The sequence below is a fragment of the Talpa europaea genome (genome assembly GCF_964194135.1).
Source record: "Talpa europaea genome assembly, chromosome: 10".
Taxonomy (NCBI): Eukaryota; Metazoa; Chordata; class Mammalia; order Eulipotyphla; family Talpidae; genus Talpa; species Talpa europaea.
In genome coordinates this window covers 7,089,642-7,233,820 of record NC_140077.1, presented here as the reverse complement: position 1 = coordinate 7,233,820, position 144,179 = coordinate 7,089,642, and the positions used below count along the sequence as shown (strand labels likewise).

Genomic DNA, 144,179 nt, shown 5'->3' with positions numbered 1-144,179 from the left:
AGCTGGAAACCCACCAGCACCCTAGTCTCGCCGCGTTCGGCTCCGACCTAGAGACTGGGAACTGACTGTGTGCTGTAGGGAATTTTAAGTTGCATGCATTTCAGAGACTTTAAATCAGTTGGTTTTTACTATTCATAGCTGCTTGATCCGTAGTAACCTGGGTGGAGGTAAAACACACTAATAAAAGGGCTAAGAGGAAAATGACGCTTTTCTTCTGTATTCTTACCCTGTACCATAAAGAAGTTGCTTGTTTCAAAAGTTTAACCCCATTGCTATTGTTTGGGGGCCCTCTCTGTGCCGGGCTACCACGTATAGGCCATGGTTGTGAGCTCTGGACTGAAGGAGTTTGGGGGGACAGATGGGGAGTCTTATTTCCCATCACAAAAGTAAAAAACCCGTTTTACAGAAATGTTGCCATTTAAATGGGATGATTTTCTTCATCTCATAGCTGAAATACCTGATTGTAGCTAGGATAAAATGTGCAAGGAGCATAGGGATATCTGTATGTGGAGTGACTTTAACTGCTACATTTTAAAAAAAGAAAATAAAATAATGTAATGCCAAATGTTGTGGTTTCTAAAACTTTGAAAAGAACAATAGCACCTAGCGTGTCTCTTCCTGGCTCAGGTGAATGGAATGGCAGGGGTGTTTACAAGCCTGGCCTGGACTTGGTAACCTTTCTCCCTGCCCAGCTCCTGAGAGACCAACTCACGGTCACTTGCCAGTCTCAGATTGCAACTAGAACCCAGGGGGTCTTTGCTGTGGACCCAGAGATGAGTGCGCACCTCTTCAGACAGGCCCAGCCCCGGGCCCTTGGACAGCTGCTCTGCCCACCTGGCCTCAGTTGCCTGCCGGCCTCACCTCCCCCCGGGCTGAGCTGCTTCAGGCCAGCACAGGGAAGCCCGCTGCTAGTATTGCCCAGGCTGGGGCCCAGGTCCCCAGAGAAGGGGAATGTGCCTGTGAGTCTTGGGGTCCTCTCTCTGACACTTCTGAGAGCCCCCACACCGGTCCAGGACTGGGTGTCTCCCCAGGTTGGATTCCTAGAAGCCTCGGGTGAGGGATCAGATGCGCCCAGAAGCCACCAGGTGGAAGGATCCTTCCTTCTGCGTCAATGTTTTTTTAAAAGCTTGGGAAGGACCACAGCTCCCTAATGGGCTGGATTTTGTTTTTCTAACTGCTCACCCAGTGAACCTGAAAATAAAAAGGAAGAGAAAGATAGGCCTGACACCGTGGAACTCCCAGGGAGCCTGCTGACTTCAGAGCCCCCAGGCTGAATTCCCCATAACTGTATCGAGTTTAATATTGGTGCCTGACGAGGCTACACAAAAATACACACTGGTGTGCTTGCTGAGGAAGCTTGAAGTCATTCCCATGGGAAGCCGCCAGCATCATTCCTGGGTGAACTCATTTGGGGAGTACGAGCCGACGGCCAAAGACACCAGTGATCCTACAAACTCAGAGGTGTACAGGGGGAAAAGCCTATTTTTTTTGTAAAGGAACAAAGAGGAAGCACGTGATCATTTCTTTCTGTGACTCGGGTGTCTCTTTCCAATTGATCTCAACACGAGGCCTCCTTGGGTTGTTATGGAATTAGACTAATATTACTTTTAATGCTTATCGCCATCATCAACTACCTTTAACGTAGTTAGCGTATTTTTAATCCTCCAAACTAGGTGGTGCCTGGATATCAGGGTGGGAGCTGTCAGACCCGTGTGGGTGGTCCCTGGGCTTCACAGGGGGTGCTGGCTGGGTCTAGAACTGCCACGGCTCTTCCTAACCAAAGTGACAAGGCCCATGAGGGATTCGGGAGTCATATCCACTGAGCATCTGCCAAGAGTTGGCTTCTTTAATCATCCCCACGCCCTAATTCAAGAGAACATCGTTGTCCAGAACACAGGCTTCAGTCAGAACTGGATTCAAACCACAGCTTCACGTATCAGCTTAGAGACAAGCAAATCACCTCGCTTGTCCTCTCCTGGTTTCCTCAGCTGTAAAATGGAGCAGGGGAGGTGGAGTTCAGACTCGAGGGGCGCACCTGGCCCATGGTCAGCACTAGCTGCTGTTGACGTCCTCACAGGGTGAGTGAGGAAACACGAGTGACACACCCAGAGTCGCAAGCAGGGGCGGGAATTGAATCCAAGGCCCAGGACCCCCAAGGCCATGTTAGGCCCACCACCGTGGCAAGTGGGGTGGCCATGAAGGAAGGATGATATACCCCAGAAATATGAGAGTAACCTATGCCTCTTCCTCAGCACATTTTTAAAAATGTGTCAAAATGCTAGGGGATTGGCCTCCCCGGTGGCGCAGCGGTTGAGCGCTGGGTCGCGAAGCTGCCTGCAGCCTCTGCATCACCTGTTCGGTCCCCGGCTGCTCCCCGGACACTGGAGGAGGGTCCCACATGGCGCGCAGACCTCTCCTGCCGCCCGCTGCTCCCCTCAGCAGTGTACTTCGGTCCTTCTGCCTGCTCTGCTCCCCGCTCTGGCTCTGGTGAATTCTCTCACCCTCCCGCGCTTCTGACTGTACCCAGTGCTTGTACAAATAAATAAAAATAAAAAAAATAAATCTTTAAAAAAAAATGCTAGGGGATTATCCCTCTTTCCCAGGTGAAGCAGGTGACTTGGAACTAGCAAATCATGGCGTCCATACTGGGAGCCATTTGCAACCTGAAGGCTGGTGCCCAGATGCCTGGGTTTGCGTTCCACAGCCTTCCACAGCACCCCTGCGTTCCCCTCTCAGCTCAGCGCCCCCTCCATTTGATGTCAGCTCTTGCCTCTCCGCTCTCTTTCCCAGATTTTGCCCACCTGAGCCCACCTTCTCGTGACTCTTCCCCTGTGGACAGGCCGGCCCTCCTCAAACTTTCCTGGGCCTTTGGTGTGTTGTGTTCTAGCTGTTTTAACATCATTTCTAAAGCAGAACCATAGATCCCTGAAGGGCAGGTCCATTCTGACACCCCTTAATTCTGTATGTGTCCACACTGTGGCACGTAGGCACCCAGGAGAACCATAAAGCCCAAACTCCAAGCCCATAAATAACAGAGTTGATGGGAGCTTAGGGCTGGCTCTGCCACCGGCCTCTTCTCATCCCCAGCGGTGTGAATGTGGACAAACTGTTTGCTCTCCCGAATTTTTTCTCCCTGTCTATGAGAGGTGACCAGGGACTGGGCCTCTGGTGTCGGCGAGCCCATGCCTCCCATGGCTGTTTCTCCCCGTGATGGCTGCAGCTCCCTTGTGAGCGTGGCTGGTGTGCCCGCTGTTCTGTAACATTATACAGATGCGGTCACATGCCAGGGGACCGGATCCAGGCTTGCAGTTATTTTGGGCCGTGCAGGAGCCTGTGGGAAAATGCTGGAACATGTCTGAGTCACTCAGGCAAATACCTTTCTTTCCATGTTCCAGCGTGCTTTGAACTTTCAGGCTGCACACACACACACACACACAACTCGAGCCGGCGCACACTCCTCTGCATTTCCGCTGCCCTGCCCGAGCAGCCCTCCCTGTTTGTCAGCTGTGCCAGTACTCCCTCGCAGCTCTGCGAAGTTTGATTGCAGAGGGGTGAGGAACAAGGCAGGGTTGAGTCCTTGGAGGCACTAAGCCTGGATACAGTTACGGTGCCCTCCATGGTGGTGCTTACAATAGCAAGCTCCCAAAACGTGGAAAGGTGATCGGAATTTCCCATGCTTTATCTGTCATTTTAATGTTTACATTTTTGCATGGCAATTGGGTCTTATTAGAGTGTGACTAAAGAGGGGCAGCTCTGAGGCTCTTGTGAGTTCAGGGCCCACCATTTGTCAAGGGTCCATGGGGTGTATTTGACCCCATGGCCATCTGGGACAAGCAGTTTTTCAGCCACCACATCTTCAAATTCATTGTATTAAATTTGGTAAAGACCCCTCCTTGGAAATAATGGATTTTCTGGCAGCCTGAGAACTAGAGCTCTTAAGGCCCCATGGTCCACCTCCACCACCTGCTCCTTGTTCTGCAGCTCGGTGCAGAGGGACAGGACCACGTGGCCAATGTGGCCCTGGCCACTGTGCGTGTGCTGGTGTGTGTCGCTGCTTCCCAGGCACTCAAACTGCCTCTGGTCCAGCACCGCCCATGAGAAGCCAGTACAGGCCAAGGAGTTCTGCTTCAGCCCCGTGGGGACATGCTGTGCAGGGCAAGGAGGGTCCAGGAGGCCAGGAGAGAGCCGGAGGGCCAGCAATGCTGCCATCTGCTTTCAGGGGGGTGGATATAGCCCCAGGTCACCAGGATGGGCCCTTCCGAGGCTGAAGAGCCTACAGCACGGGAACCTTGGCAAAGGTACAAGTGGGAGGAAGCCTGGAAGTGGGGAGGGGGGCTGGAAAGAGTCCTCCAGGGAGGGGCCTTTCTCTAGAACATTCCCTTTTCTGTCCTTGTTTGCTCCATCCAGAGCTTTGCCCTGTTGTCCAGGGACCACATGGAGACTGATTTCTCCACAGCCCTGTCGCTGAGGAGGAAAGCCTCGCTTGTCCAATGAGAAATCCCACCACTTGCCTCACTCCCTTCTGCTTTATTTCTCTCCCGCCCGCCAAGGCTCCCTCCTTCTAGGTTGCAAAAAAAAAAAAAAAAAAATACAAAAACCCCAAAATGAAGTCTTTTCTTCTCAGCCCTCAGTTTACCCCCTTTATTATCAGATATCCTGAAAGAGCCAGCAGGAGTCACCCCTGGGCTCCCATGAACTGCTCTTCCCCTTGGGGTCCCCTGAGCCTGCTCTGCTCAGTGGGCCAGCGCTGTGGACACCCCACGAGTTCTTCTTTGGGTGTGCATCCCCTGTCACAACGCCCAGAACCCCTGCCTGTGCTCAGACAGCCAGCCAGGCTGCCCACTCCCTTCCTCAGCCCGCTGTTCTTGCATGGTTGGGGTGTGTGTGTATATATATATATAATTTCTTTATATTTTACATCATTGTTCATTTTTTTTAATAGAGGCATGTTTTATTTATTTGTTTGTTTGTTTGTTTGTTTTGTTTTTATACATGCACTGGGTACAGTCAGAAGCGCGGGAGGGTGAGAGAATTCACCAGAGCCAGAGCGGGGAGCAGAGCAGGCAGAAGGACCGAAGTACACTGCTGAGGGGAGCAGCGGGCGGCAGGAGAGGTCTGCGCGCCATGTGGGACCCTCCTCCGGTGGCCGGGGAGCAGCCGGGGATCGAACCAGCACCGCAGAGGCCGCGGGCAGCTTCGAAACCCAGCGCTCAACCGCTGCGCCACCGGGGAGGCCCCATCATTGTTCATTTTTGTACAATGTTTGCTTTCTCCTCTCAGGCGTAGGCCCCGGAGAATCCCGCCACCAATTCACCCGTCACGTCACCGTAGTCCCTGTGCTCTTTCCTGCCCATTTTGATCCCTCTCCTTCCTCCTCCCCTGCAGAATGTCTCTGATCTGTAGTTCCCTGTTAATTTTGTTTTGATTTATTGTTATTATTTTTCCCATGATCCCTTATTTGGTTCCCCTATATTCCTCCTATACGAAACTATGGGTTGGTTTTCTGCATCAGCCTGACTAGGTGATCGCACCTGCTATGTGACCGAACACCGGGAATGGCCATGCTGGCATGTTGTAGACATGGTTAACACCCACAACCTGTGGACTTTGCCAAAGGGGAGCACCCTCCGTCATGTGGGCCTCATCCAGTCAGCTGAAGGCCTAAGAGCAAAAGTAGGTTTCCTGAGAAAGTAGTGTCTGTCTCAAGACTGAAGTATCTGCTTCTGCCTGAGTTTCCAGCCTGCTGATCTGACCTGTGGATTTCAAATTCGCCTGTCCCCACAGACACTCACTGGGCCACTGACTTTTACTCCCCGACCCAGCCACACCCCCTGCTGTGGTCCTAGTACCCTCGTTCTCCCGAACACAGGAAACTAGAATCCCAGTTCCCGAGGTTTCCCAGGCCCCCTTAGCCAAGTCAGCTCTGTCACAGCCCAGGTCTTCCCCGGTCCCGTGGCTGGTGCTCACAGAGGCTGCAGGAAAGGAGAGAGGGGCAGCTGCCACTGTGTGGGCCGGGCAGGGGCAGGGAACAGGGGTGGACAGCAGTCCCCACCCATGTTTACTCCCGTCCAGTGCCATAAGGCCTTTCCAGTTTTCAGAAAGGGCAAAAATCTGTATACGTGAAACCTCTCCATTTTAAAAATATTTTTAAATGTTTTTAAAAACCCAGGCCCAACCAAAGCCATCTGCAGGCCAGATCTGGCCGTGGGGCTGCCAACGAGCAAGTTCCAAGTTGTGCTGTGCTGTAAATGCTTACCTCTGTCTCCAGGCCCTTCTGTCCTGCCCCCACCCCAGTGAGTTGAGAGGATGAGACTGCAGCCCAGGCTTCTTCAACTCCACTGCACCCACTGGGGTGGAGTAAATGGACAGGAGAAGTGGCAACAGAGAAAAGGGGTTACAGGTGGGGTCAGAGAAAGAACAGAATGTCTGATGTGTTCACTAGCCAGTGCTGGGTGGCGCCCTCTGTGTTGCTATTGAAAACTGCCTTTCATGATGGATGGACACGAGCTCCTTTTGTAGAGACCTGCCCTAGATCCCAAAGGCCGCACCACCCGGTACCATATTCCAATCTCTGGGTTCAAAAGTCTCTTGGGTCACACTGATACACCCAACCTTTGGATCCAGAGCTTCTTCCTCAGCCGTACCCCATGTAATGACCAGAATGTGAGCCCCATGAGGACCCAGCCCAGCCTGAGGCCCACCAGTAGTGGACATGGAGCTTCCCAGCTCATTGGGTTGTAAAGACTTACACATCTGTTCATACAAGTGGGTAAGCAGTTTACTTAGCATAAACAGTGTGGCTGCTGAGTGGGGCAGTAGAGAATGTGCAAAATACACCCTGTTAACAGGGGTCAGCAAATCCACAGCACTTGTCAAGTGACAGAACCAGAGGGGCCGGGAGAGGGCCCCACTGATCATACACTGATGTTCACATTCCTTCCCAGGTTGGTGCCAGGTGTTCATCTCTTTGACAAGATTCTTGGGAACACCTTCACCTGAGCAAGAGTCTTGGCCCACTGGAGTCCAGCACAACCAAACAGTCAGCTACATTCACCTGTGGACATCAGCCCTTGCTTGTCCTGTGCACCTCACTAGGCTCCCCACACCTCCCTCATTTCAACCGTTACCCCCACACCTTTGGCTCCAGTTCAGATTTCTCTCACAGAGTATCCTCCAGGGCCTTTGAGATCTGCCAAAGAGCCTTCATCCATTCCAACAGGCGTTCCTGCCTTTGAATCTCAGAGAGGAAGGGCTGAGAGCTGGAGATTTTGCCCCCGGGAGGCTCCTTGACTTCAGACAAGTTTATAGTTTTTCTCCCTGGCAGCCAGATGTGTTCATCAAGAGGAGCTAAGGGAGGGGCAGTTTCATCAGCCTTAACCAACGCTTCCCAACCAGGGCAACGAGTACCTGCTCGCCCTACATTTTTGTGACTAAAAGAATCCACACAAAGACTCTTGCTTGAATCATGAACATTCTGAGATGATTCTGGTCCACACTTTGACATAGAAGCAGCTGGCATAATTGAGAAATTTCTCCCAATAGGTGCTCAAAATTGTTTCAAGATAATTTTCACAAATTATTGGGTCACAAGGATCTTTCAGACAAAAAAGGCAGAGATCACTACCCCAAATACATTGTTAAGCCCTCGGGGTTTAAGGATACTAAAAATATGGTAATTCCATTTTGTTCATTTATATTCTACTCTAACCATCAAGATATCAGAAAATATATAGTTTAAAAATAAAATTATATAATCACGTCATGATTCTGTTTTTAAGGGTAAAGTTACTTAGAGTGACGAGAAAGACAGAAAAAAGGAGGCGAAGGGAGGAAGACAGGAAAGAGGGAGAGAAGGAAATTAGAAAAAGCAAGGGAGGAGGGAACTGGGGGGCAGCAATGAAGAGGAGGCGCCCCCAAGAGTAAGTTATTCTTTATTAGTACAATATATATGCTGAAATGGGTGATTTGAGATAAATGTGATTTTTGGGGTTTTGCTGATCCATTGGAATATAAAACTCAAAAATCTTCGGCGCCAAGGCTTTACCAAAGCCATTTGAGGGTCTGCAATTAATCCCCGGACTGCTCTGAGTGCTGCTGAGGCTGGCAGCCTCTGACCTCGGTGCACTGTGGCTGTTAGACTTGGAGTCCTGGAGCCCGGATCTCCAGCCCAGCATCCCAATAAGCTACTGAGTGTTGCAGCTACTACCTGTGGGCGTGCAAAATTCTGTGTCAGATTTACAATCCTTAGGGAGGAGCTCACCCCCACAAGGGATTACAACCGGAGATGAGGCACTTCACCCCTCTGGCCAGCAGGGGGCGACTGGTCCCTGGACCTTCCACTGTGACCCCAGCCATAGCAGATCCTGTTCTCAGGGGAAGCCAGGCCTGTGCCTGTGGGCTCCGCTTGGGAATGAATAGCTTCTCTTGCTGCTTTCTGTTTCTTGTAATACCGGTGATACCCTAACAAACACTAATTTGAAAACCTAGTCAAGGAAATGGTGCTGGTCCAAGAAGAGAGTTCAGCAGCCATCCTCTCGCTCTCACCCCATGCATAACCAGACACCTCTGTTTTCTGAAACTGGGGAGATTTGTGAACCAGAAATCATCTAATTCTCAACCTGATTAGAATTGCACTTCCATAGTGACCGCAGCCATGGCGGACAGGGCCCAGTCATTTCTTGGCTGGTTTTGTAGCAATATATGCCAGACTTTGGGGAACAAAGCAAATGTTCTCGGCATGTTAAAGGCCAGGCTTATTCTTTCAGAAGAGGCAGGGTTAAAATTATGTCGACAGGAAAAACAGAATTTCTTTGCAGGAGACTGGACTGTTACGTCCTTGTATGAGAATGAAAACATTTACAGTGAGACATATTTGTTTCTTAGATAACTAGTAAGAAGCCCAGTTCTCATCACTGCCACACCCCCCCCCCCAATAGCTCTTGCTGGTGACAGTAATTATAAGAAATTAGAGCACCTCTCTGGGGATTGGAGCTGCCTCTCTCCAAGCAGAACAGGCAAAGTATGGGCAGAGAAGAGACTCCTTTAACGTACAATAAAGCCTAAAACCTGCATTTGGAAGACTCAAGAAAGAGCAGACTCAAGCAAAGAGAGAGTCAAGTAAAGGCAGACAATCGACCCTCCTATCAAGAGCAGCTGGACAAGCTAAACCAGCATCTAAGGTGTGTTTGGAAGTGACCTACCAGGTGCTGAGGGCTTGAGAGGTACCATGCTGGAGATATGGATGAGCAGAGAGGTTCGCTTTGAGACATTTGACCAGAGGAAGAGAACTTTCCAGCAGTCTTATGCTAAGGGGACAAAAATTAGAGTTCAGGCCACCAAGGAGAAGGAGCCCAGGTGACTGTCAAGGGCGCCACCAAAAGGGTAGGGGTGAAGATAGAGAAACCTTCACAAAGATGGAAGCCTGGCTTCCGACCACCTTAAATTCTTGTTGGATTAAGACAAATTTCCTCAATCTCATTGCAACCAGCATTTTGGGCCAGCTAATCCTCTGCCGTGGGGTTGTCCTTGCGTTGTAGGATGTGCAGCAGCAGCCTTGGACTCTATCCAGCAGAGGCCAGCAGCACCTCCCTCTCCCAAGTTCTGACAACCAAAACAGTCTCCGGATACTGCCAAATATCCCCTGGTGGGCAGAGTCAGTCCAAGAGCCTGTTCTACCTCAGGTACCATGCCAGGAGGAGATAGTCATCAGCGAACAAGACTTAGCCCTTCCCTACAAGTTGCTTTAGGGTCAATCTGGCAGGGTAGATCACAAAGGAAACAGGTAATTTTAGGGCCTTGATGGGGAGAAGCCCTATAGTAAGGAGCTAGGGTAGTGGAGCATAGAGCAGAAGCAAAGAAGTAGTGGGAAATATGTCTGTTGGGTAAAGTATGGGTTCTATTATGTCTTAGAACTCAAGCCTAGGCCCTTTGCCAAATGTGATGGGTGATGGAGAATAGTGAGTTCTATTCATCAGGGAAGTGTCATGTTATACATACAGACACATTAGGCAAGATCCAGCCTTGTCCTTGATTCCTGTCTTCACCAGGGTCAAATCAAAGGTCACCAAGACAGCTGAATGGACAGCAACACACATGTGGGGGATGGCATGGACCTTGAGATCTGAGTTCAAGCTGGTGAGACATGGAGGTCCCCTGCTAGCATCTGTCCTTATTTTATCCCCACTGCCTGCCTGACAGATGGCCGGGGCTCAGCAGCTGACACCCTGCAGGGCTGGGCACTTTCTTAGCTGTGATGTTTTAGACTATTTTCCTTTGATGCCTAGGGCTTTCTTTTCAGTCTTTAAAACCATTTTTTAAAAGCATGATCACTATAGAGACATGACTTTTGGTGGTGGGGAGACACTGACTCCTTAGAGCTGGACATTAGGGATAAGTCCAGCCCTCTCATTTTCAGATGTGGGTGTCAATAGAGAGGTTCAGTGACTTCCCCGGGGGGGATGGTAGACCAGCACTATGGCATCCCATGTTCTTACTCACCATCTCTCCTGCATGAACTAACAGAATCTCAGTTTTTGCTTTGGGAAAACCCTAACCTCTACTCTCAGCCCACGGGGCACAGAGGGGTTGAACTCGCCTCCTCCATACTATTTCTCAGACTTTGCTAACCAGAGCCCCAGCATTTGTTCTGTGGCCTTTGCTAATGCTGCTAGAATCTGTCTTTTTCTGGAAAAACTGTAGTTTCCAGAGAGAACTATAGTTTCCAGAGATCAGTTTGCAGAGAGAACCTACCCCCAAAACTAAGGTAACCAGGGGGAAACAAAGTTCTAAGGTGGAGAGAGGGAAGCCAAGTTCTGATCACATGTCTTGAAGCCCTGGATCTAACTATACCTGATGGCCATATACTGCTGGACTTCTCAGTCCATGAACCAGTATGGTTCCTTATTTGTGTCCATTGCATTTTGCTTGTGACTGCATCTCAACTAACATGTTCCTGACTTGCTTTCCTTTCTCTAGTTGCTCCACAAATGTTAATCGTTGGGCTTGTCCAGCAAGGTCACCTGGGTCTGTAACAATCTTCTCCCCAATCTATTGTTGCCTTCTGCTGTGGACAGTGATGATGGTCAGCTGTGAGGGAGGCAGTGAGCCTTCATTCAGCAGCTAAGCAAGGAGGCGAAGTCTCTAAAGACTCAGGCCTGTATTTCATACTCCACCACAAATCTCAAGGGATTGCTGTGGTGACAGCAATGTTAGCAGAAATACAAACAACACATTCTAATGAGAACTAACCAGGATATACAAAATTCATCATTTTGCCTCTCGTTTTCAAATACATGTGTGTGTGTGCAGGTATATATATCATAAATATTAATATATGTGTTCGTTCTTTGTTTAATATATATGCAATAAACAAGATATTTCCCCCAACTCATCTGGTAAAATCAGTGTTTATAATGTTTACGTGAGCACAGATATTAAATGATAAAACCAGAAACAAACCCGACTATAACCAACTCCATCTTTGAAGCTCCATCTCGGAGCAAGGTGCTGCTGAAGGGCAGTGCAAGCAAACCTATAGTGCAAGCAAACCTATATAGTGCAAGCAAACCTATAGAGCAATCCAGGGAAGGACTTAGCAAGTCTGTGAAGCATTCAAACCCAACCTGCTAAAGGCCTAATAGAATTGCATGGAAGCTTAAGATAGAGCAGAGTCACCAGCTCTGCTGTCTTCCAGAAAGCGTGACCAGAAGGGGCAGCTGAGAGGGGACCCACTCTATCCTGGGGAGCAGAGTCTGAGGCACTGCTGCCAATGGCACTGAGCTCAGGGGCTCGGGGATGGACTCACCATCCATCCACCTCTTCTGAGACTTCACTTTATCTGTTATCCTAGTTCTCTGTTTCTGCGATCAGCTCAGCTCGCGCTCTTTCTTCCTATCAGCATTAAGACAGCTCATTGTGCTTGAATGTAGAGAAAAGGTACTTAAGCACAGCTGGATTCACAGAAGCTTGGAACTGCAAATCCATGGGGAAGAGGGGCTGCTCTCTCCTCTCCTCCCCCTTCCCCCTGCCCCTCCCCTCTGTTTCTCCGATGATCTCCTGTGTTCTTCCCTCTCTCTACTTCTCATCGAGCGCCATCCCATAGTGACCACTCCGACTCCAGTCGCCTTCAGGAGTTCTAGCCCAAGCCCCACTCTCAACAGCCAGATGCCCAAGAGCAACGGAACCCTATCAGCCTGGTACTTTCTTCGGTTGATGAGTTAAGTCTTTGTGATATGAGGTCACTGACCTCCTATTACAGGATATGGCTATTTAGGGCCACAAGATCATAGACCGGGCAGTCTCCCTTAGTAGGGGCGGTGGGGGGAGAAAGCAGGCCATGAGAACTATCTTTGTTTTCCTCCCATTCATTCTTCAGCCCAAGGCAATTGGCTTATGTGCCCAGCAGCCGGAAGCCGCTCTCACTTGAGGTCAGGAGCAACGACTTTGTTGTTGAATCCATGGGCTGGATTCATTTCTTTCTGTCTATGACTCTTCAGTGACTTTTGAAACTGTTGACCCTTTTCCTGCTCATTTCCCTATAACTTCCATGAAGTTTCCTCCTGGTTTTCTGGCTGCTCCTTCCAGCCTGTCTCGTGGGCTCTCCTTTCTTTTCTTTTTTTTTTTTTTGTGGGACCCTCGCTGGCAGCCAGGGAACGAACCGGCGCTGCAGAGGCTGCGGGCAGCCCCGCATCCCAGCGCTCAACCACTGCGCCACCAGGGGAGGCCCGGCTCTCCTTTCAAACTTGGGCTTCCTCACGGCCCGGATTTTCCTTCCTTCTATTCCTTTCTCATGCTTCTCTAGGCAACCTCATTCTCGCACATGGCCACAGTCACCTGCCCAACACTTATAGGCTCCAACTTTATATATTTGCCTGGTCTCCTCCCAGAGAGCCTAACCAACTGACTCTAAGTGTGTGCATTTGAACTCACTACCTTCTCCTGAAATTTGCTCCTCCCCTGATGTTTTCATTTCAGCAAACGGCGCCACCGACTTGCCCAGGTCAAATCTCGGCATCATACTTCTCAATGCCTGGCTCCCTGACACTCGCCACGCCCAACCAAATATCAAACATAAAAGAATGAATTAAGTATCTCCTTAATATATCAAATGCTCAGTGATCCATTTTCTGAATATCCTCCATCTTTTCTTTTCCCTCCTGCCAATACCATCATTCCCAGAGCCTCCTACCTGGACACTCCACCTTTGAGGTTCCAACCTGCCTCCCACCATCCAGTCATCTCTTTATGGATAGAGTGTTCTTTTCCTTTCTTCTTTTTATTTTATTTTTATTTAAATCTTTTAATGTTTTTCACCTTTCTCCTTTTTAAAAGAAATGTAGTTTTATATGCACACAGAGACTCAAAACCATTATTAAAAATGGAGACAGGACTGCTGTTAGTGCATGAATAAGGGGTACCCAGGGACCCCAAACAAATGATTTGCATGTTGTAAATTGGGGTCCAGATGTCCACTGCATAAAGAAAGCAGACTCTTAGTGTGACGGATCTTTAATAGAATAAATTAATGTGCATAGAGAGAAAGAAGAGAAAAAAGGATGTTCCTAATAAAAGTTTCTCAATAAAACACCCCAAATTACCCATCTCCTCTTGGGCCAACCTAACAACCATCATCTAGCCAAACAGGGTAAGCCTGAAGAGGGGCATGTTCAACCCCAAAAGTTTGCTGTAAGCCTAAGAAATCTTCTAGTGGGGAAAAACAAGAAGGGGGCAAAAGGGCTGGGCAAGTGTGGGACAGATGGAGAGATTCAAAAGTATAAATCAAGAAAACAGCTGCCATTGACAGCCTCCCCACATGTCTCTCACCCGCTAATCTTTGTCCTCCATGTCTCTCCTTCTGAGTCCTCCCAAGGCCCTGGGTGCAAGTTAAAGCCTGAACAGTAAAAGTCACAGCTGAACTGCCTTTTGTATTACATGGCTTCACCTGGCTGCTCAGCTCCACCCCTGTCTGCCAGTATTTCTCCCACTCAGGAAGTCTGACTCAAGGCACACTGGGACCTGTAATCCAAAGCTACTGCATGTCTATAGCACTTTTATATAAATATATGCTTGCATTACTTTTATACTTTTTATGATGCATTTTTAACATAATTTCAATTAAAGAAGACAGAATATTATAATGTTCTTTTGTTCCCATCCTACCAACCCAACAGCCCTCAACCCAAGCCAGGCCAGCCCCATCCCTCTCCCAATTCATTCCTTCTTCACATTGATTTTGAAGCAAACCTCATTTATTCTAACATTTCATTCATAAATATTTCAGTATGGATAGCTAAAATATAAAGTGTTTAAAAAATACTATTACTACATCAAAGAGAATTAAAAGTAATTCTTTAATACCATAAAATATCTAATATTCAGATTTCTAACTATCTCATAAATATCTTGTTTTTTAAAAAATTAGGCTTCAAATATGGTCTATACTCTGTGATGGATTGCTGTGTCTTTAAATGTCTTTGAAACCATTGGTTCTCCTTCTATCTCCTTGATCTCTTTCATTTCCTGGCACTTTATATTTACTGAAAGAAAAAAAAAGCAGCATGCTGTCTCTCCCGGAGAGTTCTTCACAGTCTGGGTTTTGTTGATTGCGTCCTGTGGTGTCATTTAACAAAATCTCAGTCTTCTGTATTTCCTATATGCTGGTAATTGGACTGAGAGAGTATTTTAGTCAAGTCAACATACCATGGGGCCAGATGACTTAAAAAACAGAACTTCTATTGATCACAGTTCTGGGGCTGAGAAGTCCAAAGTCACTGCCGCCTTCTGATGAGGGCCTTGCTCCTGGCCTGCAGATGACCCCTTCTTACATTGTCCTCCCAGGATGGGGACAGGGGTGTGCTGGTCTCTTCCTCTTCTTGTAAAGATCCATCATGGGGCCCCATCCTAATGACCTCAACTAAACCTAATTAGCTCCCAAAGGCCCCATTTGCAAATGCCACCACACTGGGGAATTACTGCTTCAGCATATGAATGGGGGGGTGGGGGGGTGGGGCACAAATATTCAACCCATAACATAGAATATCTTTTTCTTTTGTAGTCATGTAGTTGCACCAGACCCTTAATATGCTGGGTCTCAAGGCTAACTGGTTCCCTTGGCCATTTAAACTTTCTAGACAAGTAAATGTTTCTAAATCTGATTTTATTCTCTATTCAATATCCTTCAGCAATTTGCTCATTTTTCTTAGTTGAAAGTTTAAAGGAGTTATCATGTAATTACTACCTGGCCACTGTGATTGGCCAAAGGGTGAACATGTGTCCCAAGCTGGGCCAGTCAGCTTTCCCTGGCAGAGCTGCGGAAAATCTCCTTGGCTCTGGACTGACCTTGGATGAGGCTCAGAGAAATTTCTCTGAAGGTCTCCTTTCCATGAAGAGCCTTTGCTAGCACAGTGGCTCTTAACTCTGGCTGCATAGCCAGAGAGAATTTAAAAAATACCCAAGCCCATGAAAGAATGAATGCCAGACACAGAAGACCACATAGTACATGTTTCCTTTTGGGGTGATGAAAATGTTTGGGAATTATATAGTGAGGATAGCACAACTCTGTGAATATACTAAAAATGACCAAGCTGTATACTTTAAAAAAGTGGATTTTTAAGGTACCTGAAGTATATCTGGATTAAAAAAACAGGCCAGATTCCCCCAGACCAGTAACTGAAAAATTCTGTGGGAGGGGCCCAGGAATTGACAGTTTTGTAAAGTTCTCCAGGTTCTTTTAATTCTGATGAGCAGCCAGATGTGAGCCCATGCTACAAACATGCCTGTTTCTTCTCAACTCCACTTACTCCTCGGGGTGCAGAGGTAGAGACACTGGGAGAGAGCTGTGAGCGAGGGCGCTTGCCTGACTCATCTCTGTCTCTCTTCCTCTCTCAGATGAGCTCATCAGGGGAAATGTCAAGAAGCTCAATGAGGCCATAGGTCTCAGTCTCTGGTAAGGGTGGAACTGCATCTCTTCAAAGCTTCTCTGTGAAGTCCTAATTCCCGTTGTGACTATATTTGGGCACAGGACCTTCAAAGAGGAAAGGTTAAGTGGGGTCTTGAGGGTGGGCTTTGTCCTCGTAAGAAGAGGGAGAGACCCAGGGATGAACTCACACAGAGAAAAGCCAAGTGAGGACACAGAAGACAGCCATCTGCACGGCCCAAGAGAGAGGCCTCGGAAAACCCGAATCCACCGACACCTTTATCTTGGACTTCCAGCCCCCAAAACCATGAGTGGTTGAATTCCTAGAATTTAGGCCACTTTGTCTATAGGACTTTGTCGTTGCAGCCCTAGCAGAACAATAGGGTCTCCCTTCCCGCTGTTTCTGTAACAGAGCCAGAGGTAGGTAATCATAGCATCTGTAAATAATGACAATTTGGTCTTGTCTTTTCTAGTTGTTATGCCTCCTGATCTTTTCTGACTGTGTGATTGCATTGCCTCAAGCCTCCAGAAAGTGCCTAATCATATCAGGGATAACAGACTTGCTTGTCCCGTTTCTTGACTTAATGAGAAGCCTCTCGTGTTTCAGGGATAGCGATGCTGTTTGCTTCTCATTTCTGATTCCTGTCTCAGTCTGTTCAGGCTGCCATAACAAAATACCACAGACTGGGTAGCTGTCAACAACAGAAATTTATTTCTCTCAATTCTAGAGGCTGAAAGTCCAAGGTCAGGGTGACAGCATGGTTGGATGAGGGCTCACTTCTGGGTCAAGAGCTTCTTGCTGGGCCTCCCCAGTAGCACAGCGGTTGAGCGCTGGGTTGCGGGGCTGCCCGCAGCCTCTGCAGCGCCGGTTCCATCCCTGGCCACTGGGCGAGGGTCCCACAGGGCGCGCAGACCTCTCCTGCTGCCCGCTGCTCCCCTCAGCAGTGTATTTCGTTAGTCTGCCTTTTCTGTTCCCCACTCTGGCTCTGGTGAATTCTCTCACCCTCCCGAGCTTCTGACTGTACCCAGTGCTTGTATAAATAAATAAATAAATAAAATCTTAAAAAAAAAAAAAAAAAAAGAGCTTCTTGCTGTGTCGTCACAAGGCAGAAGGGGTGAGGTTGCTCCCTGGAGGCTCTTTTATAAAATGACACAATCCCATTTTTGAAGACTATCCTCTTGTGACTTAAGCACCTCCCACAGGCCCTACCTAACCTACTCATGCCATCGCTTCTGGGGGTTAGGATGTCAACATACAAAGTTTGGGACAGGGACAGAAAACTTGGCTCCATAGCAGACGCTTCAGATTAATCAGTCTTGACGAACCATCTTGCTCCTGTCAGGGCCTCTCCTGTGGTTTCCTCCTCACGCTCACTGTGTGACAAACCTAACAAACTACAGACTCTTTTCTGGACTTGCCACACCCCTTTGTGGGTTCATGCCTTCGTACATCCTCTTCTTCATCCCAGGAACACCCTCCCCAGCCTTCAAATGCCTGGAAGCTTAAAGAGAACCAGAGGAACCATTTTAGTTTCTCTGTAGAACCAGGGACCCTCTTTAGACTTAAGGAAGAAGATTCCTGCTTCTCTCCCCATTTGGGAGAACCGTGGAGGAAACATTCCCATGATCCTCTGTCCTTTAATTTTTTTAGGTTTTTTTGCATAAAATTGAGTGTAGGCCAGAGGTGGGGTGGGGGTGGGGTGAGAGGATTCACCAGAGACAGAGTGGGGAGCAGAGCAGGCGGATCCACTGAAATGCACTGCTGAGGGGAGCAGTGGGCGTGACAGGAGAGGTCTGCTGCCCCCATCCTCTGTCCTTCAATTGCTCTCTCTCAGGGAAGAAGCAGAAGGTCTGAGGGCCCCTCTCTCATCAGAGGGTGGGCTAACTGGCCTCAAAGGTAGAGCCTAGGCTCCACCCTTCTTTCACTTGTGTTGTGGTTAGCACCCTGGCGAGGGGAGGGGTGGGGGGGGCACTCCCTTACCCCCAGGGAGGGGCAAGCAGGGTCTGTCACTTTTTCTTCTCTAACCCTCCACTGTGACTGCACAGGTAGGTCGAGTGGGCCTGTGCATCCCGCCCCATTCTGTGCAGTGGAGAGAGCAGAGAGCTATGTCTCCCTTAGGCCTAGGGATCAGCCTCAGCCTCTTCAAATCCTGCTTGTATCGCCTGGAGCTTCACATGGGGGCTGGTTTTCGGTTTCCCAGTGGACACTGTTGTGCGTGATTTTAAATGCCCGTACAAAGAGGGTCAAGAGGGAGAAAGGCTGTTCTCTCTTGCTTATGTCATTATTTTGAGTCTCTGAACCCCACGCTCACCAGTAATCATTCTGCAGGGCGTGCCTTGCTGAATCTGCAGGGGACTGCCTCTGGGGTTCTCCTTGCCCCAATCAAGGCAGGGGCTGGAGGTGGCAGGCACCTCCCGCAGTCACCATCTTACAGACCCCAAATGGCCACTTGACCCAAGCTGAGCCGATACCATTCTCTCTTTGAGGGATTTAGAATTGGACTGAGAGGTAGATAATGTCTGAATTTGTCTCCTGAATGGAGGGAAAATAAATGTATGGGTTGGGGGGTAATTAGTAATTGTGTGTATATGACATGGGGGGAGAAACAGAGAACACTGGCCTCTACCAAGGGAAGAGTGAAACAGACTTTCAAAGAGAAGGAGATGTGAGTCTGACAGGGCATCTGGAGGGGTCTCCTTTTAGAGTCCAGGGCTGCTGGGAAGCTTGCTTGCATGGGTGCCCTCAGGCTAAAGAAAATTCTAGCAGCCTACTGAGTGATCAGACTGGGCCAAATCTTCCCCCTGACATCTGGGATGTGGGTCAAGGTACTCCACTCTAGTTTCTGCAGTGTTTCAGTGACTTAAACTGCACATTTGTTTCTTGCTTTGCATGATGTCTGGTTTGTTTGTTTCATAATTAATTAATTAATGTGGGAAATAGCTACAGAGTTTCAAAATCCAGTTTACAAAGCAAGGTACATTCAAATAAATTCAATGAATAGTGTAGAGTGTCCTTTCTACCTTATTCCCTCCTTTCTATTAAACAATGATAAAGTGTTATTTATTTTTCTTTTTAAAGTACAAACAATTGTGTGCATCAATTCCTCTTTCTCCTTGTTTAAGACCATACAAATTTTCTCTACTTTTCTTTTAAATTTTTGTGTTTTTTTTTCTTGTAGTAAAACATACATAACAAAATGTACCATCTAACCATTTCTAAGTGTGCAGGTCCTTGGTATTAAGGAGATTGATATTGTTCTGTAACCATTACCTCCTGTATCCCCAGAACTTTTTTCATCTTCCCAAGGTGAAACTCTAATAAACCATAACTCCCCACTCTCCCTTCCCCTACCTTTGCCAGTCACCACACTGCTTTCTCTCTCTCTGAATTTGACTACTGTGTGTACTCCAAATAAGTGGTATCAGATAATATCTGCAGCTGGCTTATTTCACTTAACATAATGTTTTCTGGGAAGTGTCATCACTCACACTTGCCTCAGCCCAGAAGGGACACCTGTCACACAGTCCACTGGCTCCCCCCACCCCTGTGTCACAGGACCCCATGCAAACTGCAAGGCAGGCTGGGAAATGTAGAGGAGCACATGGCATATGTGGTGAGCCCTGGGCTCCACAGGACACACTCATGTCACATGACAGAAGCTCTTTTGTGCTTAAGCTAATTTGAGTTGGCTGCTGTCATTTGCAAGGAAGGAATTAAATCAGGTCCATTCTATACATGTGTCTCAACAGCTGGTAAATGGAGGAAGCTCAAAACTGGGAGTTCTTTAGTGTTAGCAACTGGTCACATTTTTGTGCTGCTTTGCAGAATTAGAATTCTAGGAAGGTGGTGTTAAAAGAATCTGGATCCAGAGTGGAGGCAATTGCCTCATATAACTTCCCGCAGACCCCACATCTCTTTCAATTTATAGACCATGTGCAGTGAGCCCTGAGGAAGGATCGAAAACTGTGAACGCGGTGGGCTCCCATCCATGAATGAAATCTGATCTGCTTCCAGTTGGTGGAGCACATTGTCTTACCCCTGTTGATTGTAATTACTCATTTGACCTTTGGCCTAAATGTTTTATTATTAGGTTGTGTCATGAGGGAAAACTCTGAGTTCACCATGAGTATATTTTTGAGTTATATAATTTCACTTCCTTTATCTTTCTCAACACTTTTACCCGTTGATTGTAGTTACTCATTTGACCTTTGGCCTAAATGTTTTATTATTAGGTTGTGTCATGAGGGAAAACTCAGTCCACCATGAGTATATTTTTGCACACAACACTAATGATAAAGGGCTGATCACAAAAATCTACAAAGAGCTGATGAGACTCAACAAAAGCAAAGTAAATAATCCAGTCAAAAAAAGGGCAGAAGAGCTAAAAAGAAACTTCTCCAAAGAGGAAATGCAAATGGCCAACAGGCATATGAAAAAATGTTCAACATCACTTGTCATCAGGGGAATGCAAATCAAAACTACCATGAGATACCATCTCACACCAGTGAGAATGGCACATATTAAAAAAAAACTAGCAACAACAAATGTTGGAGAGGATGTGGAGAAAAAGGAACTCTCCTGCACTGTTGGTGGGAGTGCAAACTGGTCCAACAACAGTGGAAAGCTGTGTGAAGATTCCTCAATCTGCTAAAGATGGAGCTTCCATATGATCCAGTAATTCCACTCCTAGGTATTTACCCAAAGGACACAGAAACATTAATTCAAAAAGGCACCTGAACCCCTATGTTTGTAGCTAAGCTATTTACAATAGCCAAGCTTTGGAAACAATCCAAATGCCCAAAAATAGATGACTGGATCAAGAAGATGTGGTACATATACACCATGGAATATTATTCAGCAATCAAAAAAGATAAATTCATGCCATTTGCAGCAACATGGATGGAGCTGGAAGGGATCATGCTCAGAGAAATAAGCCAGAAAGAAAAAGAGAAATACCGGATGGTCTCACTCATAGCAGGAATTTAGAAAACCTAAATAAGGGACCAGGAAAAAGACTAATTATAATAAAGTAAAAATCAAAATCAACAAGCAACTATAAACCAGAGACACACTACAGGGGGTGGGGTAGAAGGGAGTAGGATCAAAACAAGGGGGATGGGAATTGTATGGGGACTATAACCAAGATGAAAATGCATACATGGTGCAAAAATGAAAAATGATATAAAAAATGTATTTAAAAATGTTGGGAGAGAGTGGGGCCTCCCCGGTGGTGCAGCGGTTGAGCGCTGGGTTGTGAAGCTGCCCGCGGCCTCTGCAGCGCCGGTTCGATCCCCGGCTGCTCCCCCGCCACCGGAGGAGGGTCCCACATGGCGCGCAGACCTCTCCTGCCGCCCGCTGCTCCCCTCAGCAGTGTGCTTCGGTCCTTCTGCCTGCTCTGCTCCCCGCTCTGGCTCTGGTGAATTCTCTCACCCTCCCGCGCTTCTGACTGTACCCAGTGCTTGTATAAATAAAAATAAATAAATCTTAAAAAAAAAAATGTTGGGAGAAAGCAGATAAAGGGGTGTGTGTAAAATGACATCCTGTGGGGTCACTCAGGATGAGTCACTCATTTTGCTGGTGCTCCTCCAGATGAGAAAGAATGACTATATATCATGATCCCCTGCAGCCTTGAATAAAGCACATTCCAGCTGCAGAGAAGAATGCTTAGCTCAGAGCCACCTGACCCACAGGACAATGGGTCCCTGTTGTAGGGTGCTGTATGAGTGACTTATTCTGATTCTGTTGTTCAGTTGGAGGCTACACTGCACAAGCAGAAACAGCAGCTATGGACCCTTCTCTGCTCCCGAGGGAGAAGGAAGCTTCTATGGGGTCTCCCTCCACAACGGTCTCCCCTCCTCTCTCCAGCTGCAGTCCCCCTGCTTTTTAGTTCTCCTACAGACAGTAGGACTCGTCTGTCTGTAGCTTATCCTCGGGCCCCTCAGATCTGGGCAAGTTCCTGCTGTGCTCTGCCTCCCATATTCCACCCACTTAAACAGGGTGATGGTGACATCTTAGCTGTGGGCTGATGGCTGCTGAGACTCACATAGGATGGAGGCTTAAAAAGTTTACTAATTTTATATGTTTTCCCTCCATGGACATTCTTTTCCTTTCCATCTAAATAATAGATCGATCATTTCAAACAAATTTCCTCTCAAATACTGCTACCTGTTTTAGGGTTAGGAAAGTGAAAATTTTATAATGGAAAAATTACATAAGTCATGGATAGATTCATGGAACAGTAAGTTTCAAGTCGTAGAACCAGAGCTCCTCCCTGGTGGTGCTCCACCCTGGGCTGGAGGTCCTGTTGGAAGAACCCAGGCATCACCAGAACCACCTGTGAATGCTGCTGATATTTACTTGCGCTATCTCAGAATAAAAATACAGCTTTTAGGTGTTTTGAGCTGTATGGAGGCTACTGTGGAAAATCGGAGGTAACATTTTTATCTTCTTTCACCTCATGTTTTATTTTTTGTTTGTTTTATATATTTTTTAAAGATTTATTTATTTATATATACAAGAACTGGGGTACAGGCCAGAGTTTTGGGGCGTGAGAGGATTCACCAGAGACAGAGTGGGAAACAGAACAAGCAGATCAACTGAAACACACTGCTGAGGGGAGCAGCGGGTGAGTCAGGAGAGGTCTGCTGCGCCATGTGGGTCACCTCCCTGGCCGGGGATCCAACTTGTGCTGTAATGGCTGTGGTGAGCTTCATAGGTTGTGTCTTAACCCCTGGCACCACCAGGGAGGCCCCTGGCTGTTGTTTTAACTGGCTTTCTCCTCTGGTCTTGCTATTTGTATCTTTTCCCTCAAGACTCTTGGTCGCTGACAGTCATTCTTGTTCTGATGTCATCGGTGACTCCACACCTAAGCTTAGGTGCTGTTTTTCTGTCAGGAACTCAGCTATTTATTTCAATCCATTCAGAGACTTGTAGCAGAGGCAGTTATTTTTGGTTGACAATCTTTCCTTACTTGTTAGATTGTAAAGGTAAGTGTAAATGGAATGCCTCCCTAGCACTGTGGACTTTTTGTTAAATGTGTGAAATTGATATAAACCCTATTGACCTCATGTGCTTTTTATATCTCTCACTCCTGCAGTGAGTCACCTGGAGCCTGGATCTGACGCCCAGCCGATGACCTGAGAAGGAATCATGGCTTAATTACATCATCATCAGCGATAAGCTCTCTGCACTCAGACTAATTCCAAAACAGGTTTTGTTTAGCCACTTGAAAGAAGAATCCTCTGTCCTGGTGCTAGGAAAATTTTCATGTACCTCATTTTGGGCTTCAGTGTTCACCCTTCTCTAGCGTATTATCAATGATCCTTTTCCTCACGACCTAAGGAAACATGAGTCACTATTTGGTTTTGTTTTTTTCTATGCACACAACCCTTTGGCTCTCATTGGTCTAAAATGCAGACTTTGTTGTTGCCTGTTAAGATCTTCAAGGAGAAGACTCTTTCTCACCTTATGTGTTGGTTATGACTGTGGCTTTCATATTTTTTTTTAAAACCCTTGGTTATTCTCAGTCATGTTACTCAGATCTTGGGTGCTATTTTTAGCAGACAGTAGCCTGTTGTTTTAGATTAGATTAATAAGGGAGCTAAATTTCTCAGTTCTGGTTTTTTTCCATTTTTTTTCAGTAAATAAAATATTAGCAGTATGTCTCTGAAGTGATCGTTTTTAATCCATCTTCTCATTTAGCCTAGAACTTCACAGAGAATGTCAATCACGGGTAAAATTGTGCATGTGTCTATATTATTTCATGTTCTTTACAGTGTGCTTAGAGAAAGGAGCCACAGATTCTTTCAGGGTGATGGGTGGACCTTAAGAATGGATGAGGGGTGATGGCAAGAAGAGAGAAGAGCAGGCAAACTGACCATAAGATCTTTGGCTGGTGTTTTGGGGTGAATTGTGTCCCTTTCCCTCCCAATTCTTAAGTTAACATGTCAACCCCCAGAACATTAAACTATGATTATACGTGGAGGCAGGGTCTGTACAGAGGTAATTCAGGTAAACTGAGGTCATATGGGTGAACCTTAATCCCATAGGACTGGTGTCCTTATAAGGAAAGGAGTGAGGATGCCTATGACACATTGATTGGGACGGCCATGTGAGGGCACAGCAGGAAGGCAGTCAATTGCAGGTCAAGAGTAAGACCTCAGAAGAAATGAATGCTGACCACACCTTCTCAGCACTTCGAGTCTCTAGAACTGTGAAATAATCTCTGTGGCTTGAGCCATCCGGTCCGTGGCACTTTGCTAGGGCAGCCCAAGCTGCTAATATGGTGGGTGCCCGCTTCCCTACTGTGGAGCTCAGCTTGGAGGGCAGAGGAGGAGTAGGGAAATGCCAGATGGTGTAATCATTGATTTGGAGATCTGCTTGGCGTGACTTTGAAAGCTCTGCTATGTCATCACGTAGGCTGATTGGCAGAGACAGAGTGCTTCTTGAGGGTAGGAAAGGAAGCAGAACTGGCAACATCACACCCCCAAAGACGGAGGCTGTGAATACTCAACCTTACTAATTCGGTTGCTGTCATACCAGATCCCCTGATGGCTGATTTTTTTTTTCTCACCTTTCGTCAAGAGGAAAAAAAATCTATACTCTCTAGAAATAGAAAAAACAATACAATTTCAATAGACTTTTGTTACTCTGGTTTGCCCTTTTCTTCCTCAGTGACATGAGGAATTGATGCAGTAAGGTAAAATCAAGCCACCTAAAGAGACTCAGAAATCTCCTTTGAGTACATGTTCTTGGTTGGATGATGTCTTCCCCTACCCTCTACCCAATTCCTGTCCATAAGAAATCTGTGAACGTGCCCTTATTTGGAAAAAGGGCTTTTGGGGGCAGATGTAATTTGTTAAGATGAAGCAGTGGACTAGGATAGAATCTAATCCAACAGGACCAGAGTCTGTTATAAAGGAGAGAGCTGATGGAGACACAGACACACGAGGCAGAGAGGCCAAGGGATGGAAGCAGATTGGGGCCATGCAACTGCAAACCAACATTCAGGATGGCGGAGGTCAGCAGAAGCTAAGAAATGGCAAAGACACATCTTCTCCCACAGCCCAGCTGACACCTGGACTTCAGACTTTTAGCCTCCAGGACTGTGAGAGAGTAGATCCCTGTGGTTTCAAGCTACCTCGTTTGTGGGAGGTGGTACCAGGAAACTGACACAGGAAGTGAGCAGGGCAGGGACAAACAGCTTGGCTGGTACTGGGTGGCTTGTAAGAGTCGTTCAGAAGTTCCAGGTCCAGACCAGATTTCAAACAGCTGGTGAATGTCCTGTAAGTGATGAAGCATCTGGCACAGAGCCTCAGAAACAGCTCCCTCTTCTTATCAGATGCGCCACATGGTGGATGGAGTGAAGTCCTGTGAGGACATGCAGAGCCACTGTCCCCAGGAAGATACCACATAGAAAGTGCTTACGCCTGGAGGCTGCCTCAGATACCAAAGGTGATTATTGTCCCGTCCATATTCTGAATCATCCCAGTAGGTGCTTTGGGTATAAAATCAACTAATTTTTGAGAAATCTTTTCCTTTATAGAAAGGATTATCAGTTAGCCACTGGTCCAGGAGTTAAGTAGGAACTGCAAGGTTTTCTTAAATCTTTCAGATATAAATTTGAAACAAGAAGTCCTGGTTTTAATGTTTAATGTGGGGTATGCTGTTTGTTTGTTTGTTTTTTCTACCAAAAGGATTGGTGTGAAGATTAGTGAAATGTCTGTTGGGAGTAACTGTAAATAAAATATTATCATTCTTATGTAGGGAATTACCAGAGAGGTTAGGTTATATGGTAAGAACCATGTGGGATTAGAAATTCCAACATTGGAGTCTGTGAGAACTGATGTCAGAAATTTGTGACCTGATCCTAAGCAAACTGCTGCAATTTGCTGAGTCTTTGATAGACTAGATGATAGCTAGAGTTCTCCATCATTCCCGCACTGAGTGGGAATGTTTAGTTAACATTCACCACCACACACACTTACAATGTTTTTTCTTGTCATGAGAAATGTTAAGATGTACCTGAGCCTCCTCATAAGGACACATATGATTGCATTCAGGGCAAGCCTGGGTAATCCAGGCTGTGCTTCTTAACTGCATCTCCAGATCCTTAATCACATTTGCAAAGCCACTTTTCCACTATAAAGTAACACTTACAGGTTTGAGGGATTAGGAGTTGATATTTTTGAGGGTTGTTATTCAGTTGGCTCCTGGGCTTAGATTATGCTTCTATTGTATTGTCAGACAAGCAACCCAAAGCAGCCCAGGAAAAGGCCTGGAAGCTTTGCCTTCATCTAAAGTGTTCTTTTCTCCATGCCACTCAGGATGGGGGTGAGGTGGGGCAAGGCCTTAGTGTAGGCTTCAGAGAATATCCTGAGTGGATTCTACATGTTTCATTAATTCTTTTTTTCTTTAAGAATTATTTATTTATTTATTTTTAAAGATTTATTTATTTATACATATAAGAGCTGGGGTACAGGCCAGAGGTGCAGGGGGTGATGGTGAGAGGATTCACCAGAGACAGAGTGGGGAGCAGAACAGGCAGATCTACAGAAATCCACTGCTGAGGGGAGCAGCGGGCGAGACAGGAGAGGTCTGCTGTGCCATGTGGGTTAGCGGCCAGGACTGAATTCATGCTGCAGTGGCTGACAATAGCTTGATATCGCTGTGTCTTTAATCCCTGTGCCACCGGGGAGGTCCTGTTTCATTAATTCTATCTCTCCAGTTCTTGAGTGTCTGTCTCCTGCCTTCTTTAATCCCCTCACAGTCTGATGTCCCCCCCACCCCTATCTTGAAAATGCCAAAGCTTTCCACACACTGGGACTTACCACTTCTCTAAATATTTACCATTTAAGGGCCTCCCTCATGGTGCAAGAGGTTAAGTACAGCACTGTGAAGCTATCTGCAGCCACTGTAGCATGAGTTCGATACCTGCCTGCCAGGGAGCAACTCACATGGTGCAGCAGACCTCTCCTGTCTCCCTGCTGCTCTCCTCAGCAGTGTGTTTCAGTTAGTCTGCCTGTTCTGTTCCCCACTCTATCTCTCGTGAATCCTCTCACCTCCCCGACCCTGCACTCTGTGCCTAAGCTCTTGTATGCATAAATAAATATAGCTTAAAAAATTATTTACCACTTTAGGCTTCAGCCTGGTGTTGCTGAGGATGTTCCTCTGTTGGCTCTGGAGTGGGGGATGAGGGGGGCAGGGCAGTGAGCTGGGGCCCCTGAAGATTCATAATGATGGTGGCCCTTTGCTTGCTTCCAGGGAGTTCTTGCCCGGGAATGGTATGGCAGGTTCCTTCTAAATCACCCAAGGCCAAGCACATCTTGCCATAGTATTAGATTTCTCCCTAAGACAATCTCATCTAACATCAAATGATGAAAATACTTCCCTCCTACTCATTGTACTTTTAAATCTACTCCTGGAAAAAATCTATAACCCTAGCATTATTGAATCAAAGAACTCTTCCTAGGTCTATTTTCACTATCAGTGTTCCCCAGTTGCTGGGAATAGCTCTGGCTGAGTCATTTGGGATGAACGGTGCTATCCTTAAACATGCGACTTCCGGTCTCTAAATTTATCTCCATAGAAGTATGTGTGTGTGTGTGTGTGTGTGTGTGTGTGTGTGTGTGTGTGTGTGTGTTCATTCAGCTACAGAACTGCTAGTGGGTTGGAGAATCGGAGGGACTCACACTTGGCACACACTCCTGTTTACCAGGGCTGGGACCGTGGGCAGGGGAGAAAAGCAGGCAACAACAGAGTTTATCTAAACTCCCTGTCTCTCCACACTGATCCTTCTTCCTTGTCTCTCTCCATCCCCCTTGGATTTCTCAGCTGGAGCTTGAGAAGTTGAATGCAAATACTTTGCTCCAGCTAGGCTGGGTCAGCAGAAAACAAGGATGGACAATGCTTTGGGGAGGACCTTCAGATTCAGAACTTGTGATGCAACCTGCCCCAGCCCTCACAGTCCTCTGAGCCCAGCACTGGAGTTCCAATCACAAACTCACCAGGGAAGAAGAGTCCAGATAGTCTGTGGGATTTCACTGTCAGGATCCCAAATAAAGATTTTTACGGGCTACATTTTTTTCCCATTCAAAATGAAATTAGTTTTTCTAAATCCCAGGGAGGAAATAGTTCCTGCTGAAGTGACGGATAGACTTATTCATGTCTGAGTGTACACAGCATGTCCTCTTTTCCCCACAGCTGAGCTACATGCTTAGTACCTGCTCATTCCAGCTAAGCCTCCTGCTAATCCCTACCCTCAGCCACCACCCAAGAGGACCAGGTTATACCCAGGGATAGAACCCTAAGTGGTTTGGTCAGATTTCATAGCAAAGAGCTGAGCAAAACCAAGCTTCTGAGCAAAAGCCTGATGGAGTTTTTAGAGAAAGATGGGAATAGCTGTGCTGTACATTATGAGGGGAAGAAAAAAAACAAGATAAAAAGAAAAACCATGGGCCTCCCTGGTGGCGCAGCGGTTGAGCACTGGGTTGCGAAGCTGCCCGCAGCCTCTTCATCACCGGTTCGCTCCCTGGCCGCTGGGCGAGGGTCCCACATGGCGCGCAGACCTCTCCTGCCGCCTGCTGCTCCCCTCAGCAGTGTACTTCGTTCCTTCTGCCTGTTCTGTTCCCCGCTCTGGTTCTGGTGAATTCTCTAACCCTCCCGCGCTTCTGACTGTACCCAGTGCTTGTATAAATAAATAAATAAATCTTAAAAAAAAAAAAAAAAAACCTGCAGAGGGCTTTAGAGTATTTGCAAAACACTCACATAAGACTGTAATCATTTTTCATTGTACATAATTGTATGGAATGGATTTTTTTTTTTTTTTTTACTTCAATGCTGTCCAGGACCGCCCAGCCCTTGGGTTACAAGCATCTCCCTATAACCTAGTATCCTCTACTTGATTGAAGTGAAGAACAGCAATGAGAAACAATGCACAGGTAGTGGGCAACTTACATGTTAGCATCGATATTTGAGAACTAGCACCAGTGTTCTCTAATCCTGAAATCAGACGGAGGACTAAACTTTGTTAACAGATACTGGCCACCTTTGCAGCCATCTCTGGTTTCCCCATCTGAGGGGCCTGGTTGGAAACATCATCTTGGAGACTTTGCAAATCACATTTTGCTCCTTGCTCGCCTCACCTAGGTGGCCCCTTTTGCTCATCCAGGCACCAGCAAACACCACTCCCTGACACTCCCCCAGCTTTGGGGTGGGAAGGAGTATGGAGCAAAAAGGATGGAGCAGTTTTGGGGAACTCGGTTTTAGGAAAACCAAATCTCTTTATTTCACAGTCTCTTAGTACTACTGTTAGGAAATGGTGAGGCACGGTGAGGTGTTATTGTTTTTCATTAACCAGAAAAAGAAACGAGGGGTTCAAAACCCACCAGGGAGCTTTTCCAAGTTTCAAAGTGTATAACCCCCACCTCCTCCAGCCCATCCCTGTTGTTTTCTGGTGCAATAAAAAGCCTCCTTCAAGAAACTTCTCCCTTAATTATCTAACAGAAAGCATTTTTGACAATTGTTATTGATTTAGCATGGTATAGGACCTGACAGGCCACCAGCCTGAGAATTGCAATCGACAGACAGAAAGAACAAATCACAGCTATTGTCATAGTTTAGCAAAGGCGATAAAGAAAAAAACGATGTTCTTTATCCTCCATTTAAAGAGTACAGGGTGCAGAAAAGTGGCTTCTATACTTAAATCTACCTTACTTTGGTGACATTTAAGGTGCTAGAAAATTTCAAAAGTATGAAGCAACATGTGAAGAATGAATAGCAAACTCTGCCTTGGACTCTTGCTTGTCAAGGCAGAAGTTTCTAGTTCCTTAGTTAATAAATTAACCAAAAATATCTAGGCGATTTATTACCTAAAATACCCAAAAATATTGTGTGTGGTGGGGGAATGAGTTTTATATGTACACATACATATCTAACTAGATTTCAAAAAAATCTTCAAACATGAAATGCACATGGTTAAGAAAATCAAAGCAGTATACATAATATAAAAGTGAAAAGCCCTCCCCCCCTTCCCCTCCCCTCCCCGTGGCACCGTAGGTTGAGCGCTGCACTGTGAAGCTGTCCGCAGCCTCTGCAGTGCGGGTTCAATTCCTGGCCGGCCAGGGAGTAACCCGCATGGCGCAGCAGACCTCTCCTGCCTTGCCTGCTGCTCCCCTCAGCAGTGTATTTCGTCAGTCTGCCTGTTCTGTGCCCCACTCTGTCTCTGGTGAATTCTCTCACCCTCCCACGCCTCTGACTGTACCCCAGTTCTTGAGTAAATAAATAAATCTTTAAAAAAAAAGTGAAAAGTTCCTACCCTTCTTCTTGCAGTCCTGACTCCCTCTCACCAGACCCCTCCATTTCCATTCCTCAGAGGTAACCTTTCTCCCTGTTAAAAAGCCCAAATGGGAGACTCAAAAATACCATTCAATCACTTTCACTTTTTCTGTTAACAGCACACCCTGGAAATTTTTTTTTTCCAAATTAATTTATTTGGAAATACCTAATTTTTTAAACTATCTCCTTTTCTTAAATTGAAAATAACTGCATAATAGAAAGGAAGTGAGAGACAGCTGGGTTTAGATAAATAGGAAATTATCACTATAAAAGTCTAATCATCTTCTCCCTGGAAGGAGAAAGATTAGAAGCAGAATACATTTTATTCTCTCACACACTCGTGGAAGAATTATTATAGCAGGTTTAAACAATAACATGGTTCCTTTGTCATTTTATCTGACCAATTAAAAAGCCAGCATTTATTAAACCCCATAGTATAGAAATGAAGGAGCAACTGTCTTCTCCATTAAGCAAAGCGATCTCTCTGTTTTACACCAAAGTGATGTTCTCATAAAGAACTGTTCCCTATTGTATGTCTTCTGAAATGAACAATTTTATATGTGTCCAAGCACTCCAGTGGCCCTTGGTGAAGTTAGGTCAGGAAGTAACACAAGTTGAGTGGCAGAGAAATCCATGCGCATCTGGCTAATGATTAATGAAAGATAAAAATTTGGCTTGTGAGTATCTTGGACCTTTACCCCTGAACTTAGCCTCCTGACTGCTGACTGGAGAAACTAGCGGCCTCATGGTAGGTAGAATAAGTATATATTTTTAAAATATTTCCTTTGGGAGAATTTTCATATGCAAGCAAAAATGAAGAAAGTTCTCATAGACAGGGCCTTCCTGATGGCTCAAGGGGTTAAGCGTCAGCACTATGAAGCAATCAGCAGCATGAGGTAGATCCCCTGCTGGCCAGGGAGCTGACCCACGTGGCGCAGCAGACCTCTCCTGTGTATCCCGAATGCTCTTCTCAGCAGCGTATTTCAATCAATCTGCCTGTTCTGGTCCCTACTCTGTCTCTGGTGAATCCTCTCACCCCCCTCCTCACCCCCACACCTCTGACCTGCACCCCAGCTCTTGTATGCATAAATAAATAAATCTTTAAAAAATAAAAAAGAAAGTTCTCATAGACAAACAGCATACAAGACTGTGAACAAATAGGAAATGATATTAAAAGTCAAATTTCACCAGCAAACACTAGAGTCTAATCAGAACCCAAAAATCTCACAGACAAATAATAAACCTGACATTGAAGGCCTCACTGATCATCAGAGCTGAGTCATTTACATCATTGTGTAAGTTTATCCACATGGTCGCAGTTCCTCACATTCACTGATTTCAGGAAACTTCAGTGGTCTTCTCTTTAATAAATAAGGAAACTTGGACTAAAAGAAATGAAGTGAGCTCATTTCTTGTGACCTGAGCTCATTTCTTGTGACCAGAACTGACTAGCTCCCAAGTGTGTCCAGGGAGCACTCCGAAATTATGATCACTGCTAACCGTTATGTGTAAAAGAGGATGGATAGTCCCCACGATGGCCGTTCATGTTTAGAAAACAACTGTTCTACTCCAGCTTTCCACTGTAACCTGGCGACATCACTCAAGGGCAGGAGGACCTTGGATTAGGAAGCTGGCAGAGAGTGATGAAGACAGGCCAAGGAGAGGGAGGCCAGCCAGGGAGAGGAAAAGCTGCAGGCAGTCAGGCAGGCAAGCAGGGCCAGAGGGTTAGAAACTCCGCAACAGCAGCAAAGCAAGGCAGCTGTGGCAGGAGGCTGGGAACGTGAAGCAGAGTATTTCACTTTTTCATTCACTTGGCTTAGCTAGGCCAGGGCGCTACCTACCCCAAAGCTAATCATGTGATGAGAGAGAGAGAGAGAGAGAGAGAGAGAGAGAGAGAGAGAGAGAGAGAGAGAGAGAGAGCGCGAGCGCAGAGTACATTTGGGTCACATCAATGCTGGAAGCATTTCCTTCAGGTTTTCTCTCCAAAAGAGTCTGCCTGTAAACTCTTGATTTACAAGTAACCACTCCCATACCATAGTATTAGCTAATGATGGACTTCTGTTTTCTGCCAAGCTGTTCTCAGGCAGATTTTTCTAATTAATTTTGCTTAAAATAGTGGTGCTCAGAAAACAGATGAATTACATAAAACAAATATTTTGGGGGCCATAGACCAATTTCAAAAGGGAAATAGGGAAGGAGCAGGGGATAGGTAGATAGGGAAAAACAGGACAGTGATTTAGTGAAGGAGAAAATTGGACTTTTAGTGGCGAACTTAATGTTGATTCTCAACAATACACACCAGAGACATACATTATAATGCAATGTTACTTCCATTAAAATTTTAAAAAATAATTTCAAAAATAAAAATAAAACAGGTGTGCTCAACCCTGGCTGCACATTAAAATCCTCTGGGGCAGCTTAGACAAAACAATCACCCTGTTTCCTCCTCCAGTGCCGACAGTCAGAGGCTCAGTGACTGCTGTCTCAGCCAAGAGGTGACTCTTTGCATTCAAGATGACCAAGGACGAACCTCTTCCCCGAAAGATTCGACTGACTGAAACAGACTTCAAACTCATGGCACGAGATGAGTTCATTCTAAGATGGAAACAAATTCTAAGATGGAAGCAAACGTGCAAGCTTTGGGAGGCAAGTTCGTAGATCTTTAATGATCAGCTGGTTTAAGGAAGTCTGAAGAAAAACTAAAGCAGCAATAGAAAGACTCTGCATGCAGGGAATATGTTCTTGTTATTGACTAGCAAGCCAGGAGCATAAAATGAAAGTGTGTCCTACTCAAGTCCAGCACCTCCAGCAAGTTCATAGCCCACAGTGGCCAATTGTGATTCACAATGTAGACCTGGGGACGGACGTGCTTTTCCTAAAAATGAAAGAAGAGCTGGAACAGACTAACAACAAACTGGAACTAGTCCCAGATGTTCTGAGTGCTTGGAAGTTTACGCCGGATAGGTAAATAAATCACACTCCCCAGTCAAGACACACCTGACAGCCCCACTAAGGGCAAACTGGGCTGTGATGGCCAAGTATTCATTTCCACATCAAGACTCAGACTTCTGCAGCCAAAAAAGTCCCATTCTTATATTGTCCACGTGTAATGGTTAATGTAAAACTCACCAGAGAACCTTGTGTTTCAGCTTTTTTCTTTCCCCCTTCCCTTGCTTCAGATACCTGATGGTGTCAGATTATTCCAAGTAAGTGGCCACCTCTGAAAAATCCCCTCTAGAGCATGGAGACATTTGAGAAATGCTATGTCTGCAGAGATTTTGGAGTAATGAAAATCTAGAGATTTAAACTCGTGAATTGAACATATAAAATCCCAGAAAAATGTAAAAGTGGAATATTGCTTTTAACCTTGAGACTCGTGAGTTAGAGACACTAAATCAGTTTTGCCAATAAGATTGAGACTTCTTGATTGTTGTTGCACTTCTGGGTCAAAAGTCAAATGTGGCGAATTTTGCCTTTAAAGGTTTATTGTTAAGAACCAACTTAATCGTCATGAGAGAATCAAATAATAAATATCAGTACACATAGTTCAGATATTTAACCATTCAGTTCAAGGCTCTGTATTACTTGACTGAGATTTAAATCAACGTGGATTTAATCAGTGGTTCTTTGAATGGTTATTAATACTCTGTATAACCTTACTGAGGACTGTATGAACATAAAGCGAGGTATCAAGCTTGAGGTCTAAATTTGTGTGAAATGGGCCTCCCTGGTGGTGCAAGAGGTTGAGATGCAACCTATGAAGCTATCAGCAGCCACTGCAGCACGAGTTCAAGCCCTGGTGAGGGAGCAACCCACATGGCACAGCAGACCTCTCTTGACTCACCTGCTGCTCCCCTCAGCAGTGTATTTCAGTCAATTTGCCTGTTCTGTTCCCCACTCTGTCTCTGGTGAATCCTCTCACCCCCCTCCCCTGCTGTCCCACAGTTCTTGTATGCAAAAATAAATAAATCTTTAAAATAAATAAATCTTTAAAATAAATAAATCTTTAAAATAAACAAACAAACATAAATAAATAAATTTGTGCAAAGTCTTACAAACATTTGTTTCACAACCAGGGTGTATAAGGACATTGGCTGTGGTAGAAATCACCACCTTCTTTTTTCCAGTAGTGAAACTTACTAAATCCCCATTGCATTCAACAGACATACGTTGGGGAAATATGGTCCTTTGTTGTGCTTGGCCTTTTGTATTACACTCTTGATATTAAAGGTGCCTTAACATAAAAAGAAAAAAAAAATACTGATGTCAAAGTCTACCCCAAGTAAATTCTGGTTTAACTGGTCTGAGATCCAAGCACTGGTATGGTTGAAAAACTCCCCAGGCGGTTCTGAGAAGTAGGCAGGGTTGGGACCCTGATTTAAAACCTCAGGGCAAGTTTCCACCAACTAATCAATTGTTTTAAAAATTATAATAGCATTGTTTCCTTCACATCTGGCACTGTTATTCCTCCAAAAATAATGAAATAATTTGCAGAACATACTGTCTTTGTAAGACTTTTTTGTTACTCATTTTTGCTAAGGAAAGTCAACACAGGGCTGAATTCAACAAAAAATCTGAAACTGACTCCATGGAATCCTATCACTTCATCTCCATTATTTTTTTAGTGCAACGACATCGCACACATTTATACAGTCATTGTTTTTCTTGATCTTTATGTCCAGATGTCTGGGCAGTCCAAAAAGCGTGGTACTTGCCAGATATTCCAGTACACTTTGTCATCTTTGGACTTTCTGTGCTATGGAAATTCAAAAGAGAAATCAGTGTGGGCTGGAATAATTAGGAATGCGGGTCTCCTTCCTTGTTTGGGGCCTTCTTGCCTTTATCTACATAGAAGGTGAAAGTGTTACTTTGCTTCTCCTGCCTACCTCTTGTCTCTAAGGCATTAGAGAAGATAGGAAATAGAAGTAGAAAATCTGATTTATGAAACTGGAAGTGTAATTTAATGGTCATTTAGTTCAGCTACTCTGAGATCAAGAGCACAGCTGGATCACATCTGGGGCTGGGGGGCTGCTCTCAAATTCTATTCTGCTCTAGACACCACCTGGTCTTTCAAGTGAGACCGTTCAAAGCTACTCCAAGTTCTCCAGTCGTCTTATTCTTGCCAAACTGGAGCCTTTCTACCGCGCTGGCTTCTTTCCCCCGGTCTTCGGGGACCACTTCTGCCTAACGGGGGCACAGAGCTCTGCCCTTCTCCTCCCTGCTGTTGGGGTCCTGTGTGGCTAATACTTCTGTGTCTTCCATTGTTACACGATCCTCGTTGATGCGCATTTATTAAACACTTGCTGCCGTCAAACACCCCATTTCCTCAGAGGAAATGCCCAAAGGGGAAGCCGGGACGGGGCAGCCCGCCCTCCCCCACCGCACCCCCATCTCTCGCCTCCAGCTCTTGGGGCTGCATTTCCGGCTCGTCCGGTCTCGGGCCCCGGGGACAGCTCGACTCTGAGGCCCGAGAGGGTTTCGGGCTGGATTTGGGGTGGTGCCCCCCGGGGCTGGTGCGTGACCGGGGAGCGCGCGCGCGAGGGCGGCCGAGCCCCCGCCGCTCTGCAGGGGCCGCACGGCAGGCGGCGGGGGGTGGCCTGACCCCCAGAGCCCGGCTTCTGCCCGCGGCCCCCCCGCGTGGGAGGGTGGGCCCGGCCGGGGGGGGCGCCGGCGAGGCCGGTGCAGGAGGCGGAACCCGGCGGGAGGAGAGCGGGAAGGCGCGGGGCGGCGGGCGGGGCTGGAGGAGAGGCGGCGGGCAGCGGCAGGACGGCGGGGCGGGGCCATCTCGGGGGCGGGGCCATCTCGGGGCGGGGCGGGGACAGACGGGGAGGGGCGGGGCCAGCTCGGAGGCGGGGCGGGGCGGGGCCCGCTCGGGGGCCGGGCGGGGCGGGGCGGGGCCCGCTCGGGGGCGGGGCGGGCGGGCGGGCCGGGGCGGGGCGGGGCCAGCTCGGGGGCCGGGCTGGGCGGGGCCAGCTCGGGGGCGGGGCGGGGCGGGCCGGCCGGCCGGGGCGGGGCGGGGCCTGCTCGGGGGCCGGGCGGGGCGGGGCGGGGCGGGGCCCGATCGGGGGCGGGGCGGGCGGGCCGGCCGGGGCGGGGCGGGGCCTGCTCGGGGGCCGGGCGGGGCGGGGCGGGGCGGGGCCCGCTCGGGGGCGGGGCGGGCGGGCCGGCCGGGGCGGGGCGGGGCCAGCTCGGGGGCGGGGCGGGCGGGCCGGCCGGGGGCGGGGCCTGGCCGGGGAGCGGCGTCCGAGGCCGCCGCCACCGCCGCGGCGCGTTCCCCTCCGGGCCGGGCCGCCCGGGCGCTCCCTCAGCCGCCGCGCCCCGCCGGCCGCTCCGGGCGCGGGCTCCGGCGTCCCCGGCCGCCGAGGACGCCCCGCGCGCCCCCCGGCGGGCGCCGCCGGGCCAGGGCGCGGAGCCGCGGGCGCGGGCCCGGCATGGAGCTGTTCCAAGCCAAGGACCACTACATCCTGCAGCGCGGCGAGCGCGCGCTCTGGTGCAGCCGGCGCGACGGCGGCCTCCAGCTCCGGCCCGGTGAGGCGCGGGGCGCGGGCGGGGCGGGGGGCGCGGGGGGCGCGGGGGGCGCGGGGGGCGCGGCGGCGCGGGGGGCCCGGCGGGGGGCGCCGCTGTGGCGTCCGGGCGCGCTCGGGGGACCCGCGCCGAACCCGTCCCCCCGCGGCGGCCCCGGGAACGCGGGGCGGCCCCACCGAGCGCCGCGGTCGGGGTCGGCCGCCCCGCCAGAAAGTTGGAGCCGGTCTCGGGGCGCGGCCGCGTCTCCGTTGCCCGCCGCGGCCTGACGGCGCCCTCGCCGCCGCCCGGGTTCGAACCCCGGGCCCGGGCCCGACGCGAGCGCCCCGGAGCGGAGCGTCCCCCGAGCCGCACCCCCGGCGGCCGCGGGGCCCGTCTGGCCCGAGCTGTGGAGGCGTGACTCCAGCCCGTCCCCGGCGGCACCCGAGGCGCGGCGCCGCTCTTGAGGCAGTTAACCCGTGGCGCTCGGCGCTTCGCATTTTGTGTGACTCGATATCGTGCGATGCAAAACGGATCGTTGCCCTGTGTTTGGGTGTCGTGTAAGCCCCGAGATGCCCGCGTCTACACCCGCTGGATCGCCTGGGGAAGACGAGTTTGTGGTGGAGTCCAGCAGAGCAGCTCCTGCCCTCAGCAGGCTGACAGTCCAGGGGGGCGCTTCCTGCCGAGGGGGCCCATAGCACCTCCAAATTTGAGGTCGCCAGGCCCTTCCCGCAATCACCCCCCAGATCTTTCACTTCAGAGGTGAGAGTATTTTAAAGGACCAGCCTGTACCTTTCAAATTTACTTTGAATTCTTGTACCTGGTGCAGGTAAACATTACACGGAGTGAATTGAAAAGTATAAAAGGTCTCAAGGAGCTTTTCCCATCACAGCAATTACCATCTGTAGGATGGTTTCCAAGGACCGGCCCCTAAATCTGTTATCCCAACCCCACAACTACTTTGCAAAGCAGGTGGTGGGATCCTTTTTTCACGTGGGGGGACATATGGGAAAGGTTGAGTAACGTGCCCAAGGTCACAGAGAGAAGAATGGGCCCCCAAAACACTTTCTGGCAGAAGGTTATGAGAAGCAGTCATGAAGGCCTGCTAGCTGACTTGCTGGAGAAGTGAAGATAATACTTTACCCTAAGCGCTGGGTGTATTTTCTTATGGATATCATTTATTTCCTCCTCAGAATGGAAGAGACACTCTTGCACACAGATGAGCTTCTTGATGTTGAGACAGTTGTTGTAGAAAGGCAAGTTTAGGCCAGTCCCCGGTCTTTTTATTTTTTCCTCTGTTTTTCCTGATTTGATTGTTTACTTGGCTCTTTTCCCAATACTTCACCCCCACCCCAAGTTAGGGCAAGGCTTTAACTTGAAGAATGGTAGACTGCAAAATTCCCTAGCTGTCATGGAGTCCACCCTTTTGATGATAAGATTAGTTATTAAAGGGGCCTCTCTGGTGGCTCAAGGGGTAAGATGCAGCCTGTGAAGCTGTCAGCCTCTGCAGCAGGAGTTCCATCCCCCAGCCGGCCAGGGAGCAACACACATGGTGCGGCAGACCTCTCCTGTCTCGCCCGCTGCTCCCCTCAGCAGTGTATTTCAGTCAGTCTGCCTGTTCTGCTCCCCACTCTGTCTCTGGTGATGCCTTTCACCCCCTCACACCTCTGGCCTGTACCCCAGCTGTTGTTTGCATAATAAATCTTAAAAAAAAAAAAAGAAACTATACTATAAAAAAAAAGAACGGGCCTCCCCTGGTGGCACAGCGGTTGAGCACTGGGCTGCGAAGCTGCCTGCAGCCTCTGCAGCGCTGGTTCGATCCCTGGCCGCTGGCGAGGGTCCCACATGGCACGCAGACCCTTCCTGCCGCGCCCGCTGCTCCCCTCAGCAGTGTACTTCGTCAGTCTGCCTGCTCTGTTCCCCGCTCTGGCTCTGGTGGGTTCTCTCACCCTCCCGCACTTCTGACTGTGCCTAGTGCTTGTATAGATAGATGAATAGATCTTTAAAAAAAAAAAAAGAAAAAGAAAAAAAAAGATTACTTATTAGATCTGGATGCTGCACTTAGTCATTTTCACCTTATGGAACAATCCACTTCTGTGCCTCATTTCCTCAACTATAAAATGAGAGCTGTCCTTTATAATCCTTCTCCACTATGAAAATGTTCTTAAAATGAGACCAATTTGTTTAGCGTTCTGTGTTTGTCTTGGAGGACAAGAATTGACATGTTTCATGAAGAACTCTCAGGGACTCCTTGGGTAGAGAGTGACTTGAGCCATATATAAATAGGGTGGATTTGGTTGTTTGCATTTCTAGGCTGGCTCTCTCCTTTCACCCCTAAGATTGACAGAGATGAACCAAGCTGGTGGAATTACTTGGAAAGAGGTTAGGTCAGAATCCTCTGAAAAGGAGGGGTTTTAAGTAAATTATTTGTCACTCTGGTTTGTATTTTTTTCTTGCACCCAGGAAGTTCTCCAATCGGAATGGCTGATTGGAGATAAATTACTCTCCTTAAGTAAAGTCAGTCCACTCTTCTAGAATGTTGGCTAATGACTTACCTTTCAGTGGAAGGAAACTTAAACCCATACTTCTGAGCTAAAGCAGCTCAGATGAGCTACAGGCTTGTGTTTTTAAGGACTCTTCACAGGGTAACCTGGGCCTAGATTTTGAAGGTAGCCATGTGGTTTGAATTTCTGTTTATATATCCAAAGTCCATATCAGAAGGCAAATTAAAAACTTTTTTTTTACAATTAAGTTTATCTCACTTAAGATATAGAAGGCCCCAGGCTGAAGTGGATCCAGAGCCTAGAGGAAGGAAGGGGCCGTTATGTTTCAGAAGTAATAACCTGTTTTGATCTTCAGATATTCGAGATAGGTAGTGAATAAAAGACTCCCATGCACTTGACTTTACCACATAGTCTCATCTCTCCAGACTGCAGATCCTTTTAAAGAATGGCTATTTAATAATGGTATTTTAATTGAATAAGTGTTTTTCAGATCTTTTTCTATATAAGGAATCATTTGAAATTCTTTTCATTTTATTGGACCTTTTCCCTCTGCCCTTATGGCCGGTTTTGCTGTTATTTGTAATGACAGCAGTTAAAAATCTCTGCTTGTTCTTTATGGTTAGTCATCTGAATAGATTACTGACCAAATCCTTTTCTTTTCCAAAGGGCAGTACTGTAAGACCAGAAAAGCCTGCAGACATTGTGGCTCTACTGTTTGTGGCTATTGACATCAGAAGAATCAATTAGTATTGACAGTCAAGGTTAAAATGACTCTTTCATTAGCGTGGATTGTTTGTTAGCCTCTTGTCCTGTGTCATTTATTCTGTAAAGATCCAGCTCAAATGCTATCCCCACGAGGACTCCCCTACCCCCTGGGGCAGAATTGTTGGTCACCTCGATTGTGTTTCCAGGTGCTTTATACACTTAGTACACTCTTTGATTATAACCCTTACTGCACCATATAATAATTTGCTTTCTCCTTCTCCAGTGCATTCCCTGAGGCAACAACCATATTTCACTCTTTACGAAGGCATTTTTGGTTGAATTGAACTGAATCAAATTGAAGTCCAAGTTTTCTCTCAGTAATATCATTGCCATAGAAATGGGATCTTATGTTTGTTACTCATTTTAGGCCTTGTTTTGAATATCTTCTAATTGGGGTGGAAAATTTCTGTCCAGCTGGGTGAGGAAATCTGAGGAAAAGTGCACTTCCACTTGTGTTATATTTTTCTGTCTGATTTAGCATCACACTTGCCCTCACCCCAATCTTCATGGTAATTTTCCTTATTTTCTTTAGCCTTTAAATTTTTTCAGAATTTATTTCTAGCTAAGCAGTACTGTTATTTTTTCTTTTGTTTCCTTTTTTTTTTTTTTTTTTTTTTTAAGGATAGTGAGTACATAGCACTGCTTTTTGGAGAAGGCTTGTGTCTACTGCAAGGTAATGACCACCAGAGAAAAATGTTTAGGTAATTCCATTTTATTGTCTACCAGGGAAAGGGATAAAAGTCAGTGTCATCGTTCAGTAATCTTTCCTGAGAATAGAGTTTTGCCGTCTTAGAATAAGAATGGTAATTTAAAGCCCTAACAAGGAATATAATACAGTTCACTGTTGGGAAAGGGTGATGTGATCTTATCTCTTTAGTCTTAAAATTACCCCATGAGGCTTTGTGCCTTCGTCTGCTGTAATGGTGTTATATAATTTTGCGGGTGGTGCACTTCATTCTGTTCTGACACTCAGTGACCGTGAAAAGAGGGCGAAGCATCTGTCATACACGTGACATTCATTAGCAAGTAAACTGTGCATATAGAGACGGCCCTCTGATTGGTGAACACCAGGAAAGGTGTGTTTTGGACGGGAGACTAGCTCTCAGACGCACAGAGGCATAAAGTGCCCCTGTTCTTAGTTATGTTTTGATAATAAAATTATTTTTAATATGTCGTATAAAGTTAACTTTTTGAGTGTGAAATTACAGTAATGGAGTTGAAATCCACACAGAACTTTTATCTCTTCTAAAGAATCATCGTATAAAACTAAATTTAGCATAGAGTTTTCTGTCATTTAGTATTTATTTTGAAATGAGATTTTGAATTTTACCTTTTAAAATGTCATGTTCCTCACCTCAGGGAAGGAATCATATTGTCCAAAAATTAATGATATAAGAAAAAATAGTACATTTAAAAATTTTTAAATAAACATCGAGAAATAGTAAAAAGAAAAAAATCATGTCTGCTAAAAAATTCATAAATTCCCTTGATAAATAAATAATAAGACATTTTAATTAAAATTGTTAATTATATTATTAAAAAATCTAATCATTTTTGGTTTTGAGTTTGTTTTTTTGGGTAGTATATTTCATCTTTACTTTCTTTAAAATAAATGGCTTCCTGCAAGGGTTTAAGTCTCAGCACTATCAAGCTATCACCAGCCACTGCAGCATGAGTTCAATTTCTGGCCAGGGAGCTACCCCCATGGCACAGCAGACCTCTCCCGTCTTGCTCGTTGCTCCCCCAGGGGGAGTCAGGAGAAGTCTGCTGCGCCATGTGGGTAGCTCCCTGGCTGGCCAGGAATGGAACTTGTGCTGCAGTGGCTGCGGTTAGCTTCATAGGTTGCATCTTAACCCTTGCGCCATCAGGGAGGCCCACCCAAACTACTTGTTATGCCATATTTTATATTTCTAACAGACTATCAGTTGGATTGAACAGGGCAATACTTTTATTTTATGCAAGGTAGAAAAATTCATCATTGCAAAGTTCCCCCCCCCTTCTTTGCCTTTAAAAATAAGCAAAACCTTTCAAGAGGGACTAATAACAATTCTTAGAAATATTTTATAGGTTGAGGGGCATTTTTGTCCATATTTTGTTGTCTGTATCATCAACTCAGATAGTAGCTAGTAATAATAGCTTTTATTTGAGCATTTTTCTGAACCAGACAGTCCTCTGAGCCCTGTGTTTATACTGTTTCATCTCCCTGCCCCTCACCATAGGCCTCAGGAGGAGAGTTTTACTATTATCCTCATTTAACAGGTGAGGAAACTGAGGCACAATTAAGTAATTTGTTCAAGTTCACAGAGTAAGAGGGAGAGCCAGACCTCTAACCCATTGTATGACTCCAAAGCCAAAGTTTTCATAATATTGACAAAAAATGGTTTCTAAACTTTTTTACCTCTTGTATACATAGTTGTAGGGTTTATATTTTTATGGGTAATATTTGAAATGTATCTTTAGCTGTCATATTCATTATAGGGTAGCCTATGTACAGAATAAAATTACCTGTCAATTGTCAAAGCACACACACTGAGGAAAGATCTGGACAGAATGAAAATGCTGATAACAGGATTACTGGTTTGTTCTTTGACCCCATACCTGCCCTGATTCCTATCTTGCAAAATTACTTTATATAGTTACAGGGAATGTTGTTATATGATAGATCAACTAATCAATTTTCCAGTTACGGACAATTTATCAAGTTTCTCTTCAGTATTTAGAACACCTGTAGTTTGGGAAGGAATAGTAGATATAGGGTATCTCTCTGAGCGGGAACCTTGATGCATTGATATGTACTGCATGGGACTATTTCAGCCACTGATGAGCAACCTGAAGCCTTTCCTAGTCTAGTTTTGCAGGAGTCCTAGATCCAGTTTCACAGGTACCCTTTCACAGTACATAAAGCAGAGAGGGAATGGAGGAGAAAAAGTATTTAGGTCAACTGTCTTCAAAGAGGGAGGCAACCTTTGCAGAAACACAGGTTCCTAGATACTTGTGTTCTGAGTGGGCCTGGCCAGCAGAGCCCAGGACTGGCTAAAAGTTAGCGCTAAAGGGGAAGCATTCTCAAAGGCCTTTCAGGGTAGAGCATGCAAGCGTCGGAAATCAGGGTACCCTGACAGCCTGGTCTTTTACCAGCCTGGCTGCATTGGTGCTGATGCAGGCTGCAAGACTCCCGTGCCCTACTTGCCCGGTTTATCTCAGCCAGAACGAGAGGAGATGGAGAGTCATTGCTGTATCCCAGCACCTTGCCTGCAGCAGTTCTTCTGTAAAAAATTATATTGAATGAATTGAAGTAACTCTAATCCCTGGTCGCCCCTGTGTACCTTCAACAGCAGAGAGGTTATTGGGAGGATTAAGTGGAGACTATGAGATCAGAACACATAAAAGAAGTCGTGCTCATTTCTCAGTGCAATTTTATTCAGTAAAGAGCAGAATCTAGCTTTCAAGTCTGTGGAATTCAATAAATCTGTTCACTTTTTGAGTGAAAACAAGTGGGACCCATAAGCATTTTAATTTTTTCAAACTGGCTCTTATGCAAAAAACTGTTGCTTGTTGCTGGTTTTGGTCTTTCTGATTTATAACAAAATTAGTTGCTGTATTTGCAGATAGATACTTGACTATCTGGAAATCAAACTAGTTTGCCCATGCTGTTGATTCAGTGCGTTCTCAGAGCCATAGTCTAACCTTGTCTTTTTTTTTTTTTTTTTTTTGGTGTTGGGGGGGTATCCACAAACTGTATTACTCTCTCTCTTTTTGTAAGTTGTTCTGTTCCTTCAAATGTTTTAAAATACTGCCTTTTAAAATCTTGCCCCAGAAGCTTGAGTCTGAGGAGTAAGAGCAGTGTCACAGGACCGTTAACAAATAATCACTCGTTGCTGGGTCTAAGTCATAATCGTCGTGTCAACTCACCATGATTGAGCTGAGAACATTTGAATCAGTATGTTTGACAAATAGGGATATAATATTTATTTTCATTATCAGTAGCTGTTACTAGTATATTGCATGATCATGTATAAATAATATTTTAGAAGTGAGGATAATACTGAACATGGAGGTATTACAGTTCTATCACAACACATACGGGTAGTACCTAAATTAAATCCCATGCACTGTTAGAATGACTCATTTTTCAGTTGCTGTGAGACCCTTAAGGGAGCTGCTCTCATGCACAAAACAGCATCCACTCATGCTTGCTTTGGTTGATACGAGGTCAGTGTTCCCTGGTATTTTTTAAGCGTTCCTTCATTTTAATTTCCGTTTCTTTCAAGTTTAACCTTGTATTTAAAAAAAAATTGTTAGTAGAATATTAAGAAGTGCTTCATTTTCTTTATTAATCTTACTCTTTGAAACAGCTTTTCACTTACACTGAACTTGAAATTCCACAATCTCTGCAATGGTCAATATAAACGATTTGAAACAGTCATAGCTTCTAAATGAGATGTTAGGTAAGTTTAAATATGCCACAGTGCTATTAATTTTAGTAGTTTGCATGTACAATGATGATTTTTCACAGTATCTTTATACTTTTCTTTTACCCCAGATAAAAACATTCTCCCTATTTCCAGAATAATATACCTCGCCCCTCCCCAGGCACAGCCAGCTGTGTGGACAGACCAAAGAGTTTAGTACAGTAGTTATAGTTTGCTAGTCTCCCTTCCGGGTGGCTGTGCTTCTTGAGTTCAGAATTCATCTCTAGTACTATTTCATCTGTCTCCTTTTGCACCTTTCAAAAAGCATTTGCACCTTTCTCAAAAAAGCAATTCTACTTCCCTCATCTAACTAACATATTTCTTTCTCCTTCCAAATTATATTAATTTTTAAGATTCCGTGAAGTCATTTTGTTCTTTCAGCAAACATTTTTTAAAGAGCTATCTCTAGCATTTGTGCCAAAGTAAAAAGCCAGATGAAACACTGTCTCTGCTCTAGGCCAGTGTGTGTGCTCCAGGGGGGCATAGACACACACAGGTTCTAGAGTGACAGACCCCGTGAGAGAGCTGTAAGACGGGTCTGTGGGAGATTGGAGCTGAGCCTTGAAGTTTGAGGTCTCACTGTTTTTTTCACCAAGTTAGTGAGAAGTGAAAATGTTTTTCTTCCCCGTAAAGAACATGGCAAGAGAGGTGCTCCTTTCCTTAGTTCTGTGCAGTTTCTTTCCATTGTACATTTTCTGTGATTGTTTCTCTCTAAGCATAGAAACTGGTTGTATGCACTAGTGAACCTTATGCCCTTTTTTTGTTTTGTTCTGAACCAGAAATAACTCTGTCCCACCCTTTTTTGTTCTAATTGGGTGCTTAAAAAAAATTCATGAGAATGAATAGTGCCTAACTGGCCAGACTGAAATAGTACAAGTTCTCCCCATTGCTCAACCCACAGGACCCTGCTGTGGTCTTGTTTGATCTGGAAGCAGGTCGTCATTTAAGGACAATTAAAGTGGCAGATCCTAGACCTGATGGTGGGTTTGAAGGCAAAACTTTTTGTTGGTGAGGACCAGCGGCAGCAGAATGGCTACACAAACAATTCTAGATGGGAGAGATTTAGTTAGTTTTCAACGAAGTTTTCAGGAAAAATAGGAAATTATTTAAACACCAGCTGGGAGAAAGGTTGCATTTTTTTAATTAATAAAGTGCTAATTGTATGCATCTTGGTTAAGAGCTCTAAAATGAGAGAAGGAAAACAATTGTTAATTCATTTATGCTCTCATTTAGCTCTCAGAATCCTATTTCTGAAACTTATATCAAAGGGCAGTTTGGGGAAGAACAGGTAGGGTTATTTCCTAACATTGCTATGTTTCTTAAGTGATGAATTATGGATTTGTTAACTAAGGATTTATCTAATCTTTGTTTGAACTGGTTATATTTTTAGTTTCTTTAGGTTACTGAGTTTGGAAAGTTAGAATTTAAGCTGAACTTTCCTTCTTTTATCCCCAACCACATCATTTAAATGTCTTTCCTATACTGTTTTTCTGAATTTACCATAACATCCACACCTCTGATAACTTTATACATTTCCATCAGGTGCTCCCAGAACCTAGTTACATTCTCTGACCTTTCGCCAAAGTCTTTTTCTTCAGTTGTCCTCTTCTTTTTTGAGTTGTATCATGGCTTTCTTAAAATGTGACAATCAGGACTTTATATTTCAGATAGAAAATCCTAACAATTTTAGTTTGGATATTGTAGTTTCAAAACAATTTCTGATATCCTTCATGATCATGATCAAAACTTTGTCACCCTCTTGTTGCAGTAGAATTAGATCCATGTTGATAGAAATGGAATTAGATCCATGTTAATAGAAAAGTCTAAATATCCTTCAGATTCCTTTCTATGGTGGTATCTCTCATCTTTTAAGTATTCTTAGCTTTTATGCCAATCCACTGTAAGATATTTATGCAGTTTATGGTGTTTTATTGCTTGAAAGAGTTCAAAGTTGTACATGGCACAGATATCATCTTTGATCAGACTGATGGATAAAACTCAGTTACTAACCACCCAGTCACCTACAGTCACTTGGACCCGTAATTCTCAACCTGGCTGTATACTGTAGTCACCTGGGGGAGATTTACAAGATATCTGTGTCAGGAACCCACCCTAACCAATTGAATCAGACTTTCACAGGTGAAGCCCTCCCTGTATCAGTATTTTCTAAAGGTCCCAGATGATGATAATGACAACCACTGAGTTGGAGTTCACACTGGGAAATCAGCAGCTGCGGTGACCTCTGCATTGGATTCACTGGCTGAATACTGTAAAATAATTACCTTTAGAGAGTTCAAAGAAACATGTAAAATTCTGCATTTCTGAGATGGTACCTGAAAAAAATTATTATTTAGCTTGTTCTCCTGGCCTAAATAAATTCTGAAAATCAAAGCATGAATGAGCTAACAATTGGAATGTTCAACTTCTCATTTTAGAACCCTTTCCTCTTCTGTTTGACTTGGTGTTGATCTTTTCAGAGCAATAATATCCTTTGTTGTTGGAAGGAAATGAAACTTGGTTCTGATTACTTATGCATACCCTGTTTTTTGTTGTTGTGTTTTTTTAAGACTAGTGAAACTGCCATTAATTTTCAGTAGCTGTGCAAAACCCAGGCTCGTTCTTAGGCTGAGGGAGTGCCATCACTCTGGGCTCTTGGAATGAATGACTCATGCTCCCTGTAGACACATAGTACTTAATCATTTGTTTTCTATGTATCAGGAAGGGAGGCATATGAAAATATAAGCCCTGTACTGCCAAATGGATCTGAAATAAGACTGGATGTTGACCTGATGGGCCAAACAATTGAACTTTGACCAAATACATATGTCTTTGGGTGTATGTTATTTTAATGATATCACTAATTAAAATTTTGCCTTAGGGCCTCCCCGGTGGCGCAGCGGTTGGGCGCTGGGTTGCGAAGCTGCCCGTGGCCTCTGCAGCGCCGGTTCGATCCCCGGCTGCTCCCTGGCCACCGGAGGAGGGTCCCACATGGCGCGCAGACCTCTCCTGCCGCCCGCTGCTCCCCTCAGCAGTGTACTTCGGTCCTTCTGCCTGTTCTGCTCCCTGCTCTGGCTCTGGTGAATCCTCTCACCCTCCCGCGCTTCTGACTGTACCCAGTGCTTGTATAAACAAAACAAACAAATAAATAAATAAAACATGCCTCTATAAAAAAAAAAAAAAAGACTTTAAAAAAAAAAAAATTTTGCCTTATTTCTAAAATGCCACTTTTGTAATTTGTAAGCAACTCTACTTTTTACTAGATAACTTTGATAATCCTAAATTTTAAAATCTGTTTACAAATTTCAAATGTTTTCCTTTGGAATTTGTATGCCACATAGAATTTACCTTTTGAAGGAAGAATTAGGAAGCTATATCCATATGATCCAGCAATTCCACTCCTAGGTATTTACCCAAAGGACACAGAAACATCCATTCCAAAGAACACCTGCACCCCTATGTTTATCGCAGCACTGTTTACAATAGCTAAGCTTTGGAAACAACCCAAATGCCCAAAAATAGATGACTGGATCAAGAAGATGTGGTCCATATACACCATGGAATATTACTCAGCATTCAAAAAAGATAAACACATGCAATTTGCAGCAACATGGATGGCGCTGGAAGGGATCATGCTCAGCGAAATAAGCCAGAAAGAAAAAGAAAAATACCGGATGGTCTCACTCATAGCAGGAATCTAGAAAACTTAAATAAGGGACCAGGAAAATGAATAACTATAAGAAGGTGAAAATCAAAATCAACAAAAAACTATGAACCAGAGACACTTTTTGGGGGGTGGGGGGGCGGGAGGGGAGGGATTGGGGTCAGAATGGGGGGGTTGCAATTGTATGGGGAATATAAAAATAAAATTTATTATCAAAAAAAAAATAAAACTGCATTTAGAGGCAAAAAAAAAAAAAGAAAGAACATAATGCAACTGTTAAAATACTAAAAAAAAAAAAAAAGTCAACCTTGAGTTGATCTGGTATTTATTATTGTAACAAATAGAAAGTAATTTAAGGTAACCGCTATAAATAGTTGAAAAACTTCGGGGGAAATGTTAATAATAAATTAATACAATGGAAGAATCAGGTAAAAAAAAAAAAAGAATTAGGAAGCTATATATTTGTTAGAGCAGATCAACTATGTACCTGCTTTTCTGGAAGGATTATATAAGTCTAGTGGCCATTTTCTCTACCATTCCAAGGCCTGTTATGTCAAACATTCTGCTAGGCCAAAGGTGGTGAACAAAACAGGGATAGAATTAAATAAACTGACAGATTGAGACTTAAGTCTATTAATTGATTAATTGGAACTTTGCATTTGTTGTAATTACTAATACATTAGGAGTCATTTCTACCTTTTAATCATGTTTTCTACTTATTGTACTTTTTTTCCTACTGCTTTTTCCTGTCTTTCATTGGCTATATTGGTATTTTGTGTGGTGTCTTTTTATTGCTGATTAAGTTATGCATTTTGTTTGTATTCTCTTTTGGCATCTCAAAACTTAAGATATAGTACTTACTCTCATGTACATAATTAAAATCTACTAATATCCATGTCTTTTTTCATAAGCATATTTTTTACTCCCTTTAGACTGCCTCTTCTAGATTCTTCTATAAAGCAGGAGGGCAATTAGGGTGGGGAGGAAGCCAACATTCACACCTGATTTGCCTTTTGGACCTGAATTCAGTTGTTGGGACTGAGTTTGGGCCATGTTTTTGAGCCTTGGTTTGTTTTTTTAAAAGAACACAGTGTGCATCACATACTGAGGAAACCAGAATTCTGGGGATGCAGATAAGCACTGAGATATCTTCATGAGACATTCCTTACTCTGAAAAGTCTTTCAGGAATTATGACCTCACAATAAGATTTAATAAGTAAATAAAGAATTGAAGTTGCGCTTTTTTATCCTTTCCTTTAAAAACAAGATCTATCTAGATCCATAAAATAAAAATCGAAGGAGTGATTTATTCAACAGTAGAAACCTGGAGTTTTGATGGTTTTATCTATATTTCCCAACTTGAGCTAAAAGTTATTGAACATTTATTGTGCTGTGCACTTTCACATTATTCTGTTATAATCCTAACAAAATCCTGATAATTTTTAATTAATTAATTAATTTGTTTGTTTATACATGTACTGGGTACAGTCAGAAGCACGGGAGGGTGAGAGAATTCACCAGAGCCAGAGCGGGGAGCAGAGCAGGCAGAAGGACCGAAGGACACTGCTGAGGGGAGCAGCGGGCGGCAGGAGAGGTCTGTGCACCATGTGGGACTCTCCTTTGGTGGCCGGGGAGCAGTCGGGGATCGAACCGGCGCCGCAGAGGCTGCGGGCAGCTTCGCAACCCAGCACTCAACCACTGCGCCACCGGGGAGGCCCAAATCCTGATAATTTAAGTGGAATAGCTATTTTTAACAGAACAAGCCAAAGCTGAGAGGGGTTCAAAGCTGGGTCTGTTCACCTGGAACATCAGGTGCAGGCTGTGTCACATGATACCTGCATCTCTAGACTCTGTCCAGCCTTCCAGTTCCAGAGTCAGCCCAAACTACCCTTGTGACTGTTGTCACTTGGATCTGTGGCTTGTCCTCTCCTCCATTCTCTACTGTGAACCCTGTTGTTCAATCTCAGAGGTATATCTGCCCTGCCTGGAGGAAATGGCTCCTGGCTACTGTCTGTTGTCATCCAGCCTCATCCTTACAGTTCCCTTGGGCCCTGCAGCACCAAATGGTCTAGAGACCTCATTGCATTTGATAAATATTTGAGTGCCTGTTATGTGTTAAGCAGCTTGCTGGATGCATGGTCAACAGAGCTTTTTAAATGAGTCAGATTGGGAAGGTCTTGGCCCCACGCAAGGATAGCGGCAGTGGGAAAGGGAGAAGTGAAACATTCATCGCATATCGAGGAAATAGAATCAATAGTCTCGGTGAAGAAGAAAAGCATTTTGAATGTCTCCCAGGTTCTGGCTTATATGATTGGAATGGTGCTGATGAGTTAGTTGAAAGTGATATACAAATATGAAACAAATATTCACTTTACTTCTGCCAGTCCTGATACCTTTATCTGAAACAGACCAGATGACTTCAGCTTTGTGACTTAAATAGTGAGCTCTTCTAATGTGATTACAAGAAATTATCTGACTTTCGCTTGCCTCTCCGTTTTGTGTGATAGGTTCATTGGTCCATTTAGCATTTTGGAGCCTGCTTGTATATCACGCATTGAGGATATAAAACTAAATGAGACTAGGACTCAGTGAGCTTCCTGTTCAGTCAAAGAGTCAGGCAATCAATAATTAATTAGGTGCATTAAACCAAAATAAGGTGTCATGAAAGAATATGAACAGGATTTAGGGAGAGACTGGGCAATTCTCCTGGGAGGGCGGAGTGGGGAATGTGTCAGGGAATACCAGTAGCCCTTGTTCAGAGTCTGGAATGAAAAGCTGGCAGAAGTGGGTGGGGAGCAGCATTCCAGGCCCAGCTGCACACACTTCTGGAAGATTAGAGAAGACCAGGATGCAGGGGGGTGGGGAGAGACAGGAGGAGGGTGAAGAGGACTAGCCTTAGAGAGCCTTACAAACCTCTCTAAGGAATTTGGACTTTATTCCCAGGACTGGGGAGTAGGAGAAATAAGTGGATTAGCCATGTTTGTATTTATCCCCTTTTAATGTCTAATATATTTCTTTCACAATATTAATGTGCCACACAGCCTAGACAGCCTAGACTTTAGGACAAAGAACATGGTTTGAAATATAGTTATTATATCCTGATAAACAGAGCAGTTCACCAGGACGGGATATAATAATCCTCAATTGTAGATGCCTGACAAATAGTCTCAAAAAATACAAAGCAAAAGTTAAGGGGGAAAAATGGGGAAAAATACACAAACTGAGATTTTTAAGTAAGGCCTTTCTCAAAAACTTTTGGGTTAGGCTGTTAAAACATGAGCACAGAGGAATTGAACAAAATAATTAACAAAGTTTATCTAATGAGCCCTCATCCCAGAGTTAAGTAGTGTGTTCAAATGTTTCATGTCAGTAGTAAGAAATACTTGGAAAATCATGAAACACACACACACACACACCAGAAACAAAAATTTCACAAAATAATTCCCCATACCTACTGCAATTTTTCTCTTTTCTGTTCTATTCTGTTTTGCTGCTGTCAGCGCTAATCTCATGATACAAAATTGATTTTATAACCCACTAATGAATTAACATCCTCTTTCTTGAAAACACTGGGCTAAAAAAAAAACACACCTGCTTTTCAAGTCGATTTACAAACTGTCTCTGACTCCCTTCACCGTGCCCAGCCCTGCTGCTTTTGTGTCCCCCTCTGTTCCCCTTGTGAAGCAAAGATGACTTTGACTCCTGTTTTCACTTAGCCAAGGCCACCTGACACAGTCTCCACTCTATATTTAGCTTTCATCTTTTCTTACAAAGCAAGAAGTATCCTTCCTTTCCAAGGTTAACTTTTAAGTCTGTACTTTTGAGCTCATCATCTGTTTTAATATCTCCTCTGGTTCTTATATCTAGACATTTCTCCTTGCTCATCCCATCATGAACTCAGTTTCGGTGGGTTTAAGTGGTTCTCTCTATGGACCTCAGATTATCAGTGACTCTTATTTTTAGTCACTAGATTACCAAGCTAGGTTGTTTTTATAGGTTTTTTTTTTTTTTAAGTTAAAAATTTTGTTCTTTTGAATGGGTGATGTGTTCCTATGGTTCATATGCTAGAGATGCAAAAGAGAATTGTTAGGAAGTTCTTACCCACCTTTTCTCCAGCTGCTGTTACACCCTGTCCTTTCTGCCTTGCTCCCCCTTATTCGTCTTGTCCATGTCCTCAGCTTCTCCCCCTCAGGAGAGAATAGATGTTTCATTGCCATCCTTGAGTCACTCACTTTCTTCCCTTCCTTCATGTAGCTTCCTTTGAGGTGTTTTATGTTAACCTTTGAGGTGTTTTATGTTAATCACCTCCTGTGCATCTTCCCCTCTGGCCAGCCCCACACCCCAAACTAGCTCCATGCCATTCAAGCCAAGACTTTGGCAGTAGCCTTCTAGTTCCTTTCCCTGTTCCCAATCTCTGCCTCCTTTCAATGCTGTCAGCTAATCCCTGGCCGCAATCTTGTTTTACTTATGTCATTATCGGCCTGCCATGGTCTCCAGGAAGCACAGGCTCATTAGTCTTTTATTCAAGTCTCTCCACCATTGGCATCGGTTTACTTTTTCCACTCTTATCAATTCAAATCTTTCCTATACCCATTGGTCTTCTGTTTTAGACTTTTTGTTCCTTTGTTTTTATATCTTCTTAGCCCAATACAGTGCCTGGTTCCTGGCAGGTACCTGATAAGTGTTTCTCCAATGACAGAACAAATTCCAAAACATACCTTGCACTTTCTTCACTCTGCATTATTTTTCTTGCTGCTTTTTGTATTCTTGAAGTTCTACTTATGTGCAATGATCCCTAACTGCTTTAACTCTAGCTCTTTCTTTCTCCTCTTTATTCCTAGAGCTCATCTGTACAAAGGAAGGGTGGAATGGGTAGAATCTGTGTGTGATCTGTTCATCTGAGTGTGATCTGTTCATCTGAGATGGGGGGGTGAGGTGGGGTGGGGAGAGCTTCATTGCGGCTCTTAGCAGGGGCATCCATTTTGGCAGATATTGAGACTTGGCCTGCCTGAGACAGGGACCCTGGCTCACTATCTGTAAAGAAATCAAGGTGTTTTTAGTCTGCATACCAACATAAATACCAGTGGAGTTACATTTTTTTTAAATTAACAAGAGATAAGTACTTAACTGATAATGGGTAAGGAACAGTTATTTATTTTTTTTAAAGATTTAGTTTTTTATTTATTTATCCAAGCACTGGGTACAATAGAAGCGTGGGAGGGTGAGAGAATTCACCAGAGCCAGAGCCGGGAGCAGAGCAGGCAGAAGGACCGAAGTACACTGCTGAGGGGAGCAGCGGGCGGCAGGAGAGGTCTGGTCGCCATGCGGGACCCTCCTCCGGTGGGCGGGGAGCAGTGGGGGATCGAACCGGCGCTGCAGAGGCCGCGGGCAGCTTCGCAACCCAGCGCTCAACCGCTGAGCCACCAGGGAGGCCCGGGAACAGTTATTGTTTAAGCATAAAAATGATGAAAAAATTATTTGTATAAAAATTTGTATTAAAAAAACAGAAAATATTTGCAAATGTCAATGAATTAATGTCCTTAATATAAAAAGAACTTGCATATCAATAAGAAATATAAAAAATGAATAGAAGATATGAATATGAAATCACAGAAGAAGAAATATAAGTAGCCTATTTTGTAATTGCTTAATCTTACCAACAATAAAAAGAACCCTCATGTTAGCAATAAATATCATCAAATTAGCAAAATTTAAAAAAATTCTAAATACTGACAGCAGTTCTTTAAAACAGCTGTTTTCACATACTTCTGGCAGAAATCTGCCTTGGTATATAACCTTTGTAAAGCAGTTTGCTAACATTGGAAAGCTACTTTTTTTATCTTTTCACCTACTAATTTCATTCCTAGGAATTGATCCTAAAGCTATTAATAAGGGACAAATGAGATATTCACATAGTGGTCATCATTTTATCACAGTAATTTTTTAAAAAGATTTATTTATGCATACAAGATCTGGGGTGTAGGCTAGAGATGCAGGAGATTGGTGAGAGGATTCACCAGAGACAGAGTGGGGAGCAGAACAGGCGGATCCACTGAAATACACTGCTGAGGGGAGCAGCGGGCTAGACAGGAGAGGTCTGCTGCGCCATGTGGGTAGCTCCCTGGCCGGGGATCAAACTCATGCTGCAGTGGCTGCGGATAGCTTCATAGTGCTGAGACATAACCCCTTGCACCACCAGGGAGGCCCCTATCCCAGTATTTTTTTGTAAAGATTTATTTATTTATGTATACAAGAACTGGGATACAGGCTGGAGATGTGGGGGGTGGTGGTGAGAGGATTCACCAGAGACAGAGTAGTGAACAGTGAACAGAGCAGGCAGTTTGACTGAAATACACTGCTGACGGGAGCAGCAGGCGAGACAGGAGAGGTCTGCTGCACCCTGTGGGTTGCTTCATGGCCGGGGATCGAACTCATGCTGCAATGGCTGCAGACAGCTTCATAGGTTGCGTCGTAACCCCTTGCGCCACCAGGGAGGCCCCTATCACAGTATTTTTTATGATAGGAATTAAACTGGAAATCAATGCCCAAGAGTGAAGAAGTGCTTCCCTAGGTGGACAGTTATGCAGCTGTGAAATTATGATTTTGTAGGATATTTTAAAGACATGAAGTATTAAAAGAAAAAAGTTAGCATATATTGCTATATTCACAGTGTTGTGATTTGGTATGCACACAAAAATAAGAATTGAAATGTGGCAAAGTAAGTTATCTCTGAGAAGTTAAGATGGGAGTGATGAAGTTTTTCCAATTTTATACAGTATTACTTTTAAGGTAAGAATACATGTTACTTAGCATGTAAATCTTGTCTTATCGATTAGAGTCTCAGGGAGGCCCTTGGCAGATTTTCAGAACACAGGCGTCAGTCATGCAGGCCTTGGCTTACCGCTCTCTCCTGGATTCATTGTCTGATGGCACACTCAGGTTACTTTTCTAAGGCTCTGTTTTCTCATCTGTGGAATGGGACGCCTAATACCCTTTAAAATAAATTCCCTCTTTTACCTTAAATCGGTCTCTTTTTTTTTTGTCTCCCATTGAATGTTGTTAACAATAAAGACATTCAAGATATAATAGTCAAAACTCAAATGAATTCAGATACCAAACTATTGTCTGTAATTACTCTGAGTTGCAGGTTGATCATAAATTTCACTAATACAAAATTTAAATGGCAACAATTAAAATGTAATTTAAATTTTCTGCCAAGTGAAATATTGTTTTCATTCTTGCCAATCTTTTCCAGCTATTAAATTATCGCTAATGATGCTCTTATCTCCATGATAACAGCTCTTTGCAACCCAGGTTTCAAGAGAAAATTAAGCCCTAATGTCCTCAGGCATCCATGCATCTCTCCTATGTGTCTAGAATGGTACCAGTTATGTGCCATTCTAGGGAGAATTGAGAATATAGTCCCCCAAATCACTGTTCGAGGTTCAGATGAGGATCCCTGACTGGGGATGCCAGGCACATAGTAGGCACTGAGTAAATGGTAGCCACTTCTATTGTTTTTGTAGTAGATGTTACATAAAAGAACAGAGGAATTCTGGATTTCTTTACTTGGCGTAAGCTTCTTCAGGAAAGGCTATTTTCCAGAGCGTGAGCCAGTAAGTGGCCATCTCTGGCAGTGTCTCAGGCTTTGTCTTTGGATCTTGCCCTGACGGTAGGACTGCTGGCAGCTCCTCCTTTGCCCTCTTGTAGTGCACCAGCCTGTTTTGCCCACTACAGGGCGCCAGAGTGCTGCCTCCCGGCTGAGGAGCGTTTCAGAGTGTCACTTCTTGCTCCCTAATATCCTTAAACCAAAAGACTTATGCAGGCCTCAGATTTCATGCTTTTTCACTAATTGCTTTTTACTAATATATTCAGTTCTGGGTGTTTATAACTTCTCTTTGGGGATAAAGGACATTTTAAAAATAAATTTTAAAGATGATTTAATATGTTTTCTATTAATATTTTCTCATGATTGCCCTTTTTTTTTTTTAGCTACTGATCTACTTCTTGCCTGGAATCCCATTTGTTTGGGGTTGGTGGAAGGTGTTATTGGGAAAATTCAGCTTCACTCAGGTATGTTTCTATAAACTTAAACTGGTCAAACTATTGCCAGTTGATCTTTTTCCATTCTATTGCCTTTTTCCATTCTATTGCCATTCTGTCATCTTTTTTTTTTTTTTAAATAACATTGTATTGTGACATAAATTTCAGGTGTGTTATCTTTGGAAATCAATATATATAGTACATTAAATTTACCATATGACATTTTCCTTTGGGGATATAGATTCTGTTAAGACTTTGATTCCTTTGCCTTAATTTTGAGTCTACCCCTAAATAGGTATATTTCTCTTTAAGATTTATGAAGTAAAACTAAAGCTTTAGAAAAAGAGGTAGCATAATATTATAGTCCTAGCTTCCTCTTCAAAAAAAAAAAACAAAACACCATTTGACTGACTACGTGTGTCGAGAATTGCACTAGTTGACAGAACACAGCAGTGAGCATAAACCCATTTCTACCCTCATGGAGCTTACAGTTTTGGAGGGAAGACAGACACCAGTGAGTAATCACGAAAATAAACATATAATTTTTTAAAAATTGTTCTAGGTGTTCTGATGGAAAGATACACCACCTGACCAATTTCCAGGGAGAGAATAGTAGGAATAAGTAGAGAGGTGGGCAGGTGGCGGACCCTGGCTGGTCGGCTCCTTGTCAGCTCTCTGTTCCTGACACAGTCAGCCCTGGACAGGGGAGAGTAGAGATGTGCAGTGTGTCCTTTCTGGGAGCCCAATCCAGGGAAGATAAAAATATGGAATGTCTAGATCATTTGCCAGACCCTTGCTTGGAAGGACAGGCACCTATGTTCTGGTTTAGAGGAAATTTTGTTGGTGAGAAAATAGATGTTATACAGACAGGTTCCAGAAAGTCCTGAAAAGGACTAAATGAAGTATTTTAAATGTCTATTTTTCCTTTGGTATCAATTTTACTGAGTTATGAACTACAGGAGACTTTACTGTTATTGCTATGTATAATCACCTCTGTTGTGTACCCTTTTTTATTCTTTCAAAATGCAATTAGATCGAGTTCTGTGTATTATAAAGCACATATTCCTGGAGAAAAATCTAATTTTTCTTTGCTAGATTTTTTTGGTTCTTAAAATTTTGTTTTTTTCATGAAATATTTTTCAGGCATAAAAACCTGTTTTTCACAGATATGTGGCATAGTTTGTTATAAGACAAGCACCTATCTCTCCAACCCAGATTAAAGAAGGAAACATGACCAGTGGCTTTGGTGCCTCACTGCACATTTCTCCAAGTGTATCTTCTTCCTTTCCTTCAAGAGAACCTGCTGTTTTGAATTTCATACTTAATTATTCTCTTGATTTTCATATTGCTTTCATATATATCCCTAAACAGTTACCACTAAGGTTTTGTATTTTGTTCTTTTCCCCCATTCAACTTTATAATTTGAAGTCTTATCCATGTTGTCATATGAAGCTTTAGTTTCTTATTGTCAAAATTATATGAATATATCGTAATTTGCCCTTTTTCCTGTCAGTGGGCAATTATTTAGCTTTTTTTTTTTTTCTATTAGAAATAATGCGCTATGAGCATTGTTGTATGTTCTGTCTTTGGTAGTTTTTTAGACTTTTAATACAAAGGAGAAAGCGTTTAGACATTGTGTAACTATGTTAAGTATTAGGTTAATATTCTCCTACCTGTCTACATTTACATACATATATTTGTAATTCATTTATATGCTGACAGGATAATTTCACTGCTGAGTGTTCTGAGCTGAAATTCATTTTCTGTTATTTAAATGAAGCATGTGAAACTTTTGAGTTGTTTTTTTTCAATTTTGGTCACATCATGGAGCAATGAATATTTCACGGCAATTAGTCAAGAGACCTGGGATTTATTTGTTAGCTTTGAGATACAGGGGAAGTTACTTAACTTGCTTTATTTATCTCTTGCTGTATAACAAGCTCCACCAAAGTTCACTCTTAAAACACCAACACTGTATAACATCTACTGAGTATACACTGACCAAGCCGTTCTGCTCTGCTCTGCTGCTAGCAGGGTCATTTGTGTGCAGTGTTCAGCTGGGGGTTTGCCTGACTCTTTTCCTTCATGTGGCCTCTCTCTCCACACAAGACCTCTCGTGGGGCCTCTTTCTCTCTTGGATTCCTAGACATCCTCTTAGGTGGCGCCTTGGGGCCAAAAGACAAGTCCCAATGTGCAAGGGCTTATCATATCTCTGCTTACATCACTGAGCTTGTTTATATCCCGTTGGCCAAAGAAAGCCGCATAACAAACCCAGAGTACATGTGAGTGGGGGATTCACGAGTGTGTGCACCCCATGAGGCTGGTTGAATGGGGGCCACAACACCCCTAGGCCTCTACTTTGTCAACTGTAAGACAAGAGTAAAGGCAACTCCCCAAGGAGTGTTTTATGAGTCTCGAATGAGATAATTTACCAGAAGTTGCTTAGTAAATTATAAGACACTATTTAATCAAGATTCTTTTGTTTGCAAATACAAACTTATCGGCTTGTGCAAAAAACCACAAAATTTTATCAGAAATCCAAGTTACCACTGTAAATAAGTAGATGTCATACAGGCTCCAAGATTACTCTTTTGGGGGCAGGTGGTATCTGACTACCTGTCCCTCTACATCTCTTTCAGTCTTCTCTCATCTCGGCTTTCTCTGTTTTGTGCTTGTAGGACAAAATTTCTGCCCGTAAATGGCACTTTACTCTCAAGCCAGCCAACATCTGATGCTTCCTACAGCCACTAGAGACTGACCAACCATCAAGAATTGAGAAAAACCATGTTAAATGACAAAAATTACATAACACTTAATAAGCAATGTAATCCTAATTTCCTAAAAAAAATGTGCATAGAATAAGAATTCTTCTTTGCTTGTATAGGAAGATAAAAATCATGTAATTTCATATGATTTTCCAGCTCTCACTGGAATTAGATATCTAGCTGGCACGTTGCTGATCTGTTGGTAATTTTACATTCTAGAAGTCAGGTTTCACGATAAGACTTCAGAAGGCAGATCAACTTTGATGTTTTCAAGATGGTGGCCTTAACAACTTTTGAAAGTTGGACAAATAAATTGCCAGATAATCTGAAGAATTTTTCTTAAATTATGAAAGGTCCCTGCACACAAGATGCTCAGTTACCTGCAGATTTTCTGTGAGATGTTTTGTTCTAGAGCAGTCAGGAGAAAGGACAGCAATTGTATCGTGGACTGTGGAAGGTAGAGTTGAATTCAGAAGTCGGGAGAGCTAACCTTGACTTTTATTAGCCTTGATGCAATATGTAATTTGATAATGCTAACATATGTGCTCTCCCAGGTTTCATTTCTTCTTCTCTAAGTGAAGTACTGGGAAGCACATTAAACACAAAGCTCCTTTTGAGATTTTAATGTGTTCAGTTTACCAATTATGCATACAAGAACTGTGGTGGGGGGGTGAGGGGGTGAGAGATGAGGGGGTGAGAGAACTCACCAGAGACAAGAGTGGGGAGCAGAACAGGCAGATCTACTGAGATACACTGCTGAGGGGAGCAGCGGGCAAGACAGGAAAGGTCTGCTGTGCCATGTGGGTTAGCTCCCTAGCCGGGGATCAAACTCTTGCTGCAGTGGCAGGCGATAGCTTGATAGTGCTGAGACTTAACCCCTGTGCCACCAGGGAGACCCAGGTTACCAGTTAATTGAATAGTAGTAGTGAGTCTAGGTAAGACTCCTATGATAGACTCTTCATGGCCGTTGTGGACCAAGAACCTGTCCTGGTCAGGAAGCTCAGACGTGCTTGCGAGGTCTGTTCTTCAGGCTGGGGAGCAAGGGGGGTGGGGAAACATTCGGAGCAGGAGGGTTAGACTTGGCAGATAACCCACAAGCTACTACTGTGAGCAGTGCACAAACAGAATTACTGGTTGAGTTGAGCCTGCACTGAAAGCCTGGTCATTAGGAGGTGGTGAAGGCGTGGTGGTCTCCTGTGGTCAGCCCAATTTCCTCCTTGTGCGGCATGGGCATGCCTTTCTTTGGATCACAAACAATTGGTTGGTAGGCAGTGGAGGAACCTGTGTATACGATATTTGGAAGAGGGAAAGACAGAGTAATTTTTCCCCAGTAATATTATTTTCTGAAATAATGTCCAGTCGACTAGAGAAAGAAAATATGAAAAAGGAAAGAAAGGCAGGGAAAGTGCTCCATTTTTCTCTCTTCTAATCTCTGTACCTTTTTATTTTTCTTGTCACATCACTTCTGAGGTGTGGCTCTTTAGAAAGGGAGCAGGGAGGAAGGGAAGGAAAATCTTTTCTGGGCCCCCTGCTGCTGCTCTTCCCTCCCTCTGCATGTCCCTTGCCCTCCTTGAGCATCTAGCTTAACTCCTCTCTTCCTTTTCTTCATCCTAGTCCCAGGGAGCCTCATTCCTTGCCCTCCCTGTGCCCATTAAAGCTTTGCCCTGGACACTGCCAGCTGGCCGATGAGGTGTCTCCTGGTGTGTATTAGAACTTGTTATTTGGGGTGCATTTTCCCATGGGGGCATCTTACCTTTCTCGTTCCTGTTTCCCTCCTACTTACTCTCTACATATTAATGCATGATTTTTGTTCTTGCCTGATGAGATGGGAACATAAATTTATTTGAATAGATGTCATTGACAGTCTGAAAAATGGCGTGGGTGAGTCGTGCCACTGTTCCTGACTGGCATTTCACTCTGAGCTCTTTGGCATATAAGCTGTCGTGACTTAGTTTGCTAGGGCTGCCACTGCAGAGACTTGACAACAGAAACAGTGGGAAGGTGTTTTATCATAATTCTAAAGGCTGTGTCTGCAGGGCTAGTTTCTTCTGAGGTCTTTGGAACTTTCTGAGGTTTGGAACTTGGCTGTCTTCACATCCTCTTCAGATCGGTGTGACTCCATATCCAAATCTCCTTTTATAAGGCCACACATCATAATGGATTAGGGCCCATCCTAATGACCTCACTTTAATTTTAATTACCTCTTTAAAATAGGGTTACATTATGAGGTACTGGGGTTGGGGCTCCAATATATGGTTTTAGGAGACATAGTATGGCCCATCCAGGAATCTAATGTCCACTGGAATGCTTATTACAAAAGCATGTCACAGAGAATTCCTGCCATTGCTTCTTACCCTTTATTTCATAGTGAGGTGGGCTATCCCCCGACTTCATTGACTAGGCAGCTGCTCCAGAGGCAGATGAATCCCGGGAGCACACACTTGGCAAATCTCAGATTACTTCATAAGGCCTCAGGACAAAGAAGATAACACTGCCTTAATATAGTTATTGTGAGATTTAATGAAACTGACATAAAGTGCTTGTCTGGTGAGAATAGTAAACAAGGTGCTGACTCTTATTTTTTCCCCTTAGTTTTAATGGTAACTTAAAGGTTTCAGATATTCCACTAGAGAACCATTTAAGTTCTAACTCTACAATTTTTGAACAAATTTTAAACTTGAACTGTTTTTTCCCCAATTTTATTGTTTGCTGAAACGCAGTAATTTTAGCATGTCACTGAAAGACTGTGGGGAAATACATAGTGGAAATCTAGAGGATATAGTGTTTTTAATAATAAAATATTAGCATTACTGAAGGTTATATGACATAATCCACATGTCCCTTTTTTAAAATGTGTGGTGGAAGAATTTTAAAGTATTGCTTAGTTGTGGTATTCTTTGTTGATAATTGCCCTTTGTTTTAGTAAGCTCTGCAAAAAAAATTGTCCTATTACCGTGGAACCTAGAAAATACTTATTTAGAATTGTTAGCCTTTCTTTAGTTTGATCCTTTGGGATTTATTAATATGAGGAACAGAATGTGGAAGGGATATATAATATGTTAAATAGGCTAGAAAAAGTAAAGCTATGAAAAATCGACAAATTTCTTACCTGTTGTAGTGTCCTTAAGGAAGTAAGAATGACAGTCAATTTCTTATCCAATTGTAATTACACATTAATTATCTCATGTATCTAGCTCCCCTCTGGAGGGAGAATAAGCTCTAAGAAGCCGGGGACTGTGTACAGTTTGCTCACTGCTGTGTCTGTTGTCTGCTGGCAACTCACATTAAAAACATGTAAGGATTGTGATGATGGTTGTATAGCTCTGAAAATTCAGGGTTGGATATTTACAGTGGGTGAATTTTATAGTATATGTTATATCTCCATAAAGCCACTAAGACATTTAAATCAGAAGATAGCATTTGCTGTAGTCTGTTGTCATTACTTCTGATTTTATCTTAATTAAAAAATCAAGTACATCTACTTTTTGTTAACTTTTTAAACTTTGGTAACTTTTTAAACTTCTTAAACATTTTTCATGTACTCAACTTGTTTGGAGGGAAATATTCTAAAGAAACAGTATTTATGACCTAACATTTCTACCAAAGTTGCAGTGATTTAAAGTGTAATTCAAACATAATCATTTTATTTTCATTTTATCATTCATAAGGATCTCAGAATTCATCATTCATATGGATCTCGGAATTATTTTAGAGATAAGACTTTCATTGGTGACTTGGACCTTTTAATTGTAATTTATCTAACTTATTAATAACTTGGCAGCTTGGAGGCAGGCAGCTAAGTGGTGTAAGAGATTTCCTTTGGCATCTTCTCATGCTCTTTTTGGCTTCCCTCCTCATTCTTTTAATCTCTCCCCAGGGACCTAGGTATTGCGTGACCCTTCTTCCTCTGGTCCCTTCAGCCTGTTTCTCCATTTCATGCTTTAGAATTTTCCACCACCCCCTAATCCTTAATCTGAGCTCCAGGTTCTGGTGCAGATGGTTCCACCTCCCCACAAAGAACAGAGCTTGTGCTGGCCACATGAATGTGAACCCAGGGCTCTGAACTCTCCCAGACGGTCATCAGACAGGTGGGCTGCTTATTTGTGAGCACGTCTCTAACTGGCAGACTTTCATATTTTCAAGTAGGGAGATTCTTTAGAGGCAGCGTAAGTTACCTTTTATGCTATCCCATGGTTATTCCAGTTTAAGGTTATCAACTCATTTGTTCTCAAACTCCAGTTGTTTTCCTCAGTGATTTCTATGGCAGTGATATTAATTTTTTAGCCTCTGAAAGAGAAGAGGATTGGTAAAGTAAGAGTGACTGTATACTTGAGTCATCTGTAAAGGTGTTTCAATAACTAAGGTCCTCACCCAATGTGATCAATAGGTTCTTAAAAATGATCACTTTAAGTAAAGCAACATATATATCCAAACCAATGTACCACAGACTAGTTAATATGAATAAGAGTTAAGTTCCTACACGTTATTTCTTGTCACAAACCATTCACCAAATTTCTAAATAAAGATCCAAAAACCAGTTTGTATTCATTCACTCACTCATTTTCCAACCTGCTTATTCCAGTTCAGGGTCTTGAGTGACCAGGGCCTCTCCCAGAAGCTCAGTGCATCAGGCAGGACGTTCTTATATCACCTCTCAAAGTAGTAATTTATCTTCATGTTTATAAACCTGCATCATAAATAAAAATACCAATTATTTTCTAGTATTCTGAGTTTTAACAGATAGGAAAGTATGTAATAGTATTTTCAGTGAACATACAGGAATCAACTTAGCATTTTAGGATAAGCTATAGTTATCTGGAAAATGTATTTTTTTTTTTTTTAATTTTCTAGAGGCATGTCTTATTTATTTATTTGTTTGTTTGTTTGTTTGTTTGGTTTATACATGCACTGGGTACAGTCAGAAGCGCGGGAGGGTGAGAGAACTCACCAGAGCCAGAGCGGGGAACAGAGCAGGCAGAAGGACCGAAGTACACTGCTGAGGGGAGCAGCGGGCGGCAGGAGAGGTCTGCGCGCCATGTGGGACCCTCCTCCGGTGGCCGGGGAGCAGCCGGGGATCGAACCGGCTGCAGAGGCTGCAGGCAGCTTCGCAACCCAGCGCTCAACCGCTGCGCCACCGGGGAGGCCCCTGGAAAATGTATTTTTATATAGTAATTTATTTTGCCCAATGATGATTTATAAGTTAGACTTTTCTAATCTGAGACTATTAAAATATAAAAGACTGCATGTTTTTATGGAATATCAGATTATTTCATTTTATGGCAGGTCATTACTTGGGATTTAAATGCTAAGTTTCATAGGCGAAGCTGATTATGCCTCTAATTGCATTTGGTGCTTTTGAAATGGAGCCTATTAAAAGTGCCTTGTGTCCTAGATGCTCTCCTTATGAGTCATTGTCATTTTTCTATAAGCCCAGACTTAGGAAAATTTAGTAGGCAACAGAGCAACCAGTCAAGAAACACTGAGTAGTTACTATATTTGGAAGATGAGCAAATTAATAACTGGCTCTTTACTCACTGAGCACATTGAAGCCAGCATCATGTTCTCTTCGCGACCAGGTAGCTGACGCTAGGACTGTGTTGGGGCAGTGGTAGTGGTGCTTGTAATTCTGCTTACTTGATGTACAGTGCCCTCTGAAATATATTCAGGAATGTATTGTGCTCATTTCCATTAGAGGAAAAAAGGAATTTCTTTTAATATAATTTTAAAAAGCAGAAATGGCTTTAAATATAAAACAAAAATTATATTAACCATACCACAAATTTAAATGTTTGGTAGCAATTTAAATGCATGTGTGTGTGCATAAAACCTACTTTATAGACTCATGCTCATATTCATTAAAAACTACTAAATGGAGTCTCCCTGGTGGCCTAGGGGTAAGTCTTGGTGCTATCATCACCACAGCCTGAGTTCTGTCCCCTGCCAGGGAGTTAAACCATATATGGTGCAGCAGACCTCTCCTGTCTCACCTGCTGCTCCCCTCAGCAGTGTATTTCAGTAAATCTGCCTATTCCACTCTCCACTCTGTCTCTGGTGAATCCTCTCACCCCCCACACCTACCTGCACCCCAGTTCTTTTATGCAAAAATAAAAAAAATGAAAGTATTAAATGGCCAATTAATAGCTTATACAGTGTGTATCGATAAAGTAGGTTTTATGCACCAATTTGACTGAGTTTATTTCCTATCAAGATTTGTAAAAAAAAAAAAATTTAAAACACAAGATCCTTCAAATTGGAACATAATTTACCTTGAGATAAGTCACTCTTATCTGTCACTCTTATCCCCTCTGTGAATCATGACTTGATAGGTGTAGAAATATAAAAGGCCCCTGGAACTATAAAACAAATAGATTATAAAAGTAAAAAAATTGAAGTCATTTCTAAGTTTTCAAGTAAGCACCTGTACCCCAGCTCTTGTATGCATAAATAAATAAATCTTTAAAAAAAAAAAAGTAGAAAGGATTGCTGGACACTCATTGTTAGATCAAATACTTATATTTTTGTATGTCAATAAGATGGATAGCCATGTTGGGACTGTTATAGCTGCAACACAAGTGAGGTCAGGAGTAGGGGAAAACATACTGTTCTGACTGAATGAAAATCTTTATCCACATTGCTTATCCCCTTTAAAGTAAGTCAACAATTGAATAGCACGAGAGATTGACTCTTTTCCAGGACTATTGTTTTAGTTTGCCCTACTGGTCAGCTTCTCAAGATAATCACTTCCTTATCTGAGTTCTTATCTTGTTGGGAAGTCAGATTTCCTGTCTCTTTCTGAAGGAGCCAGTTTTACAAAATGTGTTCTTTTTTTATTGTAATATGTTCTAAAAATTGGAAAAATATCATTATGCCAAAGGGCCGGGCTAAACTGAGTTACTGACCATTGACTCTTGGTTAAGTTTAATGTAATGGATCTTCATATCCAGATCTTACTGTGGCAGCTTTAACTGGGCAAAATTTCTTTTCATGTTGGGTGGTATAAATTAATACAATATCCTGCACTGGTGCTTTTAAAATTTTTATCACCAAATTATGCCTGGGAGATACTGGGATCGCTAAACAATAGTGACACTGATACTTTTACATTTCTCTTAAAGTTCAAACTATAAAATACATATTTGAGTCATTTAATCCTGTAACTACAATTTGCTCATTCTTGCCACACTTTCCAGCTTTCCATCTTTGGTCGTTTTGTTTTGTTTCACCTAAACAAAATAATTACAGGAACAGAGGTTTCTCTTGTTTCTTTGAGGCTTTTTATTTGTTTTGTTATGTTTTCAAAACACTGGAAATATCTCAGTGTTCAACTCAAAATTTTCATTTTCTTTCCATTGTGATAATTTTTAACTATTCTTTGAACATTACTCCAAATAGCTACATTTTTTTCAATATGTTATGTTTCAAGAAATAATAGAGGATCCTACTTTAATCTCTCTTTTTTGTCGAAAATGCATGTTTTAGATTTCTAATGAGCTCTTTAGTTCTGTAGGAGCTTTTTTTTTTTTTTTTTTTTTTTTTAATTGAGACAGGGCCTCCCCTGGTAGTGCAGTGGTTGAGCGCTGGGCTGCAAAGCTGCCTGCAGCCTATGCAGCACCGGTTTAATCCTCGGCTGCTGGCGAGGGTCCCACATGGTGCACAGACCTCTCCTGCCACCCACTGCTCCCCTCAGCAGTGTACTTCGTCACTCTGCCTGTTCTGTTCCCCACTCTGGCTCTGGTGAATTCTCTCATCCTCCTGTGCTTCTGACTGTACCTAGTGCGTCTATAAATAAATAAATCTTTAAAAAATAAAAAAATAAAATAATTGAGACATAATTGACATAAAATTTACCCTCTTAAGACTTACATACAGTTCAGTGATTTTTAGTATATTCAGAGGGTTGTACAAACCATCAGCACACGCTAATTGTAGAACATTTTCATCATACCAGCTTCATTAGATTATAACAGGTAGCTATTTCCTTATGAATTTGGTCTAAGTGTTTGTTTTTTTTTTTTTTTTAAATCAATGTGTGAAAGTGAAAATAGTAAGATAGGAAACTTGCTTAAAACACTTGAGATGTATTAACCTAATACAATTTGTAGAGCTGATTGGAAAGTCAACGATAAAAATATCTTTATCCATCATCCTCACACTCCCAGTTGCTAAATTATTTGAATGCAAATTTCAGAAAGCATATTTATCCGAAAATTCTTTAGTATATATTTCAACACTATTTCCTGGCACGCCATCCTTTCCCTCTCTCATTTAGTAGATGCCCGTGTTTACATGAGTCTGTGTGGGTCTTCTTTGTTCTATTCTGGTATTCATTTCTCCCATTCCTAATTTCCCTGGCTTTATAGTTTGTTTTGCTATCTGGTAAACATTAGTTCTTAGTAATAATAACATGAATTGTGAAAATTTTTATCTAATCTTCATAGCTACTCTAAAGTAGGCAGTTTAACCCCATTCTACAGATGAGAAAACCAATAATTATGGCAGTTTTTATTGTGTTGCAAAGCTCTCAGCAAGGATGTAACAGACCTAGAATTTGAGTTTGGGTTCCGTCCTGAAAGTCCTGAGAAGGGAGGATTACTGCTTACGAAATTCTTTCTCTGTTGTCTGAGATCACTTCCGATATATTTAATTACAGATTTAATCTTCATTAGAACTCCATAAGTATATTGAACTTTTCAGTGTGCAGTTTGCTTTTAAAGAAGCACCTCAAATTTTTACTTTTTATTGTAGGAGTAACTGAACTAAAAATAGACATGTTTTATTTTAAAATGTATATACATATATAAGTTGAACTTCGCTATTGGTACTGTCAGTGTTATTGCGGGGGAAAAAATGATGCATTTTTGTTTCCCAAGTGAGTTTCTATATGCAATAGAGCCTCTGTGTTTGAAAGTTAAAATTTTTATGTTTCAGTACTGCACTGTTAAATTGTTTATTTGAAAGACACTTACTATATTTGATTAGGCACAGTGTCGTCACTGTAATTTATTAAAATCACAAGTCACGTTATTAATATGAAATGAACCCAAAGAAAATAGAAGGCATTTTCTTCTTATTTAAGCAACAAGAAGACCTAAATTTGGAAGAGCCCTTCCTAATATTAGCATACCTTCTCTCTGCAAACACACTGAATTGTTCTGTGTAAAAGAGGAATTATTCCTGTGAGGTGAAGACACCTGTGTAAATATTTCTTTTCATTCAACAAAATGTGTTCCATTCTAGCGGTTTATTCTGTATTATGTGCATTATACTTATTATGTGTTGGGTGCTGACATACTTCTCAGCACAGGGTTGGTTAATGTGTAATGATAATAAATAATGAAATAGCCTGTAAAAGCCTTGAAACTTTGGAGTAAATTCTACCTTACTTTATAAAGAATTATGAAACACGTACTAACTTCTGCATTTATGAAATACTTAAGGCGTATTTCCCAAGGGCTATCCCTAAAATGAGAGTTGATTAACACCTGGGGAGAAATGAAAGAAATCAAAATACTATATAACTCTAAAAAATATTTTTTCATGTAGGAAATATATAGCCATCATGTTATTTTTCAATAATAAGAAATTCCTGGTAACATACATGTCAAGAGGAGTGAACCCATATTCCTAAATCATGTTGTAAACCGGCATTACCTCAATAAAAAAATAATACCAATATTTAAAAATTCCTGATAATTTGTTTTTTTATTTTTTTGGGGGTTTTTTTGGCTCTAGTCAAGTAGTGTTTTCTTAAATGGTATAACCCCATAAGTGAAAAATTTGCTTTTGTATGCTCTCTTTCATAGACTGTTCCTTATTTAATTAAAAATCTTTTGTGTGTAGAAATTTGGATGGGAAAGATAAATATTGGAGCTCTGGGTGTTTCTTTGCCATCTTTCTTATATTTGCTAAAGATTCTTTGATGTGTTTGACCACCCCACCTCCCCAGTTCACCTCAGTATATCTGCTTATTTGCTCAAGTCATGGTGTACTTATAAAGTAGTTTTGGAATTGCTAACCCATACTCTATGAAAAACAAATTCACTAACCAGAGTATTGTTTGTAGTTCTTTTTGTCTTTATCTACAAAATACTGTATTTCAAAGTTATCCAGGTTAAAATTTTCTTACCTGTCTCCTGCATTGTGATTACACTTTCCATTTGTAACAGACTTGGGTTACTGTTTGTGTTTCTTTTTGGTTATCCAGCACGTTCTGGTTGACTTGAACTATTTATTTTTGATATGTGAGAGATTACCATGGTTCTCACAGTCAGGACCATTCAGAAGGATATATTCAGAGAATGGGTATGCTCTTCACCCCTTCATCTCGTTACTCCCCGCCTTTTCATCCCGTTTACACCCACCTATTCCTGTAGGTGACCAATCTCATTAATTTTTAATTTATCTCTTTCTTTTGTACAAATGAAATGTACAGTATACAATCATGTGGCACTTAACAACGTTTGTATCGATATCAGACTACATACGTAATGGTGGTTCCAACACACTATACCACGCCTGGGTGTGTAGTACATCATCTTGGTTTTATGTAATTACACTCTGACACTCACACAATAACAAAATTGCCTAATGCCACATGACTCCCGTCATTACGTGACACATGACTATATGCGTATTTCTCATACCTTCTTTAAGGTAGCACACTCTAGATACTCTAGTGATTTGAGTTAATAGTGTATCTTACTAGATCACAATATTGTATCTTTAGTATATATATTAACAATATATCCAGTTTATCCCCTCAGTATATTCAGGAACCATTCCTTATCAGTTTATAGAAACCCTCTGACTCCTTTTTACAGTAGCATAATACTCCATTGTGTGGATGTGTCATACTTTATTCAAGCAATTTTCTTATGTCTGACAATGTAAAGTTTCCAGTATTTTGTAGTTGAAAACTGCTACAATGAATAGAGTTGAGTATATAGTCTTTTGTGTTGTTAAACACAAAAGGTGTTGTTAAACATCTTCAGAGTAAATTCAGAAGAGTGGCATTGCTAAGTTAAAAGGTAAGTACATATATATACATGTTAGATGTCACTAAACATCTCTCTTCAGAACAGCTGTATCTGTTTGTGTTCACAGCAGCTGTTTCCCCATAGTCTGGTCAGTGAATATCTGTTCATAACATTATTCTCCCCAATCTGATGGGTGAGAATGGCACCACAACATTTTAATTTATATTGTTCTAATTATGAATGAGACTGAACATCCTGTTGTGTGCATAAAGACCATTTTACATCTTTGTTGTATGCTTTAAATGGGTTATATTGAATGTACATTTCGTTGTTACATTATTTACTTTCAGTTTGCCAAGGTAACTTAATAGTTACCAGATATTAATAAGACTTTTCTCTTTCAGATCTTCCTTGGTGGCTTATTTTAATTCGGCAGAAAGCATTGGTGGGCAAACTACCAGGTGACCATGAGGTCTGTAAAGTTACCAAAATTGCTGTGCTATCACTCTCTGAAATGGAACCTCAGGATCTTGACCTGGAGGTAAGGTGAAGTCTCAGGAAGTTGTGTGGAGACCTGATATAAATATAATAGAAAATATTAGCATTTGGTTCAATAGAACAGAATGATACAATTTTCAAGCTGGAAACTATCTTTAAAATAATTTAATCCTGTGGTGGTAGTAGTGGAACCTTTGTTGCAAAATCTGTGGAGTTTTTATAAGACATATAAAAGCAGAGCTGCTTAGCTTGAGGTGGGAATGGAATGAGAGGGAATTCTTGGGCCCTGCCTGTTTGGTTCTAGAGTGGATCTGGGGCATTACCCTATAACACAACACATTAATATTTCTGGAAGAATCAAGTATTCATACGAAGGGAGTTAAGTGATGACTGTCATTAGTCTTATATCAGTTCTGGGCATACTTTGCCATTAAATGAGTTTGTAATAGGCTTTAAAAAATAAACTGTCAGGGGCCTCCCCTGGTGGCGCAGGCGGTTGAGCGCCGCGCTGTGAAGCTGTTCGCAGACTCTGCAGCACCGGTTCGATCCCAGCTGGCCAGTGAGGGTCCCACATGGCTCAGCAGACCTCTCCTGTCTCGCCTGCTGCTCCCCTCAGCAGTGTATTTCGTCAGTCTGCCTGTTCTATTCCCCACTCTGTCTCTGGTGAATCCTCTCACCCTCCCGCTCATCTGGCGTGTTTCCTGATTCTTGTATATATAAATAAATAAATCTTAAATAAACTGTCAGGTTTTAGTTTTTGGACTTCGGAGTTGTTGATGAGGAAGTTAAGGGATTTGGGGGCCTATATCAACTCTCCCAAGTCCCAAAAGAGGAAAGAAAGAGGGGGTGAGAGAAAAAGAAAGAAGACATTGCTAAACTAAGAATGAAGAAGCTTCTCCATGGACCATGAATGGAACCAGTAGATCCAACTGAGGCCATTGCCCTGCTGGGTTCTGCATCCAAAAGCAAGCATGTCAGTAAGGGACCAATAAGGGTAGCTAATGGGAAACAGGACCAGGGCATGCTCAGAACTTGAAGCCTGGTTCCAGAGAGTGACTCTCTAGCTCTTGAAAGCAAGCTGTTAAGTTGTCTGCACTTAGTGCAATAATCAATAATCATGCATCAGGAATCCTCCTCCCTGTTAAACCCTAGCACCTCCCATGAGACACACTGGCTTGGGCAAAAGATAAGGGTCTGATTTTACCCCATAGCAATCAGCAGGATGTCAGTGGGGTTAATAGGAAACCTTTAGGAGAGGGATTAATGGAAGGTATTGGTTTCTTAAGTGATCCAGTGTATGGAAACACCATTACCTGGCATAGGGCATATCAGAGAAGGGACAAGATTTTGGAAACAGATATGATCAGTTTTGAGGATGCTGAATTTGAGGGAGTAGTGTGTGGAGTAGGAGGGAGAGGTTATATTTTGGGGACTTGAGCTCAGAGCAGAAGAGCAGAGTTAGAAATGTGGGGTTGGGGTCTCCCTGGTGGTGCAAGGGGTTAAGAGACAACCTATGAAGCTATTCGCATCTCTGCAGAACGAGTTCGATCCCTGGCCAGGGAGCAAACCACATGGTGCTGCAGACTCTTGTATGCATAAATAAATAAATCTTAAGGAAAAAAAAAGAAATGTGGGGTTGGATATAGTATAGTTAAAATGAGGAAAAAAGATGAAATTTCTAGACAGAATACGAAGAATGGAAAAAGACCTAAGGTTAGAATCTTGGGTACACCATCGTCTTTAGAGACAGAAAATGATGCCAACAAATAAGTCAAAGAAGGAGCAGTCAGAGTGGGGGCAAGAACTCAGAGAGACTGGAGTCATTAAATATTCATGACAGGGTATTATGCATTTGTCAGACATAGTTATTCCTTCAGCACATCCAAGCACACTGATGATATCTTCCTCTTGCCCCGGGGTATGTATTTGGGAGAGAATTGGGCTAGAAGTACATAACAATCAGTTGAAGATTCCATTGCATCTGAAAACTTGGTCTAGTCTCAACTTCCACATCTGATCAAACAGGACTGGTCTCCCCTGCTCCAAAATTTCATAAACTGGGGCCTCCCTGGTGGCGCAGCGGGTTGAGCCCAGTGCTGTGAAGCTGTCCGCAGCCTCTGCAGCATGGATTCGATTCCTGGCTGGCCAGGGAGATTTCCACATGGCGCAGCAGACCTCTCCTGTCGTACCCGCGGCGCCCCTCAGGAGTGCTTTCGGTCTGTCTGCCTGTTCTGCTCCCCGCTCTGTCTCTGGTGAATCCTCTCATCCTCCTGCGCCTCTGGCCTATACCTCAGCTATTGTATAAATAAAAAATAAATCTTAAAAAAAAAATCATAAACTATGACTAGCTTTTGTTCTACTCATTGTTTCTTTTTTTGTCCTGTGTATCATCTAGTAGTAGTTCTTTTGTAAGTAAGGCACTGCTGATGATAAAGCATTTAGTAACTGTTAGCTCTTAACACAGAGTCTGTCAGCTGGTGTAGCAACAAAACTGGAGTGCTGGGGGAAAAAAAAGTTGGTCTGCATTTGACTTGTAGAATTCTTGTGTCCCTTTCAGAATGTTTGCTTTGTGTATTGAGCCATGTGAAATTGTATGTAGAATCTTTTACTTTCTATGAACCGTTGAGCCCATCTCTTATCTTCCATGTTCCCATTCTCTTCCTCACCTTTGCCAGTTAGACGTTTCCTGCAGCCCTAATGCTGGGTTCCATTGGTGTGTGTAGGATAGGAGGAGAGAGAGTTGTTGAAATGTCCAACTTTTAAGATTTCCAAAAGAGCAGATCTTAATATCATCTCAAGCCAAAACATATTCACGAGCTTGAACATTTAGCACAGATAGCTGTCAAATAATGCCCCCAAATCACCCAAATGTGTGTTCTGCAATATTATTAATCTTATGTGCCAATTTTCAAAGCATTAAAAAACTTGACCAATGCATTTTATACTTCAGTTGTAGTAGTTAAGAGTTTGTTATAATTATCATCCTAATCTGAATTTCCTACCTCTCGATCCTAAGTATTTCCTGTCCTCTATCATTTGCTTATCCTCTGCGGTAGTTTTGTAATCCTTGCAACCACAGCTAACACGTGTTTTCTGATGTCTCCTTGGTCATATTACTAAATCTTGAAGTTTACTTTTATCTACAGCACATGAATTTCTACTTGACCATTTAACAAGCAGATATTAATAACAATTCTCCTTCTCTTCCTAATTATTTAGCTCTGTAAGAAGCATCATTTTGGAATTAACAAACCAGAGAAGATTATACCATCTCCAGATGACTCGAAATTTCTGCTGAAGACTTTTACACATATTAAGTCTAATGTGGCAGCTCCTAATAAAAAGAAAGTAAGTGTTTGACATGGGGCTTGGAATTTATCTTTCATTAGTTTTAAAGTGTATGGTAATTTTTCTCCCAGTAAACTTATTTTCAAACTACTTGTCATAGTAAAGCATTGTCTCTGCATGTTCTTGGGAATTATTTTTACTTTTCCTCTAGGAAGTTGAATATTAGCCACATTAAGATTCACACTTAATTCCTGTGGTAATAGATTCATTTCTTCTAGGTTAAAGAAAGTAAAGAGAAAGAGAAGTTGGAGAGAAGATTACTTGAGGAGTTGCTAAAGATGTTCATGGACTCGGAATCCTTTTATTATAGCTTGACCTATGATCTGACCAATTCGGTGCAGAGGCAAAGCGCTGGGGAGAGGGACCCCCGTCCCCTCTGGCAGAAGGTACTCCTCACAGCTCGGAGCAGGGCCCCCCCGCCCCCCACTGAGGGGACAACTTGCAGACCCTTTGACTGCTATAGGAAAATTGAAACAACATGTTTCTGAACTATTTATTCTCTAACTTTTCCAGGTCGATGACCGATTTTTTTGGAATAAATACATGATACAAGATCTTACTGAGATTGGTGTGAGTAGTTGTTTCTAAAATATCCTAATGTACATAATATTTGTGGAGCAAGTATTCTTCAATTGTATTGCAATAAATTAAAAATTTCGCAATAGTGTTTTTTCCAATGAAATGGGAACCATTTAGCGAGGGAAACCAAAGCATTATTTTAAGACAGTTCATGATTTTACTGCATAGACACAGGCTTAAATCAGTTTAGTAGGTTCCCATAGGATAGTAGCAATTTAAGACTGTGGAGTTAACATCCACAGAGTTCCTGTAAAAAGAGGTGCTTTGTTTACTCATTGGAAATGTTGAAATCCAGTTGTCCTTGTGATGATACCCCGTCATTTACCTGTGCTGTTTGCTTATCTGGGAATTGGGATAGACAGATCTGCAAGGACAGCCCAGGACTGCTAGCAGTTGAACCAGGGAAGGCAGGGACTAAGGTGATGTTATTGCATGAGTTTCCTTCCAATTTTATGATTACTTCCTTTTCTCTGTTGGAGAATTATGATTGTCCAACAACAATTCACTTAATCAGTCAACAAATATTTGCTGAAGGCCTGCTATATGCCAGTTACTGGATTGGATACAAAGTGGGCCAATAGCTAAATAGGGGCACATATTGTCTTTTTCTTAAATTTCAAAATTTTCTTCTTCCTTTCTCCCACTTTGTGGGAGTCATTATAAATTATATTGACTTTATTTTGTGGCATCTACCACTAGATATCATAAACTTCTATTGAGAATGAGGCGTGAAAATGTTCTCACCTCTTTATGATTCTAATCAAACTATGTCCACCAAAACTCAGTAATGGGGATAAATATTAGGGTGTCTGTAATGAATATGTGTCCTGTGTGCTGACATTGGCAGAGTCTTTGTCAAACACTGTATTGCCATTTAGAATTGATGACTGATAATAAAGGTGACATTTTGCACATACATTCTCTGCTCCCGTGAAGAGCTTTGTGTTTATTGCTAGAACAAAAACACAGTAATGGGAATGGTGATAAGAACAATGAATACAAATAGGCTGATCACTATTTTCAAATCTAACTACCTTTGGGGCCTCCCTGGTGGCGCAGCAGTTGAGCGCTGGGTTGCGAAGCTGCCCGCGGCCTCTGCAGTGCCGGTTCGATCCCCGGCTGCTCCCCCGGCCACCGGAGGAGGGTCCCACATGGCGCGCAGACCTCTCCTGCCGCCCACTGCTCCCCTCAGCAGTGTACTTCGGTCCTTCTGCCTGCTCTGCTCCCCGCTCTGGCTCTGGTGAATTCTCTCACCCTCCCACGCTTCTGACTGTACCCAGTGCTTGTATAAAATAAATAAATAAATAAATACATCTTTTAAAAAAAAAAAATCTAACTACCTTCCTACATCTTTCCACAGCCTCCATAAAACAAAACGAAACTGTGAGGTAGGGCCTGGAGTATATGGTTATGGAAGAAAAGGTGAACTAGAAATTGATGCTGAGGTTAAAATGAGATCAGTTATGGAGAAAGGAGAGACAGAGGGACGAAGCACAACTCTCTGGGGGATCTTTTTTTTTTTTTTTTTTTAAACTTTTATTGTCCCTGCATACAATCATTTGAGAAATTTTAGTATTCTTAGTCTAAAAGACATAGAGGAAGAAAGCTAACTCTAATTAGTACTCTCAATTATGTTGGATGACTTTAAAATAAAAAATTATCAAGGCTGTTTAGGGGAGTCAGGTTTACTTCTTGGATTTTGGCTTGTGAAACAAATTTTTTTCTAAACTTGGAAAACTGTAGACTTCTTTGTTTCATAATAGTGATCAGAGTTGTATTTTTTATTAAATGCTTAATACAATTAGGAGTTGAAAATCAACCTTTAAACTTTATTTTTTCTCTCTGACAGGAATAATCATAATAGCTGCATTTGTTAAACACTTACTATAAAATGACAGTCACTATGCTAGAGATATTTTACTCATTTAATGTTAACAGCAGTGTTTTTTGAGGTGGTAGTTTTTCTTTCATGGAGCAGAACATGGTACATGGTGAGGTTAAGTGATTCGCCTGAGTTTATGGATTTGCACCCCAGCAGCCTGGCTCGGATGTAGTGGTCCGTCTCAGACTGCTCTTCCTGAGTGATGTCTATGAGAAAAGGATGAACCATACCTTCTCCCTTTCCATTCCTTAGTGCTCTCCAAAAAGCAGAAAATATGGTTAGACAGTGGAAGATTTCTGCTTTTAATAAACTGACAAATGTGTGCTAGCTAGCAACTGTTTGAGTATCAGAAAGTAGCCATGCTGTCTGGAATAGAAACAACATGATGTCGGGTATTGTTTTTAGACACCAGATGTCGACTTCTGGATTATCCCCATTATCCAAGGTTTCGTGCAGATTGAAGAATTGGTGGTTAATTATAATGAATCTTCTGATGATGAGAAAAGCAGCCCAGAGACCCCTCCACAGGATTCCACTTGTGTAGATGACATTCACCCACGATTTCTTGTGGCTCTCATTTCACGCCGAAGTAGGCACAGAGCTGGTGAGTAGAGGCCTCTGAGGGTGTGCAAACCAAATCCAGGTAGAACAGAAAATATGCAATTGTGTAGAAATTTTAAGAATGGACTTGGAAACACAGTTGACCTTAGAGAGCTCAGTGATTCAATAGTTTGATGTAACTGGGAACCAATTTTTGGAGAGGTGAGTGGAAAGAGTTAGTAAATGGGGGAAAAAAAAAGATATATTTGGAGAAGAGAAAGTCACCAGGGAGGTATTTATAAATACTGGCATTCCCACTGATTAGCTTGTCTCACACTAAAAAATCCTGGAGTACTGGCACTTTTGGGAAAAGCCATCTCTTCCACTTCAGTGGAATTATCTTAACTTCATCTTTTAAAACTTCAGTGATATATATATACAATTATGATTTGGGGCAAGATCATGCTGGTCTGTCTGGCAATTGCATATTTGGTTCCCAGGCTATCCTGAAAGACTAAGATTTGGTTAAGAAGCATGATCTAATCAGGCTAAGTTTTTAAAAAAATGTTGTTTTTTGTTTTAATTTTCCTTTAGGAATGCGCTATAAACGAAGAGGAGTGGATAAAAATGGAAATGTTGCAAATTATGTGGAGACTGAGCAGTTAATTCATGTTCATAATCACACCTTGTCATTTATTCAAACACGTGGTTCTGTGCCTGTCTTTTGGAGCCAGGTTGGGTATCGATATAATCCCAGACCTCGATTGGACAAAAGTAAGTGTGTTAATTATTTGGCTTGCAAATAGTGATTTCAGAGAGGATATTTTTAAAAATATTAGATACTGCAGAGGTTTGGATTTGCTTTGCCAGATAACGTCATTCAAAACCCACACAGTGAAATGTAATAGTGATAGAATGATAAGAATCATAATGGCTATTGACAGTTTAAATATTTAACAATAAAAATATTCCCCATAAAGCAAGATGTAGTTTCATAGATTTTAAATTGTTTGACGAATACTTTATTGAATGCTCAGTTTTGGAAACAGGTAAATGTATCCAGTATTTGTAGGTACAGGAAATATCTTAAAACATGGCATCTGCAAAAAGTAGATTCCTTTAATCAGTGTCTCACTGTGGAAGGTTTGCTTTAAATATTGACAATTTAATTTTTTCCGTATTTTAACTTTAGCAGTGAAATAGCTTAGTCAAGTCAATCTAATTAGACTGCTGAATGAGTTTGATTTTAAAAATTAAGTGTACAGAATATTTTTCTCTCAATACTTATATTTGTGGGCATTCAGTAAAACTAGCCTTTTATATCTTACCTTGTTTTAGAGGGATTTTTATTTTATTTATAAACTACATGAAACCTTTTCTGAGAAGTAGGCTGGATGTGTAAATAATGTCTGAATTCATTTGCATTTTCAGTATGTTTCAATTTAATTGGAAAAAATCAGCTTTTGGCTTAGCATTTCATTTTAAAATACTGTTTTTAGACTCTCTTGGTTACATTTGGGCTGTCAGTAAATTAAGAGTAAAGATGAAATAGACACTAATTTCTGCCTTAAACATGGGAAGAAAAAAAATAGATTTTGTATCACTTCTTTATAGGTGAAAAGGAAACTGTTGCCTATTTCTGTGCCCATTTCGAAGAACAACTGAAAATTTACAAAAAACAGGTGGGCTTTGATCTGCAGTAATAAGTGTTCCTACATATTTAGAAATGACTATGTATCTGTTTCTTTAAATTTCATGAAAATAACAATGTGCAGTTCTTAACTAAGCAAAATGGCATTTGTAATGAAGTTAAAAAAACACATATAAACTAAGAGTATTGTTAATATTTGTTAATAATTATCATTGAGTCAGCTACTTTAGACTGTTCTTGGATAGGAGGTTATTCTACAGTCAAAAATTAACAGTCTAAGAAGTATCTAGAATAACAAATGAAAGGCCTCTCTTAGTACCACCTGTAGTTGTACCTTCCTAAGATAATTCTGTGTGTATCTTTCAATATGTTTTTTAATCTATTCCCCTTTCATATGTATTCATGCACACATATACTGGAATGTGATCATACAAACTAAAATCACTTGAAAACTGTTATATGACATTGATGACCAGATTTCAGATTCAAGATTAAAATGTAACAGTAACTCTTATCCGTTAGCAGTGATCAGTCTCAATGCCATGTGGTGCATTTTTCTAACAGCAACAAAAATAAATAGGAAAAATTAACCTAAAATCTAATAAATGTGCATGTGCAGAGTAGAAAAAAGAATCACTGATGAACACAAAATAAACATGAATAAATGGAGAGAAAATACTATGTTCCTAGAAGATTTATTACGGAATATATTTTAGTTCTTCCAAAATTAATGTATAAGTTTTGTGCAATTCCAAAGAAAGTTCCATCAGGGAAATAAAAAGCAAACCCTCAGATTGAAAGAAGTTATGAAATCTGGTAATAAGAAATAAAGGCAGGTATTTGGGAAAATGAGAAATCTCACATGTTGGTAAAAGCAACCTAAGTTGGTTCAACCATTTTGAATGGTGTTTTCAATCAGAATAAAATAGGTGTATATGATTTCTTATATCTAGCCTACATATCATGTAAAAATCAGATCCAGATAGATATGAATGTGAAAAATTAATCTTTTAAAGGAAAATACAGAACATTTTTGACCTTGGGTCTGTAACAGGACTTAAACACTAGTCATAATATAAAAATTTATAAGTTTGACTATTATTAACTCATTATTTATTGAAACTATTAAATCATAGGTATTTAAAATATTAAAATAGTATAAATGTAAATATTTCTTAAAACTTTATTAAAATAGGATTAATAAAGCACCGCCCATAATGAAAATTTTGACAGATTTCACTTTGTTAAGGTAAAGAACTTCTATTCATTAAAGACTCCATTAAAAGGATGAAAAGGCAATTCACAAAGGGGAAGAAGATATTTAAGTTTTTTCAATACAGATACATGAGAAAAGCCTCATATCTCAGGTGTTTTTTAAACTTTAAAAATTCATAAAGAGGGCCTCCCTGGTGGCGCAGCAGGTTGAGCGCAGCACTGTGAGGCTGTCCACAGCCTCTGCAGCACAGGTTTGTTTCCTGGCTGGTCAGGGAGAAACCCACATAGTGCGGCGGTTTTCTCCTGCCTCGCCCACTGCTTCCCTCAGCAGTGTCTTTGGTCTGTCTGCCTGTTCTGCTCCCCACTCTCACTGGTGAGTTATCTCGCCCTCCTGTGCCTCTGACCTGTACCCCAGTTCTTGTATAAATAAATAAATCTTTAAAAAAAAACTAAAAATTCATAAAGAGAAAGAACCCAGCGCCTCCCTGGTGGCGCAAGGGGTTAAGCACTATGAAGCTATCTGCAGTCACTGCAGCACGAGTTCGATCCCCGGCCAGGGAGCTGACCCACATGGTGCAGCAGACCTCTCCTGTCTTGCCTGCTGCTCCCCTCAGCAGTGTATTTCAGTAGATCCTCCTGTTCTGCTCCCCACTCTGTCTCTGGTAAATCTTCTCACATACCACACACCCTCCCAGCTCTTGTATGCATAAATAAATAAAATAAAAAAATTTTTTTAAAAGAGAAAGAACCCAGCAACAAGCACACTCTATGTGAAAAATGTTATCCAGAAGTCCAATAATCATATGAAAAGGTGCTGTACCTCATTCACCATCTGGAAAATGCAAACTAACCACCACCACTCACCAGAATTGCTACAGTTTGAAAAGGAGGGGGGAGTCCTAAGTTTTGTTAAACATGTGGAGTAACTGGCACTCTAATACAAAAAATTTTTAATCTACCTTAGAGAAAATGTGTTCAATCAAGTAGGCATGTATAAGAAGATTTGTTGTGGGGCCTCCACGGTGGCGCAGCGGTTGAGTGCTGGGTTGCGAAACTGCGCGCGGCCTCTGCGGCGCCGGTTCGATCCCCGGCTGCTCCCCGGCCACCAGAGGAGGGTCCCACATGGCGTGCAGACCTCTCCTGCCGCCCGCTGCTCCCCTCAGCAGTGTACTTCGGTCCTTCTGCCTGCTCTGCTCCCCGCTCTGGCTCTGGTGAATTCTCTCACCCTCCCGCGCTTCTGACTGTACCCAGTGCATGTATAAACAAAACAAACAAACAAACCAGCAAACAAATAAATAAAGCATGCCCCTATTAAAAAAAAAAAAAAAAAAAAAAAAAAGAAGATTTGTTGTGGCATGAAAGTAACCTGTTCATCAGGTCAGTGGGTAAAATATGCACAGATAAAATGATAAATGCAAATGCTTAAAAATGATGAGGCAAATCTGTGTGTGCTAACATGAAAAGATCTTAAAATCACAGGTTAGAAAAGAAACAGTCTAACTCTAGATGGTATATCACCATTTAAAAGTCCTATAAAATAGCCATTTACATGTATTTCTCTGCCATCTATATATGTTCTCACACATACATATGTGGCACATTTATACAGGAATGCATTTAGGTGGACTGAAACACAAGGTCCACACCTAATATGTAATGGGGGGTTACCTCCAAAGATGCCTGTGCGTGTGGTCAGAGGCTTTAACCTTTATTCCTGTTTGACTTTTTTAATATGAATAAATTCATGTATTAGTAATATGTATAATTATAAAGAACATTATAGAGAAGAAATCAAAGTAAGTGTAAAACCTAATCACTGTAAAAATTGAAGCAATACTGAGGTATGTAAAGGAAGCAGAGCAAATATAACTTCACCTCTCTCATCCTTGCTCCCTGTTGACTTTAAGACCTGTTTGTACGGATCAACTTTATAGGTGTATGTATTGAACAGGTATTTCCTCGTTTCTAAGGGTAGCCCAGCAGTGCTTGCTTTTCTGCTCTAGTCCCCTAGGTGACTGCTCTACAGGAGGTGGGCCCACGGTGGTCTGACTCAGACCTGGTGGCACCACTGTTGTTCTTGCCAGTGATTGGTTTAGGCACTGCCTGTGCATGTTCATTGGCAAATCAGCCAGTGAGGTATGATGTGAGGAGTAGTCAGCTGGGAGGCCTCTGGGAAAGAGTCTCCTGCTCTAATAAAAAGAGATGCAGGCACCAGCAGTCTCCCGTGGTTGTGTCTGCATTTGATGAGGTACTGCTGCAGTTGTCAAGTAAATGAACTAACCAGAGGACTGACCAATTCGCCGAGGATGGAGGAGCAAAAAAATAGAAAAAAAAGGGCATTTGTAACTATCATTAAGCAGTTCTGGAACCATGCAAACGCCAGACCTCTTGTTTTGAGATTTAAGTCAGATTTTATACACGATTACAAATTTATGTCAGCAGCGGGTCACACCATATACATTTTTCTGTAATTGTTCTTACTTCATATCTCATAGTGAGTCTTTAACCATTTCTCCCTTGGCAGGCCTTTAGGATACTTGGAGTTGGAGGAGTGAAACATTATTTTTTTATTGAGGTGACATTGGTTTATAACATTGATTATGTTTTAGAGGTGTAGAATCTCCCCCTTCAGGTGTTGTGAAATCTTACCAAACCACTGGGAAAATATATCACAGCCTTGAAACAGCAAACAGGCAGGTTATGTTATTTCAAGCAATAAGTTGGTTTAAAAAAAAAAAAAAAAGGTCCTTATCAAAATGCTGAGATGCCAGGAACACTGCAGGATGTAGACTCCCTGCCCCCACCTCTGCAAGGTGATGCTTGGTAATGGGACTGCTCTGAAGCTGTCACAGCTAGAATATCATTTGTACTATTATAAAAATGCTCAGAAAGCATCCTTCTTTGGAGGCTCTTGTGTTTTATAGAATAAATTTGTACAATTGAAATGGTTGGCTCCAATAGTATATGTATTTAAAGTTGGTACCTACCTCTGTTTCTCCCAAAAAGCTCACACCAGTTTACATTCAGCAATAGCCAGAGCCAGAGCCCTCTTCCACACATAACCACCAACGCTGCCTACACTAAATTTATTCAATGTTTGTCTATGTATGTGTAAAAGCTAGTTTTGTTTAAAACTTAAATTTCTTTATTTAACAAAGTTACAGACTCATGTCTATTGACATATTTTCTCTTGGGAATTTCCTATGTATCCTTGACCCATTTTTCTCTTCCTGAATTTATAGCATCTTTATAGTATAAGATCAATATTTTATAACATAATACAAAACCAATAATACTATACTATTTTATTGGTTTTTATGTTACGGGTCTATTCCCCTAGGTAATCTATTGTTGTTTTGATTTTTACCTTTGGTTATACAGAGCTTTTACATTTTTATGTTGTCATATCTGTCCATCTTCTTCTTTATGCCTCTGTTTTGTTTTTTTATGTTATCCTTAGAGAGTTAGCTACCATCCTACAAAAGTAGAAATATCAGCCCAATTTTCTTCTAGCATTTTTATAACATAAAGAAAAATTATTTAGATCATTAATGCATCTAGAATTTATTTTGTATGTAATAAGATGTAAGAAGCTATAGTAAGTTTTCCCTTTGCATATATAGTTATCTCTATGGCACTTATAGAATAGTCTGTAGATGCCCCAGAATTAAGAGTATTATCCTATGATAAGTCCCTCAGGATATACAGGTCTGTCTCTAGGCCACCTGTCCTGTTCTACTGAGTCATTCATATAGTCCTACATTGATACCACATTTCAATTGCTATAGATTATATTCTCCTTTACTCTTCATTTTTTTTTTTTACTCTTCATTTTCAAAAATTTTCTCAAATTAATTCTTCCAGATGGACTTAGAATTAATTTGTCAAGTCCATAGAAAGGTACTGGTTGCCTTTTGACTTGTGTTATTGAGTTTATAGATTAATCTGGGGAGAATTGACATCTATACAATTCTAATTAGTTATTATACATGTATAGTTTATTAAAAAGCTTTAATGCCATTGATATAAATAAGTCTCATAAACCTATATATAACAAACAAAAATCTAATTTAAAGGGGGGAAAACCAATGCTTGAGTGGATTAATGCCCCAGTATGACTAAATATTTCTAGAACATAATTCCAGACAAATCATTAAAAATCACATAATTCTAACATCTGACTAACTGAATTATTTCTTTTTCTTTGCTCTCATAGGTTATTATTAACTTGGTAGACCAGGCAGGAAGAGAGAAAATTATTGGCGATGCTTATCTGAAGCAAGTGTTGCTCTTTAACAACCCACAACTTACTTATGTTTCATTTGACTTCCACGAGCACTGGTAAGATGGCTTCCTGAAGGAGATTTGATCAGTTCCAGTGTTTGCACTAGAAGCTGCTACAGGAACCTAAGTTTCTCTTTATTGGGAAGAAAATTTTCTTCTAATTATTAGAAAGGGAAGGAGCATCATTTGTTTACATACTTTTAATATTCATATGGATTTTATTTTGGCTAGAAAGTTACATTCTTTTTCTTGAAATAGTCACAATCTTTCTGTTCCAAATACCTGTTAGAGTTCTGCTTTTCCTTTTATCAATCAGTTATAAAAGAACTTTGGAGCTCTTCTTTCCTGCTTGAGTTTGAGACTGGCAGAAATAAGAGTCGCCTTACTTAAAATATCCTGCTGGTTCATCTTCATGCTTTACTAGTAGTACTTCTTTCCCTGTGGATGAACTTCACTAATGTTTGTTCTGGAAAAAACATTCAGTGAATTGTTTAGGTATCGTGTGCATTCTGAAAGTAAGGTTCTTTTGTCATAATCCTGGCTCTTAAACCTGGATTAGTTTACCCAAGTATTGAAAATTTGGTGAGGAAAGAAGCTTCTGAGAAACCTGTGTTATGTTTCAATGTATTCTTAAGTATATTTTCTTTTACAGTGCAGATTAATTAAAACATTTTTATAATTGCCAATATAATTTATAGTGGTATTAACATCATGTACTTATAGTAATCATTGTAAGAAATTTTTCTAAATGGCTTAAATATATCTTAAGTTTAAACTAAAGATATTTAGTGTAAATATTTAGTCTATTAATATCTCATTAAAGATATTTTCTCTTTTTTTGGCATGTATTTTAGCCGAGGAATGAAGTTCGAGAATGTTCAAACACTGACAGATGCCATTTATGACATTATTCTTGACATGAAGTGGTGTTGGTAGGTATTTTGTCTGTGAAATCAGATGTTTTTGTCAAGTACCACAAAGTGTTCAAATAATCGCAGCAAGCAGAGAAAGAATTTTCCTGTTGGGTACATTTCCTATTCTCCTTTTCAAGAGAATGTTAGTTGTTAGACAATGTTAACTTTGAACAGGGAAAAGGTGTCAGATGTTGGGGCAAAACAGTGAAATGCTCTGTGACTATTCTTTAATTCCTTCTAATGCTCCACAGTCTACATTTCCTCTTTCTTCTCTGCCTCGTCACCCTTAACATGGAAGGAGGGCTTAGAGGTCTTTAAGCTTTCAGACATTTCATTTCAAGATTATCAGAGAAAGAAGATGATTCCTCACTGGTTAGTAAAGTGACTCTGTTCTAGCTCATTCAGATGCATTTCTTCATGGAGTCACAAGGAGGGGCAGGGTAATGTTTTAATGTACAGCAAAGCATAACCTGGGATGTGTGATATCTGCCTAGTCCTTGCCCTCTGTGCTTAGCACAGGTCACTCTTTCTGCCCTTTGGTGGGTTTTTTTCCCCCAAAATGGAGATTATGTCTTTCTTAACAAGTAATTGTAGAAGTTAACTGGCTAAAAAGGCCTCACTAATGCCTGCCACATAATAATATTCAAGCAAATTCATAATTGATGCTGTTGTTATTGTTATACTTTAAAGAATTTTCTCAGAAACATCTTAGAGTACTTATATCGTAAAATAATCTCATATTGTTTTTGAAAAGGGTTGATCAGGCTGGGGTAATATGTAAACAGGAAGGGATTTTCCGCGTGAACTGCATGGACTGCCTGGACCGCACCAACGTGGTCCAAGCCGCTATCGCCCGAGTGGTCATGGAGCAGCAGGTAATTCATCTAATCTGTTGGACAGTAAATATTCATTAAAAAAATTTTTTTTCACATGTAAACAAAAACTAAAGTCGTAGGCAGGTAGAACATTTACAGCGTGCAACCATTTTGTTGCCTTACAACCTAGGAAGCACAAACTTCACTAGAAATAAGTTGACTCAAATGGCATTTTCTTAAATACTCTTTAAACCATGAGACCCAACATTTTAAACTGTATTGAGTGGCACTGTGTGGTTATTTACCTGTTTTTTTCTGTCCGCTCCAAATCCTGCCTCTGTATTGGGAACCACAGTTGGCTTGCACCTGCCCATGTGAGTCTCTGCTAATTGGGGCACTAAAGGAAGACCATAGTGCTGGAGAGATGGGGCAGGCCAAGCTCTGTCAGCAACCCCTTCTCTGGACTGTTGGTTCCATTGGCACAACAGACTCAGTTTCTTCCCTTTGTGCCCCAGCCCTTGTTATGGCCTCTGCTTTCTGCAGTTATTATATCTGTTATGTCCACTGTTAACCTCAGTGCCCCCTTTTAGACCCTTCCACCTGCACCTGATGGAAATTGCTAGCATCATTTCATTTTTATGAACATTTGAGGATGTGAGTCTCTTCCTTCTAATGTAGCATGTAAGCATCCAGACTTTTGAGTTCAAGCCCAGGCTCTGTCACATACTAGCTGTTGAATCCATGTAAAGAATCAGTCTCTCTAAACTTTTGACTCTTCATTTTCGAAATGAGGGTGATAAGAGTATTGATAGCAAAGGGTTATTGTGAGATGTAAATGAAATAATGTAAAAAAAAATCCCTTAGAACCCTCGTCTTGGCACAGAGGTAACATTTATTGGGCATTGATTGCTCTGCCACTATTGTTGTTTCTGTGGTTTTTTTTTTTTTTTTATATTTTTACTTCATGTGCAAATTTAAAATAGACAAATATGAGCTTACATATTGAAAAGTACAACACAACGGTATAAATATTTCATTCTGTTGAACTGTAGCAATTCATAGTCTCTTATATGGTACTTTATTTTGAGAAAGTGTGAAAACACTGTTTCTTTTATTTAAGGACCCTAAATTGTTTATAAACTTGTTCCCTTCTCTGTAACATATGTCTTATGCTATCATTTCCTGATTTAAATGTAGTTACCCACTAATGTGTTGATTTTAGCTGAAGAAATTAGGTGTGATGCCCCCAGAGCAGCCATTACCAGTGAAATGCAATCGGATCTATCAGATAATGTGGGCTAACAATGGTGACTCCATCAGCAGACAGTACGCTGGGACAGCTGCTCTGAAGGTAAGGACGAGCTTGTATAGGTCGTCCTCTAGGACATAGAATGTGTTTTAAAACCAACTTTGTTTTCGAGAGAAAGGTAAGTGAACTACAGTTGGTAGGTCTATGTCCTTAAGTTTAAGGACACAATGGCTAAAGAAAATGGGGTGTGTGTGTGTGTGTGTGTGTGTGTGTGTGTGTGTGTGTGATGGAATATTACTCAGCCAGAAAAAGAGAAGGAAATCCTGCCATTTGCAATAGCATGGATGTGTAAGTGAAATATGCTAGGTGGAGAAAGGCAAATACTGTATCTCACTTGCATGTGGAATCTAAAAGCGTCAAACTCATTGAAACAGAGATGGGGAAAATGGGGAGGGGTTGGTCAGTGAGTATAAGTTTTCAGTTATAAAATGAATTAATTCTGGAGACATAATATATAGCATGGTGACTATAGTTTACAATACCATATTGTAAAGTTGAAATTTGCCGAGAGTAGATATTAAATGTTCATATATACACAATAAAGAGAATTATGTGAGGCGATGGATGTGTTAACTAAATATCATTTCACTATATATATATCAAATCATATGTACACTTTTAACTTAGTGCTTCTTGTCCATTATATCTCCATAAAGCTGGGAGGAAACAGAAATACTTCTCATTACTTCTGATACTAAACTTCTTTGGACTCAGCAATCATGTGTCTCTTTCCTGTAATAGTCTTGTTGCTATGTTAATAATTTCTGTGAATGACCTAATTTACAGCATGTGCTTCCTGAATTGTTTTTTGGGAAAAGACCGTTGCTGAGATTTTTCTTGGATAGAAATAGTGGAGTTGGGATGGGGGAAAAAAAAGAACTATGCTTTAAATCACTATCTCTCTAAGGACTTTTACTGACACTTTTGTGAAAACTAAGGGAAAAAAAAACAATTTAAATCTGGGATCATGTGAAGTGAGAAATGGAAACCACTGCTGTCTCTGGGTACATGAAGCATATCCACATGCCTTGGTGAAATCCCATTGTTGAGATCTCAGAGGACCTGTTCACATTTTCCCACATCAGAAATTTGTGGGTTTTTTTTTTTTTTTAAAGATTTATTTATTTATACAAGCACTGGGTACAGTCAGAAGCGCGGGAGGGTGAGAGAATTCACCAGAGCCAGAGCGGGGGGCAGAGCAGGCAGAAGGACTGAAGTACACTGCTGAGGGGAGCAGCGGGCGGCAGGAGAGGTCTGTGCACCATGTGGGACCCTCCCCGGTGGCCGGGGATTGAACCAGAGCTGGAGGCTGCGGGCAGCTTTGCAGCCCAGCGCTGAACCGCTGTGCCACCAGGGGAGGCCCAATTTGTGGGTTTTGAATACCAGTTTATGGCTTGAAAAATCTTGTGGCTGTTTCGTTTGTTATATTATAGTTTTTGACCTGTAAGTTCTAGAAATTCTATGATTGCCAAGAATGGCTTTACTTTAAAGGATCATTAAACTGTGAAGACTTGATGCCACAAATAGCATGTTTCTTTATTCGAATGCTTGGGTCAGAGTCAACCCCTAGTAGATATTTTAACTATATTACTTGGAAATTATGAAAGCAGAATTCCAGTCTTGAATTGAAAGTCTACATTGACTTGGGAACGCTCGTGTTTGAATTGTCAAAATGACTTTTTTACTTGACAGGGTGACTTTACAAGGACAGGAGAAAGGAAGTTAGCAGGCGTTATGAAAGATGGTGTTAACTCGGCAAATAGGTATTACCTGAATCGATTTAAGGATGCTTATAGGCAAGCTGTTATAGGTAAGGAACATAAATGACTTTCTTTAAATGTGTTATTCTTTCTGTGACTAACATTTTATAGAAACCAATGTTATTAACATAGTTTATATGTTTTATACTATAATACTATATGTTTTATACATTTATACTATATGTTTTATACTATAGTGTATTTATTCTGAACATCTTACCCAATAAGTCAAACTCACATTTTCATAAGATTAAAATTTGACAACTATTGTAGACTGGAGCAAGAAAAGAAACCACAGATTTCCACATGCACTTGTCAGTTTGCTACTCATGTAACAGAAGGTAGGTTGAGGCACCTAGAGTATAGATTAGGGTGACTAAAACCTTATTAGCTGAAAACTCTACATTCTGTTTTTCTATCACTCAAGGCTTAGAGTAATATACCTTTCCTGAAACCATGACTTAATAGGCCATAAATTCTTGGCATTATGATGAAGAGGAAATGGAGTCTACATTGTCCAGTGAAATTCATGCCTTAACATGTTTCTTTATTTGAATGCTTGGGTCAGAGTCATGACCTGACTCTGACCTTAGCCTTAGCATGAATTTTAATTTAATTTTCAGGAAAGTATTACCTTACAGGATTGAAGTAAATGTTGAGTGTTTCTGATTAAACTAAATGTAAGAGTTTGTCTTAATGGTCTCTCTGAATATTTTTTAAGTCCCATTTTTAAACTAGTAATCATGTACTATTTCACTCATGAAATACTGGCACCTAGACACCAGTTCATTAGGTATCTGAGAAGACTGGTGTAAAGAAGTTTAGTTCATTTGCCATGGGCAGGGTGCATGATAACTGGAATTTAGGTTTTAGCAGTTTATTTGAGAAAAAATAGATACCTTTCTCCTACTGGTTGATCTGCCAACTCAGCTATGTAATTGAGTTCTAGGTTCTGTCCTCTCAATTCAAGATCATATCAGCTCATCCTAATCTTGAAGCTGGCTGGGTCTCTTGAAGGTTGAGCAAAAAAGGGCCAGCAACAGCCTGGATGTATTGCTTCTCTTGCAGGGCCTCTTTTCCCAGAAGCTGCCTCCAGTCTTGTCCCAAACAACTAGAGGGAAAGGGATTATAATGACTTACTAAGGCTTGAGCTACCCACCATACCAGAAAGAAGTTAGCCTATTTAGGTCTTTTACTCCATTTTAAAATTGGTTATTTGACTGTGGATTACTGAATTTTTTGGGAAACCTTATCAAGTAGGGACTTATATCCAATATATTCTGCAGAAGAGTATATTCTGTCAGTTCTATAGACTATATTCTGTAGAAGAATATGAACTCTCCTGTTCTGTGGGTTGTCTTTTCACGTTCAAGGCATTGTCCTTTGAAACACAAATTTTTTTTATAATTTTGATAATGTCCAGTTTGTCTACTTTTTTGTTGCTTGTGATTTTGACCTCACTAATATCGCAAAGATTTATGCCTGTGTTTTCATGTGAGTTTTATGGTTTTACATTCCCCCCTTTTCTTAAAGTGTGTTAGTAACTAAGATGATGATAGATATTAACACTTTCTACTCTAGATTTGATGCAAGGCATTCCAGTGACAGAAGATCTTTATTCCATATTTACCAAGGAGAAAGAGCATGAAGCTTTGCATAAGGAAAATCAAAGAAGCCACCAAGAACTAATAAGTCAGCTCTTACAAAGTTATATGAAGTTACTGCTGCCTGATAATGAAAAGTTCCATGGGGGCTGGGCCCTTATTGACTGTGACCCCAGGTGAGTTGGAATGTTGTCCTGGTTACCTCTGTGCTTACATTTCTCATGTTGGTGAGTTGTAGTTAACACTAGCAGTTGTCTGTAACTCTGAGGCCATGGGTGCATTCTGCACTTGCCTTGGACCAAAATTGAAGAGGCACTAAAAAAACTCAGTAATGAAGAGAAATATTTTAATGTAATATTCAATTAAAAAAACAAATTGAAAACCATTTGTAGCCAGCTATGTGGGTTTCCCCTTACCACTATCCAGCATCTAGATTTTTTTGTATTAGCACACATAACTGAATGCAGCAAGAGGTGCAGTGATGCTAGTTATTTTGATTAGTTGGTAAAAAGGTCCTGGCCTTTCATAAAATAGGTCAACTAAAGCTTAACGTGTTTTTGTTTTTGTTTTTTAAGATTTATTTATTTATACAAGCACTGGGTACAGTCAGAAGCACAGGAGGGTGAGAGAATTCACCAGAGCCAGAGCGGGGAACAGAACAGGCAGACCGACGAGGTACACTGCTGAGGGGAGCAGTGGGCGGCAGGAGAGGTCTGCGCGCCGTGTGGGACCCCCTCCCGGCGGCCGGGGATCGAACCAGTGCTGCAGAGTCTGTGGGCAGCTTCGCAGCCCAGCGCTCAACCGCCACGCCACCAGGGGAGGCCCAACTTTTTTTTTTTTTTTTTTTTAACCAAAACCATCAAGTTTCAAGAGCTTCTTCAAAATATCAATGAATGGCAGGATCTAAATTTATCAGATTGTATACTTTTAGATTGAAATCTAAAATTAAAATCTTCAATAATGTGAATCAAAAACATTTCAGAAAATACGAGGCCAACTTCTGAGGATAAAAGGCTCTAGATTTTATCTTATTTTATATTTCATAGTTTTTTTTTTTTAATTTTTTTTTAAGATTAATTTTTATTTATTTATTTATACAAGCGCTGGGTACAGTCAGAAGCGCGGGAGGGTGAGAGAATTCACCAGAGCCAGAGCAGGGAGCAGAGCAGGCAGAAGGACCGAAGTACACTGCTGAGGGGAGCAGCGGGCGGCAGGAGAGGTCTGCGCGCCATGTGGGACCCTCCTCCGATGGCCGGGGAGCAGCCGGGGATAGAACCGGCGCCGCAGAGGCCGCGGGCAGCTTTGCAACCCAGTGCTCAACCGCTGCGCCAGCGGGGAGGCCCTATTTCATAGGTTTTTAATGAAAGGAACATAAATCAAGCTTGAAAGAACAATTGAATGCAAAGTAGTCATTCCATTACATATATACATTACATACATTAAAATTAGTGATTGTAGGTTTATAAAGATGCCTTCTATGACTTTAATTTCATGTATTATTTTGCTTTGATAGTCAATACTATATGTATGGATGCAATTTACAGACTCTTAAGGGATGAGTTTTTCCTTACATACGACTTATCAGAAATTCTCTTTTTCATGTACCCTGGTTGGAATTTTTAAAATAATAGTACTCCAACTAAATGCAGCATCATCAACAAAAAAGGGCAAATTCCTATTCAAAAATAACTGTAGGTGGTACACCTCCATTTTGCTCCAGTTTTAACTCTGTATTTTAATTTAAAAAAAAAAATTATGCATACAAGAACTGGAGTATAGCCCAGAGGTGCGGGGGGTGAGAGGATTCACCAGAGATAGAGTGGGAACCAGAACAGGCAGATCTACCGAAACACACTGCTGAGGGGAGCAGCAGGTGAGTCAGGAGAGGTCTGCTGTGCCATGTGGGTTCCTCCCTGGCCGGGGATCAAACTCGTGCTGCAGTGGCTGCAGACAGCTTCATGGTTGCGTCTTAACTCCTTGCACCACCAGGGAGGCCCTGGGTTATTTTAATTTTTTAAAGATGAGATGATCAATATTTTCCTTAGATTGAGTATTTTTATTTCTCCTTTAGAGATAATTGAAATAGGGGAAGGCCAAAAGGTTTACTTCTAAATACTGTTTTGTAAGGTCACACTGTTTCTGATTTATAGTCCTGCAATTCTTGTGGAGAGATGGTATCTTGAATTAGGAATTAAAAAAAAAAATGAAAAGTGTGTTTAGCTGTGCCATTTAAAGCTTGCAACAAAACTTGGGTGATCATAAACTTGGGACACTGATGCTGAAGATTGTCTCATCGACCCAGTATTCATTGGCTGAGGTGCTGCCTTCCGTTCTGTTGGTGGCTGCCAAAGCCAGAGCCTGGAGGGAGGTTCTCTGTGTGTTGACGCTGCAGCATGACATAGACTTGGGTCTGAGATGGTGGGCGCGCCATTGCTGACCCGGACAACAGGAGTGTCTGAACTATTGGTGCTTCTGCTCCAGTGCCTCTAAGTCCAAACCCCTAACCTATGTCAACTGCACCTCTCAAAGGAGCCCATTAATGTCATTAATTAATGACATTAATTCTTTTTTTTTTTTTATAGAGGCATTTTTATTTATTTATTTATTTATTTGCTTGCTTGTTTTGTTTATACATGCACTGGGTACAGTCAGAAGTGCGGGAGAGTGAGAGAATTCACCAGAGCCAGAGCGGGGAGCAGAACAGGCAGAAGGACCGAAGTACACTGCTGAGGGGAGCAGCGGGCGGCAGGAGAGGTCTGCGCACCATGTGGGACCCTCCTCCGGTGGCCGGGGAGCAGCCGGGGATCGAACCGGCGCCGCCGAGGCCGCGGGCAGCTTCGCAACCCAGCGCTCAACCGCTGCGCCACCAGGGAGGCCCAATGACATTAATTCTTATGAGAAGGGAAGGGCGGTGACCACCACAGGCTTGTGGAATTTGTCTGTGGTGACCAGGACCAAGTGCTCAGCTTTGAGACTCTCTGCTTTGGTCTCCTCTTAGGTTGACCACACCAGAAGTGGTTGCATCTGACAGTGGTGGAGGCATTAACTGCTGCTTGCCACTTGTAAGGTTTCCTACTGGTACCGTTTTGTTAGAAACCACCTTCTTGAAGCTTTGAGTCATAATGACATGAAGTAGAGAGTGAAGCTGACTTCACAGGCCATGCTTGACTTTTTGGCTGGGGTAGAGGCCGAGGCTGGCCTGCCAGGAGTGCCAGTATCTTTGTTTTAATAGAGGCACTTCACCACTTTGTGGCTGATGACCGTGTGGGCTCCTTTGAGAGGTACAGTTGACTTAGGTTAGGGGTTTGGACTTAGAGGCGCTGGAGCAAAAGCACCAATAGTTCACAGTGATCATCAGTCTCCTCTTCTGCCTGTTCTTCCAGAGGAGCTTTTTCAGATAGAGAACTGTGGCCTTCGTATTTCACTGCATTCTTTGGTGGATTGTTATCTGATGAGTGTCCTGTGCCCATTTGACTTTCCAAAGTTAAATTTCTCTCTATCTTGAGTAGACAATTAAGGACGCTTACTAACTCTTCTCTACTTTGTCTTGTGGATATGCTTTCTGATACTGCCAAGATTTGTCACTGGCATTTTTCCTCATTGCAAGGCTTAAAGATTTTCCAGATGGTGGATAGTTTTCCCTTTCTCTTGAAGGGAGAGGTCTGGAAACCTGTTCTTGCACCGACTTTGGTCTAGACTTTGTGCAGTCTATCAACTGAATTAGGGACATGGACCTGAAGCAGGGCAGTGTGAGGTCCCTCTGGGAATTTCTGCAAGAGCTCAGGTCTCAGTCCGCCAGCTGGCTTTGGACCTCAGACTTGAGGGCTTCAGCAGTGGAACCACTCCCCTGGTTTTTGTAAAAATCTTTATTGAGATAGACATCATGCCATACAATTGACCCATTTCAAGCGTGCAAATCTGAATATTGAGAGCTGTTCAGCCCTCACCACAGTCAATTTTAGAATGTTCCCATCAATCACAGCAAGAAGCCCCATACCCTGTAGTTGTCACACCCATGCCCCCCTGGATCTCCAGGCCTGTGCAACTGCTGATCTACTGCTTTCTCTGGATGTGCCCATTCCGGACATTTCCTGTAAAATCCTGCGATATGTTGGCCTTTGTGCCTGGCTTTGTTCACTTTGCATAATGTTTTCAGGGTTCATGCGTATGGCAGGTAGAAGACCTTCACTGCTTTTTATAGCTAAACAGTACTCCAGTGTATGCGTGTACCATACCATACCATACCATCCTGTTTCTCCAGCCTTCCACTGGCGAGCATTTAGGGAGTGTCTGCCTTCTGGCTCTTGTACAGAACGATGCTATGAAAACTGTGTGTAATTTTTTTTTTTGTTTGTTTTTGAACATGTTTTTATTTTGGGAATATACCTGGGAATGGAAGTATCCACTCGTGCTTCTTCCATGTTAACGTTTGAGAAACCACCAGACTATTCCCACAGAAGCTGCACCATTTTGCATTTCTTACTAGCAGTGCATGAGGGTTCCAGGCTTCCCACGGGCTCCCCAGCACTGGCCGTGTCCTCCTTCAGCCGTGTCGTCCTCGCGGGAGTGAAGTGGCCTCTCCTGGTTTTGATTTGCATTTCTCTAGTGACAAACAATGCTGCCGATTTGCTCTTGCGTGCATCGGCCATTTGTGTATCTTCCTTAGAAAAATGCCTATTGAAATCCTCTGCCCGCTTGTTAATGTCGGGCTGCCGTGTGGCTTTTGTGTTGAGTTGGGCCTCGTTTGTTTTTGTAAATAGATTTGTGCAGAGAGCAGGGCTGGGCTGAGAGTGTGGCGAGGGAAACAGGGTTGCACAAGAGCAGGACTGGAGGCTGTCTTTATTTAAAATGTTGTTTTGGTCATATGGCTGCATTGCTTTTGACTTTTCAAGAAACTGCCCTACAAAGGCCCTGACGGCCGGGCTTGGGGGGGCCCCCGGGGCCAGCGCGGCAGGCGGCGCGGCACGCAGGGAGCCCGCGGCCGTGGGGCCGGCCGGGCCGGGCGCAGCGCCCCGCTCTGTCGCCCCGCGCGGCCCCCTCCTCGGGGCGGATCGCCTGCGCCCTGTCCAGCACCCGGGCGAGCACTGGGGGGCCGTGGGGCGGCCGGCGGGGCTGCCGCAGCCCCGACTCCCGAGGGAGGCCGCAGTACCCGCCTCGCCCTGCAGGGGGCGCCCGCCGCGGCCGGCCGCGCATGCGCCTTGGCCGCGCCGCAGCGGAAGTGGGCGGGGCGGGGGCGGGGCCTCGCGGCGGGGCGGGGCCTGCGCGGCTGCAGTCCCGCAGTGCTGCGGCGGGAGTCGGGGCGGCTGGCGGCTGCGCCTCGAGCCCTCGACAGACGGACGGACGGACGGACGGACCCTCGCCATGCCGCGCTCGCACCGGCCCCCGCCCGCCGCCCCGCGGGCCGCCGACGCCGCGGGCCCCGCCGCGGAGCCCAAGCCCGAGGGCAACAGCCTGGCCACCACCTTCAAGATCTTCCTGCTGTTCGCGGGGCTCATGGTGAAGGTGCCCGTGGGGCTGTACTTCTCCTGCAAGCTGCTGCTCTTCCAGAGCCTGCTGCTCATGTCCCCCGACGACAGCGGCTTCTACGCCACGGTCGTGGCGGTGGCCGGGCTGCACGTGGTGCTCGCGGTGTTCGTGCTCGTGGCCTGGCGCGAGGGGCTGCCCGGCTGGGGCGACGACAAGAGCGAGTAGCGGGGGGCGCGGGGCGCGGGGGGCGGGCGGGCGCGGGGGGCGGGGGGGGGCCGCGGCGGGGGCCGCGGCGCCGACGGGGCGGGGGGCGCTCTCCGGACCGAGTGCCGCGGGGCCGCGGCCGCCCCGGGGGCGAGTGTTTCGTGCTAAAATGTGTCGTGACGTCCACTCTGCGGCTGGGCTGCGGCGGCCGGCGGCGGACTCGTGAGTACGGGGGCCCTGGGGGGGTCTAGGGGGGCTGGGGGCCCTGCGTCTGCGCTGTCCCCCCGCGGCTGGGGGCGCTGGGGGTACTGGGGGGCGGGGGGCCCTGCGTCTGGCCCGTCCCCCCGCGGCTGGGGGTACTGGGGGGGCCCTGGAGGGCGAGGGGCCCTGCGTCTGGCCTGTCCCCCCGCGGCCGGGGGCGGTCCCGGCTGTCCGCAGCGGTGACCTCATTCCCCGCAGTGAGGACGTGACTGCCCCCCGCGCCCCCCCCTTCCTTGCCAGTAGTATTTTGGTAAATCTTGGCAAAAAAGCATGAAATCCTAGAAATAAAGACCGTCTCTGTGGCATTTTGAGACCCACTTAGGGACGCGGGTTCATCTCCACCGTGATTGGAAAGATGATCAATACCCGATGCTTGTTAGTGCCGCGTTCCCGGCGGTGCCGTTACTTGTTGCTCGTAGATTTTACTTACATGTTGGCTGTTCTCTTACTGGTGGTTTTACAGGTGTTTTTTCTGTAGCTTTGATTTCAAGGTTCGTCCTTCTGTGTCGCATGTAATCCTTATGCTGATACTAGATTTTAGAATGGAAGGGAAAATAAGGCAAAACGAATTGAAAGAGAATTAGGATATATTGTTTGTTCCTTCAAAGTCGGGTAATCTATGGTGAGGGAAATGCAGAGGAGCTGGGGCTTGGTTTTGTTTTTGCACATAAATGTTATGTAAAAAATTACCCGATTTGTCAGAGGATGTGTTCTACATGAGCGTGAAAATACTGTAAATGAGCAGCGCCAATTTGCAGGTTATTTGGTGTGAGAGAGTCGAGATGGTTTCCTCTTTTCAGTCTGTTTTTATTTCCCATCCCTTACCTTGGTCCTCGCTGACTCCACCCACCGTCTCTGCCCTTGGCTCCTCCTTGCTCCTGCGGCATTACCCCCTCCTTTCCCCCCTCTAGCCCCCCTAGATTTTTCCGCAGTCTCCCCCCGCCCAACCTCCATCTTTCTGAGAAGGGACCTCTGAGCAGCTCTGATTGGTCTAATAACACAAACGCCCTCTTTTATATTATTTTATTTTTAATTGCTAAATGGTAATCAAATGGCAATTACACATTTAAGGTTAGCAAGACTCAAAATCGATTTTGCTCTGCCCCTCCCCCCCGTCTTTTAAGTGGTTTGTCTGTGGAAATATGCTTGGCAGAAATGCAAATGAAAATATTTAATTCCCTGTCATGTTTGTTTAGCCTCATTGATGCTACTCACAGAGATGTGGATGTGCTGCTACTGCTTTCTAATGCTGCCTACTACGTCGCCTAGTAAGTTGCTTATTGATTTCAAGCATTTAATTGTTTTAAATTTGAATAAAATTTCCTTTTAAGAATCCACAAGAAATTTGCAAACTAGATCTATAAAGAACCTCATTGATCCCCTTAGTCCTCAATTTGAAATGTGATTTATAATCCATGTTTGATTTCAGCATTTGGTGTTAATATAGCTCCCAAATTTTGTTATATACAGTTAACTATCAATTCATACCATAAATACTCTGTTTTCAATAACTCTGTTACCAGTGATACTATCACGAGTATGCTGTCCTGGTGAGAGAATCCTGTGTGCGCATGCGCACGCATTTCTCTGCAGTCACCTGGTTATGGTGAATGAATGATGACTTGTGGTTTATTGCCAAATTGATATCCAGCAAGACCACCAACTAAAAATGCCACTAGCAATACTTGTTCCTCGTAACCTTACTAGAAAATGAAGCTGTTTTTTTAAGTAAATATTTTCTTTCTGACTTTGTGTGAACCGTCATGTTTTGATCATTGGTTCAGGACCGGCCAGTGGGCATCGGTCATATGAGTTTTTCATTTCTGATGAAAAGCAGTTCTGTCTGCTTTCATCCACAAAGTTTCAGTGTATGTCTATTCCTTCCTTTCAGACAGATTTTAGGTTTGGTTTTTCTTTCATAAAAGGCTTTATAAAGCTGAAGTTTTGCTTTGTGACTGATTTATTCTTTTAATGTAAGATCTATAAACTGATTTTCCTTTAGCTTTTGAACTAATTATGTTAATTTTGTTTCATCTAGTTTTTAAAGTATTTAACTTTGACCCCAAAATGCATGGGCAGTGCACAAGCCAAATATATGTTTAATTCTTTTTATTCCCTCTCCCTTTATCTAGTTATGATGATGAAGTTGACAAAGTAAACCAGTATCAACGACTAAGTCTAGAAGACCTGGAAAAAATAGAGATAGGTAAGTTTTAACATATTAACCAAGCAACAGGAAGTAGATGCTATTTCTTCTAAGTATGGGCATATCTTAATAAAACCAGAAAGGAATATTCTAAGTACTTCTTGAGATTCCTTTAAAAAAAAAAAAAAAGATTTATGCATACATGGAAGAATTGTGATATAAGCCAGAGTTGTGGGAGGTGAAAGGATTCACCAGACAGGGTGGAGAGCAGAACAGTCAAATCTATTAAAAAACACCTAAGGTGAGCAGCAGGTGAGACAGGAGAGTCTGCTGTGCCACATGTGGGTCAGTTCCCTGACCGGGGATTGAACTCAGGCCTTGGCAGTGATAGTGCTGAGACTAACCCCTCCGCCACCAGGGAGGCCCCAGATTTCCTTCTGTTCTTTAGAGATCAGTGATAGGTGTAGTTTAGTAACTGTATTCCTTTATCACCTTGTGAAGATAAACTCGGGGATCACAAAAGTTTAAATATTTGTGACTAAAAATTTAAGTATTTTTAGTTATAGTCTCATCAGGTCATCATAATCTTCTATTTTGTGTGTGCTCCTTTAGAATATGAAAAATAATGCAAAATATCTAACTGATGAATGTGCATCTTAAGGTTATCAAAGAAAGTAAATGTTATCTGAAAGATGTAACTTCACATATTCATTGGGTGTTTAGGTCCTGAGCCCACTCTTTTTGGAAAGCCGAAGTTCTCCTGTATGAGACTGCACTATAGATACAAAGAAACAAGTGGCTATTTCCACACTCTGAGAGCTGTGATGCGCAATCCAGAAGAGGATGGAAAAGGTAAGGATATTTAGTGAGTTTCAAAGTCTGCTTTTATCAGCCCAAATGGAATTGGGAACAGCACCATTGTCACCCAAATGATCCAGGGAAGTAGCTGTGATATGAGACCTGGAAATAGTGACTTTGTCCCACTATTGGAGGGAGATTACTTGGGAATTCTGTGTTTTGGCCAAGCTTTTCTCACCAACATAAGCCTCTGTTCAAGGCCTTGACATCAAGAACAGTGTTTACACATACAAGAGTTAGAATAAACTTTCAATTCCAATTGATTATTTTTTAAATTTTATTGTAAAAATTTGTTCTGGAATATTTTGAATTAGAGAGCTAGTGAGTAAGTTTTTGTGAAATGTACTAAACAAATCTGTCTTAAAATAGATTTCATGTAGGGTTTTGAGTTAGAATGCAGTTTTTTGCCAAGTGTTTGGAAATCTGGCAGAGCTATATTTGGGTTTCAGACACACTTCAGTGCATTGCTGAGATGCTGCAGATCACCAAGCAAGCCATGGGGCTGGACGTGCCTATAATTGAAAAGAAGCTGGAGAGGTGAGTACCCTTTTGATTTTCTCTCAAGAAGGAAGACCTGATTTGCATGTGAAGGAGAGAGCACATTATGATGCAATGTGTTGCTATTTAGAGAGAACAGTATCAAATTTCTATGTCAAAAAGTAATACTTTCTGTTAAACATGGCCACAAACAATATGTTTTAAAATTCACAAATATACTCTAAAGAGTGAGTTATCAAATTTAAATAACTTTGTAGAAAAAACTAGGTAGCTGGTATGTCTTAAGCAGTAGGGTTTTGGGAAAAAATCCTGTCATCAGATTGTATGACATTTAAAATTTATGGATTTTTCCCTCTAATGAGTAAGGATCATGGTCCACGTTCCACTAGGGAAGAGAGCAATTTGTCATCTAAAGTGATCCTGCGTGACCAAAGAGTGCAAGTTTACCTACTGGGAGTGTGACGAACAGCACTGACCTATTTCTTGTTTATAAGCTGCCAAAGATGCCAAAGGAGACATACTGATTAAGTTTAAAATAAATTTGGGTAATTCACAGAAAACATAAAGAAATGAAGTTCTCTTCCTCACCTATACCTTAACTTAGCCCAACTGAAATGTGTGCAGACAACTTTAGTTGAGATGCTGTCAGTCCCCACAGTGTTGTCTTGGCCCGTTGTGTAGATTGTGCACGTGACAGATCTGTGCTGCTCCACACAGCAACCACTCATCACATGTGGCTCTGGAGCCTTTGAAATGTGACTAAATTTAGGTGTGCTGTAACTGTAAAATGCCATACATTGGGTGTTTCAGAACTTGCTATGAAAAATAAAACTATCACAGTCTCTTAACATTGATTATAATTTGAAATGACAGTATATTGTATATGTTGGATTATGACTAGATAGTGTTAAAATATATATATAGTATATAGTTTGCAAATCTTTTTTAAAAGTATATATAGTATATATATATAGTTTTTTAAAAGTATATATATATATAGTTTGCAAATCTCGACGGACAGTACCATTTTAGCTACAACTCCAAGGGTTATCTGGGTTTATCACTTAGCAGTACACTGTTTTCAAGACATTGGGACCAATTTAAATAAGCAGAGTTTTCATTAACTGCAGCTGTTATACTGGATTCCGTAGGGAATTAAACTTTTCCTCTTCTAATTTGTAGGAAAAGCAGTAAACCTCACGAAGACATCATTGGCATTCGATCTCAAAACCAAGGCTCTCTGGCCCAGGGAAAAAAATTTTTAATGAGCAAATTTTCATCTTTAAATCAAAAAGTGAAGCAGACCAAATCCAATGTAAATATTGGCAATCTGCGAAAGCTAGGAAACTTTGCAAAACCTGAGGTGAAAGTTAACTTTCTAAAGCCGAATTTGAAAGTCAATCTTTGGAAGTCAGATAGTAGTCTTGAAACCATGGAGAATGCAGGTGTGGTGGATAACAAAGTCCAGCCAGAATCTGATGGGGAAATATCTTCAGATAATGATTCATACCACTCTGATGAATTTCTTACCAACTCCAAGTCTGATGAGGACAGGCAGCTAGCTAGCTCTCTAGAGAACGTAGGGCCAGTAGACTATGTTCTCCCCAGTTGTGGTATTATTGCTTCGGCACCTCGGTTAGGAAGTCGATCTCAGTCCATTAGCAGCACTGATCTTAGCATCCAAGTTCCTTCAGAGAGCACTGTCGCTCATGGCAGCAGGCCTGAAAAAGGTCATGAGTCTCTTCTGAAGAAAAGTCCTTCTGTTGACAGTATACACGTACTGACTGGCTTTGCCAAGCCTGTGGATATTTACTGCCACAGATTTGTACAAGATGCACAAAACAAAATGACCCAGCTCTCAGAGACCAGATGTGTTTCTCAGCAGGCTAGTGAGGAAGGAAATCAAATGACCCGCCAAGTTTCTAATGAAGAAACTCAGTCAGAAGCAATGGAACAGACGCCATCTCGACCGTCGCAGTTAGATGTATCTTTTTCTGCGACGGCCCCTCAGTTCTTGTCAGTTGAACAAGGACATTCAGTTGTATCTCAAAAGACCCCTGGCTCCGGATCCAGTACGCTTGAACTTGAAACAGGCCTTCCTATAACTCCTTCTCCTTCAGAGAGCAGTAGCAGCCGAGCAGTCTCTCCCTTTGCAAAGATTCGAAGTTCCATGGTCCAGGTTGCTAGTATCACCCAAGCCGGATTAACCCAGGGGATCAACTTTGCCGTGGCAAAGGTTCAGAAGAGCCCTGCAGAGCCCGAAGTGGTTAATGAAGTCCAGCAGAATGAACTCAGAAGCATGTTTACACAATGCCAGACACGAATAATTCAGATTTAGTTTTTAGCCATTAAGAATCCTTCTGCAACTTTTATTTAATCCGAAGTAAGGAGGTTCCACATACTAGGCTATTTTAACTTGATACTGCCTTTCAATCTAGGGATAACAAATTCTAATTATGTTTATTGGAAAAGGCTTTAAAAGGAGTCTGAACTTAAGCAGATTTCTAGATTTGGGAGCCAGGACAATGAAGTGCATCATCCTGGAATGTGCAGACCTGGGTAACTTACCCACCACAGAGCAATTTGTCTCTTTGAAATTCAGGCTAGATTTATTTGAGAGATAGTAACGCAAACCTTTTTTTTTGGGGGGGGAGGGGGCAGTTAGAGTGAAGTTAGACATTAAAACTGGGCATGGACACATTTAAGAAATTAGAATTTTTCATAACTTGTTTGTATTGCCTCTTTAAGGTAATTACATTTAGTTTTTAGTGATTTTTTTTTTTAAAGTATTACCTAATATGGAGAAGCATTTCAATATAACAAAAGTCTTGGTTTGGTTTTAATGGTTTAGCCATTCCCTATCAAGCGTTAATTGAGGTATTGGCACTATACATGCCCATTTGATACTAAATTTTCTCCATATTCTTAGATTTTAAGGTATTCTGTCACCTCTACACCCCAAAGTCTAGTAGTAGTAAGACTTGTGAGTCATCAGGAGAACCTGACATCTTATGTGAATACTAGCACCTACTTAATTTTGCTCTGTTTTTAGAAATGTAAGAATGTACTGGTAATTCCTGAGGGAAGTTTTCGAGTTGTAGGGGCTCTCCTTAACATCTGCAGACTAACACGGACTACTCAAAGTTTAGTTCGAAGCACAGTTGTGGCTAAAACTGATTTTATGACTATAACCCTGACCACATGGACCCATGGACTCTTCTGTAAGCCTGTAAGTTGCACATCTTATTCCCAAACAAGTATTGACTGGTTTATCTGGTATCTTTAGAGTGTTACTCTGTTGACGTGATTCTCAGCTAAACATTATGTCTGTTGTAACAACTTTGATTAAGTATTTCCACTTTTGTTATTTATTAGTGGTGTCCTTTGTTTTTGCAAGTGTCAAATCCTGTGACTATTTAAAATAAAATACCATTGTAATTTAAGTGATAAAGTGTATGAGAATTCTTTAGTATTTGCAAAATAAATTTTCTATAACTGAACACCTGGCCCCAGTCTTTTCATATGCTTCTCTTGAAGTGTCTTCCTTAAAAACAATGAAATACATCACAAACCATCAAATTTTAAAATCCAGACAGTGGAACCAAATGCTTTATTTTTCTCTTACCAATTTTTCTTGCTTGAAAATACTTAAGTGAAAACTTAAAGTCCTACAATATGACAGCAAATATAAGCCAAAGTCATGAGAAAGTGTTTATGCTCCACAGAAATTGGTTGCAAAGAGGTGATTTTTTTTTTTTTTTTAAATTAAGACAGCGAGCTGATGTTCATAGACCCTGATCAGAATTAACGTGTCCTGGTTATACAAATAGGAGTCACACTGAATTCATTAGCTCGGCAAGCTCTGAGGTCCACATGTGTGGGCAAGGAAAAAAAGGTTCCTGAGGGCCAGAGCGCCAACCCCCCCTGCTCCCGGGGGACCCGCGCAGAAGTGGGCCGCCACCTCCCACACTTGCCTTTTACCTGGTTTCCTGCCACAAGGACGGGATCGCTGCACAAACCACACAGTAGCTGGGATTAACTTATAATTGATGAGAAACAGCCCTAAGCACTAGTAAATGGGGGAAGTTTTGTTTCAAAAGGATTTTCCTTTTGAGGGAACTCCTGCAAAACCAAGCAAATCTCTTTGGTAAATTACAGTTCACACTGGCACAATAAACACTAACTAACCTACTTTGTTCTAAGCCAATTAAAACATTTTATTCTCACAAATGCAGTTGAGCCTTCATTTTATTTCTCAAACTTAAGGAAATCTAGTCTACCAGTTATAAAAATGAAAACCAGTTAGAATTCTAAATATAAACAGATTATTTACATCAGTTTATAAAAATAGATTTGAGTTTAGGAAAAAAAAAATGGTATCTAGTAATTTTCAGTTCATTAAGCACAATAAATTCCTTGATTTTCATGGCTGACCCTGCTTTCCTCGGTTAGCAATGTCAATTTAGGCCTTGTGCAGGAAGGGGCTAGTATTTAATCTGATTTAAACCCCTAGTTTCCAACTAGGTTAAAAGTAATTAATCTTTACATGTAAAACCACCGACACCTTTAACGTTCTAACCTGTCCAAAGATGTTTGATTTCACAATTATGCCACTGTATTAATTGATAAGGTCATTTAACAGTTCAAAATCCAACAAAGCAACTAAATGATATTTATTAGGAACAAAATTAAAAACTTTTTTTCTAAAGAAGGCATTAAAAAATTTACTATTTCGCTTTTTTCATATTTGGGCAAAATAACTTCACAGGGCAGCATTCCCTTAAGTGAGTCCCATAAACAGTGGTTCCCAAGCACAATGGGGGAGTGGGGGAGCGGGGAATCGAGAAAAATAAGGACAATGTTTTTCAAAATGCTACATTTATTCCATTTAAAGGACTGATCTTTTTCTGAGATTGTCCTTTTATGAAAAAATGGTGATAATATAGTGATTTTCAGATTACTTGGCAAAATAAATTGGCAACCCTGTCAGCCACCCCAAATTTTTGGAATTACTGGCCCATGAAATCTAAAAGTCTGGGAACCACTGCCACGTAAAAAACTAGTTTTGCAGAGCATTAACTACTGTGAAAGAAAAGGTATCTGTGGTCAAATGTTTGGGAAATAACACTACAGAATTCCACATGTTCCCGTGAAATCACGTCACGTATGCCCCTTCCCCAGCCTGGGGCGCGAGCACATCCAGACCCCACTGTTAATTAGAAAGAAAAATCTGAAATGAACAATTCCTGACTTTGGAATTGCAACAATTTTCTTCAAATGAAGTCACCAGCATTTTAAGAGTCTGGTCTATGATTTAGATGAAGCTAAGGAAATGGTATAATCAGCAACATTATCCATATTAAACTTTTAATATCAAATACATTTTTGTACATTGTTACTAATTTATATAATTATAAAACAAACTTCAAAAGCTCCATAAAACCAGTAAGGCAAAAGCCCTTACTGAATATTATATAAACTTCAGGTGTTACCAGGCTTGATTTCAGGAAAAATCATTGGTTTTTGATACAAATTATCTACAAAACAATGTGGTATAAATGATAATTGAATTTTACAATAATGTGGCTACAATTTGCCCCTTACTCTTTAGTTGTATCAGATCTTTAAAGTTCATTTCCATTCACACATTTCTGCTGCTGAAGCCTGGTTCTTCGTAAGGACTCCAGCTGCTTTGCTCTTAGCCATCGTTCTCTTGACAGCGTTGTCTGACCAGCACTGAGAGACAGGAACCTGGTTGAAATCCAGAAACATATTTAAGGATAATGGCTTTTTCTTTTTCTTAAGCCCGAGGAATACTGGGTGGGGAGACAAGACCACCGGGTAGCTACGCACAAGAGTCAAGACTTCTACAAAGAAACCTCTGGAGAGTCAAATCTGGAGGGTGGCTCACGCTGAAGTTTAGAGACCAAGGTGCAGGCCTGTTCCACTGAGGTGACTGATCACTGGCCAGACACAGTTCCTGCTCAGGCTTCTCACAAAGTGTCTTTTTTTTTTAAAGATTTATACACACATACATACATACATACATACATACATACATACATACATACACACATACATACACCGGGTACAGTCTGACGCGCGGGAGGGTGAGAGAATTCACCAGAGCCAGAGCGGGGAGCAGCGGGCGGCAGGAGAGGTCTGCGCGCCATGTGGGACCCTCCTCCAGTGGCCGGGGAGCAGCCGGGGATTGAATTGGCACCGCAGAGGCCGCGGGCAGCCTCGCAACCCAGCGCTCAACCGCTGCGCCACCGGGGAGGCCCTCACAAAGTGTCTTTAAAAGGACGTCTTTAGCATCCATTTCTGGAAGTGAGCCTCAGTTTCTCTTAAATAAATCGGGAGATTTGTACCTGGCTGACCGAGAAAGCCATGGTGGGCACGCACTACTCACCGAGCTACAATGAGCAGCTGGTGGAGGTCGTCCGCGGTGATGCGCTGAGGGTCATTCTTGCGCATTTCCACAAAGTCGTCTTCAACTGCCTGTGTCAAAAGAGTAAGTGGATTTTAAAACCATTCTTTATGGGGAAATGAAAGCAACGCTGACTCGTGAAAATGAAGTCAACTCTGCCTCTGCGACACATGAGACGATACAGGTGAGAGGACGGAAGAACCTGACTTTACACATACGACTGTACTACAGATGGAGCATTCTACACAAAGTAACGCCACCCGGATGTTAAGTGACATTAGTCAGCGGCCAGCAGAGCAGCACGATGCCTTAAAACAGGGGAGAGAGAAATCAGTGGAAATGGCTCTGAAAATCCCACCATCCAAGGAGCAGAACTTTAGCAAAAATGATTAAAATCAGTTTCTTTGGAACTCTAAAAACTAACCACATGCGTCCAACAATCTGGGGAGCATTTATATATGAAAGGCCAGGTAAGAACACTGATAACAACACTGAATTCTGGGGCATTTTAATTTGCCCTATTCCCACCTACTCCATTCTGAGCAACCTTGAAAACGGACAGTCTGACAACCACTGCGGACAGCAGAGCAGCTGGAGTGCTTTCAAAGCACCATGTGTGGAGAACTGTCATTATGTGCCCCATCTAGGGGTTCCCTGGAAGGACCCGTTTGTAAGGCTCTCGTTAAGTCACTGGGAGCTGAAGACCCTCTTCCCCCAGGGTATCTGTCAAAACCAGAATGACATAGCCATTGAGGGATATGAAAACCACAGACAGACAATTTCCTAGGGAGTTAGGACACACACCCCCCACACCCCCCGCCGCATGCTCAGAAACTCCGAGCAGGTCCTAAGTGAGCATCTCCCCCTGCTCTGGGCAAGCAGGACGTGGAGGCTGACATGGAGCGTGAACGGCACCGCCGGGTGTGGACGGCTCGCCCAACACAGCTAGAGCGCCTGCTTTATTTATACTGGAGAGTCACTGCTTACAGGAATGTAAGGAACCATTAACTGACCACTAAGGTGACAGAGCAGAGACGTCAGTGCTGACACACAACAAAGAACACAGACCAGAAGAGTCACTACACCAAGAGCAACGACAATAAACCCCATCGAGGGGGGAAAATGCAAGAGCAGGGTCGCCACATTGCATGATTTGAAAGGAATGGTTTTCACCACAAAACTTGAAAGAATCTGACATGAGCAGATCTGCCTTACAAACAATAGAGAGTTCTTTGGGCTGAAATGAAAGGACAGTAGACATTAAGTAAATATAAAGTTTTACAAACGTTTTTAAATCAAAGCCATTACAAAGGAAAAGATACCTGCATTAAGCAATTATACACGTTGACGAATATGCAGTGCATAGACATAATCTGCATACATGCTAATAAAGCACAAAGGGGAGAAGGAAGGAGCTATAAAGGAGCACTCTTTGCATACCAGTGTGATTAAAAGTGCACAAACCCTAAACAGCCCCAAGGCGACTAAGAGAAAGTTGTAGAAGACACTGTAAGTTACACTGACATTGCAATGGCACACTGTCACATCTGCTTTAAACAACCAAAAACAATAATGAAGAAGGGAGGAACAAAAAAGATATACAAAAACAAACAGCAAAATTACCAGTAATTAGAGCACATAAATGAAGTACTCCAATGCAGAGAAATCCTTGATTTAAACCCAAACCTACCTTGGTTATCTCGTCAGATATGCTATAATCCAGGAACCTCAAAAGGGTCAAGTAGATGCGGAATTTATTGAGCAGAGAAGGCAGCACAGCCGAGAGCAGGCTGTTCATGTACTCCTCCATGTTGGGGGGGATGAGCTGGGGCTGTAAGTGGATCTGGCAATCTGCCTAAAAAGAGAAATAGCAAACAATGTTTCCCCAGTCCCTAAATTAATCTAATGTTCAAGAGGATGCATCCTCTGTATAGGCCCCAGAAGGGAAGAAAATTTACTGGGTGTGAGAGGTCAGGTTTTAATTAACTGACATGCGCTCTGCTTTCAGCAACAATTCAAACGGTGACCTTTTCTTGGTTACTCACAATGTTTCTCAACAGCATCAGTAAAGCATCAGTAAATGTATTAAAAAGGGAGTCAACCTATAAAAAACTGCTAATTACAATGTTTTAAATGATTCCTTAATCCGCTGTGTTCTGTATTTTACTGCACTGCAGATCTGGAAACAAAGCAAGACACTCTTTTCCACAAAAAACTTACCAACCAGCCATTTCATTCTTATTTGCAGGCGTGTCTCATCACGGGTGAACACTGCTCTGCAGACAAACTGTGCCTTTTTGACAACAGGGCACATTCCTCATCGTTAAATGACTCAAAATATAGCTCTCTTCATTAGGCGGTCTGGTGGTTTACCAGAGCATTTCACCAGAAAGCATAAAAACAATTACCAGGCAATTAAGAGCATTTAAAAAAGAATTCTAAAGCATTTCTCACATAAGATGGGCAGAAAACAACAGGACAGAGGCAGCAAGAACAGAAATCTGGACGCCAGTCAGGCAATTTACAGATAGCTGCCACCTTCTATGATGCCTACAAAGCGGGAGGGTCCTGCTGCCAGTAGCTTTCTTTTCTTGTTTTGTGATTTGCAGGGATCTGGCTCTTTCTAAGGCGGTCATTCCAAGGCAGGAACAATATAACCAATTCTTTTGTAACTAATCAATAGCACAATTTTGAAACAAGTGTAACATCAGTATGCAATACCAAGAAATAAAAATTATCAAAAATGTAAGTATCTTTCCACTGTCATCTCCCTCCATTTAAAAATGACTCATCATACCGGCAGGAGTGACCTCCCCTCGGAAGTGATGAAGACATTAATGTTGCAGGGGAATTCCATCTGATGGTAATTGAAGTCATAATCCACCTTCTGCCAAGTTATTAGGTTGCTCAGGGCAGTCACATTATGAACACCTAGAAATGCAAGAAAATTTTTCAGTCATTTGATTTTAATCGCTCAGTTTTTTGTTGACTCTGATTGTAAGATGTGGTTTTCACACGCGTTTTAAAAAAACTTAGAAAGCATGCCCACCTTTCTAAGTTAAACATTCATTAGGTAATAGGCTGCAAAGGCAATGTTTGTCAAGACAGACAAATACACTTCTGAGGCCAGGGGAACCCTCAAATCCCACACCTAGTGTCTGGTATACAACTTGGCACCAGGCAGGTCCCCAGCAAATATGATTACTTTCTTTGCAGTTTTCACAGGGCTGAGTATAGTGGGAGGAAAGCTGTTTTTATGGAGATAAGGTTACTGAATATTACTGATTCTCTACTCACCTTTGCCTAAAATGTACCCAGCCTACATTACTACTTCTCCCTTTACCTCTTGAACATATCACCAACAAAATGTTTTAATTTCATTTGAGCACAAAGCAATCAGCTTTCTTATAACTTTATTAGATGTCCCATAATTGGAGTTAGTTCAAACCATCCAACCTATGAAAATTTTTTTTAACCAAATCCATATGGCAAGCCTCTACCTTCTTCTTCTTCAGTTATTCTTCTAAAATGTCATCACCTAATCTTTTTTTTTTTAAAGACTTATTTATTTATACAAGCACTGGGTACAGTCAGAAGTGTGGGAGGGTGAGAGAATTCACCAGAGCCAGAGTGGGGAGCAGAGCAGGCAGACTGACGAAATACACTGCTGAGGGGAGCAGTGAGCATGGCAGGAAAGGTCTGTGTGCAATGTGGGACCCTCGCCAGTGGCTGGGGATCGAACCGGAGCTGCAGAGGCTGCTGGCAGCTTCACAGCCCAGTGCTCAACCGCTGCACCACTGGGGAGGCCCTTATGACCTAATCTTAATGGCAAGTTAGAGATGAAGAGAAAAGTCCTCACACAGACCTGGGGTGTCGAGCTGCCCTTGTTCCAACAGAGTCTCATCGATCACCAGGGACGTGTTGCTGGGGAGCTGCAGCAGCCCGCTGACCAAGCGGTTGGCTGTGTAGTCTTTGTGGGGAATGAATTTCAAATGATTCATGTTCTCTATGGTCATCTGGAGACGAAATGACTACAAAGAGAAATGTTTCCATGAGCAAGAGGCTAATTTCTTAGTTTTTTAATAAGCAGGAAATGACGTTTCCCTCTTTTAAGAAAATATACATTTTGGGCTCAACACTCTTTCATATGGAAAAAACCACCTTATAAATTCCCAAGAGGTGGTCCCACGGTTTACTGAGCTCTTGAAAGCAGAGAAATGCCTATCACTTATGGAAGACTATCACCGAGCCTATGAGCTACTTTGTTCTCAGCTGTCTTGCTCAGCACTCTTGAAGAATGGTTTTCACTGTAGCAGTGAAGCACTGGTACAATAGCTAATACTGTAAATAGACAATTGAGAGACATACACCAGATATCCAGAAGCTTAGCCTACCACAGGGTAGCAAAACCGAAACTTCAAGATAGGGAAGAGGGAAAGCTTCCATCAATTTTTCTCTAAGCTCCCTGAGTTGAAATCATTCACCACAGACTACTGTGGACTTTAGAACCAACTGTTCCAAAGAAAAGCGAGGAGCAGAGCAGGAGAAATGTTTATGGAGATAAGGTTACTGACTCCAGGGGTGTGTCCAGGGGTGGCAGATCTCAGCTCTTTGCTCCCTCGGGCTACACGCCACCGCCTCACTCAGCCCTTACAGAGTAAAACAACTGTTGAACCATCTGCACCTCCCTTGTCTCCCTGGGCCCATAGCCCCCCCACTCTCTGCACCCTGCTTTGTTTGTCAATCAACTCCTCTATCACTGGCTTAAAAAGGATGATGGGGAAAATGGGTGTCGAGGAAGAAATAAAGCATATTTTCAAAATGTGGAGGATTTTTGTACTTTGGCTCAGTAATTTAAAAAAAAAGGGATAGGGTGTATATATTCATCTCTAATAAGGCAAAATAATGATACAATCCAAATAAACAACACCTCCAAGTTCACAGTCATGTTTTAAACACATAAAGTGAGTCAAGGACTGTGAGAAATGCTGTTCTACAGGGCCCAGGGCTGCCAGACGCCCAGAGAACGCTGGTGTTTATGGCCACTCCACGAGTGCTGGAGAAAGGTGACCTTTTTGCACCTCTGACCGCTTCCAAAGCGAGCAGTGGTCAGCACTTCCAGTCACACCACTGGTCAGGAGCAACTCCCCATTTCTAAGATCTTACACCACACAAGCACTGCACATCCAGATGCCCTGACAAAAAAAGGCAGTTCAACTTTTTACACAGGAGTGAAAATTGCAGCAGTAACAATAAAGAGCTTTATTTATTACCTCAGCTGAAAATATTATGCTTCCCCTAACTTAAGGTTTATTTAGATTTAAGGTTTCAATGCACACAAAGGACACCAAATTGCACAAACAAAGTAGCATCAATCAAGACCACAACTTTAAAGAAGTTACGGCAATTGTGCCATCAGACTTGCAAAATTTGGGCTAAGGCACAAAAGAAAAGAAACTATTTAGGGGTAAGTACATCTTAACTTACATAACTGGGTAGGTTTTGTTTCCCCTTAGTGAGATCTAGTAAATTCTCAAAGTTAAATATCTGAGTTGAATGAACGATAATCAGATGTATTCAAAGTGTTCTTAGGTTTATAATTTGTATTGTGCTTACTGCTGGAACAAGATGCTGAATGATTCGATACAAGTGTTCTGTGAAGGTACTATTCCGGGGGCAACCACTCAAGTTAACTGTAAATTTTCCTAGTGGAAGAACATCTCTTCTTGTGTATCTAAGGAAAAAAGACAATAAAATATTCAGGTGATTTACTGATTTCCATCAAAAAGCAAACAAAGAAAAATTAGTATTATTTAAAAATTATCATAAAGCAGATTACTCAGGTCTCATCAAACGAAGAGCCACACTTACTATAGGTGTCGATCATGTGTCAGGGATTGCTCTGAGTCCTTCATTCATAACTATTCAATCCCTAACCACTGGAAGGCAGGTGAGACTATCTTCATTTTACAGACAAGAAATGTGAAGCACAGATATTGCAAGTAACATGGCCAAGTTCACTGTCAGGAAGTAGTAGAGTAAGGATTTGAACTTGGGTCGTTTGCTTCCAGAATCTATGCTGTCACCCAGGATGTACTACTACCTCAAACCCTATCTGAGGAAAGATGTGAGTATGATGAAGACATTTACGGCAGTGGTATTCGCAATAGAGAAAAACTAGGAAAAGCTTATGTGTAGGGGAATGGTACAACTGTCTATAATGAAATACTTGCAGTGAATAAAAACCTTATGGAGAACTGTGATGAGGGAACATTTGCAACTTAATGGTAAAATCAAGACATGGGTCTGTGTTGAGAGCATTCATGAGACCCACGCGAGGGTGCAAACACAGGTAAAGAAAACAGGGTGACGTGAACATGTACGACGAGTGTTAATTGAGATGCTCTTTAAGTGGTGAGACTAGAGGACACTTCTTCATGCTCTCGGAACTTGCTGGAAGCGCACAAGTTACTTCTGAAATCACAACACAACCCTAGTGGCGTGAAAGGGAGAGGTGCTCACAGCCACACACGAGTCAGACGTCTACACGACTGTGACTGTTGACACATACAGAGCCGTGGGGTGTATAAATGCAATTCAAAGTACAAAAAGGATATAGTTAATCTATTCATTAGCCAAGTTACATCTGATGTTGGCTCTTCAATTTAAGGAGAGAGTCAAAATACTAAAATATGAAACTGAGAAAAGGTGAAAAAATGGGATTTGTGATTTGGTAAAACATTTGCTACACTGAACAAATAAGAGGCACCTGAAGAAGAAGTCAACAGATTAAAGCACACTAAGTGCTTGAGGAAGCTCCCACTCATTTCTTCTTTCACCAAACTCCCTCAATTCCCCCCAGGAATTTGGCACTTACACTGTAGAGATGAGGTGCAGTATAAGGTACTCAGCAGCCAAACTATCTCCCAAAAGAGCATGCGTGAGGAAGCCAAGCAGTTCTGCTCTGACTGGAGACAATTCGGACATGAAACTCGAAACAACTGGGGAAGAAAGAGACCAGATTCAGAACAGACACACCCCCAGTTCCTTCGAGCGTCTCCGGTTAGACAATTACGTGGAACAAAGCACTGCAAGGCAGTAGGCAACTAGCGATGTCAAACTTGAAGGTGAGACAGCTTGAATCTTAAAAAAAAGAAAACAACAAAAAACTCATCTTCACGAAGAGAATTAACCTAATGGAAAATGGGCAGAGAAATGGCGGACCGAAGCACAGCCCCAGGGCGTGCTGGACACATACCCATCAAGCTTCAGCACTTACACTTACAGGTTTTGCTCTCCTCCTTGTTAAGGCAAGCGGGTAGTAATGGATTGATGTGCTGCAATTTCTGGGCTAAAACGACATGAATTCTTGGCACTAAGGATGCAGGAGGACTGTGCACTCTCTGTTCTTCAGCTGTGTCTGCACATTCCATTGGATCCAGGAGCGAGGAGGCATCCCTACGGGGCGATGACAAGGCGTCAACTCTCAGATCCAGCATCAGTTGTGGATATAAACATAACACACATCTTTGAAAATAAAATGCAAATTCAAGTCCGCAACAGCTGGATCTATACATATCTTAAAGAAGAGGAAATGGCTCCTCATTCTAAAATGTTGCGCATTTGCACAAACAACAGGTGAGGTGGGTCACATCATAATATACTGTATTTATTCTTCAAGAACAGTGACATTTCTACTCAGGATTCTATAAGCACAATAAAATGGGATATAGTCTATCACTCATGAGATTATTTCAAAACACAGATACTCCTTCCTGAGTGACCAGCTGTACATCAAAAGCTTAATAGCATGTCTAAAAAACTGGAGTCCTTTCCTCAAATGCCATTAACTATCTAGCCATTCATCTCTATTTCATTTTGTTAAATTATACTCTTACACAATACTCTTCCCTGCATAATGCATGGTTAGGAATTGAAAATAAATTGAGTTTTCTTGGATTTGCTAAATAAATTAGTAGGTTATTATTGTGAGATGATTCAACACATAACTGAAATATTTTCAGGCCTTCAGACTTGACAGATCGACTCACTGGAGTTATTAGCTCTTATAACTACTATCTTAAGTATGAGAAGGGTAATATCAGCAATACAAGGTATAGTCCACCTGCTCGGCATATGTTCTATACTTTGCACACGTAAATTTACTAAATCACCCTCACTTACAGTGAGGAAACCAAGCCGTCACAGAAGTTAAGCCCAAGTTCACACAGACTAAAAGTGGCCAAACTAAGATTCCAACCCAGATCCTCTGGCTCAGTCTGTGCTCTATACTAAACTACCTCAATAAATGAAGTAACTAAAAACTGATGTACTATTATTTTTGTACTATTATGTACATAACTAGAAATTTTTTGTACTATTACTATGGGATGTCATATAATTACCTTAAAAGTGATTTAAAATTAGCCCGGGGGGGGGGGGGGGCGCAGGGGGTTAAGACACAACCTAAGAAGCTGTTTGCAGCCATTACAGCACGAGTTCAATCCCCGGCCAGGGAGCTGGCCCACATGGCGCAGCAGACCTCTCCTGTCTCACCTGTTGCTCCCCTCAGCAGTGTATTTCGATCAATCTGCCTGTTCTGTTCCACACTCTGTGGTGAATCTCTCACCCCCCCCCACACCCCTGGCCTGTACCCCAGCTCTTGTTTCCATAAATAAATAAATCTTAAAAAAAAAAAAAATTGGGTGGGGGGCAGTGTGTGTGTGTGTGTGTGTAGAAAATGAATTGCTTTTAATGGAGAAAACAAAATGAATCGTCCAATATTCAACAGGAGAATGCTACTTCAGGAGGGGAATGTAATTCCCTTCCTTTGGCAACCTCAAGACAAAACAAGGGAGATCTGGCTTTTCAGAACATGATGTTAAGTAGAAAAAAAAAGGCAGAGAGTGCACATACAATGCTGCCTTTTACAGAGGAAAAAACACACATGGGTCTACTTATGTTTGCAAAAAACAACTATAGGAAGGGTAACAGCAAAATCAGACTTTGGCTCCCTATGGAGGCTGAGTGGGGAGGATGAGGAATGACACCTAAGGCCAGCTTTTTGTATGCATTTTTTTTTTTGTAACAATGTTCGTTATTATTAAAAGAAAAAATCAAGCAGCAGAGATGGAGAAAAACTCTAAAGTGAAACACAATCAAATCAAAGGGTCCTAATTACGTGAAATGAAAACTCACTAACGGAACAGGCATAGGAAAGAACTCACCCAAGTAACTTGGAACAGAGAAGTCATCTTACACACCCTCATCTTAAAAAAAGAACCAGAAATAAGTAGCACTGAACTCTAATTATTAAGTTTGTTTTTCAGGGAGAAAAAAACAACTGGTAGAAAGAATGTAACTGAAACAATGAGTGAAGGATGGACTGTAGGTTAGTGCACTGTATATTCATGGCAATTTTCCCAATTCTGACAGCTGTATAATTACATATGAAAACGCCCTTGTTCTTAGGAAACATGGATTCAAATTTCAAGGGAATGGTATATGCAGTTTGCTCTCAAGTGCTTCAGAAAAATAAGTATAAAAAATGTGTTTTTGATATGAGAGCACAAGTGAATGATAAAGTGGCATAAATGTTACTAACTGGTAAATCTGGGGGAATGGAAGTTCCTTAGAACAATTCTCTAACTCTTCTGAAAGTTTGAAATTATATCAAAAGAGCAAATCAGAAGGATGGAGAAAGAGCGTTACTGAGGAGAGCACCTTTCCTCACTGTTGAGGATGCTGAGGACAGGATCCACAGAGAGCACGCCGTACAACTCAAGGACATCGTTCACCTTGAAACAATCCCAGTCTTCATAGACCTAACGAGAAACCACATGAAATCAGTGTTAGCACTAAAAAACACCGAAAGCACGATAATAGTGTGTTGATTTTAATGTAATAATCATTATCTTAGAATTTTTGAGCAGGAAATGCATAGCAAAGCAAATTATTTTATTTCATAAACTGAAACCAAGACAGGTGAGGTACTTACCTGAAGTCATTCTACTGGGTAGAAAATAAGTCAACAACTAAAATACAGGACTCCTGAGTCCCGGACCAGTGCTGTTCTCAACACACCACACTACTTCAAAGAAAGGGTTAACCTAACGGATGATAATCAACACTAGAAACATCCATTAGCTCAAAATCTATTAACCACACCAAGAGAAAGGGGAGAAAAGCCAGAATTAACAGCTTGGGACTTACTCACATACTACACACCATCAAGAGGATTAACACAAAGCTTACAGGGACAGGCGGTCTTTCATAATAAAACAACAAATTTTCAAAGTTGTTGGCCATGCCGGGCTTTAGTAAATGTCAAAGCCTCCTATGAGTGAGACAACAGAAGCACAGCAGGAAAAATGTGGGAATTCTGCTTTTCATGCTGGATAGCTGAAGTGCCATTAAGGTAAAACCAGAACAAATAAAAATGGAATTTCTCAATGATTTTGTCAGAAACTTACATCACTCGCTAATTTCTTAGGATTAAAACGCCAGAATAAGCAAGACAGAAGGACAAAGTATTAACATTTTTTTCCTTCTATTGCTATGTTATTTTAAACAGAAGTGAGAAATGGATTTTGACAAGAAAAGGAAGGATGGTAAAAATGAAGTAGGTATTAGGGAGTTAGAAATGACATCGGAAAGTGGACACTAAAATGTTGTCTCACTTGTGTTTGAACATTCTCTAAGAATGCTGAGGGAGACAGAAGGGTCAGTCCCCAAAGATGGCCCTACCCTGGAATCTGTGCCAATTATGTAAAGCAGACACGTAAATTAAGAACCTCAACGAGGGAAATTATCCTGGGTTGTCTGGGCAGGTTCGAACTAATCACAAGGGTGCTTAAAATTGGGGAGTCTTTCCTAGCTGCGTGACAGAGATGCAGTGCTGCTGTCTTTGAGGACGGAGGAGGAGGTCACACATCGAGGAAGGTGGGCAGCCTCTAGGAAAGGGCATGGAAACAGATGCCCCTCTCCCGCCTGCAGACAGGAACGCAGCTCCACAAGATTTTGCCCGGTGAGATCTATATCAGACTTCTGACCTGAAGTCTTTAAGAAAATCAATTTTTGTTGTTTTAGCCGAATGATTTTGTGGTGAGTTGTTACAGCAGGAAGAGAAAAATGACACAAATGCTAAGATTTTCCCATTTTAACATTCAGGCACATTAACATTTCTATGTCAACGTCAGATCTATAAAAGGTTTCATTACCTTCACAAGGCATGCGGGGCCCTTCTCTCCTGGCAGTGGGAAATTCAGATCAAAAGGAGACGAGAGGTTCAGGGAGTTTAGCTGCTGCCCAGTAGAAGCTTCAGTTTCCAAACGCTTTGGCTCTCCACACCACTGCAGGCCACCAACACTCCCTAAATTCAAAGGACAGCATGGCACCTTGTCAAGGCTCAGGCCTCCTAGGAATATTCCTGTAAGACCTTTCAAGTTTGATATAAATGATGCTTCTGAGCTTGCAAACCTCAAGTTACTACAGCTCTTAAGGAAATAATGTATACTAATCAAGCCCTCTCTATCTGACCTTTAAAAAGAAAGGAAATTTCATAAAGATCTGAAAATTTCACCACTTCCCTCCAAATTTCCACCCCCCCCCCAATCTTGTGTAAGTACTTTCAAAAGTTAGAATTTAATATGGTCACTTTGTCATTCTTGACTTCAGGAATACAGGGTCTATTGAAAACAAAACAATTCTGGTAGAGCATACTGTTTTCTACTTATTAGGATTTTATTTATAGTAGTAAATTCATTAGCAAATATTAACATCCACTAGCTACCAGGAATCAGATTAGTTGTTGGGGAAACAAAGATAAATAAAAGATAGCCTCTAGCCCTGAAATAGGCACAGTTTAGAGCTGATAATTAAAATCAAAATATAGCCTACCACGCCACAGAATGCTTCTTAGCAGTAAAAAACAATAAACTATTCATACATGCACCAACTCAGACACATCTCCAGGGAATTTTGTTCAATGAGAAAAGGTAATTGACAAAGCGTATATGCGGTATGATTTTATTTGAAACAGCAAAATTAGAGACAGAGATCAGTGCTTGCCAGGGGTGAGGGCCTTGGGGGAGGGAAAGCTAGTGGTGGGCATGATTACAACAACGTGAGAGTGGTAATGAACTGCTCTGCCTCTTGTCTGTGGTGACCCGAATCTTCACGTGATAAAACTACACAGACAGGGCCTCCCCGGTGGCGCAGCGGTTGAGCGCTGGGTTGCGAAGCTGCCCGCGGCCTCTGCGGCGCCGGTTCGATCCCCGGCTGCTCCCCAGCCACCAGAGAAGGGTCCCACATGGCGTGCAGACCTCTCCTGCCGCCCGCTGCTCCCCTCAGCAGTGTACTTCGGTCCTTCTGCCTGCTCTGCTCCCCGCTCTGGCTCTGGTGAATTCTCTCACCCTCCCGTGCTTCTGACTGTACCCAGTGCATGTATAAACAAAACAAACAAACAAACCAGCAAACAAATAAATGAAGCATGCCTCTATAAAAAAAAAAAAAAAAAACTACACAGACAGTACACACACATATGTACTGTGTAAAATGTGAATACTGTCGATGGGTGTATCAATATCCATTTCCGGGATGATCTTCTACTATAAATACGCAAGATGTTGCCACTGGGGAAAACTGGATTGAGGGAATGCAGGACCTTTTTAGCATTTCTTACAACTGCAGGCGAACTGGCATGTCTCAAAAAAAAGCTTAAATGTACAGTCAGAAAGATTGCCTAAAATCCAACAGGTAAGTTAAATTTTATAAAAATAATGCACTCAAATGTATGAAAACCCTGCAGTATGACACTGGCACAAAAGGGGCAGGAAACAAGAAGGCGTATCACCTGCTTAAGTGATGAGAATGACCATGTGTGCTGGATTGTGATATTATTACAATCATTTATTATTATGAGTCACACCGCTTCTTATGAATACCATTGATTTTAATATATTTTAAAAAGAATATTATCAAATTTACACATATATTTCCATAAAACATTTCAATTTTCAAAACACATGTTTTAGCATTAAGGAACATGAGAAGAACTTGGAAAGCAGAGTAACATGTGGTTAAGTGAAGCAACGAGACTAGCATGCTTTTCCTCCCTCCCGTCTCAAACCTGCCCTATGGTTAAAGGTGCCAAAGGGAAGAGAGGGCATAAAAAGAGAAAGACACTAATGTACTTGGGATCATGAAGACGTCCACTACTCAGGAAAACCGTGACTGGTATAATCAGTAACGATAAAGGCCAAGCTGAAATTTTCTCATGCAGTAGAAAATGGCACCTCTTGATTTGCTTATTTTAATCAGAATTAACTGTATTTTTAGCATGCTTCAAGAAATATCAACAAATCACTACAAGCATGTAACAAACAGAACTGTGACTATGCTATGCCGAGGGTGATTTGCTTAAGTTAGAAAGAAACGTTGTCAGTCTCACTAAATTAAATAATACCACCACTCCTCCAAAAAGAAAATAATAAAGGATATGTTTTCAGATATAAATAAAGGTCATTTTTAAGGTAAAGCTTTATGCTTCCATTTACTTAAGAGCTGAAACAAAATGTAAAGAAAGAGAAGACGGGGCCTCCCCAGTGGCGCAGCGGTTGAGCGCTGGGTTGCGAAACTGCGCGCCGCCTCTGCGGCGCCGGTTCAATCCCCGGCTGCTCCCCGGCCACCGGAGGAGGGTCCCACATGGCGCGCAGACCTCTCCTGCCGCCCGCTGCTCCCCTCAGCAGTGTACTTCGGTCCTTCTGCCTGCTCTGCTCCCCGCTCTGGCTCTGGTGAATTCTCTCACCCTCCCTCCCGCGCTTCTGACTGTACCCAGTGCATGTATAAACAAAACAAACCAGCAAACAAATAAAAAATAAAGCATGCCTCTATTAAAAAAAAAAAAAAAAAAGAGAAGACTTTTTTCAACTAAGCACCTTTAAAAACCGACAGTTGGAGACCATAACCAAGATGAAAATGCATACATTGTGCAAAAATGAAAAATGATGTAAAAAATATATAAAATTAAAACAAAACAAAACCTGACAGTTGTTCTCAATTATTGAGGCTGGCCCAAATGCTCAATTACAAAGTACAATCTGACCAGAGTACTGGAAACGCACACAACCTGCCTATAATTCTAATAAACTTGAAAGCAAGGTTGCTAAACCATTGCCAGCTGCTAACTTAGAATTATTCTATTACACAAGTAATTCTGAGAATGCACGTACTGCAAGAGAGCAGCCGCCTACCGGAGCCCTGTTGGCACACGCTACCTGCTTGTCGCGAGCCTGCGTGCTGATCTTTCTGCTTATTTGGCTGTAGGTCCATATCTTCATCATCTTCATAACTCCTTTTGTGGCGGCTGGGAGTGTAGGATGTTGAAGGGCTGACTCGAGCTTGGTTTGCATTAACGTAGGCGTTAAAAGAAAGGTTAAGAAAAGTCTTTGGGAACTGAGGAATATCTTAAGTTATGCCAATTGTGTGACTAGTAATAGGTTACTAGTTTGGCAATTTGGCTAAATAAAATGCATTTTAAAAATGCTGAACTTCTTGGGCCTCCCTGGTGGTGCTGGGGTTAAAGTCTCAGCTTTAACTATTAAGCTCTCACCAGCCACTGCAGCATGAGTATAATCCCCAGCCAGGAAGCTACCTCATATGGCACAGCAGACCTCTCCTGTCAAAATAAATCTTTTTTTTTTTCAAGATTTATTTATCTAGGCATACGAGAACTGAGGCACAGGCCAGAGGTGTGGGGGGTCAGAGGATTCACCAGAGACAGAGTGAGGAACAGAACAGGCAGACTGACTGAAATGCACTGCTGAGGGGAGCAGCGGGCAAGTCAGGAGAGGTCTGCTGCACCATGTGGGCTGCTGCTCAACTGGCCGGCCCCGGGATCGAACTCGTGCTGCAGAGGCTGTGGACAGCCTCACAGGCTGCATGCTACCCCTTGCGCCACCAGGGAGGCGCCTGTCAAAATAAATCTTTTAAAAAAAGAAAGGCAAAAAAAGCCGAGCTTCTTGTTTTGGTCATAATAACAATATACAGACATGTTATTGGAAATGTCAGAACACCACAAACAGAAGTTATTAAAATCTTCAAGAAATAAACATTTGTGGGGCCTCCCTGGTAGCGCAAAGGGTTAAGTCTCAGCACTATGAAACTATCGGAAGCTACTGCAACATGAGTTTGATCCCTGGCCAGGGAGCTACCCCACATGGCACAGCAGACCTCTCCTGTCTCGGCCGCAGTTCCCCTCAGCAGTGTATTTCATCTGATCCACCTGTTCAGTTCCCCACTCTTTCTCTGGTGATTCCTCTCTCCCCCACACACACCTCTGGTCTGTATTCCAGTTCTTGTATGCATAAATAAATCAATCTTTAAAAAAAAAAAGTTAGAATGAGTTCTAGTTTGAAAGCAACTTTTTACTTAATCAGTTTTCTCTTTTAGTGCCTTTAAATATACTTCAGGGCCTCCCTGGTGGCGCAAGGGGTTGAGCACCACACTATGAAGTAATCCACAGCCTCTGCAGCAGGAGTTCAATCCCCAGCTGGGCAGGGAGTGGCCCACATGGTGCAGCAGACCTGTCTCGCTGGCTGCTCCCCTCAGAAGTGTATTTCAGTCAGTCTGCCTGTTCTGTTTCGCACTGTGCCTCTGGTGAATCCTCTCACCCCCTCCCTGTATCTCTGGCCTGTACCCTGGCTCTTGTATGCATAAAATAAATAAATCTTTAAAAAAAAAAAAACAAATGAACTTCAATATTTTTAACAGGAATGTTCCATAATTTTATCATTCCTCAGTGATAGTTACTTAGGTCAAATGAAGCACATTTTATTTAAACAAAGCCAGGCTCTATAGTAAGAAACAGGCCTTTACCTCCCCCCCTCAGCTAATCTAAGTTTTTGAAAACTCAAAATCTAATATCAAGGTATAGAGCTGAACCCCCAAATCATATATAGTATTGTAAACCAAAAGTAAATCAATAAGGTTTATTAAAAAAAAAAACTCATTTGAATGGTAGTCTTTTCAATTAATAAAATCACCAGAAACCATGATGATTTATAGACAAGAATGTTCAAAAAAAGGATATTTCTTTTACCCACACTGATTCCCCAGGCACTGGAACACAATAGAAAGTCTGTCTTTCCAAAGTGGTAGTTTGTGGAGAATTTAAATCAACTTCTTGTTGAGGCTGTAATGTACACAAAAAACATTTTTAAAATTTTATTTAGAAAAATGAAACATAAAAGTTTAAAATAGCAACTAGATGTTCATGTTAATTATAAAGACACAGTAAGTATTTCATGCTGAGGTAACTTAATAAGCAACTGTTAAATCCAAACTATCACTTTTTAAAAGAAAACTGACACAAAATCATTTCACATGCAGTAATCAATATACTATCTTCCCTCCAGTCCCTAATATACAACACCTTAGGTTGCAAAATTAAACCCTTTTTAATAAATGACACATTCACTTTTTTAAAGTCAAAAAGCACATGGTAATATCCCACTATCTCTTTATGAGGAAACTATCACAATCAGCCTAATGGAGATTTTCATGAGGTATCTCTGAGATGAGATTTAAAAGTCAGATATTATTTCCTAGAAAAGGCATATTTTCTACCTCAAATATACACATTTCTAAGAGATAGGACCCAAAATATTACACTGAAAAATCACTTTAATAGATTACTTTTATGACATAAAAAAAAAAAACCTCAAAATTTTAAGTAAATAAAATGTATTTTGCATTCTGGGGGGGGGGGAAGACCAAGAGACAAATAATTTGAACCTGAGATAAAATGTATAAGTCCCCTTTTCTTGTTATTGTACTTAGGATGCTATAGCAATACTGCACACTATGGCAGTGTCACAAATGAACAGTTACTATTTTATTTCCCTATATCCAGGTGCTGACATGACTAAGCTATATTGCATTATTACATACTAGAAAGAGACTGCATTATTACATACTAGAAAGAAATGTGCATTACTTTATCAGCCAAATACTATCGAGGATTCCCTAAGTGGGGTCATTATATGTGAGATTATACAAATCTTTCACGAGCCCATTACGCTAAGTAATCACATAGAAAGCTACATTTCTATTTAATATAATCTTTTCAGCAACCTTCCAAATTTGGGTTATTCTCTCCAGATTGGCACATTGAACCTTGTTCAGTAAGGAATATTTACTGTGTGTTAACAAGCTAGTATTAGTCTTAAGGTAATGTCTTAAGGTTTGGGTAAACAGTAGTCAGAAGCTAGAATGTTAAAAGTCCAGATAACCTTTCAAAATGAAGATTCTGGATCCGCAAAGCAGAGAACTAGTGTCAAAATGGAGGTAATTCCACCCACTTCCCACCTTTCTACCGAGGCCTTATATAAATACCTGTCTGGTCTCTACCTGTGATGCTTGTTTATGTCCTTAAAATTAACAATTACCACCTGTGTTTCCAGAGAACCACATGAAAGCAAAAATCTGAGCAACATTTTTGGTTAGTACACTTATTTTGACATGCTGGTAATCTTTTTTTTACTATTAAGCTAGAAAAAAATTAAACTTTCCCCATTACAGTATCAGGTATACTGAGCAGATGTCTGAATAAAACTAAATCTAATTATACATATAGTTCCTCTCTACTGTCAGAAAAGCAATAGTTAAAATGCAGATATAGTGTGGTTGCTCTGGAACTGCTCTTCTAGTAGTTTCTACTGCAAAACTGTCCCTTTCACAACTATAATTTTATCAGGATTCTTTCTCCATGCTCCCTTCTCCCATTGTTTTATAGGTAAGGGAGTTTCTATTACTTACTTTTATCAAATAAAGTATGTTTATTAAAAATATTTTTTTCTCTCAGGAAAAGGACAGATTTAATCAGATTTAATTAATATAATTAAGTGCTAATCTTCCACTTTCATCTTAAAGTTACTGTAATCCATATTCTTTTAAACAGGGAAGGGGGCGAATTCGTTTTGTCGTTTACAATGTTTCGTTTTAAGAGATTTTTTTAGAAGATCAAAAAAGGTAGAGAAAGAAAACATTTCACAGGACTTCTTAGAATTTATTTACTCATAAGATAAATAATTTAAAATCAAAGAAACAAATCCCTGTTTAGAAAAATTTATTAAAAATTGATTTATATATGTTAATGATACATACCCCACACTCAGCTATATCTCTGTACTTTCCAAAATGAAGAACCTATGGCCCAGAAAAAAAGGGGAAAACAGTATTCTGTCAGTACATCAGAAGCAAAGTACCATACGCAATGCAAGGACAAAATGAATAATTAATTATAAGCAGAAATTTTCGTGTGAAAACCAGTAATACATTACCCGTGCTTTTGTGTTTCGGTTAACCGTTTCATAAACTCCCATATAAAACTCAGGATCAAACATATCCTGAATCATGCAACGAAACTTCACAAAACTGTTAGGTTTCAAATAATGGAGGGGAACTTCATTCAACGATGGCACCTTAAAAGAATATAATGAAGTCAACAAAACATTCTGTCTATAAAGCATGAAGTTCACATACATACAGAGACTGACAGACCAAGTGGATGCCTACAGATCCAGACCCAAACTGCAATCTCTACACAAAGTCAAGCTCCATTACGGAACAAATGATCTCACAGTCAACATAACGTAGCTGCCCAACAGAAGTATTTTCTGAGTCTTTGCATGTCTATATTATGACATTTGACTCTAACATAAGACATAACAAAAAGAACACTTTCCAATTAGCAGGAAGACATTTACTTTGTTGAGTTCTCTTAAAACATACCAATTTTCAAAAATGAAGGTAATAATGATAATCAAAGCTCTCACACTGACCTTGTCTTAGGAAGTAACATGGTCAGTTACTGCCACCTAGAGGCACTAATATAGATGCGCTTTATTGCTTGAATTGAAGATGCAATACCCTAAAATTTTTTAATAAAGATGCACTTAAAGCAGAAGGCAGTACACAATAATGTATATATTTTTAAATTCTATGTGGATTACTACTATACTGAAATCTGCCCAGCCCTCGTCCCCCGCACAGCTGTAAGCTTACCCACTTAGGAGCATTATTTTCCTTCAGCTTTTCCTTAAAATATTCGATTACTTTCTTCTCCCAGTCAGGATTAACTCCATTTTGGGCTGAAAGAAAAAAATATTTTTCAAAGGTTAAGGCACAATGACGTATTACCAGGCTCCATTCAGGTGAGTCATGTTTCAGGAGATGCTCAGGGAGTGCTGGGGGTTGCAGTTCAGGGGTGTTGGGGGTTGCACATCAGGGCCACACAACCTCCTGCTGACTCTCAGGAGCTAACAGCGGTGCTGAGAACCTGGAGAAAGCAGCATGCACACCAGCACACTGCGCTGCTTTTTGAAAACATCTTAGCATAATTTTTAAAAAATCCTTTGCAACTACCCTAAAATGAAGAGGAGAGGATGTTATTTTTTTTTTTTATTAAACTTATTTGGGAACAATTTCAAACGTTCAAAACAGTCACATGGATACAAGGAACACGAGCCTTCTTGCCCCTCTGCGTTATCATTTGCTCTCGTATGTTTTCAGAGCCTCTAGATTATGTTTATACATACAACCTATTTTTACCTTCAAATACTTCAATGTGTTTCCTAAGATTATCTTCTATAATCACGGTACTGTTGCCATGCTCAGGAAACTCGAAAGGAACAGCTACTTTCCTATCTTATCTGCCATCCACATTTCAATTTGTCACCTGACCCAAGACTGTCCTTCCCTTCGGTTGGGACCCAGCCCAGGGGCCCAGATGACATCATCTCTTCGGCCTCCCTAATTCTACAGCAATTCCCAGTTTTTCTTGATCTTTTATGAAACAGATATTTAAAAAGAAAACAGGTTCTTGGGAGAAAAAATAGAACATTCTTCATTCGGGGCTTGTCTGTTTCCTTAAGATTAGACGGCAGCTGTGAGTTCCCAGTCAGACTACTTCACAAGCGTGTCCTGGCAAGGGCAATACCACGCTTTGGCAGGGCTTCCAAATACATTTACTTAACTGAGCAAAGACTGAAATAAAAAGGAGTGAATGGGAAAAACTCCAGTGATTCTGCAGTCACTGAGGGTTATATCTAGTAACCTGGCCCTCACAGCATGCTTCCCTAGCCAGTAGGGAGTAGTTGTTAAAGATGCAAATTCTTCAGCCCATCCCAGACCTGGTGAATCAGAAACTCCAGAAGGTAACATCTAAAACATTTTATTTTTTTTTTTTTATAGTATTTTTTTTCTTTCTTTTTTTAATAGAGGCATGTTTTATTTATTTATTTGTTTGTTTGTTTGTTTATACATGCACTGGGTACAGTCAGAAGCGCGGGAGGGTGAGAGAATTCACCAGAGTCAGAGCGGGGAGCAGAGCAGGCAGAAGGACTGAAGTACACTGCTGAGGGGAGCAGCGGGCGGCAGGAGAGGTCTGCGCACCATGTGGGACCCTCCTCCGGTGGCCGGGGAACAGCCGGGGATCGAACCGGCACCACAGAGGCCGCGGGCAGCTTTGCAACCCAGCGCTCAACTGCTGCGCCACCGGGGAGGCCCAAAACACAAACTGTAGGTGGTTTGTAGGTGGTTCTGATACGCACTGCTCCAGTGGATGCATGCCAGTGATGACTACACTAAAAAAGAAAAAAGAATGGGTATTTTTTCTTCCAGTCAAATGGATGTTTAAAGACGTACAGAGCAAAGACCATCACAGCAACATGACCACCGTGACTGCATCCATGTAAGAAACATGAGTGTGCCACATGATGGGGGATGCAGCAAGGTCTAAGAGTGACTGGGAAGTGATTTAGAATTAACATGCAACAAAGGACTGTCTGGAAACTAAGCCAGCCCAGTGGAAAGCAGAGTGAAGAGGCAGACTCCTAAGCAGTTTAAACATCTACCTGTCACTGAGCCTGACACTAGCCCTCTCACGAGTAGCTACCTGAGACAGCACATTTATCCTTCTGGGTTTAAGCAGGATTGAGTTGAGTCATTTGCAACCAACAACAGTCCTAAGCTTAGCACACACACACAACTTCTATTGCATTTCCCACGAATTCCTACCATTTGAATTTGAGTTTAAGGGCTCACAGGAAGGAACAATACACAAACTCTTTACACTTTCATCAATGGTGTTATGAAGATTCTAGCTGCTCCACCACCAATACTTAGTCTTGCCAATCTCTTTTAGCTGCAGTTACCACAGTGGGTTTGCAGTGGTCTCGTGCTATGGCCTCACCAGGCACTAAAGACTTAATGGTGCTGTACACCTCATCATGTTGATTTGCTCACTCAAATAAATCACTTTGTGACATACCTACTCACAATTTTGCCCAGTTCTAAAAATTAAATTTGTTTTACATCAGAGTATTCTAGAAGCAAGATTTTTGTCAAGTATATATAGGAAAATGTTTTCTCCTAATCTCTATCTTGCTTTTTGACATCAAATGTCTTTTTTATTGTTGAGCAATATTCTATTAGCTAGCTGAACCGTAATTTCTCTCTCTATTCACCCACTGAATAGTGTTTAGATTCTATGTGTTGACAGCTATAAATAGAATGACAAGCATTCGTGTATAGGTTTTTAGATGAAGATAACCTTTTATTTCTCTAGGGTAAAAATACAGGAATAGGACAGTTGGGTGTATGGTAAATGTATGATGAACCTTAAGATTTTGCCTGTTGGGCCTCCCCGGTGGTACAGCGGTTGAGCGCTGGGTTGTGAAGCTGCCCACCGGTTCAATCCCCAGCTGCTCCCCAGCCACCGGAGGAGGGTCCCACATGGCGCGCAGACCTCTCCTGCCGCCCACTGCTCCCCTCAGCAGTGTACTTCGGTCCTTCTGCCTGCTCTGCTCCCCGCTCTGGCTCTGGTGAATTCTCTCACCCTCCAGTGCTTCTGACTGTACCCAGTGCATGTATAAACAAAACAAACAAACAAACAAACAAATAAATAAATAAAAACATGTCTCTATAAAAAATAAAAATAAAAAAAAATGTTTAAAAAAAAAAAAAAGATTCTGCCTGTTTTCCAGAGTGGCCATATAATTGTGCATTCTCACTAGGATTCTTGCCAGTGACTTGGTATTGTCACTGTATTTTTCAGTTGTTCTAAATAGTTAATTTGTTTTATGACTGAGGTGTGGTTTACCTTGGTGACTGTCCCACACACATCAACGAAACAGAACAAAATAATACCACAACTTACTAATATTAAGAGAGACAAATTTTCTGGAAAGGCTGTTCCAAGAAAAAAAGAAAGAATAAAATCATACAAATAAATAAAAACAAGCGGCTATACACAAAGCATAAAATGAAGGAAAAAAATAACTGAAATAGTAAAGACTATGTAAAGTATCAAGAACTGGAAACTAATGAATTTGAAATTTTATTCAAACAGATAAATTTCTGAAAGAATGTAAACTACCAAATTGGCACAAGATTGGCAAACTGAATTTTTACTTACATCACATTTTCAAAAACCTGGACAAGAAAAAATGAACAGCAAATTGTTCCTTCCAGCCCCATGATTTCCAAATCCAGAAAATGTTTATAGTTTCAGGCAAATTTCACAACAGATAAGGTAAAAATCCCATATAAACTGTTAACAGATGAACTGGAGTATTAAAAAATAAATCATGTTCAAGCCATATCATTCCACTGTTAGAATAGATGATGAGAAAATCTATTAGTGTAATCTACCACATCAAAAGATTAGAGGGAAAGAAAAACATGACCCTTTCAAGGGATAATTAAGTGTCTGATAAAGTCCAAGAACTATTTTACTATGGGAAAACTATGAACTACAGCTTGATAATAAACTAGATGTAAGAGAAACCATTTGAGTTTTCTTCTTGAAATACTATCCTGAAAGCAAAAGAATTTAATGACAGTATTATAGCTCCTGTCATACTGGTCCAAACATCCTAGTAGATTTATCAAGTTTAACAAAATGTACCATTCTGGTGGGCAATGTTCATAATGAGGGTGAGCGATGCATGAGCAGGGGCTGGGAGTATGTGGGCAGTCTCTGTATAGCAGATGTTGAAAAGTCAACAAGATTCCTGCAGGGACCACTGTGTGGAGTTTGCACATTGTCCCTATGTTTGCATGGTTTTTTTTAAAGATTGCTTTTTAAAGATTTGTTTATTTTTATACAAGAGCTGGGATATAGGCCAGAGGGGCGGGAGGTCGAGAGGATTCACTAGAGCCAGAGCGGGGAGCAGAACAGGCAGATGACTGAAGTACACTGCTGAGGGGAGCAGCGGGAGCAACAGGAGAGGTCTGCCGCACCATGTGGGAATCTCCCTGGCCAGCCGGGAATTGAACCCGCACTGCAGAGGCTGCACACAGCCTCACAGCGCTGCGCCACCGGGGTGGCCCCTGCATGGGTTTTTTCTGTGCGCTGAGGCTGACTGGCTAGGCAGAGTGAGCGTGGATGTGCCTGAGAGTGCCCTGTGATGAAGGGTGTCCTATCCAGTCAGAGATGTCAGCAGAGACTCTGGCCATGAAAGACTATGAACCAGAATAATCAAGCTGGAAAAATGAATGAGTGAATATAAATGATTGTTGAGTATTAGAAGTGCTCTGGCTCTTTATTTGGAAGTTTGGTGATATCTCTGTAACCCAAAATATGCAGGAAGAACTTAAAACTCTTCTTGCTATCAATTAGCCTATGATAAAATTGGTTTTGCTTAAAGCTGCAGTTTCCAAGAATCTATCTACTACATTAAGGGAGGACTTCCACTCAATTTTGCCATGAAGCTAAAACACCTCTAAAAAATAAAGTCTTCCAAAACCAGGGCGGGGAAAAAGTAAGAGTGGCTCAAATGGAGGTAAAATATTTATTCAGAATAATGGTTGTAAATTATAAATATAACAAAGTAGAGTAGTAGCTAACACTTAATGAACTCTTAAACTGTACCAGACACTTTTCAAAGCCCTTGACTTGCTTTATCTGATTTGCTCCTCACAACAGACCTAAGTGACTGGTTCTCTTATTCCCATTTCATAGATGATAAAATAGAGCAGAAAACAATGTGACATGATCACACACTGTCAGGAAGAGCCCAGCACTGACTGAACTCAAGTAGTAATTCTACCATAAGTCCTGGCAACAAGGAGATAAATTCCTTGGAGAATTTTAAAATAATAAAACCATAAAACCAGGGCCTCCCTGGTGGCGTAGAGGTTCCGTCTCAGCACTCTAGCACCTCTATGACCTGAGTTCAACCCCCAGCCAGGGAGCGAACCCACATATGCTACAGAAGACCTCTCCTGCCTCACCTACTGCATTTCAGTAAATCTACCTGTTTTGCTCCCCACTCTGTCACTGGTGAATCCTTTCACCCCCACACCTCTGGCCTACACCCCAGTTCTTCTCTGGGAAAAAAAAATTAATGTATTTTAAAAAATAATAAAACCGGGCCTCCCTGTTTTATGGTGCAAGGGCTTAAGACGCAGCACTATGAAACTATCCACAGCCACTGCAGCGTGAGTTCGATCCCCGGCCAGGGAGGTGACCCACATGGCACAGCAGACCTCTCCTGTCTCTCCCGCCGCTCCCCTCAGCAGTGTGTTTCAGTACATCTGCCTGTTCTGCTCCCCACTCTGTCTCTGGTGAATCTGCTCACCCCACCCCCGGCATCTCTGGCCTGCACCCCAGCTCTTGTATGCATAAATAAATAAATCCTTTAAAAAAAATAAAAACAATTAGAACTCAGCCTTCTTTTATCATCACCATGCAGTGCCAATTCTAAACAATGCCATGGATGAAAAAAATCCTTTGTTGGTCTAAATCCTAAAGAATCGTAGTTACTGTGAAATTTTAATAATACATGTGGGAGTGCCAAATCAGCACATTTTTACTACTTATTGCATTCTGCATGAAGTTAATTCAGAGAATTCTCACACAGTTGGCTCCAATGCAGACTTAACTACATGCATTTGTTGGGGCAGTAAATTTCTTAAACGGTCCGTAAACATACAAACTTGCTTACAGTACACCACAATCCTTAGAATCCTTCTCAATACTCTTAGTGTCCCTGGTGTATACAAAAGATTTAAAATAAACAATCACAGTGACTGTAAAAATAAAGAAACAAAACTTGAGTCACTTCTGCCTTCTATGGGACAACTTGGAGTTCTTTTTTGTGCCTGCACTTAGTGAAACTGAAATGAGAGGTGTAGTAGGTGTAAATGTTCATTCACACATGAAATACTTTACCAAATCTGAATAATATTTTTAATATTGAAATGCATTCTTCTTAAACTATTATTTGTTGTAAAACTAAAGAATGAATTGAGAACATTCAGTGGTATGATTTGGTCGTAGTCCTGCTTTTATCTTTTGCAGGTCTCAGTTTCATGAAACTCACAGATCATATATAAAATATTCTGTCAAACTATAACCAAAAGACCAAAATTCAAACTATTAGGTAGCTATAAGTACTGAGTAAACAGCTCAGCTTTTTTGTTCTATGGAAACCTGGGAAGTTACTAACACAAATAATTAGTTCATTAATATAAAATTATTGAAATGTGAAGTGTGGTACACATACCTACGCGAAATGACATCAACACAGTGGAACTCAACAATAACAAAAATTCTCTAATGACGGGGTAGAGGGAAAAGCTATGAGCTTCACTACATATTTATTACTGAAAGTAATTCTGTAGTAAAAAGAAGGGAGGTATTACAAAATGACCCGTTCAGGTAGCCAAATACCCTGGCTATCAAGTAGCAAGAAAGTGGTAAAGCTGCAGGACCCAAGAGGAGGCCAAGTCTTCCTTCAAGAGCTCAAGAAACCAGTGTGGGATCACAGAGAGAATGAAGTGAATGCAAGGGACACATGGAAAAAAATGCCAGTCACTACTGCAACTGCACAAACTGGCTGGTCACTGAAAAAAAAAAAAAAATGACTCCCACTTGTGTGATTTCTTTGAGATGCTTTACCTGAATGAGCAGGTGAAATCCATCAAAGAATGCGTGACCATGTAGCCAACTTGCACAAGACTGGGTGGGGGGAGGGCATATCTGGCACAGCAAGGCACCTCTGTGACAAGCATACCCTCAATAGTCAGGACTACGTAACTATGACCTGACCAGATTCTCTATGCCCAGTACTGGGGTTCATGAAGATAAAGATGGGAGCTAGGATGGGTTGAAACCGAGAACAAGTTAATTTGGGACCTGTGGAGTAAAGGTTAAGTTCTGCAGAGACTGCAAGAGAAAGACTGCAAAGATGATTACAGCATAGGTAGAAAATGGGATTGCTGCTAGCTTTCCAGTTCCTGACTGCATGCAGCTCGCCTCTTGGGATGCCATCCCTGCCTTTGGGTTCTACAGCCTTTTAACAAATTAACTTTTGTTCAGTGCTCTACTAAGGGCAGGGTGGTAGAAGAGATCCAGGCTGGGTAAAGACAATAAAGGGATGAATTGTCCATTTAGACTCATGGTGATAACAAAACAGCAGACTGACTTTTAGTGAACTATATTGCTTTAATTCCCTGAAACAGAGATAAAAATACTCCTCCTCCCTGCTCTCCGCCATACACCACTGCTCTTTTTCACATGAGTTAGTCAAATTCTAGTTCTGTTAGACAACCAAAGTACCCAAAATAAGGACCTTGATCCAACAAACTAAAGAGAAAACAGTAAAGGAAATCAGAATTGATTTCTGAAATTAACAGCAATTATTAATTCAAGTAAAGAAAAATTCCTTTTTTAAATTAAAAAAAAAAAAAAGGTATACAGAACTTTTTAAATTCTAAGATTCCTGCCTTTGTTTAAGGGAAGCAAGCTGACGTGGGTCACTAAATGAACAATCACAGTGCAGCCCAAATCATTAGCATTAAGCTTAAATCCCTTAGAGAGATTCCCAAATCTTAAGCTTCTGGACCTCAATATCCTGCATACAAAATCTTTTAGAAACTGCAACTGAAACGTTAAAGGCACTTTAGGAAGGCTTACAGGAAAAAATGTGCACATGCAGCACTGTAATATGGCAGACACAAGTTTAAAATGCAGGTTGGTCCACAAAGATGAGTTATGATTCATGTAGTTGACTGGCCACTCTCAGAATTTCAAAGATTCTTATCTGAATCAATATTTGCATGTGAAAGTAACTTGTGGGCCTCCCTGGTGGCGCAAGGGATTAAGCACCACAAGATGAAGCAATCCACAGCCTCTGCAGCACGAGTTCCATCCCCAGCCGGCAGGGGGGCAAAGCCAACCTCTCCTGACCCCACCACTGCAGTGTATTTCAGTGGATCTGCCCGTTCTGTTTCCCACTCTGTCTCTGGTGAATCCTCTCACTCCTCGCATCTCTGGCCTGTACCCCAGCTCTTGCATGCATAAATAAATAAATATTTTTTTAAAAAAAGGAAAGTAACTTGTACTTGATATGATCACATTCTCTGAATATAAATAGAAAGGTCCACTAGGACTGTGCCAACTTTGAGATTTGTGATCACAGTAACAATTCGAATTTACAGCATTTTTGATTGATAAATCAGTCTCTGTTCAACAAATTTTTACGGAGCACTTTCAAAGTGCAAGGCATATTATAGGCAACAAGGATATATACAATGGTGAATACAGCACACGGGCTCTGAATTCTCAGAGTCAAAAGCAAAGGAATCCAAGAAACAAGTGATTTCAACAACGTGCAACACAGGATAATTTCCAGTAGTAATTATGGAGCAGGGGATATCTAACTTAGGCTTCAAAGGGAGAGTAAGCGTCAGCTAGAAACTGCAAGTAGGATGGGGAGAGGGGACCAGTCAAATACAACAGCTGATGCAGAAGGCCTAAGGACAAGATTCACCACCGAAACACAGAAAGTGGGTTCAGTATGAGGGAAGGCAGTGAAGATGAGGTTGGAGAGCTAAGCAGGGTTGAGTCAAGAAGGGCCACAGAAACCACAACAGACCCCTGTTATTCCATCTGGGGTAAAATTCATTTAAAATAATTTCCTACAAAACCAAAAAGCATCACCAAGTTTAACCTCACTTCTCACCAAAAAAACCTGTACTGCTGTTATGTTAAAGGTATTCAAATATTCACAATAGCAAAACACAGCAAAAATATATACTTCAGAATAGCTTTTGCAAAAACATTATGACTGTAAGACACCACTTATCTCTATGTCAAGACACTCCTTACAAGGGAATAAGGCAACGTGGGGAGAAAGACATCAACAGGGTCCAAGTCCCCATAAGAATCCACCAAACTTATAAAATACCGTAAAACCAGAACTTTATATCCAAATTAAACCCTTTCTGTGCTATGATGAAATATGCCTCTTAAGAGCATGCACTCAGAAGACAAACTAACACAAACACACTTAAATCGTTGTCAAAAAAAATCACCTTATTTGAGGATTTTTTTTAGGGTGTGGGGTATTCCTCCCAACTAAATGTTCTGATTTTCTGCATTACCCAAATCTGAACTTTCTAAGCATCAGTAGCTGGAACTTCATCCTTTAAGCACCACACTTGTAACTTTCAAAGAATCTCCCCTATGAAGTCTCGATACACCTGCAACCTCCTAAACCAACGGTGCACTTTAATCTTGACATTTGGGGTCCTATTCTGGGTCCCAATGACAGGTGCCAAGAGTCACTCTGAACCTCAAATAGCAGGATGCAGTGCGGGGATATCTACACCTTCCTCAAGGCACTCTTGCTAAGTACTTAGTGATTTCTTTCCTCCTTTAAAACATAGTCTAAATTTCCTCCTTGTCTGGTTGGCAGTGTTCACGGAGGACCACCTCATGCCCACGCAGGCCTTCTCCTGATTTACTGCCTCCAGCTATAACTTGGGAAACGAGGTAACTAGACAAGCTCGACCAGAGGAGGGTAAATGAATGAAGAGCCGCTGGAGCAGCGCTCCCGAGTCCCTCCGACGGGACAGGCGTCTTCGCCCCGGGTCTGGGAGGCCGGGTTACCGCCGAGGCGTCCGCGATCCGGCCCCACCAGGCTGCAGGGGCGCTGAGGCGCCTGTCCCCCCCTCGGTTACCGCCAGTCAGGGGCTGGGGGCGACGCGGCGACCCGGGGGGGGGGGTGGGCCCCCACCACGCCCAAGTCCCGAAGGAGCCGGGCGGGCCGGGCCGCGACGGCCGGGCCGGGCCCAGGCGGGTCCGCGCCTTCCCGGCCGGCGCCTCCGGCAGCCGCGCGCCGGGGTCCGGCCGAGCCCGCGCCGCCCCGACGCCGGCGCCTCGGGGGTGCGCGCCGCCAGGAGTTGAGCCAACTTCTGCGGGGCGGCCGCGCGGCGCGCCCCGCACCCCGGAAGTTTTGAGCGCCCCGGCCGGCTCCCCGGGGGGCGCCCCCGCCCGCCCCCGCCGCCTCCCCGGGCCGCGGCCGCCCGGCGTGGGCCGCCCCGGGGCGCGGGGCCCCGGGAGCCCCGAGCGGAGCCCCAGGTCCGGCGCGGCGCCGCGTCCCGGGCCGCCCTCCGGCGGGCGGAGACGCCGCGGCCCGGCCCGGGCGGCGCGGCCCGGGGTCGGGGTCCCGGCGCCCGGCGGCGGGGCCCGCGGGGGCCGCGCGGCGGGCCCGGGGCGGGTGCGATCGGCCGCCCGCCCGCCCGCCCGCCCGGGGCGCCGCCACTCACCGAAGAAGCCCTGCACGATCCCGAGCGGGTGGCTGAGCCAGTCCTCCCCGCAGGGCATCTCGCCGGCGGCCCGGGGCCGGCGCGGCCCGGCGTCCAGCGCCGCCGCCGCTCCTCGGGGCTCCGCGGCTGCTCGCCCGCGCCCTCCCACGCAGGGCGAGCCGCGGCCCGCCCGGCCTCCCGCGCCTCAGGGCAGCGCGGCGCGGCGGCGGCCGCCGAGGAGCTGCGGGCGACCGGCCGGCGGCGCGTGCGGGCCCCCAGCCTCCACTTCGCACAATGGCGGGAAACAGGCGCCGCCGACCGCGCTGCCGGCGACCTGGGTGGAGCTCGCGCGGGGAGGGGCGGCGGGAGCGCGCGGCGCGGCCCCGGCGGGGGAGACGGGGCGGGGCGGGCGGCGGGCGCGGCGGGCGGGGCGGGCCGGCCGCCATCTTGGAGACGGGCACGGGGCGGGCGGCGCGCGAAGGGGCCGCGCCCGGAACCCCGCGTGTTCGCGTCCGGGGCCCGGGCCCGGGCCGCGGCCAGCCCCGGGGGGCGTCCCGGGCGCCTCAGGGCAGCCCCCCTGCCCCTTGTGCCTTCAGTGCTGGTGGCAGCTTCTCTCGGGCTCTGGCCCAGGCCCTCCGGGCCGAGGCGCCCTGTAGATGGGGGAGCCCCGGGGGCGCCCCAGCTCCCTTCAGGGCCTGTTCCTGGCGGGCGGGCCGGCGCTCAACACGGCCCTGCCCTGCCTCAGCCCCCTGCTGACCTTCACGGGGCGCCGAGCTGAGGGCCCCGAGGCCGTGTGCACCCCCATGGCCTCAACATGAACGTGGCGGCCTCGGCACGCACACAAGACCCACTCTGCGGCCGCCTTTTGCTAGGAAATTTGGAAAATATCCCAGTTCAGTAAAGAGACAGCCCGACTCCCCCAGGCCTAGACTGTACCTGAGAAAACCCCAGTCCCCGCCGAAAATAGGGCGAGTTCCCGGAAGGGGGATCTGGATAATCTGCAGAAGAGCTGAACTCAGCCCAAACGGGCCTGAGGGCTAACGAGGTTGGTTTGTATTTCTCCCTGGGAACCTGTTAGTTAGCACACCGGATTGCACATTTGCTCTAGTGCGTTATGGTGAGGTGAGCAAACTGGGTTTCAAGTCCAGGGCATGACCATCACTTCGTTCGTTCATTCATTCACTCACTCTGCAAAAGCAGTTGCCAAGGCCCCGGGATGGAATGTAAAAATTCCATATGTGAGCTTCGTGGCCAGTAAAATGCAAATTAAATGTTCGACAAGAAACTATCTGTTTTAAATCATGACAGTCTCAGATATTTTTATTTAAATTGCAGCTTGATTCAGGTTCAGCGGTGACTCAACAGCTCAGCTTGGTCTGTACCTCTGCATTTAGTGGTTTACAAGCAACTGCAGAAGAGCACAGTGCTCCTTCTAAAAGGTAATTATTTGATAATGTGAATAATTTCACACCCATTGACACTACTTGAGACATTTTGATACTACTAAGTAGTTACGAAATGTACAAGGCCAGAGGAGGGTTGGGGAGGGTACATCTCTAGGACAAGATTATTTTCCCCACTGTAAGTAACCACACTCACCCCCCACCCCCAATCTGTTTTTAAGGAGAACATTAAGTAATCCTGCCTGTGGTGGAGGAAGGACATACCATCCTTGCTTTCATGGACAGTATAATAGGAGACTTATTACTAAGCAATTGTTCATTTACAACCATGATAGGAGTCAGGCAAAGAGAAGTGAAATTTTCTAGAGAAATAGCAGCTTCATGTATTCCAGTAAGGGAGAGAGCTTTGTAGGGGGAGTAAGGAGGAAGCTTCAGGGCTTTTCTTGAAATGTGTCATTTATACTAGACCTTGAAAGATGAACAAGAGTTAGGCAAAAAGTGTGAGGAAAACTGCTCCAAGCCTTAAAACTAAGAAAATCAAAACTTATATTGAAACATTAAAATAATCACAATTCATTTCACAACTTAGCTGTTAAGAGAGTTGGAAAAATCATTATAATGTTAAAATTTGACTATCAACCTAATGAATGGTTTAATTTAATTTTATTAGAAAACTAGGGGGATGAGAAGGCTACATATATGTGATAATGACAAAGAAGATCAAAAAGAGCAAAATACCTATCCTCCAGGACCTCCCTGCTGGCTCAGAGGGTTAAGACGCAACCTATGAAGCTGTCCGCAGCCACTGCAGCATGAGTTCGATCCCTGGCCAGGGAGCTAACTTACATGGCGCAGCAGACCTCTCATGTCTCACCCACTGCTCCCCTCAGCAGTGTGTTTCAGTTAGTCTGATGTTCTGTTCCCTGCTCTGTCTTTGGTGAATCCTCTTCCCCCCTCCCCATCTCTGGCCTGTACCCCAGCTCTTGTGTGCATAAATAAATAAATCTTTAAAAAAAAAAAAAAAAAAGAATAGGTGGATCTACTGAAATACACTGCTGAGGGGAGCATGGGCGAGACGGGAGAGGTCTGCTGTGTCATGTGGGTCAGCTCCCGGACTAGGGATAGAACTCATGTTGCAGTGGCTGTTGATAGGTTCGTAACTCTGAGACTTTAACCCTTGCACCACCAGGGAAGACCAAGACAGACAGGATTTTTATGTGAATTTTGCTTTCTGAAGTCTCTTTGTCACAACTGCTAGCATTATTCTAAGTAATTCAGAAGTTGGTGTCAGAAATGGGATGGGAGCATAACAAACAGAAACAAGCTGTATCAGTAAACCACCACCAAGTTCCCCCTGACCACCCAATCACCTATGACAGAGAAGACAAAAGCACTCTTAAGTTCTCTTTGGATGTCAAGGCCAATAAGCACCAGATCAAACAGGCTCAGAACAAGCCCTATGACATTGATACAGCCAAGGTCCGCACCTCCCTCAGACCTGATGGAGAGAAGAAGGCTCATGTTCCACTGGCTCCAGACTGATACTTCAGATGTTACCAACAAAATTAGGGTCCTCTAAATTGAGTTCAGCTGGCAGACTCTAAATAATCATTTTTTCACCATAATAATATTGAGGTCTCTTAAAACAAGTGAGTCATTGAGGAAGGGGGTCTTATGTTGAGGAAGGTAGGTCTTATGTTGGAATGTGCAAGAGCAAAGTGGTCCTTAGCTGTTAACCCTTTCTTGGAATACAAAAGGGAGGAAGAGGGCCTTCCCTGGTGGTGCAGCAGTTGAGCACTGGGCTGCGAGGCTGCCCGCAGCCTCTGCAGCGCAGGTTTGTTCCCTGGCCGCTGGCGAGGGTCCCACAAAACAAAAAACAAAAAAGGGAGGAAGAATTTCTTTACTCTCCCAGTGATCTAAAGAGTGAAGAAGGGTGGGCCTCCCTGGTGGTGCAAGCAGTTAAGCACCGCACTGTGAAGCAATCCGCAGCCTCTGCAGCACGAGTTCGATCCTCTGCCGGCCAGGGAACAACCCCCATGGTGCAGCAGACCTTTCCTGTCTCGCCCGCTGCTTCCCCACAGCAGTATATTTCAGTCAGTCTGCCTGTTCTGTTTCCCACTCTGTCTCTGGTGAATCCTCTCACCCTCCACATCTCTGGCCTGTACTCCAGTTCTTGTATGCATAAATAAATCTTTAAAAAAAAAAAGTGAAGGGGGGGTGGGGAGGGCAACAAACAGGCAAGGGCCTTCATTGACCAAGTGCTGACCTTTCTGGTCAATTGCAGCAAAGGCTGTGAATCACAATCCTATTGTTAAATCTGGTCTGACCATTGTTTGTGACAATCATGATTGCTTAAGGATGGGGCTACTTCTTGAGAAATGTGTCATTGGGCAATTTTGTTACCTTGTGAACATCAGAGTGTACAAGCTTTATGCATTGGTCACGATTGTCATCCAGATGTGCTTCCATGTCTAGCCTTCAATCCAGGTCACGAGAAGTTTCTCTATATCTGATATAATCTCTTCTCAAATTTTTGTTAATTTCCTTGCTTTCAATTAAGTTGGTTCTTCAATGGTTCCTGTCACTTTGTTCTTGTTCTTCAAGGTCACAGCTGGGCCAGATGGGGTCTGCCTAACTGGTGAATAGTGACCTTTGCCAGTCTCCACTTCTGCAGTTTTCTAAAGCTCTACATTTGATTTCCAGGTCATTCGTTCTATATAGACTTACTGGCATCTACCCAGGGGCCATGGGGAGCAAAGCATGAGATTTATCAAGCACAAGGGGAGATGATGCTATCAAGAGACATGAATATGAGATATATGAGGCCACTGGTGTAAAACTGTTGATATGAGGATGTTACAAGAGCTACCGATCAGTAGGCGGTAGGGATTTGGGGGACTCCATTGGATTTGCAGTCTGTTATTGACAGAAATGTGGCACATGACTGTATTCGGTCTCTCAGAAATGTAGTGGAAGCCATGTATGTAATTTAAAAACTTTCATTTTTATTTTTAAAAATTTTTATTTATCTATGAACCAGAGACACTTTTAGGGGGGCGGGGGCGGGAGGGGAGGGATTGGGGTCAGAATGGGGGGCTGCAATTGTATGGGGAATATAACAATAAAATTTATAAAAAAAAAAAATAAAAAAAAATAAAAAAAAAAAAATAAAAAAAAAAGAAATACTGGAATAATGGAAAAAGTAAAAAAAAAAAAAAATAAAATAAAAATTTTTATTTATTTATGCATATAAGAACTGGGGTACTGCCAGAGGTACAAGGGGTGAGAAGATTCTCCAGAGACAGAGTGGGGGTTAGAACAGGCAGACTGACTGAAACACACTGCTGAGGGGAGCAGTGGGTGAGGCAGGAGAGGTCTGCTGCACCATGTTGGTCAGCTCCCTGATAGGGATTGAACTCGCGCTGCAGGGGCTGCAGATAGCTTCATAGTGCTGTGCTTAACCCCTTGCACCACCAAGGAGGCACCAGTTCTCATTAATGGGAGGTGAACATTAGAGGCTTATAAAGATGAGACATTTGTGCCAGAACAGTTGTGACCCCTCCCTTCCCTCTTGACTGGCACCAACCAGATCCAGTGGAAACCCTTTGCTGCAGACAAACTGGCCCCAACAAGTATCCTTACACAAGGGAGTGATGAGCTTTATTCTGTTTGAGTCATTGCATTTTAGGCCTCTGGTACTTTCCTTAGATGTCACATTTCTTAGGTGCCACATGGGATGACTTTCTTAGCTTATTCCTTTACCTGGGGGAGCACTCCTGCATGCTCCTTAGGAGGTGTGTTTGAGAGGTAAATGATTTGGGAGCTGAATTCCTTTGCATTTGACTTCTTTTTAGCCTTCTGGGCTTTAAGGATCTTTTCTTTGACTCCAGAGCTCTGGTGTGTGTCTATTCTCAAGTCATTGTGCTGGATACTCAACTCTTTTGATCTGGAAACTTGTATCCTTCATATCTTGGAATAAAAATACGTTTTTCCTTGGATGATTCCCTCTCCCACATCTTCTATTCTTAGCAAAACTCTTAATATTTAGGTTTTTTTCTTGCCTGGGCACTAATTTTCTTCTTATTCTCTGTTTTTGCTTTCTTTTTTGGGAAATTTCCTAATATTTATCTCCTGAATTTCATTTTTTGTTCCCTGAATATCTTTTTTTTTAAAGTAGCTCCATGATCTTGTTTCTTCGTTACAAGTTGCTTTACCCTGCTGATGATATTATTGACAGAATTTTAAAGTTCTCCACTTCCCATGTGGGTTGATTCTTCTACATTGTCCTTTCCTGTTTGTGTGTCTTGCTTTGATCAGTCTTTTGGCTTCCCGACTCTGGCGATCGGATTTAAAGTATGAGGCCTATATAGGAGAGTGGGGACTTGGAGCATGTGAGTGACATTTGTTGAGTGTGATCTGGCTGGGCTCTTATTGGGGAACTGTGCTTTCAGTGTCTCCAACTCTTGTTCTTGTGCTCAGAGAAAACTCTGTTCCTCTGCTTAGAGGTGAACATATGGCAGCTGAGTGGAGAAATTGGGTGGGGGTTGTGGCAAAGATTGTTTTATTATTCAGTAAGTACATATTTGCTTAATCTTCCTTTTGTTTTACCCTCTCCAGAAGGGAAAACAGTCTTTTTGCCTTGAAGGGAAGGTCAGTAACCCAGTTACTCAGCATGGGGGAAGGGACCCTGACAGCTCCCCCCCACCCCCCACTGCAGGGCCTCTCACTCCTGTTTCACTGCTGCTTCCAGAGGTTCTTGAGGTTGGCAGGACCTTTTGGTGAGACCCTGGTGCCGATAAGGTTGCCTTTGGGTTTTCTCCTTGACTGCTTTGCTAAATCATCGACTGCTTTTTCATCTGTGGGTGTGTATGTGTGTGTGCACATGTGCCTGCACGCTGTCAAAAATCTTGTTGTTGTTGAATCCTCTCCCATTCCCTTCATCCTTGTAAGCTTAAAACACATTTGTTTTCAACAGAGTTTCTGGAGGCAGAAAATCAAGATACACCTGTCTAGTCTGACATCTTTCCCCAGAAATCACTCCTATTTCTGTTCGCTCCCACTGCAGCTACTCTTAATTTGAGTCTCCACGGGTACTCAGCTGATCCACAGCAGGGACTTGCTAAATGCTTCTCCTGCTTCTGGAAGTAGGAAGTTCTTCTTTCCTTATCTATTTTGTCACACTGAAGTCAGAGTGAACCTTCTAACGAGCAAATCTTCTGATTTCTCCCCCTTCCCCTCCCCCAAACCCTTCTTTGACTCCCTTTTGATCCTAACTTGTAAGAAGCTGCATCCTCTGGCCTTGGTCGATTTTTCATTCTCATTTCTAACTTTCTCCCAGTTGCTCACTCGGCTCCAACCATATTCTTTTTTTTTTTTTTTTTTTTTTTGGCTCCAACCATATTCTAACCCATGTTCCTCTTAACAGCCAAGTGGCAATCAGGTGTCCCTACTGACTGTCGCTTAATCTGAAACTGTCTGTCTGTTAATACTTCCTCCAACCCCTCTCCCAAAACATTTTCAGTTAACTTCTATTCATTATCTTTCAGGTCTAAACTGTAATTTTTCTTCTTCAGGGAAGCCTCTCATGTCATCCAGACCAGGTGTAAGTCCTTTGTGGATAGTCTAATTGTTGGAAGTATTTTCTATCCCTCCTCATAGAGGGGTTATCCTTCTTCCCCCATAGTGTCAAATTTCACACCACACACTTTGGGGAGTTCTGCATTATCATTTTCATCACATGTTAGTTTGTCTTAAGAGAGTTGTGTCTATCTCACACACCATGTTCCTTTGGTATTTAGTGCACGGCATTGCCCCCCTCCCCCCAACCCCCGCACAATAATGACAGACTTGACCAAACTCTAGGATGGTTTCTAGCAGCTAAGGCCATGTCCCTAAGATGATCCCAGTACACTCTTTAAAATGTGTGCTTAGAAAACTCAATATGGTCAGGGAAGTTTAGTTTGTTCCAGCCTAAACCTGGTGATCTAGGCCACTGATGCCCACGCCTAGCTCTTTACTTCTATATTCCTTTGAGATTTAAATATTCTGCCACCCAGCACTGTCTTGCCATGGACCTGAGAACTGTCTCCACCCAGCCTGGAGGGTATCTTGCTCTGGCTTGCAGCATTGCTTGTCATAAAGATATGAGAAGTTTGGGCCTCCCCGGTGGCGCAGCGGTTGAGCGCTGGGTTGCGAAACTGCGCGCGGCCTCTGCAGCGCCAGTTCGATCCCCGGCTGCTCCCCGGCCACCAGAGGAGGGTCCCACATGGCGCGCAGACCTCTCCTGCCGCCCGCTGCTCCCCTCAGCAGTGTACTTCGGTCCTTCTGCCTGCTCTGCTCCCCGCTCTGGCTCTGGTGAATTCTCTCACCCTCCCGCGCTTCTGACTGTACCCAGTGCATGTATAAACAAAACAAACAAACAAACCAGCAAACAAATAAATAAAGCATGCCTCTATAAAAAAAAAAAAAAGAGATGAGAAGTTTGTTTCTCTAGGTAAGTGCCAATTAACAGGTCCAGGTGGCCTAGTCACATGGCCCAAACACCTGTTGGCACCTATGGGTGCTTTTCCCTTAGCACGTCCCAGTCTCTGAAAGGCCTCTAGCCTTTTGTTTGTGGGAAATTAAGTTGAATTCACAATGTATTCCCTTCCCTATTGTTATAGTTATTATTGAATAAAATCTATCCTTGTTCTTTTAAGTGGTATCTGGCTCTATCTTTGATACTGAGCACACGAAATAGCTATTGAATTAGGTAGATATTATATATATAGTATTATATATAGTATTTTAAAACTTCTTTGGGGGTCTATTCCCTCTCCCAAACCCCAAGAAGGAGAAAAACTGCATACTGTTATTTTTTTCTTTCATCATCTCTCACTATATGAAAGTGGACCATTATACCCAATTATTCACGGTGCACTTCGGCAACCCAAAGCTATTCAATAAGTCAAAAATTTCAATTCCCTGATTTCCCTTTTAAACATT

General features: G+C 42.7%; 3 protein-coding genes across 6 annotated transcripts in view; 2 read left to right on the top strand and 1 right to left on the bottom strand.

Annotated features, from left to right (window-relative positions):
• BAG3 (BAG cochaperone 3) overlaps nt 1-154 on the top strand; it is a gene marked incomplete at its 5' end in the record, with an annotated part of 20,680 nt that extends 20,526 nt beyond the window's left edge. For both annotated transcript variants that reach the window (XM_084245624.1, XM_084245623.1), the window contains one exon: nt 1-154. This exon is cut by the window's left edge. In XM_084245624.1, coding sequence (XP_084101750.1) covers nt 1-25 — 25 coding nt within the window. In that variant the 3' untranslated portion in view covers nt 26-154.
• A 36,525-nt stretch (nt 155-36,679) lies between these two features.
• Nucleotides 36,680-102,227, top strand: INPP5F (inositol polyphosphate-5-phosphatase F; the record flags this gene model as incomplete). 2 transcript variants are annotated; one of them, XM_084245164.1, is made up of 21 exons in its annotated part: nt 36,680-36,776; nt 39,063-39,131; nt 56,141-56,221; nt 70,337-70,473; nt 73,650-73,778; nt 73,997-74,164; nt 74,292-74,348; nt 76,645-76,843; nt 77,374-77,553; nt 78,394-78,461; nt 83,862-83,986; nt 84,784-84,861; nt 85,598-85,718; nt 86,881-87,009; nt 88,660-88,777; nt 90,309-90,507; nt 97,459-97,530; nt 98,395-98,468; nt 99,132-99,260; nt 99,716-99,803; nt 100,947-102,227. In XM_084245164.1, the coding sequence occupies 21 exons, from the start codon at nt 36,680-36,682 to the stop codon at nt 102,100-102,102; spliced, it is 3,474 nt and encodes a 1,157-aa protein (XP_084101290.1). In that variant the 3' UTR covers nt 102,103-102,227. The 2 variants fall into 2 exon arrangements, with proteins under 2 accessions (XP_084101290.1, XP_084101291.1); XM_084245165.1 differs by lacking the exon at nt 39,063-39,131.
• A 3,161-nt stretch (nt 102,228-105,388) lies between these two features.
• MCMBP (minichromosome maintenance complex binding protein) lies at nt 105,389-135,871 on the bottom strand (the record flags this gene model as incomplete). 2 transcript variants are annotated; one of them, XM_084244632.1, is made up of 16 exons in its annotated part: nt 105,389-105,515; nt 106,177-106,265; nt 107,885-108,049; nt 108,992-109,125; nt 110,060-110,225; nt 111,811-111,928; nt 113,072-113,195; nt 113,474-113,652; nt 115,918-116,018; nt 117,414-117,565; nt 120,471-120,648; nt 122,294-122,386; nt 124,360-124,401; nt 124,536-124,676; nt 125,260-125,345; nt 135,814-135,871. In XM_084244632.1, 16 exons carry the CDS (start codon nt 135,869-135,871, stop codon nt 105,389-105,391), a joined length of 1,953 nt encoding a protein of 650 aa, XP_084100758.1. The 2 variants fall into 2 exon arrangements, with proteins under 2 accessions (XP_084100758.1, XP_084100759.1); XM_084244633.1 differs by having other exon boundaries at nt 113,480-113,652.
• Between the last annotated feature and the right edge of the window lie 8,308 nt (nt 135,872-144,179).